We start from the raw sequence: 117,189 nt of genomic DNA on the forward strand, positions 1-117,189 counted from the left end.
CTTTATTTATTTGTTCATTCTTTTCTCCCCTCTATCATGCCTTCCCTGATTTTATTAGAGAGAACATGTTTGTTAACGCTGCCAAACCAATGTGAGGCACGATATGCATGGCCGCGTTTCCCAACAAACCTAAATTTGGACTTAGAGACAGAATGTTGTGCTGAATCTCAATCATACAATTAGACAAGGCAATAAACGTGTGACTTATCTAAGCAAAATCCATGGGCAGCACATCAGCAATATTTCATTTGACATGGATACCCCTAAGCTGCAAACAAACCACAATTGCCTCACATCAACCCAGAATGATCGTTCTCATCATTCAGCCGTGATTGCTGGCAAACTATGAATTAGCAGTTTATGGGACGCAGCTATGCAAATGCGGCCTGACTGTGCTTAGACGCCAATCAATGGCAGGCTGAACTAAAATCAATGACACAGTTGACATGTTTTAATGGGCTCTGGGTGAAGCCCTGCACGTCTCTGCCAGCCACGAGATCATTTTGCTGGTGGTAATATGAAATGGAGCCTTACTCGCAAACCCAACAACCCCTAACTCTTCCTGCTCCAATTCTCTCTTTCACTAATGACCTGTTTCCAATCTGACCAAGTCTTACTCACAGAGAAATCACTCAGGTAAGGAAATTGTGAGCCAGGGACATTCTACCAATCTTCAAGCACATCTGCACAGGACTCGAGACAGCCAGGAGGAGGTTGTGGACCGTGCTTCTGTCTGGCAGGCAAATAAAAGACCGCTGTGATGTATGTTCTGATACTGCAGTGTCAATCAATCTTGGAGGAATAAGCTCACTGTTTACCTGCTTAGCGCCAGTTGCTTCACATGCACTACAATTTATGTGCTTGGGCATTAATATGATTTAAACCTGACAGAAGTGGAAATAATTATTTAACCACGACCAGGAGATTTTATAGCCTGTTGCAATTTTTTATTGTATTTTGGACACATAAATGGATATAAACCATCTTTAACTGAAGCACAGAATCGTTTACAAGCTCCACACGGAATCAAAAGCTGCTTTATCATTGACAAGCAATAGGAGACCTTTGTAAGGTTTGTTTCAATTGTTTGGCCAATATCAAATGAGCAGACACACTTCAGCCATCACGGAATGACTCTCAGCCAATCAGATTTCAGGACCAAATGTAGCCCCGCCCCTTTGGCGTCTGTCTTCCATTTCGTATTTCCATAAAATCGTATAAATTTATGAATGAACCGCTTGATTTAAAATCCTCCAGGTCTACTGACATCTGTCATGACATCCGCTTCAAAACATTACAATGCTCATGACAACTTTCATTAACTCTACAATAAGTAAATCCACTTCAAAACGCAAAAAGTTTTAAAGACAGAATCCGAAAGCATAAGGTCTATTCTCAGGTCTTACTAGTAAGAATGCAATTGCAGAGCTCTCTAATTAAATTATCTAATCTAATTAAATTATAGAGCTCTCTTATTGTAATTATAACTAGTAAAAATAGATTAAGAGAGCTCTCTATTTGGCATTGTTACTAGTAAGAATTAAATTGTAGAGCTCTCTAAAGGAATTGTTAGTAAAAATGCAACTATGACTAGTAACCCTTGGAATATTTTAAGCTAAAACCGCGTGCCATAGGCAAGCCTTGCTGTTATTTCCCATTGCATGTACTTGCTCATACTGCCCCCTCCTGGAGAATACAGGAACACTGAATGTTTACTGTCATTCATTGGCTGTCAGTAAGTCAGACTTCATACATAAAATTGACCCCCTGATGAGAAACTAATTTCCTAGTCCTCAAAGGACATAATGGCCAGCACTTAACATACAGTAAATGACAAAGGTGACTCACGCTGTTGGCTATCACACTACAAATGATGGGGAGATAAAGGCCTAAATTAGCATTTTCTGGTCTCCTAGTGAGTGATTCATCTGTACTCATTTAAAATGAATGATTCTAAATTAAAGGAAATATCCTCTCTTAAGGGATTTTTTTCTTAGCTCTGTCCAAAGACAGATGTTTCTTCTAAGTACACACAATATGTAGGTGGAGAGTAGTGATATCATTACTGAAAGGCCTGTTGTTTGGGCCTGGAACATATTAATTATTATAATTATATCCTATAAGCCTTCTGATTACTGTTTTTCTGTCAGGGTGTTCATTATAAAAAGCAATTTTTTGACACCCTTCTCTTGTTTAGAGCAATTGTGTGTCGAGGATAGAATAACAGGTTGTTGTTTCTGTGTGCTGTACTTTGTTTTATAAGGTTGTGCTGTTATCTGTTGCCATAGCAATGTAAAGTTGATCTATAACGAGTGTGCAGCCTCCATTCTCTCGTGTCGAATTGATTTTTTATTTTTTATTTTTTTCTGAAGGAGCTGTACCAACATAAATAACCAGGAAGTCACAGCAGGGAAGGTTAGAATCAAGCATGCATTCATGGAAGATTAATATATGAAACATACTAAATGAAAATAAAATGTGTGCATAGTCACAACTTTACCTTGTTTTTTACTTCTAAATTGCTTGTGCAAAATGTATGTTAAATATCTTTGCTACCCTGTCAACTAGATACAAAAAAAAGAACAATTTAAGAAGACTTATGATGCTGTTACAGGAAAAGTAGCTCTGAAATGGTTAAATAGGAGCATGTAAAGGGGACATCTCTTTTTTTTCACAGTGTTTTTTTATTCAGTTTAATGCTTTTATTTAAAAGTATGTCTGTAAGCCTATACTATAAATGACAAGACATGGAAAAGGTGCATTACAGAAAAAAAAGTCAATAGAGGTAAATAGGGAGTGATGTCAGTAATAACCAGTGTTGTGCTAGTAACTAAGAAATAGTAACTAGTTACAGTTACTAGTTCCTTAATTCAAAAAGTAACTCAATTACTTTGTTGATTACTTACACCAAAAAGTAATGCATTACTGTTAAAAGTAACTTTTTAGTTATTTTTTTTAAAGAACTTTCTTTAATGTTCCCATTAATGCGCTTTTATGCCATATACAAACACAAAGTAAAACAGAAAGTAATTTTTAAACACTATTTTGATTAAGTCAGACCAGCACAAACTGAATATCACAAGGATTTCTGAAATAAATAACAAAACACCTGAATAATATATTCAGAATCAAAAACTAAAGTGGCTTCTGCATCATAAAAGCTGTCGTGTTGAGCCCTTAAATGTTCCTTTCACAGTTTAAGTATGAAAACTATCAACAATGGATAACATAACACAAAACATTTTGAAATAAATAAATGAAAGCAATCTGAATTATTCAGAATCAATTTCGAGAAACATGCATACATACATACATATACATATACATACATATATATATATATATATGCTGTTTAAAAATGAAATCTATGTTATCTTGCTAAGGAGCTGACTGAAAGCAGGCGACTCCATATATATATATATATATATATATATATATATATATATATATATATATATATATATATATATATATATAGCCTATATTTCTTAAACAAAAACTTTTACTTTGTATTCGATGAATTGATTGACAGCAATATAGAGGAAAAAAAATGCTTTTTAAGATACAGATTCACAATATTTTAACATGTGCCCTAACTTTTGACTGGCATGCATGCATGGTTTCATACACAAACAGTAGGCTATATAAAATGAGGGTTCAATAAAATTAGGAAAACATTATTTATAGTCTAAATTGGGATGTCATCTACATAGATTTCATAAGCATCCCCTTGCGACCACACGATGTCTCCGTTTCCCGAGTAACAGCTGGAGTGTAGCATGCGCTTTTACCTTGACAAAGCTTTGTCATTCTGCATTATACCCATAATGCACGCGCTTAATCGATATCGACGAAAACCTTTCTAGGAAATCAACTCGTTATCTCTCAGATGCAGCTCGGCAGCATTCCACCGGGTTATCCCGCGGATGAGAAAGCAGTTGTCTCACTTCTCATGACTAAACTCACCTCGCTCGCGCGGCATGATCGGAATCCGTGACGCGGTCCTGTACCTGCGCTCGCGCGAGGACCGTGACAACAGGTGATCCTGGAGAATCTGAGAGCAGCGTCAGTCAGTGGCGCTTTCGAGTTCATCTGTTTAACTCAACGGAGCGTTGGCATGTTTGTGGTTGCGCTGTTTCACGAGGAATCAACCCTGTAAATACGGACAGGTAAGAACTCAGGTGAGATGCTACCTGTTGCTGATAGCCTACGTTTAGCTCTAAAATCGAGTCTTTACAATGTGTCAGCCAAAACATTAATGTTTGAATTCCTTTATTTTTTTTTACGCGGAAAACAAATTGAGATGTTAACCAGTCATCATTTTCTTTTATTGTCTGGAAAAAGTTTTTTTTTTTTTTTTTAAACAGAATCATTCATTTCTTTATGATTCTATGCCTTTAGCCATACAGAAACCTATGCTGCTCTTATCAGGGTTTGTGAAATTATAGTGATTGTGATCGTAGATGATCATTATAAATGCTCTTTTTGACAATACACCTTTTTTTCCGCAACATTTTCTTGTGTGATCATACTTTTAGTATTTGGTGAGTTTTAAAGTGTTTGAAAGACAAAAGCCTAACAAAGACAAAGAGTTTTTATGGGAATATTATGTAATCACAGAATCAATAAAAAAGCAACTGTAGTCTAATTACAAGTGTTTTAAAATCTAGTTACAGGTTCTTGATTGGTGGAATTTGATTAACTGTAATCAGTTACTACCCAGCACTAGTCTCAAACTTATGTAGTTTGTCATAATTGGTATAAATTTTAATTTATAAACTCTATATTAAAAACATGTCCATCATAGAGCTGTATCTGAAACAGTTGGTTTAATGGCTTGTGCTCCTGACCATGGAGTTGGTGAGTTACTTTATGTCCTGGCCACATGGGGCTTTTGTTTACTGCTGTTGACTGTTTTTGTGAGTGTGTGTTGAACTCCTGCCATCCAATCGGCTTCATCCTGCTCAGGCATCACTTCCTTCCCAATGGCTGCTGCAGTCAATCTGTGTGTTCATCAAAAGTATGTGTATCCGCAGTGGTCCTATCTGGATTCCCACTGCTAAAACCCCACCTCCCCCTGGCACAAGTCGTCCCAGCTGACCCAACCATCCCTATTTCCCTCACACACCCGTGCCACATGACACCCTGCAGTGTGACTCAGTGGACAAACTTACATCAGTCTGAGAGTCTGTGCAAGAGACAGCCGTGGTTAGTCTTTCCCATTCTGTAAAGGTAATGATGCATTTGGTTGTTTTCTTGGGATTGTTGTTGCATAAACCTGTCATTTCTTGACTCCTTCTTAAGTAGGGCTTTGTCATACTGCAGTGCAGCACTGTTAGATCTCAGTGCGCCAGCATTACGCACTGCACTACATGCTGAGTTTGTGGTTTTTGCTTTGAGAATGCTGTCCTTGAGCACTAGTTACAAGTATGTTGTTTCTTATTAATGGCTACGGATGTGGTGAAGTTTGTGAAGAGTGTTTGTGTATGTGTAGAGGTGCTTGCAGTTTTATGTGCATGCTGGTGTAGCTGGAATTGTTGAATTGGAGGTGTTGATGATACACGAACCTTTCACTATCAATGGCTGTACAAATATCGTCAAGTTTGCTTTGGCAGACTTTGACCTTATTTTTATTGAGTTTATTTCTCTGGGTGTCTATGTACGTTTTAATGATTTTGTTCTGAAGAAGTGAACTGCAATTAAAAGCTGTCTTTGGTAGCATCGTTTTTAAAGTGTAAGAGTCTTTAGACGCATGGTCTTACACACAATGGGAAGGCAAAAATACAGAGTACACAGCACTTTACGGGTGGTCCTTATAATGTCTGGTTTATGTGTGTAAAAGGCTTGATTGATGATCAATTTAACCTTCTTTGTGATAAATGATCTTAAAGGTGAGTCCATGCAATCCAAGATCAGCATTCTTAAGGGGTTTTTATATTGACAGCTAATTGGAGCTACAAAGCAATTGGAAGACTTTTATTTTCAATGAGACTTGCCTATTTGAGTTTTTTATTTTTTACTCAAGGAACACATAAACATTATACCAGGATCGTCTTTTACATTATTAGTCAAACTGAAATAAAATCAAATGGATTTCCAAATTTCCTTTGATGCACAATATAATAAAACATTTTAATGATATTTTATTGTGCACGAATAACCATTTTTTTTCAAATGCTCAGTGAATATCAGTGGAAAGCTGCCTGTAGGTATGCTTGCATCCATTATTATGGAGCTTCCATGGGCTTTCACCTCCTCAAGCTAGTATTGTTATTGTCAATGAAAACTATTAATATCTTTAAAAGTGTTCAATAATTCAGATAAAGCTGATACTATAATATTGTATACTATAATAGTGTACAACAAATATTAAAATAACACCGAATCAAGCTACAGTATTTGGTCCAAGTGCATATCACAGAAATCATAATTGCATGTTTTAAGGGTTAAATTTATGAGTGCATCCCCATCCCCAACACACGTTCATATTTCATTTCATTTGAAATGTAAGAACTGTTTAACTTCCTCTATTTTTCTTTTAGACTTCGCTGCTATGGCAAATTCCCCGAAGCCAAATGTAAGACTGAAGGCAGAGCAGGAGATCAGAGAGGAGAAAGATGGAGCTAAAGAAATGGATGAGCCTGCAGATGATGAAGAGGATGAAGAGGAGAAGAAGGCACGGGCCGCAGCCAGAGAGAGAGACGCTCAGAGGCAGCTCATGACGATAGAGGAGCTGGTGCAGACTGAGAGGAACTACCTGAAACATCTGCAGCTCTGTACGGTTACCATCCACAGCAACCTGCAGAAACTACAGGTAGACAAGTTCTCTAGCAGCCATTTTCATACATCACCTTTGTTAAATTGCAGTAAAAGTCCTGATTTATCTGGTATGGTGATATGTGTTATTCTTAAGCCCACAGCTTTCTGTGTTTTATACGTATTGCTTTCATCACCACTGAAATACCATTAAAGCACTCTGAAATCATTCTTACATTAATATAAACATTAACATTCTTATCCGATATTAAACAGTTAAAGCTGTATTTAACACATGGCCTCTAAACTGAGAAATGCAATTAATTTTCAGCAAGCCTGCCATGTGTATTTTATTTTATTTTCAAATTAATTGTTCTTTTCTTTTTAGAAACATGAACATCAAATAAATGGGTTCTTACAGTACATCACGTACAGGTCACAACTATTAACAGACATCATCAAAAACCAACCAAATATGTTCTGTATATTAACAATATACAAAAAAGTAAAAGAAAACGACAAATAAAAAATAATGGCAACAACATATAAGAAGAAGAATCAAAAAATTGCTTAATATCATTATTTGAGAAATGAAACGGAAATAATGTTTTTATTATTATTATATTATTATTACTGAGTGTATACTTCATAAATGGGACTAAATGATAATATCATATATTTTTGGGGTCTCTTGCAGCCTCCTCCCCCAAACCTGGAGATCATGTTCCAGCACATAGATGAAGTGATGGATGTTTCCAGCAGACTCCTGAGTCTCCTCGACCAGACACAGATTCATCACAGCGATCCGAAGTACCTGGAAACTCTCTGTGAGTACAGCAGGACAGGCTGGAATTTCTGCCTCACTTTCGGTTTTCTTCTCACATGTCTATGTGTCATGCTCGCCCACATTTCAGACTATTTTTACCCGTGACATCATGAGTGAAGAATCCAGAACTTGAATTTCGAGATGGGAATGATGATGATGTTTCAATTTATGTCCTTTTGAGAGCTTGACTGTCTGAATAACCATAAACTTACACTACTGTTCAGAAGTTAGGGGCTGGTAAGATAAAATAAATAAATGTTTTTGAAATATTACTTGTATGTAATTAATTTTTCTTTTCTTTTTTTTTCAAAACTGACCTCAGACTTTTGAACAGCAGTGTTTGTTGTATAGAAAAGATGTACATCTTGTTGAATATTATAAATGATCTTATTCTTTCTCAGGTGACTCTTTTCTGAGTCTGTCTCAAGATATAGAGATGGCTTATAAAGAGTATCTTGCCAACTACAGCAACATCACTGCTTTAGAGAACAGCTACAAACAGAAAGAGGCGCTGTGGGCGGAAATGGTCCGAATCGTCAAGTCATCTGCGTAAGTTCATAAACAACAGCCTGCTGAGGTTGTGTAGAAATCAAACACTATTGAGATCAAAATGAGTCCTAGATACATAAACCACTGTGTTAACCAGCAATCCTGTTGTTTCTGACCTCGGATCTGGTCTGTCTTCAGTCCTGATGTGAATGCATCCACTCTGAGCTTCTTCCTGGTGATGCCAGTTCAGAGAATCGCCCGTTACCCACTGCTGCTCCAGACCATCCAGAAACACACAGACCCCGGGCACCCTGCGTACCGCTTACTGGAGCACGCCGCTCACACTGCAGTCCAGATCAACTGCAGGATCAATGAATACAAACGCTTCCGTGAAGTCGGTGAGAACATGCCAATCCATGGAGGACTTCAGCACAGAAATATTAATAAAGTTGAGGTTTTGAGTTGTGTCACTATTCTAATTCTCTGACTGTCATAGCTGACAAATACAAGAAGACAGAAAACCTGACCATCAAGGACAAGATCAATCGGCTGAGTGGCCACAGCATTGCCAAGAAGACGGCCCGGTTCAGCCAGTACATAAAGCACGAGACAGGAATGGTGCCAAAGGTAACTCCCTAAGAACAATGCTTCGTGTAAACAAAGGCACAGAAATGTTTGGCATGTTGAAAGTACCACATTGTTTCCACAAAACCTCAGATACTATTGTTACATGAAATTTTTTTACAATTATTTCTTAAAGCGGTCATATAATGTTGCTAAAAATAACATTATTTTGTGTAATGCAATGTGTTTATGTGGTTTAAGATTTTAAAAAAATACATTCTTTTCCACATAATGTATTTTATTGTTACTCCACTATGCCCTGCCTTTCTGTAATGCATCGATTTTTACAAATCTCATTCTGAAAATCGAGGTGTGCTCTGATTGGTCAGCTATCCAGTACGTTGTGATTGGCCAAATTCCTCAAGCGTGTGACGGAAATGTTACGCCCCTTACCATACTGTGATGCCGTGTCCCGGCGCGATGAGACAAAACTAGTGGTTGACCGATATTGTTTTTTTTTTTGGACAGCTGATGCCGATATCTTGCCAAGCAGGGGGCCGAAATAATTTAGAAATTTAGCTCTGTGACCAACAAACATTTGTGATGCATTCATGTTTTGTTTATCAAAATAATCTTTACAAATGAACAGCTTTTTTTGAAGTCGAAGTACAATTCAGAAATCCAGCTACAATTGGTAGAAGCAAAAAGCTGAAGTTATGCTGTAGACCAAAGTTGGAGAGTTTTGGTTAGAATAGTTTGAGTCAGATTTTTAAACACCATGAGGCTGTAAAAGCAGACTAGTGTGTAGATGAGTTTAGCTGTTTGCTGTGATGGCATTTAATGTCCCCAGCAGCCTCTTTTTGTCCAATTAAGCCACTTGTTAGCAGCCACCTATAAAGCAGAAATAATAATCTTTTTTTTTTATCGTTCATATTCAAGAAATTTGAAATCATTTGACAATGGATTAAAAAGTAAATGTGTAAAATAAACATATATATATATATACTTTAGATGACAAAGTATTTTTCCGTTTTATCAACCGTTCTATCAGATTATTATACAGACTTCTATCTGTATTAGACAGAACTGTTAATAACAACAGTAAACAAGGGGGAGAATACGAGCACTGTGTTCTCAGGAGCTGCCGTTCTCAGCACCGTCAAAATAAAAGTCCCGCCTCGAAGCAGTAAACTTATCAGCCGATGCTGATATTTGGAAAAAATATCAGCCGATATATCGGCCATGGCGGCCAAAAACAATAAAAACCATTACAAACAAGGTTTTGATTTTAATGACTTGTACTGTCTTTTCACGCGTTGCGTATAGTGCTGCATAAACAAAATCATGTCTTGTGATTGGAGAAACAATAAACAACAAGTGCTTATCTAAACTGCTTAAAACACACGTTTGAATCATCAGTGGCAAATTATTTAAATATGAAAACGTGTCAGAAGCGCCAAACTGTCCTTGCAAAGTTGGAATTTCCCAATTTATAGAAACAGACACCAGCATTGTAGGCTACTCTTCCGGGAAACAGTCCTCGTCCTCTGTAAAATGTGCTGCTTGCATCTGAATATTTGGGTTGAACTGTGCCAGAACAGTGTTGTAACTACAACTTAACCACTGATTTCTAGCTGTGTCCTCTTTTGTAAAGCCAAACAAAGTAGTTTAATCTTCCCACATCGTGACGAAAAGATGTGGGGGCATGTTAGAATGAGACGTTTTAGGAGGGCGTGTTTGACTCTTAACCTTTATAAAGAATATATCTTTGGATTTGCAACTTTACAGGTCTTCTTTATGCACCAAGAGCTTGTAACACTAAGAGAAAGGAAAAATTGCATCATATGACCCCTTAAATTTATACTTTGTAATCCTATCCCATCATAGTTAAAGGATGAAGAATTTGATGCCCTTGCTGGCTTCTTCTTTGTCCTGGAGAGGGGCGTCTCAGAGCTTCACGATAACCTGGAGGCCTATCTCCACCATCTGCAGGTTTGATTTAGCATTCTTACTCTTAATGAGTATAGTTAAAAATGTAAAAAGTGCTGATCCTCTCATTTGTTTTGGTGTTCCCTAGTACGCCTGTGGATCAACCTCTTAAAAATTTTCCATTGTTATTCCAGCTGCTGAATAAAAGGAAAATCTGTAGGAGGGTTGATCCCAGTGCAGATGGATGGGGTTACTGAAGATTGTGAGGTTCAGCGGATGGTTGTGCACTTGAAGTGTTTGTAAATATCTATTTAACCGTCTGAGCTCTGTCTCTGTGTACAGAGGTTCCTCCGCTGCAGACCAGAGGAAGCAGATCTTGATCTGGAAGGAGATAAAACCGCCTTGTTTTCCAAAGAAATCTCAGTGGCACTCAGACAGTGGATCTACCCCTCATATGTAAGACCTTAAACAGAATGCATTTCCCATCCTTTAGAGATATTCACTATTGTTAGTGATAAAGATGCAGCTCCTTTGGCCAATTAAAGGTGCAGTAAGTGATTTCTGAGAAAGTGTATCTGACTGAGCACCAAAACACACTTGTAGTCAATCACCATTAAGGGGCATGCCACTTGTGAGGGGGGAGGTGCCTGTTTTTGTGAACGTTTGTAAATTTGGGGTGGATCTATCAAGGTAGAGTTTGTGACCCTTTTTGGTAGAGGTTTGTTTGTTTTGGTGATTTTCAGAAATCGCTTACTGCGCCTTTAAGTTTTCTTGGGGTGAAACTTAAAATCTTATGCTCCAGTCTTTACAGCTTTGAAGTAAAAATGTGTATAAGACTTTAGTCATTAATTTTGGTGTGAAAGAAGCAAGCCTGTGAGTGATAGATTTACAGTTGATACTTCGCACAGACCCCCCCACCCTAGTTACTGTTGCTACGTCCGACAAGCCATTGCACTCTCAGCCACACGTCATTTTCTCACACAATGGAAAATACATCGCGGAGTCAAAGTCAAAGTCACCTTTATTTATATAGCGCTTTAAACAAAATACATTGCGTCAAAGCAACTGAACAACATTCATTAGGAAAACAGTGTCAATAATAAAAAAAAGATAGTTAAAGGCAGTTCATTATTAAATTCAGTGTTGTCATCTCTGTTCAGTTAAATAGTGTCTGTGCATTTATTTGCAATCAAATCAACGATATCGCTGTAGATGAAGTGACCCCAACTAAGCAAGCCAGAGGCGACAGCGGCAAGGAACCGAAACTCCATCAGTGACAGAATGGAGAAAAAAACCTTGGGAGAAACCAGGCTCAGTTGGGGGGCCAGTTCTCCTCTGACCAGACGAAACCAGTAGTTCAATTCCAGGCTGCAGCAAAGTCAGATTTTGCAGAAGAATCATCTGTTTCCTGTGGTCTTGTCCTGGTGCTTCTTTGAGACAAGGTCTTTACAGGGGATCTGTATCTGGGGCTCTAGTTGTCCTGGTCTCCACTGTCTTTCAGGGATGTAGAGGTCCACCATCTGGTCTGGATACGTACTGGATCCGGGTGACTGCAGTGCAAAGAGGACAAAGAGCAAAGAGGACACGGACAACGTGCTGATAGACAAGACAGAGCAGGTTACTTTTGGTGTGAAACTTCCCCTTTGTCCAAATACCTGCACTTGCGGTCTTTGCATTTAACTACTTCACAACTTATATGACGTATTTCCTGTATTTGGTTCAAGTGAGCATGAAGACCTCAAGGGTATGTAGAACTTTTCATTACCTTATAGGACACACTTATAGTGTTGTAAAAAAGCATGTGTTTACGTGTTTGCATTTTAAAATCAACTTCTAAATGTCTGTTCAGTAGTCCCTATAACAGATGACACAATTTAATTTCGTAGTGATTCTAATTAAGTGATAAAAAGCAGTTGCAAATGTTGTACAAAATAATTATCTCCACTACTCATTTGCAACAATAAAATGTGCAACTCTTTGTTTTACTGCCAAATTAAATGTGATATCTATTATAAATTGTTAACATACAATGGAAAGGTTTCCGTGACCTCTTGCAAGATCTCAGCAAAAAGTCTCACGATTTATTTCCAAAACATGTTGCATGATGGCATACACTAAGTCTCGTATTCGAGAAAGTGTGGATTTAGTGTGCATTAACTGCACTTTGGCGTTTTTAAGACCTGGGACAGTCTTGCGCATTTACTTCCTGTTGCGCACGCACACCTTTTAGTGCCCAAGACCACAAGTGTGGGTTTTTTGTACAAGGGGAAAGTCTCAGCTTTCAAGTTTAGTCATTTTCAAGTAATTCAAACAATAAATTCCGTTTTGTGGCTCTTTAATGAATAGTGACAGTTCACTGTAGCGCACAAAATCCTCTTCCTCTTTACTATATATAGCATTTAAAAAACATGCATGTAATGTAATTTTGCAAAAATGTAATTGTGTAGACCAACCTTGAAATTAGGATGACCCTGGTTCTCTAGACAAAAAGGCACAAGGATTTTCCAATTGGTTTTTGGCTTATTGCTGAAATTTAGCTCTGTTACCAACAAAGATTTGTAATGTGTACATGTTTTGTTTATCAAAATAATCTTTACAAATGAACAGCGTTTTGTTTTTTGAAGTCGAAGTACAATTCTGAAATCTAGCTAGAATTGGTTTAAGCAAAAAGGTGAAGTTATGCTGTAGACCAACTAAACTGCCCTCACATGATCACCATCACTAATTTTCCAACAATTCTTTCAGTCTTTAATATCTACAGGTTGGAGAGTTTTGGTTAGAATAGTTGAAGTGTTGTTTTAAACACCATGAAGCTGTAAAAGCAGACTTTAGTAGATGAGTTTAGCTGTTTGCTGTGATGGCGTTTAATGTCCCCTGCAGCCTCTTTTGTCCCATTAAATCACTTATTAGCAGCCACCTTTTCAACACAGAAAACCTCAAAAAGTCAGGGTAATTGGGTGGTTCTGATTTAATTTATGTTGTAAAATCATTTGTGTGTTCAATAATTTAGAGCGTCTGTTACAGACCGCATTTCAGACATTTAACTAAAAACTTTAACAAAGATAAAATATAAACAAAAACTTAAATCAAAAATTTAATTGACTTCAGGGCGATGGAACTGGAAGTGCAAAACCGGTAACTCATTTCCAGGCTTTAGTACTCATGTAACACACTGTACCTCTATCTCTCACTGTATTTTTGTACGTCAAATTAAATATGACATTTCTGACTAAAGTCTGAACACCAGTATTTGTCACAGCTTTTGTCATGAGACAGTATTTCTTCACTGTGGTCCGGCACTTTAGTGTCCATACATCAATGTCTAATTCTGCTGGAACCAATGCTGCTGCAAAAACACCCATGTTTCATGTAAGGGTACAAATGTTGCCAATATCATTTAACTGTATACCAGCCATTGACATTAAGGTTGAAATAGTTATACAACACCCATTTTAGTGATATATCCATCATATTTGAGAAGACCACAGTGGTTTATGCATTATAGCGCCATATGTATCTTGTTTGTTTTTTTGTAATAGTAATTGATTAACATGTTAGCCTGGGGGGACTAGACATAGTCTCAGAAAAATATTTGCAGGAATCACATTTTTCATGGTATCTTCTTCATATTTGAAATAGAAACTCATGAGACATGTGACTTTTAATCCATTACTTTTCTAGATTGCTTCAGGACTGATTTCATGTATTATTTATATCAAATAATAAAAAAAATTCAGTTTGGTTAAAAAAATTCCAAGGCACTTCATTGTCTATAACTTTTTATATTTTTGAGTATTATCACATCTGGTTGATAAAAAGTAAAGCCCAAAGGGTCTTCTTTCCAAAGACAGCAAAATTATGTTTGTAACACACTGAAGTAAGGAACTGTTACAATTTTAAGTTAGGTAGAGCACTTTCAGCTGTGAGTCCTATAATGGAGGGTGCTGGCTAACAGGTTAAACATCTCTGGTATCTTGCCTTCTTAACCTGCTTTGAACATCTCTCTTGCTGCCGCTTACAGGAGGAGCGTTTGAAGACTTTAGTCTTTAAGCCCTTGAGCTCACTGCGGGAACTGATGGCAGGACCACGTAACCTCATCTGCAAACGTCAGGACAAGCTTCTGGACTATGAGCTTATCGAGGAGAAGAGTAACCTGAGCTTTGAGGAGCAAGCCATAGCGAACACCTACAAGACCATCAACACTCTCCTGCTGACCGAGCTGCCGCAGTTCAACGGCAAAGCCCTGCAGATCCTGTGGGCCACGCTGGAGGCCTTCAGCTGCCTGCAGAGAGACCTGGCGGCTGATATGGAGCAGCTGGCCACCAGCTTCACCCATCAGGTACTTATAATATTTAAGACTACAGTGTACTTTCATGCACATTATTACTATATTTAATTATATAGTATACATCTTTTTTTATATTTTATTCTTATATTTTTATTGTTTAGTTTTATTTCATTCTTTCATAGCCATATTTATGTATATTTTAATCTGTGTTGTATTCTTTAATAATTGCACTTTCCATGGAGCGGACCTGACTCACATTTCACTGCTGGTTATATGCTATATAACTGTGTATGTGATGAATAAAAATCTTGAATAGTAATTGGTGGCCTACCTGCAATACCATCGCGACCCACTAGGGGGCCGCGGACCACAGGTTGAAAACCACTGATTTAGAGCATGAAATGACAATTCATCGAAATAATGTTTTAACTTAAGCTAAGAAATCAATATTATGTGGAATAACCCTGATTTTCAGTCACAACAAATGAAAACATTTGTTATTTTGACCAATTGTCATTTTCTGCAAAAAAAAAAGAAGTTCTAAATGACTATTTTTATTTGAAATTTGAAAGAAATATTATCAGACTTCTATAGAATAAAACAAATATTAATATGTTAGTCAAATGAATGTGTTTGTATTTGTGTGTATGTCTGTCTGTATATATATATATATATATATAAATAAAATTCTGATTAATTAATTAAATGTAATACAAATACTGGCAGATGAATTTGCAATTGAATAAATATTTACAAAAAATCTTAATGGTACAAAACTATTTTCATTATTTTCTTTTTCATGAAAAATATTTATCTTTTTTTTTTTTTTTTTTTTTGACTTATTCTTCACAGTCTTGTAGTTCTCATCTTCTTGATTTTAGTTACACTTGAACACCGCTCAGTTTCAGAAAGTGTTGGACATTCTTTGCAGTAATCCAACCATTGAATAATACCTCAAGCGTGTGGTTGGAAGTGTGTTATTAGATTTAGCTGTGTGCAGGCTGCCAGTGTTTCTGAATTGCTCTCTGTCTCCGGGCAGCTCACACACAGTCATCTGGAGGACGGTGAGTTCTGGAAGTGGGCAGAGACTTCGGTGCTGGAGGGTTCGAGGAGGATGGAGAGCCTGTGTCAGAGTGTTCAGGGTGAGCTCAACGCTCCCATTGTGCAGGTCAGTTCCAACACAGAGAAAGACACACTGTTTTTGGGTGAAGACGTCTTCCTATGGGACAGTTTGGTTCACCTTACTGCAGTGTGATGGTGCCTGTTTACAGAGCTGGAATAAAACAACAGCCATTCACTCATCCTGATATAGTTCAGCCCTCACGTGTTCTGCATCAGTCTGTACATTAATTATAAACATACCTTAGTGAAATATGATATGTCCTAGGTGGCCCTGAACAGCTGCCTTTCATTTAGTCAAATTCAAATGCAATTTACAGTGTAAATATACAGTACAACCGGTCAGAAAGACACATCTACTGATTCTTTATTATCAATATTGGACACATTTTAGAATAATAGCAAAGTAATTAAACTCTCATGTATTATAAATGAAACTGAGAAATATACTACCAATCAAATGTTAGTGGTCTGTAAGACTTTATATATTTTTTTCCAATTATGTTCACTAAGGCTGCATTTATTTATCACAATTTTTTTTTTTAATTTTTTTTTTATCAAAAATAAGGCTGTATTTATTAGTATCATCCCTCCAGTCTTCAGTGTCACATGATCTTCAGAAATCATTCTAATCTGCTGATTTGATGCTTAAAACCCCAAATTTTCTTGATTTTATGCATCAGGAATCAATTGGTTTGTGCTATTTATTTATTTCATGCAGGCAACTGGCAAAGGTGAAAATATTAGCCTATTCTAAGATTTGAAGAAAAAAAAAAGTAATATCATTGGACAAATGAAATGGGTCAAGATTAAATATCAGAAAATAAAAGCAGTTTGAGAGAAGAATTCGAAAACAGATTGTTTATTAAAGCAATCTTGGACCAATTTGCACTAATGAATAATTCATATTAAAACCAGGAGAATTTAGTAGATAAAACGGGCACGATTATGATTCATGTAAAAAATTTGAATCTCTTCTTCTTTCGACTGCATAAACTGAGACAGCACCATTGTCATGTTTCATTCTGTTATAACTTCTCTGTCTGGTGTCATGTTATATCATGACAAACAGATGTCATTACCCAGAGTCTCAGAGACAGATTCTAATCAATATCATGTCTGCCTTCATAAAGACGTCAGTCCTGATGAGTTTAAGGAAGAGGCAGGAGGATCTTCAGAAGTATGCTGACAGGGATCAGAATGCAAATCCTTTGAGTATCATGCTGTCATGTTCACTTCCCGTCTCGGTTTCTCAGTTCAAAGTGATCCAGCGCTATAAATACTGCACTTCTACTCATTTCATGTACACTTGCATTTTAAATGTAATTTATTCTGCTCTATGTAGTATGTAGTTTCACCTTAAGTGTGAGTCTGTAGGAAATCTGGGTTTTCTGATTCTTGTCTGTCGTCTCAGGCGCTCAATCCCGAACGTGAGAGCCGTCTCAAGGCTCTGACCACCAAACACGGCTCGAAGAAGATCTACCAGCTGACAGGCCCTGTGGTGGGCACCCGTGACCTTGACCTGACCCTCAGCAAGGGAGAGCTGGTAGCTGTGGTCAGTGAGATGGACACGCGAGGAGACCGTCGCCGCTGGCTGGTTGATGCAGGAGGTAAAACTGTGGAGAAACAACAAGTTCGCTCTATAAAAATGATCTTTTATAATACATAAGAATGGACCTAAATTCCTGTTTGCATTAAGAACATACTGTAACATATTTAAATGAAATTCAAACAAAAATCTGATAATAGTTTAGACACATCTGAAAATATCTCAAGATAATACTTGCTCTAATACAATACAAATCCATCTGATCAAACTGATTTAATTTGCATTAATGTAGCATATAAACCATCTTATAATACAAATTACACTTACTTTATTGCAGTGATATTTTGATAGCATGTGGGATCTATCTGTGAAATGGGAAAATGAGGTCTGATGACTGTGCTGGAGTTGAGCTGTGATAATAATAGTGCAGCTGTTGGAAATAAAGCGGTGCTAGAGTACATGTGGTGAAAGTTTATTTTAAACGATCACATTTTGTCAAATTGCTTATTACAGCTCTTCTAACAGCCAGTTCAGAATTTTTCTTTTCTTTTTAATATTATGTTTTTTAAATTTTTTAATTATTATTATTATTATTGCAGCTGAATGAAGGTATTATGTCCTATGCTAAGATATAAGATACATATAAAAAAAAAAAATATATATATATATCTTAGCATAGGACATAATACCTTCATTCAGCTGCAATAAAATAATTTAAAAAATATAATATATATATTGGTCAGTGGACATACTTTTGTCATTGATCATTTAAATTAATCAAGCAAACATTTAAAGTCTAACTTGACAAACCTTTATAGTTTCTTTTTTATGTTTATTTATTAGGTTATATATATATATATATATATATATATATATATATATATATATATATATATATATATATATATATATATATGAATGTATATGTATATGTGTGTGTGTGTGTGCAAAATTCTACTATTAGTGTTAATTGACCACAACTCTTGCAATAGTACATTAATTGCTGTTGCAAGCCTTTGATAAAGCTGTGAGTGACATCTGCTGGTCAAACACAGTTAAAGCACATCAGATCTGGTCTTATCAGTGTGCAGAATAGAATCACTGAACTGTGCAGATTTGAATGTCCTCATGAGATTTATATTTTTATTTTCTTTAGGCCCAAGAGGTTATGTGCCTGCCTTAAAACTGGTACGCTACCACCAGATAACCACTGACCCGCCGCAGTCTCCTCATCTGAGGGTCACACCCACCGCTCCAGGACCCCGAAGGCACTCCTACACACCCGGAGCCCAGCCGCTCACAAACACAATAACCACGCCCTGCTTCCAGGTGACTGACACACATCAGCACAGACGTGTTTGACTGACAGGTCATGAGGTATCCCAGTTACTCACTCTGATTCGTGTGATCATCATTTCGTGTGATCATTATATGATTCATATCACGATCATCAATCACACACACTTCAGCATTTGTAAATTCAGTATTGGAAGATCATGAACAAATGAACTGACTCTCCTTGTCAGCAGAAGTGACATACTCTATCATGTCCACCTGCACACACACACACACACACACACACACACACACCGATTTATCTGCCTGTCAAGTGGTTTCCTTTCATTGTGGCAGAAATGTCTGAACTTTTGACTGTGATAGTGGGAGATACACAACTGTTAAAATATGACTAATTTTTCTAGACAGTTTTCACGGGTTGTTTATCATTGTGACAAATGATAAACAGACCGCTATTACGACTTGCAGATGTATTATATATCCAGGATTTGTTGCCTCAAGTGGAAATTATATAACTTTTTTTACAAAGCATTATTTATTATTATTATTGTCAAAAACAATATTTTCTGAAGAAAATGTGACTGGTGTAGTGGTTGCATAATGGCTCCAAAAAAATACTAAATATGATTCGGGTCCTTTTGAATATTTTTTTCCTGTCCCTTTTTGTTTTTTTATTTTAATAATTTTAATGTTTATTTATTTTATTACGAATTATTTTTGTTTATTATGGATAAAAACTATTTTTTTTAATCCAGTTATTTTATTTTTTTTAATGATGGCTTGAAATGGTAATTCTCCCTATATATATGCATATATATTTTTTATGCATATTATTGATCTTATTACGAATAATTCGTCCATTCAACCATTGCACAGAACCCAGTCCATCATACTTTCTTTTATTTATTTTTTATATGACTATTTCTTGATAATCCATCATTTAACACAGTTAACAGTTAAATGCTTGCCACAATACAGAAGAAAATATCTGCTGTTACATCTGTTTGATTGCCACTTTAATTTTACAGTGACTTTAACATTTCAGGTTAGGGGTTTGTTTAAAACTCTCTGAGCTAATACGAAAAATAAATGCCACTGACAAACATGATTCATAAGGCATTACTGAAATTAACCACAAGGGGGAGCACTTCAATTATAATTTATAATAATTTTCATTTCAGATTTTCTTCAGATCTCTTTTTCTGTCTCAAAACCCATAGATAACTTTAATTTCCTTGTGAGTTATAATGAACAGCCCTCTCTCAACACTTGAAAACGTCTCAAGCACATTGAATAGCACTTAACTTTCGAATCTAAAAAGATCCATTTAAAAAAGAAAAGCGCATTCGTTCTCTAGTCAGATTTCAGTTTTGCTGTTTGTGTGGGTTTTGGCAATGCTGATTGTCTTGTCATCTAGTTTTTATAAGGGCAAAATCTAACAGAAGGTAACTTTTTTCCAGTAGCACACTGAAATCTCCGTTCTCCATCTGCAGGTGTATGCGGGCTATGACTTCACTGCGAGGAGCGCTCACGAGCTTTCTCTGCGGGCCGGAGAGCAGGTGCGGGTGGTGGAGCCTCACGATAAGCTTGGAAACAAGGACTGGAGTCTGGTGGAGGCGCGTGGCCAGAGAGGATACGTCCCCTCTAACTACCTCGCCATCCTCCCCTCTGAGATCGCCTCACCCAGCTTCCATTATCGCTAGAATATCCAACAATCCTGCATTATCCAAACACTTTCCCTGAAGGGCTCTGCACTCGTGAGGGGCGATGGCTGCTGTTTGGTAATGGTGTATGTTCTGGAGTGGTGCTTGGGCCCTGCTGTGGAGTGCTCGTCCATATACTTGATCTCCGCTTTGCCTGGGGGCTGTTACTGCTGGAGATGGTTTTATCCAATGAGAGAAGAGCTGCAGGGCCAGCAGACATGCTGTTGTAGCACAGTGTGCTGTTTCCTACAATTACTGCTTGGTCCAGCCGTCCACTGGAATGACTCTTTTGGCGGGCCTGGTATTACATTGCTATTGAAGAAATGGAGAATATCTGGGTTTTTACTGCTGGATCTCATTTTATGAGTCAGACTTCTTTTGCACTGGTTTCCAGTCTACTTGAGATAACTAACATGCAGATTTAAAGACAAGATCTTTCAAAAACATTCTCACAAAATTCCTACTTGTGCACCATTTGAATAATACTTGATGGTTTTTAGTTATTACAATTTTTACAGTGGATCTAACAAGTATTTGGGACACTTGAGATATGCTTAAAATGTATGAATGCCATTGATGCATAGATAGCACAATATCAATTAAATATCAAGTGACATTTATTATTATTTATTTTTTTAACGCTCCAACGTATTTTTAAAGCAGACTTTTTCACAATAAAAAGTTTGAAAAATTTAAAATGATAAGACTGTTCCAAATGTAGGCAAAAAAAATTGTCTGAACAATATAATGCCAATAGCAACCGATATTAGAATTTCTTTTTTATGTTTGATTTATTAAGTTTTGGAAGGCTTTTATTTTGACAGTGATGAAAACACAACACTAGGCAATGACAGGAGCTCCTATTCTCCAAACTGGATGTGGACAGGAGAGGTCTGCTGTCACTGAAACCACAGGAGTGCAAACTCTAATTTCTTGATTTTAATCTATGCTGTGTTGTATCCGGTTGGCTGCTATGCCATATTCATGTCATATTGATTGTGTACTTTATATGAAATTAGCATTAGCTGGTCTTTATTTGATAAAATAGGATTCCAAGTACACACAAACTTTCAAGATTGCTGAGTGCACTGTGACAGTGTACAGTACTGTAATACAGTATTAAGTAGTTGCAATATGAAGAATAAATCTTATTTTACAGATTTAATTAAGAAAAATCCCTTTTTTTCATAGTGATACCTTTATAGTCTTTTTTTTTCTTAAAATTTTGTAAATGTTACCTAAAACAATTATAAATGTAATTGCTTTTAAAGATATCAGCTTTGAGAAAAATCTGTATCAGTCAATCATGTCAACGTTAGTAGTTCATAATTAATGTGATGAAGTACACCGATGGTTGTGGTTTGTTTGCAGCTGTTGGTTTGATTGATATTAACTTACTTATGCAATGGCATTCATGTATTTTTAATTGTGTCTTAAGTGATAAGATACTCTTTGGAGCCACTGTGTGGTGGATGTTGAAGACACTGTAATGATGTTGAATCTTTAAGCTACTCTTAACGCTTGCATGCAGATTCAGCACTGGCTGCTGCATTGTGTTGTATTGTGACCTCATAACCTCTGGGATGAAGAACTCAACCCATATCGAAAGATTCAAGAGTGAAGATTTGCTGCATTGTCTGTCATGAACCTGCCTGCAGTTGCTTCTGCTGTCCACTAGAGGAACCAGAGCATCCTCTATGATTGTGAAGACTGCCATTGCTATCTTAATCCTCCAAACAGAGTCATATATTATTCACCTGATCCTAACAGTCGCCTTAACAGGGATCCAGTGAGAGGCAGTCCATCTCCTGGATGCTGTCCTCCTGCTGGTACCATCCCCTGAATATGGCATCATCTGTACATGTCACTTTAAAGAGATATTTATTTTATTTATTCCAAATGTCATTAAATTGATTCACTCCTGAATTAACCCATCAGACCTTGTGCAATCAATCACATATTTCTTTTTTTTTACACTTCTGATATTCTGAGACGCGTGACCAGAAGTTGTTTGTCAGAAGCATCAAGTAGCTTTGTCTGAATGTTTCCGCCTGACCTCTGAGTGCTCTATTTATGCCCAGCAGATTAAAACCCTGCCGCAAACCAAGCAGAGTATTTCCGTCTTCTGCAGAGCTTTATTTTGGAGATGTGCATTTGGTTTGAGGCCACTTTTAGCCCGAGTTCAGCTATTCCTCTGAGAATGTGTAAATGTCACGGCAGGGCTGATGATGTTTTGTCACGCTGAAGGCAAAGCAGAGATGCTGCGGCTCGACGTCCGAGAGAGAGCCGCCTGTCAATCTCTCCTGCTTCCATCAAGAGCTGCTTGTCAGCAGAGCTTTGATGCACTGAACCCCCACAGCTGCCACTTCCTCTATGTGACAGAACTCAAAGCTCTATAAATACATTTCTCTATTCAATGGTCTAAAAATAGCCCCATGTCGGCTCCCCCTGATGGAGCAGTTGGGGACCACAGCGGCCTCTCTCTCTCTCTCTCTCTCTCTCTCTCTCTCTCTCTCTCCTGTGGGAGGTGTGTCTCTCACATTACATCAAATCGTGCTCTGGCCATGCTCTCCATCTCAGCTGATGAGCCATGGGGAAATGTTATGGTAATTAGATCTATTATATCCCTCATAACATTACATACTATGAAGCATTTCCTTGTGGGAGAGCAAGCCATCCTACCGCCTCTATTCCAGCTCCTGCATTAGATGTCTGTTTGTGTTCATATTATAGAGCGAAGGGAGAATGAGCCAAGCAGCAGGGGTTTTAGAAGTCTGCAGTAAACCTAATTTCCACAATTTCATTTATTGGCTATTTTGGGGGCACTTTTTTTTCTCCAGTAATAATATCTGAACATGCTTTAAACAAGATTCAATTACTTGATATGAATGTTTTCAGAGTTTATTATTCTTATATATTTTTATTTATTTTGAGGTATTTATGGTTAAAACAACAACAAAATGTCATTATGGTAAAAAACAAAAAAAGTTAGGTATTAACTGGAAATAATCTGAATATCCTAATTAAATAATGTTAAAAACATTTAAGTAAATATCAAGTTAATGTTATTGTATTAATAGTAAATACATATGTTAGTATGAATTTTTCAGAATTTATGTTTTCTAGTAAAAAAAAGGTTATTTTTAAAACAAGATAATTTAATAAAGAAGCGAAAATGCATAAAAATATGAAAATATTTTCGGAGAATGTCTTTGAATTGAATTTAACTTAAAAATGAATTACTTAATATATAATGACAAATAGTATTTTCTTGTTTTAAGCTTAAATAATAATAAAAAAATAATGAGATTTGTTAAAAAGGAAAAAAAATGGCATATGAAAAATAATTATATGATATAATCACTGGTAAAGGTTACATTATTAAAATTGAGTAAATATTGTATTCATTTCTTAAAATGAATCTTTTATTTGAAAGATAATGGTTTAAAATATTTTACTGTAAAAGACAAAATACTCTTTAGATTTTAGATTTTATTTGTTATTCGGTTGTTAAGTGATGACGTAAGAAGCGCTGTTTCCGGGTCCAAGCCTCAACTCGCTTCACTTGAGAATATGACCTCAGCAGCCGTTTATGAGCACTGTTTATTCATATTAATAATTTAAGCTAAACGCTTTCAAACTTACGGTATACACTACAGTCTCCGTGCTCACAGCGTCCCAAACACAAATAATTTTTATATATTTTTTTTTATATTTATATTTTCATTGTCTTGCTATCTGGGACTTCAGTATGGAGTTAAAGGTTAAGATTATAACTTTTTCGCTAGTATTCTATCACATTGTGAGTTTATATTAGCCACTTTTGTTGTTTTCTCGTGGTAACTGATAGAGCGTTTGGACACGGAAGCGCTGCTACGTGACGTCAGACTTAACAAGTGAATAGATAAGATTTTATGTTTGTGTGAGTAAGGTGAGGGATTGGAAACAGATCCTTATTCAATATCCAGGAAGACTTTTTTTCCCGGCACAATCAGCAATCCTCTTGCTGTCAAGGATGGTCAGCACAGAGCAGCTTGTGTCAGCTGACCTGTCAAAAGCTGTGCTGTAGAAATAAACACCATGGCTTTGTCCGGCATAATGCTGGGACTGTATTTAGTAATTTTTTTTGTGATTGTGTTAGGGCTGTCAGCTGATATGTGGCACAACCAACTTTTACCTTAACCAAAGCTCATCTTGGCTGGAGCTGAAGCCCCTCTTCATGGAGGACTGCACAGTTTGTAGTACAAGCAAAGATGCATGTGATCTGCTTTTCCCATGAGGGCCCACTCCGAATTGCAGCAAGACTCCTTGAGTAACCTCTGTGTGAGGGAATGTAGACTCAACAGATCACGCAGCTGTTTATAAGACTGGACTACAAGTTTATTTAGTTCATAGGTCACGGTTTAATGTTTCATTGCCCTGACAAACATGCCTATCTGACATTAAAGGCTTGTGTATTTATAGAGCATACAATGTGAAAGTCTTAGCATTTTACATGGAGATGAATTATAAATCAAATAATGTTATAAAACGATAATGTGCACATGCGTCATATTGACATCTAGAGAAGATGAACGTGTATTTCCTGGGCTTTCACGGACTGTTTACATGTTGACCTTCATACATGCTGGACCGTTGAACTTTCACTGCCATAAATCCTATTGGCCTTTAAGTGTGTGATCAGGTAGTCGTGACTCGTGGATCCCGTCCAGCAAGAGCAGGTGAGGACAGATTCAATAAATCAGCTCAATGAGGATCCAAACATGAGTTTTTCGTCTCTGTTAATTTTCCATCAGATGTTAGCACGATGTTTTCTCTTGATATAAAAAAAACACTGTTAAATGTAGCATCTGAGTGTAATTTCTGTTGATTTCTGGAGAGGAACATTAAGGCCTGTTTTGCAGCGACTTCAATGCATATGTATCACTCCTCTATAGGTTCCTGTCTCAGATCTCTCCACCTTTGCTCTTTTCTTTCAGGCTCTCGTCAACAGTGCTTGCCCTGAATGTCAATGATGTCAGGTGTCAACAGGGGTGGAGGACTTTGAACGTTTGGAAGAAAGGGTGTGTATGTTTTGGGGTCATGTTCACAAGTGCTGTAGTTTGCAGCGCATGTCCCCTTTGGAAAATTGATAGGATGCTTTATCTTTCTTATCTGAGGCTCAGTTTACAGGCTGTTGCTTATTTTTAAACAACATGAATCTAAAATGTGTTGCATCTGAATGCTTTGATCTGAGAAACATCTCCACTTGCAAGCTCTCACTCTTAAATTGACATTCAGTGTTGCTGTTTTTGGTTTGTCAGATTGGGCTGCTTGATTAATCTCACAATCCGGTGTTTTCAGTGTCATAGAGTAGCTTGGTCCATAGTTAATGCAACGCCACACAAACAATCTGTGCATGTGCTCTGAGTTTGAGACACTTTGAACATATGTGCTAAACCATCTTCCCCTTGTGCTATAATATATATATATATATATATATATATATATATATATATATATATATATATATATATATATCGTAAATACAACATACTTAAGTAGTATTTCAATATTATTACACACACACACACACACACACACACACACACACAAAAAGTAATTGTTAGTTCTTCTATAAACAGGTTGTTGTCAAAAAAAAAATTTTTTAAGGGCCCTTCGTGCTGTAAAATACAAAAGTTATTCTAGATTCTTTTATTAAATTATTTATTATATTTTATTATTATTTTACATTGTAATATTATAATAGTAATATAATATTTGTATATTATATATATATATCAAAAAGTTGCAAGAACTGCAAGCCTGTAGCTGCTTTTCTGAAGGACACATTTTAAATCAAAATCAAAATTTATATTAAAAAACAATCAGCATTAAACATTTCCCCAAATCATGCAACTTATTTTAGTCTATTAGCACAAAAGCCTCATAATGAAAAAGTAGTAATTGTTAGATCCCTCTCAAGGTTGTTTTCTAATGGCAATAATCTTAAAACTTTTATATTGTGTCATATTTTTGCGCTGTCAAGCTGTGAGAACACTTTGGCAAGGCTCGATTTATCTTAGCGGCCAATAGCATTGATTGAAGGAGCCACTCAGCTTTGCAGACGCTCTCTGTGCTGCATGATAATGCAGTTTGGATAGAGACCCTGTCCTATCTATTTGATAATACATGATGCAGATTATAGCCATAAAGGAAGCTATAGCTCCAAATGGAGATCTTAATGGCGGTGGGAATGAAGTGACCCATCCGCTCGCCCACGCAGGTAAGATCTGCTGACCTTTCAGAGTCCATTTCACGCCCTCATATCCAATGTTCCTGCGGTTGTCATGTTATATGGAAACCTGTCCTTCCTCCGATCATCATAAGGGCATATGATGTACCTTTGGAAAGAAAGTGCTTTTACATCCCGTTCATTGGGTCGATGTGTTTTAGATGCTTGTGGAGATTATGGTGAAGCATTTACAGTGAAGTGAATAGGGAAAATATTTAGAGAAATTTAAAAGTGGAAATGTGAAGCTTACAAGTTTATAAAAGCATTTTCATAAATGCTTCTGTTAGAGCTTAAATATTATTTAAGCTGTAATGTTCTTCAGAGTTTTACAGTCATTTTTATAAGTTTTATTGATCCGTGTTTTTTGTTAATATTTTTGAAAGGAGTCTCTTATGCGCATCAAGGCTGCATTTATTTTGAAATACAGTATAAAAAACTGTAATGTTGTTAATCGTTATTACAATTAAAAATAACTTTCCTATTTTAATATATTTGAAAATCTTTTAATATATTTTAAAATGATGAATTTTCAGCATCATTACTCCAGTCTTCAGTGTCACATGATATTCAGAAATGAATTTGAGGTTTTTTTTTTTTGGAGGATTCTTTGATGAAATGAAAGTTCAAAAGAAATGTGCTTATTTGACAGAAAACCCTTGTAACATTCTAAATGGTCACGTTATACAGTCACATGAATCTAAATGACCCTGGGCCATAAAACCTGTCATAAGGTTACATTTTTTGAAATTGAGATTTATATATCATATGAAAGCTGAATAAATAAGCTTTCCATTGATGTGTGGTTTATTAGGATATAACAATATTTGTCTGAGACACAACTATTTGAAAATCTGGAATCTGAGGGTGCAAAAAAAATGTAAATACTAAGAAAATCACCTTTAAAGTTGTCCAAATGAATTCTTAGCAATGCATTTAGTAATCAAAAATAAAATTTTGATATATTTACGGTATGAAATTTACAAAATATCTTCATGGAACATGATCTTTACTTAATTGTCCTAATGATTTTTGGCATAAAAAAAAATTATAATGTTGACCCATGCAATGTATTTTTGGCTATTGCTTCAAATATACCCGTGCCACTTATGGCTGGTTTTGTGCTTCAGGGTCACAGATGTGTTCTTATCTTGGTATTAATTTTTTGCATAAAATCTGACTAACCCCAAACTTACCCAAACTTTATTTTTCCAAACTAACGTTACATCTTGAAAATATAGGCTACTTTACCATAGTTTGACCACTTATGTATTGTCAATATTCACAGTCATTGTAAGTGCCTCACTGTAACCCAGATTTGTCCTTTTTTTTTTTTTTTTTTTTTTTAAGAAAATGAGGGTCAAGTGGAAATAATTTTTAGTAGTATTCAACATTGCGTCACTGAACCCAGAATTTTCCTTTTACAGTTTAGTATTTCTGTCAAATCATTACTTGCTAAACTAATATCCTCTAATTTTTAAGTTATGTTCCTGATGTAACCCAAATTCCTTAGTATATCCAAAACCTCAGAACAACTTGATGATGTAACAGAAACTATGGACTCTCTCTTTTCTAGCATTTTAAATACAGTTGCTCCTCTACGCTTAAGGAAGGTTAAGGAAACCAGTCTGACACCATGGTATAATGAGCATACTCGCACCCTAAAGAGAGCAGCCCGAATAATGGAGCGCAGCTGGAGGAAAACAAAACTAGAGGTATTTCTTATTGCTTGGCGGGAATGTAACCTATCCTACAGAAAAGCATTAAAAACTGCTAGATCCGATTACTTTTCTTCTCATTTAGAAGAAAACAAACATAACCCCAGGTATTTATTCAATACAGTGAATTTTTTTAAACTAAAAATAAAGCCTCAACAAGTGTTGACATTTCCCAACATCACAGCAGTAATGACTTTATGAACTACTTTACTTCTAAAATCGATACTATTAGAGATAAAATTGTAACCATTCAGCCGTCAGCTACAGTATCGCATCAGACAGTGCACTATAGACCCCCTGAGGAACAGTTCCACTCATTCTCTAATATAGGAGAGGAAGAAGTGATTAAACTTGTTAAATCATCTAAACCAACAACATGTATGTTAGACCCTATACCATCTAAGCTCCTAAAAGAGGTGCTTCCAGAAGTCATAGATCCTCTTCTAACTATTATTAATTCCTCATTGTCATTAGGATATGTCCCCAAAACCTTCAAACTGGCTGTTATTAAGCCCCTCATCAAAAAACCACAACTTGACCCCAAAGAACTAGTTAATTATAGACCGATCTCAAATCTCCCTTTAATGTCCAAGATACTAGAAAAGGAAGTATCCTCACAATTATATTCCTTCTTAGAGAAAAATGGTATCTGTGAGGATTTCCAGTCAGGATTTAGACCGTATCATAGTACTGAGACTGTTCTCCTTAGAGTTGCAAATGATCTGCTCTTATCATCTGATCGTGGTTGTATCTCTCTATTAGTTCTATTGGATCTTAGTGCTGCATTTGACACAATTGACCACAACATTCTTTTGCATAGACTTGAACACTTTGTTGGCATTAATGGAAGTGCATTAGCATGGTTTAAATCGTACATATATGACCGCCATCAGTTCATTGCAGTGAATGATGAGGTATCATATCGATCACAAGTGCAGCATGGAGTACCTCAAGGCTCAGTACTAGGGCCGCTACTCTTCACACTTTACATGTAACCGTTGGGAGATATCATCAGGAAACACGGTGTTAGCTTTCACTGTTATGCTGATGATACTCAGCTCTATATTTCTTCGCAGCCCAGTGAAACACACCAATTTGAAAAACGAATGGAATGCATAGTCGATATAAAAAACTGAATGACGAGTAATTTCTTACTGCTAAATTCTGAAAAAACAGAGGTGTTCATTATAGTTCCTAAAAACTCCGCATGTAATAACCTAGAACACTGTCTAAGACTTGATGGCTGCTCTGTCAATTCTTCGTCATCAGTTAGGAACCTAGGTGTGCTACTTGATAGCAATCTTTCCTTAGAAAGCCACGTTTCTAGCTGTAAAACTGCATTTTTTCCATCTAAAAAATATATCTAAATTACGGTCTATGCTCTCAATGTCAAATGCAGAAATGTTAATCCATGCATTTATGACCTCAAGGTTAGATTCTTGTAATGATGTATTGGGTGGTTGTTCTGCATGCTTAGTAAACAAACTACAGTTAGTCCAAAATGCAGCAGCAAGAGTTCTTACTAGAACCAGGAAGTATGACCATATTAGCCCGGTCCTGTCAACACTGCACTGGCTCACTATCAAACAGTAAACAGTAAACTCTGGAATAACCTACCTAACATTGTTCGGGAGGCAGACACACTCTTGCAGTTTAAATCTAGATTAAAGACCCATCTCTTTAACCTGGTTTACACATAACGTACTAATGTGCTTTTAATATCCAAATCCGTTAAAGGATTTTTAGGCTGCATTAATTAAAAGAACCGGGAACACTTCCCATAACACCCGATGTACTTGCTACATCATTAGAAGAATGGCATCTACGCTAATATTAGTCTGTTTCTCTCTTATTCCGAGGTCACTGTAGCCATCAGATCCAGTCTGTATCCAGATCAGAGGGTCACTGCAGTCACCCGGATCCAGTACGTATCCAGACCAGATGGTGGATCAGCACCTAGAAAGGACCTCTACTGCCCTGAAAGACAGCGGAGACCAGGACAACTAGAGCCCCGGATACAGATCCCCTGTAAAGACCTTGTCTCAGAGGACCACCAGGACAAGACCACAGGACCAGATGAATCTTCTGCACAATATGACTTGCTGCAGCCTGGAATTGAACTGCTGGTTTCGTCTTGTCAGAGGAGAACTGCCACCATCCTCCCCATTGCCCCCCCCCCCCCCCCCCCCCAGACTGTGCCTGGTTTCTCCTAAGGTTTTTTCTCCATTCTGTCACCGATGGAGTTTCGGTTCCTTGCCGCTGTCGCCTCTTAGTTGGTGCTTAGTTGGGGTCACTTTATCTACAGCGATATCATTGACTTGATTGCAAATAAATGTTGCAAAAAAATTTTGTATAAAGTGCTATATGAATAAAGGTGACTTGACTTGACTTAATTAATCCAGTGGTATTTACACTGTGTATTAATTAGGAATGCTCATAATACTGATTGCATACTGCTTGTTTTTAGGACTGTTCCCCTCAGTGCTGGAGGTGAGCTGTTATTGCTGTTAGTGTGAATACCAGCAGCCATCATTCTTTGAAAACTGACCGACTCAATCTTTTCATACAAGTGTGAGGAAAATAGCCGTGTCGTTCACCTTTCCAAAGGCAGCTGGCTGGGAAAGCATCCAGGCTGGAGATGGGAGAGGGGAGGGAATGCTGCTGTGGATCTCATATCTATAATCAGCCAGAGTCTGATCTCACAGTGTGTTTGTTTTGAGACACGTGATCATGTGACCAACTCCTGTCTTCCCAAATCCATCATCTGCTTGTTCTTGAGTTAGCAGCTTTTCCCATCCTCACCTTAATGGGCCTGCTGGGAAAACAACCAGACATTGTTTGAGTTCAGCTGTTGATGCTAGACTGTGTGTTTTGTTTAGCGATGTTTTGAGAACTATAGCGTTGAGGAACTTTGAGAATGTTCTGTGGAAAGGCAGTGTAGATTAACAAAGAACAGAGTGTAAACACTTAACTGTCTGCCATGGAAACTCCACAGAGCTGCTTCCATTAAACAGCACTCTTGAGTGTCAGTAAACCTGTCCGTCCAAAAGCATCCAATCACTGCCCTGCATAGATTACTTATAAACTGTAGTCTGTTATCGATTACAGATTACATGATGGACATTGTTGTCAGTAATGTAATCTAGATTACTGCTTTTAGGTAATGTATTATGACTATTTTTGGATTTTTAGATTACTTTTGACCTTACAAGAGTATAGGTTTGAAAGGAATTATTGTCATAAAAAGCAAAGAGAAAAAGAATATAGTCCATTCTTTATCAAGATCATGAAATGCATTAAACATTACATTACTTCAGGGTTTTCCCGAAATAAAGTAAAATAAAGAACTGCAGAGGGATTATGAGTTGATGAAAAGATATTTGATTAAGTCATAAAAATGCATAAATTAATAATTAAAATTACATTTTAACATAATTTTTTTTTTTTGATAGTCTGCATGTCAATGTGTCCATTAATCGACATCAGGGAATGTATAGTTAAATTATTAAAATATTAACATGGTATAACTGACAGAGAGGTGCTTTTGTCCTTAAATTCAGAAGCATGGATCGCAAATTAATTTACATGGTCATTATATATTTTGAATATTTAAAGCTAAACGATATAACAGTAGAATATTTAGAATACACAGTGTGATTTGCTAAGATGTTCTGAATTGGCAATGATGGTGGTTGATAGGTCATTTCTAGGTGATTGCTAGGTGTTCTTGTGGTTGTTGGTGCATTTTGGTCATTGCATTGTAGTTATGTGGATGCTAGTGTTGCTAGGTCATTGTTAGTGTATTCGGGTGTTTGCTGAGATATTTTGGGAGGTTGCTATTGCATTGAAAAATGGTTGTTAGGGTGTGGTTGCAAGTGCATTGATAGATTGTTGCTAGGGTGTTCTGGTGGTTTTTTGAAAGATGGCTGCTGGGATATTCTGGACGGTTGCTAGAGCATCAATACAACAAGTACTTCCCTCTAACCAGGCCCATGATTTGTGGTAGTATTCACATCCGTAGCACCAACAAAACAGGACAAGTTATTCAGTTTAAATCCTTAAGTAGGAGCAAGTAATAATAATAAAGCATGTCTTTGCAAGCACTTCCAATCATTCTTCATTGCATCTTTCATGTTTCACACATTTGTTAAACCATTTAATCATCTCATTTCCCCTCTGTAGGTCTGGTTTCTGTCTCCCGTTACTCTTCTCTGTTCATCTCATTAAGTAACCTTTCATTTTACACTCGCCGTACCAGCTGCCCTACTGCTCAAGGTCAGACTCTCAGTAACGCTGACAGTCCAGGAATGCAACTGCTTTAAAAATGTCATTGGTCACAGTCGTGAGGACAGAGCTCCATGCAGCCTGCAACCCAGACAGATTACAGCTCCCCATGATAACCACAAACCACTGCAATAGAGCTCTTTTAGACCTCTCTGTTTATGCACCATTGGGGTCACCTTTGGCTCGTCACCCAGTAATCGAATTTGCCGGAAAAACCTGTTTCAATTCGCCATCACAGTCTTCGGTGCAGATGAAGGAATTTCAGAGTTTAATCTTGGCATTTACTGCCTTTTTTAAAACCGGCCCCTATGGACGAATGTACAGCGTTCTGCAAACACATGACTTATTGTTTTGCCCCTACTGTAATATGCTTTATGTGTAAACACAGCCGGCAACAAAACCCTGTTTTCAGTGTAAATAATCTGCAGGAGACAACTGGAAATGAAAACATTGATTAAAACATAAACTAAACCCAAGAAGCCAAGAAGGAAAATTAACTTTCTCTCTAAAATATTCCAAGTCCTTTTGCTCATTTTAACTTTAAGCTACTGTAATCAAGCATACCGAAGGTGTAAATCTTATTGTGCTTGAATATAAAATAATAGTATATTAAAATGTGCCTTTTCTGTAATAACAGCTTGTCCTTTAAGCTAAAGCAGGAATTGTGAATCCCCTCAGGTGACATTCTCATCCTCTATCATGTGAATGATTTCTGCTGTTACTGTCTGGAGCAGTATTTATGGAGTACTATTGTGAAATGTGACCACTAGGGGGAGTTTTGTGCCATTCTGTCTGCCTTTGCGGCAAAACAAATAAATATACCCCTTTTTATGTGTCTCATCTGTATTAATCTGCCTGAGAATCACAGCAAGCAGATAATGCTTTCCATTGTGGCAGTAATAAAACATCCACACACTTGCTGAGGCAGCACAGCATATCTTAAGGTTAACGTGTCCTTGACTTCCCGCCTGTGGCAAATTAACCAGTCATTTTCTCAACAGCTCCTTGATATTAAATGGAAAAATGACGAGGCAAAGAAATGAAAGATCAAAGTTGATATTCGTGAGCAGAACTCTGAAATCATTCCCGTTTTGTGGAGCACAGAGTCACTAAAACCCAAGAACTTCAGGAAAGAAGTCAGTGTATCAGCGTGAAATGGCATCAAGCGGCACTCTGCTTCAGGTTTACTGTTAATTCTGTCAGTATGGAGACTGAGAGGCAGGTCAGCCGTGAGCACAGCACTAGCGAGTTTTCATAAACTGATACAGAGCCATTTCAGTGCCCACAGACGCTTGACCTCAGTTCCCTGCTGATCTGCTGGGATTTGCGTCAGATTATGGCTTGCAAGGAAACTGCTTTCCATTTCTCCCTCCCTATTTGCAGTGCACTGCAGCAGATGCATGCAGCCATCCAGGTCTGCTCTGTCAATGGCAAACCCAGCCCTCTTATAAAGCCTTCGGTAAGAGTCTTAAGCCTGATTTGATTACATCATGATCGACAGCCGTCGTGTCCGGCAGAGTACCGGATGAGATTTTTACATCCTCAGCTTTAACCAGTCCAGTGAAACATTGACACAGTGGAAAAAGAATGATGAAATGTAGATTTGTCAGCACTAAGCTTTTGGTCCCGTGACTGTACACATTACCTGTCCAAATGTCACACAAATATTTCAGCAAATTTCCCAACTAGCATTGCTTTCTTTTGTCAATGTATTTGCCCAAACTGTTCTATTTTTTTATATTTATTGTTTATTATTATAATAAGATTTACTATCTAAAGTACCTTTACCTGACCTGCTGTATAACATGATGCAATGCACTGGACTTTACCCTTTATTTCTAGTCTGACCAATGAGATAGTGAGCAATGAATAATTTTAAACATTTTGTGGATTCATTATTTACTTCAAAAATTAAGACAGTATTGGAGTAAAAATGCAAAATAAAATTAAATAATGAATTGTAATGTCAGTTTAATGTCAGTCTCTCATGCTCACCAAGTACAGTAAAAACAGAAATATTGTGAGAAATATTATTACAGTTATTACAATTTAAACTAACAATAATATTTACTAATTGAATACATTGTAAAATATAATTTATTTCTGTGATCAAAGCTGAATTTTGAGCATCATTACTCCAGTCTTCAGTGTCACATGATCCTTCAGAAATCATTCTAATATGCTGATTATAATTGCTCAAGAACCTTTCTCTATTATTATGATCAATGTTGAATACTCTCGCTGTTTGAATGGTAGTGATATCGTATCTGTACAACCATACTACATTTACTTATTTTGTGCTATTCTACGGCAAATTTTATTGTGCATGAAATACACTGAATAATGAATTACCCAAATATTTGAATTTGGCCAAATATGCATACCGTGTACCACAATGCAATGCATCTGCCCAGTGTGACATGGGATCCAGAAGCCATTTTTAATCTTTTGATTCATTATTTATTGAAACTGCAACTTTTTTTAAAGCACAAATACAAAGGACTACACTGCTCGTTAGACAAATTAAACAACCAGATGGTCAATAGTATACACCGTACTGTGAATTATTTATATTACACATTCTGCTTTTTAAAAATATTGTTTGCTGTATGCACATTAGAATGTATGATATGCAGTAAACGGTATGCTAAAACAATTTCCGAACATAGCTAAAGATATCATCCATTTAGTTCAAACCAAAGCTGTTTGTCATTCCAAAACCTCAATAATGAACTAGCAATCTAAATTTAATATAGGCATAATTTAACATAAGCTGCTGTCTGGTATTTCTGAAAGCCCTCTCCACATCTGTGTATGTGATGAGTGATGAGGAGACGCCATGAATAGCATACCTTCCTGGAACACCTGTAGGCTGCATGACTCTAACCCAACAGATGGCTCTTCTGATCAGCACTGCTGCTGAATACACTACAGCTTTAACGCTTCTGTAAGTTAAAGCAACTACTGGATGTTTTCCCAAAGATAAGACGTTTTTGCATTTGTGATTGGTGCTTTTAGTATTGATCGTGCAACACTCTCTGTCGAGATTTTGATAACGTCACATAACTCAATCGATTGCTCACACTCCCAGCCTTCATTAAACTATATCTAAGGTGAAGCAATGTTGAAATGCTGATGCAACAACAACAACAACAACAACAACAAAACATTTTTTTTTTTGCTGCTTTCCTGAAACTCTTCCTGAAGGTAACATGATGCTCAAAACCACCCCCTAACACAGGAGTCAAGTAAGTTAAGTATACTGTACAGTCAGCTGTTATTCTGTCAAAATACATTTAGACACTGCAATCAGGACTTTTTTTATTATCAGTGGTATTGCGTACATTGCGTTAGCAGCACAAAAGGTTGTGGGTTCAATTCCCAGGGAATACACATACTGATAAAAAAATACTGTAAGTTGCTTTGGATAAAAGCGTCTGCTAAATGCATAAATGTAAATGTAAATTATTGAGAATGGCCACATTCTTTCTTATGACACAGCTACTTAAATTAAATAAATGGACATGACATGACATGAGTTTATAATGTCAAAAATATAGAAATTTGGAGTGTCAGGCACAATGCTAAATTACAGTTTATCCATCATTATACAAAAAGTGTAAAAATGAGTTGTTTATTTGACATTACATACTATAACTGTGATAGAAAAGTAAAGAACAGAATACAATATGTGGTTTTAGAACTCTTTTATTGTTCATTTCCTCAACACTGAATATATGTCTTTCACTGGCAAAACATTATTGTTTTTTTTTCATTGCACATAATTAGTGTGTTAATTTGACAGTGCTAATAACAACATGTATTGATGGCACCTATCTTTGAAGGTAAATCAATTCTCAACACAACAGTACATAAGTGCTAGAGTTACCGCCACTGCGGTAATGGAAGAATGCATGTTAAAGCAGTAGTTCACTCAGAAATGAAAGTTGAAGCTAAAACGCCTTAATGGTGGATTTGTTTCTTACAAACATACAACTTTTTACTGCTTCAGATGTTAACTGATGGACTGGAGTAGTGTGGATAATTGTGATGCTTTTATCAGCTGTTTTGACTCTCATTCTGACGGCACCCATTCACTGCAGAGCATCCATTGATGAGCAAGTAATGCAATGCTACATTTCCCCAAATCTGATGAAGAAACTAACTCATCTACATCTAGGATGACTTGAGTGTGAGGAAATTTTCAGCATTGAACCATCCCTTTAAAGTGGATATTTTCTTCTAACTGTGACATACATACCAGTGTAACGCTTTATCAGAAAGAAAAGAAAAGAAAATAGGGTGGGACTTGATTTTATGCATCAGTTGTTGATTTGGTTTTTGTCATGTGGCCATTGTATAAAAAAAATTGGAGGAAGCTGAAGGTAAGCTTGCAGGGACAGGTGAAAACAACAAAATGATTGGAGAAATCCTGCATTTGTCACAGAAAACAAATCTGTCATTTTACTGCTATATGTTGTTCATGCATTCATGCCTGCATTGCATGTACGTGTTATGAATTATATGCATTTAGTACTGCATAGAGAGCTGTTTAGATGCTCAAGGTTTAGATTCTTCAAGGTTTAGATGCTCTGATCCAGATATCCAGGCTTTCACTCCAGAATGGATGCACTCGTGTGAAGGAGTTGTGTTTTCCATGTCCCTGCATCCTGGCTCCCTGTTGTGCTCTGTGTGTGTGTGTGTGTGTGTGTCAGTGGAAAGCGTGGTGTGCTCATCAGAGCTGAGGTCTTAATCCCAGGAGATGGAGCCGCCCATCCCCATGAGCTGAATAATGTATTCCACTTCAGCGGTCCGGCAATACACAGCTCAGCAAAGGCTGGACAGGACAGGACAGTCTTCCTGTGCTTTCCAAGCTCACAGGTCACAGCTAGGGAAAAACCTGACGGTGCAAAACAGCTCCTTGGTGCACCGATGTCCTTTGCTTTGGATCTAAAACTTGACTGGGCATATTGAATTCTAATTAGCTGCTACAATATATAAATGCATTTTAAGTGTAATCATAATCATAATGCCATACCCCCTTTCCATATTTCCAAACCTCCCCCTCTGGCCTCTAATCTGATAAGCAAGCAGGCAGATGTTTATCCTGCCTAATTCATCCTCCCAGCTGATGCACGGTGTAATCCCACAGAGCGTATCCTGCCGTGACATCAGACACCGTCTCACGTCATGTGCTGTGTGCAAGGATATAGCAAAGATGATTTCTTTTTCCATCCCGTGAGCTAGCGTAGCTCGTAACGTTGTTATGACAGCACAGCCTCCAGCAACAGACCGTTTGCTTGGTCGCTTGCTAGTTAATGTGTACGGGTCCTGTTTTTCGGCATCCTTCATTTCCTCAACCTGTTTATCACCTGCTTGCCCTTCATGCTAAAGTCAACCAGAATTTCACATAGTTAATTCAAAGCAAACTATTAACAAACAGTAAAGACCGTTATTGGGATGAAGGTGAGTCTGTAGCTGCCAGCACAATCTGTAAATGATTATCTCCCAGATAAGACTGCTGTGACCTCTGGATTTTAAAATCACAAGAATTAGCATGTAAATATGCTATTTTTCACTTCCCATAGATGATGATGTATGTGATGGATTGGGGCATGTATAACATGACTATACGATCTAGTGTCAAAAGTCCAGTTTCACAAATAGTTTAAATGGTGCTGGTTTCAAAGACCTGGTTCTTAAATTAGAGTCATTAGTGAATTCTGTCCTATAAATTAAAGTTGTTGCATATAATTTTATACACAAGCTTATATTATCTGTAGGTCAAAACAATTGTTTAATATTTCTTGCACCAACATTTCAGTTGATTCATGATCGTTTCACTCTTTAAAAAGCATGTATAATGTATAAAGTCTTTTGTGACAAGCGACCCCAAATGGTGTGACATCATGTAAAATCCATAGGTTATCCAATGTTCGTCTAGCTGTCAGAACGATTATTTTGTACCCTGTTATAAATTTAAAAAGAAACTGAACATTATTTACAACATCCTCACCTGTAAGAGGGATATCTGGTTCATAAATGAATCATTTGTTAGTTTATTACAGTAGTTTATCGTAGTTTATTTACTTTATATGCTTTAGTCATACAAATCATCCATGTTTCACATCATTATTTGGTGCTTTAATAATACAATTGTCTATCTATGCGTGATTATGTAAATTAAGTAGTCTGAAACAACCAGTTTGTGGAAAATAACCGTATTTCCCTGTTTGCCTGAGGCTCTGGATTACAGGTTATATCAGTTTCCTGCACATTTCACTTCAGAAGACCTCAATATATATCGTCAGGAGCCTATAGTATTAATATTGTGCTCCTTTACTTGCTTTTACTTTTTTCTCAGTTACGGGCAGCCGCTGACTTGCATTTTATGAATCACCAAGGAGCACAGATTCAGCTTGAAGTCTTCTTTACTGTTTTACTGAAGAAACAAAGTCACCTACATCTTGGATTACCTGAGGGTGAATAAATTAACAGCAACTAATCATTTAAGTCAACTTTCTTTTTTTCTTCTTCTTCTTATAGCCTCCTTATATACTCTAACGTCATTTCAAAGTTCTGCAGAAGATTGACAAACACAACCAAACCCTTTTACTACAATGAGCTTAAGTAAAAAAAATCCCTCTTTGACTGTTGTAGGAAACGCCCCTGTCATAAATGATCTACATAGCTTTGATAGCACCAGGCTGCCCCACCCATACGTCTGATCAGTGTGAGCACAACGCTGTTCCTGTTTACTTTTCAATTTCACATTCTTAAAAAGATCCCAGACAGGACATGCATATTTAATGCCATAATGCTGGTTTAACTTAGAGGACAGATTTTAGTGCTCTTTAGGGCTATGCTTAATTAAGTATTTGCTGCACGTGCGTGTTTGTGCACTCTGACTTCTGGCTATTTCAGCTGACTGCATCGATGCAGTGACCTCTATGTCCTGGACCGGAACTGTGCTGCTCAATAAAACATCAGCATGTTCTTATGAGAAATGCAGCAGTTGAGGTAAACCCAGCAGTGTAGGGTTTGGGGTGCATGCATTTTTCAAAGCCCACCTCTTCTTCTGTTTCTTTGCTGCTATTTTTTCAAGGCCCTCAAGCGTCTCCCTCCATTAGTCATCAGCGTTTTGGTCTCTGCTAAAGTGAGTCAGTGTAGCCGTACCACCCACATGCCACAGAAACACACACACATTCTCGTACATATCCGTGTTTAATCACTACAGAGGATAAAGACAAAGAAATAGTCACTCCTTTATTGGATGTAGTTGCATAATTCACTATGAAAACCATTAGAAACGCTTAAAATGTTTGTCTTCATACAAATCATTCTTACTACAAACTAACACACAAAAATTTGCCCTTGATTTTCTAGTTATGTTGGATTTTGCATCACTCTGTTAGAAGGAAACAATGTGTATAAATACATGCATTTACTATCAAGATATGGCTGTGTGTCATATATAAGCTGTTTTCTAATGTAATTATATATATATATATATATGTGTGTGTGTGTGTGTGTACAATTTTACTTGTTTTAATGAAGTATGTTATGCTCAATAATGCTGCATTTTTTTTTTTTTTTTTTTTGCTTGGGCAGTAAAGGTATTACAATCTAAAATAACTTTTTCTGTTTTAATATATTTCAAATTATATCTGTGAAAATTCATTTACCTATTTGATAAAAAAAGATATATATATATATATGAAGTATGAAGTAAAAAAAAACTGCTTTTATTTGAAACAGAAATTGTTTGTTAATGCATCCTTGCTGAAAATGTTTAATTTTTCACTAAGAAAAAATTCTTACTGACCTTAAACATTTGAACAGCATACATATAAATAGTCTAAAAGTACATGTGCCTTATTTTATTTCTTTGCTTCACTGATTCTTGAGACACAGTTGAAGTGCTAATCAAACCTCTGTCTAAGTAGGTTTCTGTGTGTGTATGCTAACTCTTCAGCAAGCGTTTCCTCCTGACGTACAGGTGCATGGCATGCGCTGTGTCTAATGAGAAGCCTTCAGCTGAATGTTGAGGTGACTAGTGTTGCCTGGGCTACACTGTGCATCTCGCTGAGCTCGCTGGAAGCACTGAGTGCTGAGCTAATGCAGGGACACTCTGTTCTGAACAGGAACAGTTCCACAGCAAGGGAAAGGATGAGGAGACGCTGCATCTCTCTCTCACTCCATCTTCTAAAATACTTTTCTCCCACAGTCTGGCTCATCCTCTCTCCTGCTGTTCACCCGAGAAGTCAAAGTATTGAATCTAGCAGGTTGAAAACTTGGAGAAGTGTTAACAAGATGCCGCCTTTGTGTTTGTCTCAGCAGCTGAACTCTTGCACTGAGCTACAACTGAATGATTTCATCACATATGAGAAATATCTACAGACTTCATGTCCGTGTGCTATATTTTTTGGATGTCAGTATTGCGATTGTGCGGTGATCTCTGAGTCATGATGGTTTTTTTCTAGGTGATTTCTGAGAGGCTAGTAATAGCAAGCTAGCTTTGAAAGCATAAGATCTCGCCCTCCCTGCAAATCACTCTCCAAAGCCACGCCTCCTCCAAATACATGACCGCGTCTGCACACAGGCAGAGCAGAGACTAACCAGTGACATGATGAGAGACCGCGTTCATGGATGATTGAATACAGTGCTGTCAGATGACCTCATGTCTCATTCACCGTGAGAAGATATTACAGTACAGAGTGCACAATATTACAATAAAAACGCTTTCCATTCTCGCTCACTCTGCAATAGCGTAATGGAACACGCTGATGACGTATCATTTCTGCATGAACAGGGTGTGCAGAGGTACGTTGACAGGCAGGTAGGACAGCCTATCATAGCCCTCGGACCGAGGAACATGATTGGATGAACATTTTATGGTCCTACGCCTTCCACAGATGATATATATATATATATATACATATAAATACATTTAGACCACTTAGTGATCGTTTTCAGTATGTGGAGAGATTTTCAACCAGCATAACAAACAACCAAAGCACCAAATCACCTATACCATGCCTTAAGAAAGCACATAGGTTTTATGTCATGACAGTTCTATTCAACTCCTAGTTTTTGATTCAATATTTTTGCATAATTCACATCAGTGTTGTTACTATTTTTGTTTGTTTGTTTTTTTTTAAATACAGTTGAAATAAAATATCTAAAAAAAAATTGATTCACAGATGCACACGTTTGCAGGGCTTTATCGCAAACATACATGCAGTAGAGATGCACCGTCCACGTCCCTGATCTGCAGTACTGAATCATTCAAGGCCTGAATCTGCTGTCTTCCCCTGAAACTGTATCTCTCTTGCTCTCACAGAATCAGCTCTCCTGCTCTTTTTCCTGGCACGTCAATCACTCGCTCCTTTCCCTTTCTTTGTAGCGCTGCTTGTGGGACATTGATATTACATGGGTTATTTCTGGAATAGAGGGGGGCTGAGGTTCACCTTTGAGAGTTGTATTTCCACCATACCGGAGAGGACACACAGATCCATTCCTCCTTTGTGACAGGTGGCTATTTCCAGAGCAGATCACATGACATGACAATAGGCACGCATGCACATCCCTGCTGACACAATCCCCTTCTGCTCTCTGTGTACTAACAGCCAGACTGGAGCCACTCTACATGCACTTGAGTGTGATTAAACTTTAAACAGAACCAGAAGCGTAAGACGCGCACGCACAGCTGCTCGGACAGTGCTATTATTGCTGTTAAATGCACCGAGTGTTTTCCACCCTCCACATGCGTGTGATCGAAAGAGATGCATGAGTCACATTAACTCTCAGAGCTCCTCACATTACCAGCAGAACATTGCTTTATGAGCTAATCTAATGGAGCTGCATCTGTTGGTTACACCTGCTGTGTGCATGTGTGTGCAACTCCATGTGTTTTTCTGTTCTTTGTTTTCTGTTCTTCTCAGTTCACAGGGAAACAGTTCACAGCCTGGTAAGGCGAGAGAGACGAAAGTAAACAACCGATATCTCTGGCACGCTCGGCATGACTTGAACTGTCCGTGTCAGATCATGCAAAGCACTGCTTCATCCTTGCACCAAGATGTGTGCCCCGTGAGGTCCTCGAATCAACCCAACACAAGCACAGCTGCTTCAGACAGGCTTTACCCACACACCAGCATGGGTTTGTGACACCTGCAAATGGTTAAAGATCATTTGAGGTCTGTTTTGCGCTTCATCAGCCATGTGTACATTTTATACAAACTATGCTGGATTTAACCTTTACATGCCGTTGTGATAACAAGCGAGAGTGGAGGGGGAGTGGCTGGAGGGCGTGGCCACAGAGCCTCAGCGTGAGGACGCTACGCTCTTGTTTTGAATCCCTCTGATCCAACTGTCCAAATAACCTGGGAAGTTAGTCACGTGGTCAGTAGGAAAAGTACAGCTGTGGTTATATATATATTTGTATATATATATTTGAACAAATGTACAAATATAAGAAAAAATGTCAAATTAAAATAACATAAAATTTTAAAAACATAATTCCGTCACACTTTATTTTAATGTGCCCTTGTTTTGGGGCAAGTGCTGCGTTGTAACTGATTACATGTAATCTGGATTGCATAATCAGAGTCCAAAAATTAGGTACTCATAATTAGATTATATTATATTTTAAAATACTCATAATCAGACTACAGTTACTTTTTATTGATTACATAATATTCACACAATAGCAATAAATTATTCATAATTTATTGTTTTCCTGTAATTATTCCTTTTCATCTTTTACATTTTCCTTACATATATTCAGAAAGTCTTTAAGTTCTGTGTTCAAAAGTAAGTTTTTGAGTTTTGGTTAATGGTCACATGACATGCAGGTAAAAAATAATTTGTTATTTATTTTTTATAATTTTATTTTGATCGTTTTAAATCTAGACAGAGTTAGGTAGTCTGATTATATTACCTATAATGTGTAATGTAATGGATAATGTTAACTAAAATTTTTGTCATGTAATTTGGAATCATTAACAGACTAAAACTGGTAAGTAATCTACACAGCTCTGCCTACACAAACACTGGTAATTACACAACATGTACTAAGAACTGGGTGTAGGGTTTGGTTTAGTGTTAATTGCTTGCAAATATGCATAAATAAATGTAAATACATGTAACAAGGACACACTGAAATAGTGTTACCAATAAGTAAAATAATTCTATATTATTATTAACTAATGTTAATAATAATGTTGAACAACTTGAGTACAATTATGATAAATAAAAATGTATGAGCATGTAGTATAAAACCTAAAATAGTCCAACTGAATGTATTGTTCGTTGTTTCTGTTCTTTATGAAAATTATTGCATTAAATAATGTTAGCAAACCTTATTATAAAGAGTTACCAAAAATGCATAGATTCACAATAAAGGGGTGCTAGTTAAATCTAAATATTATTGAAAATTTATGGGTGTGCTCTTTTGACTTAAACTGCAATAGCAACATGGTGGCGAGAAAATGTAAAAATCTTGCTCACATGTGCTGCACTCTTTTTGATTCCCATGTATTTCCTTCTCATAAAACACCTGCATGCTGATTCCTTTAGAAGTGCTGTGAATAAGGGTCTAAGTGACCTTGAAGCGGCCTTGTCATGTAATTAGATGGAAGCTCATCATCTTCACTAGTATCCTCCTCCCCATGTGACAGCACAGCCATTGATCTGTGGGCTGCTGCTCCACTGACCTAAACGAGAGTCTCTCTCAGTGCTTTCCCTGGGGAGATCAGAGGAGCCACTTCAGGAAAAGAGAGGGTTGCTCTGAATAGAGATCATGATTCAAGACACTGCTGGAATGGGACACTCACATGTGATGCAGGATGTGAGGTAAATGGTGCTTGGAGGTCACCCTTTCTGAGCACCTGACCCTGAGACATGGAGTGACACGCCTGGAATGTTGGGCCATTCGTGTGGAACTAACCTTCTACTTGTGGCAGTTGTCCTTGAGTAATGAAAGTGTTTTGAGTGTGGGTTGCTGACTGATGTTTTTCATGTGCCGTTGGACCAAGCAGGCTGACCTTTGACCTACCTCAGCCAGGGCGGATTACTAAATGAACAAGAACCAACAAGAGCTTTCTTAAATCTCAATTTGATCCTTTTTGAACTGAGAGAATCTGACAGTTGTGATTTGGAGCTGCCGTAAAAAATGCGAGTGCAGTTACTGTGACACCTATTCCCTCATCTGGAACAGAGCTCAGAGGTCAACAGGGTTTCAAACAATCCACATTTCCTCTCAGTACTTTCACAGGTGTCCATTAGCTCCAGACTTCCATGTGAAATGATTTCTGTATCCGACATTCTCTGAGGTATTCATCCAGAAAGCAGAAAAGCATTAGTGAATAATGATCTGCAGATAAAAGGAATTAGAGCAGCATCTTGGAATCATTTCATGTGCTCCACTTTCTTTTTTAGACAATAACCAACAGTGGGTATGATTTTTTTTTCTTTCGCTTCCTCGATGACTCAACGGTTATCACTAGATTGATTTAGTGCGGCTAGATAAGATAATGAATGCAAACCAGTCATCGAGGTTGCATGTTGTGGGGGGCAGTCTTGAATGTATAACTTGGCAGTCTTGAATATCTCATGACTTGGTTGATACAGTTCAATTGTAGATCATCTACAAGACACACAGTAAAACAATTTAAATTATGCACATGCTAGTTTGACTTTGAGTCTGCTCTAAAACTAGATGCCTATTTATGGGCAAATTCTAAGGCAGCATTGCACATATTCTTTGTGGTAAAGGCAATCACAGAATGCACTGTGAAAAAGGTTTATATTTTTAAATAATGTCAATTTATAATCAGTATTTAATATATGTATTACTTTAATACAATAAAGTATCAATAAAAACAACATTTAGTAAAAAAAATCTGTTTTACCGAATATCTTTTTATGCTTAGAAAACTGTCATTAGCTTAGCAACATACTAACCTAAATATCTATTGGAATTGACTTAAAAATTGTGTGTTTTCACACAATTAATAGAAATCACAATGAAAGTAAAATTAAATCACATTAGCTTCATTTGCATTTGTTCAGTGACAGAAATAAACATGCAGAAAACATCTTCAAAGATTCTGTTCCTTTGATTCTCATTTTTGGTTTCCTTGCTTTCTTGCAGATATCTGGGACATCACAAAGCTTGACTAGTAAAAGGTGATGTAAATACATTCTTTATTGGCACACATGCTCTTTACCCTTTGGTCTCTTTCAAAAGCTATTTTATACTTATTTTATTATTTCTAAGAATATGTAGTGCTTTTAAATTTGATAAGTATTCAGTTACACTGCAGATACACTCCAGTTTTACAGTTCTTGAAAAAGGATGGGCCTGATTCTCTATCACAATGAACAGAGGTCAACAAGCCAGACGAGTTTTATGTACCGCAGAAGGAACAGAAATTGAAAACCATAATGTCTGTTAAGATAGACTGTTCTTAATTCCATGTTTAATATCAAATCTGTATCTATCATGATCCATAGGACCAGTCTGCAGAATTATGTTACAGCATTCTGTGTTATTCTTGATGTGTCCAAACATGCGAGACAGGAAGATGAATGTCTCTACTAAAGTATTCGATGGCCAAGTCTGCGTTGCCGGGGTGATCTTGCCTAAACCTGCTGCACTTCCTCCTTCTCCGCAGATGAATCAGGATTCACTTCCTTGTCTTGTGAGAGTGTGTTGTCATAGACCTGTCTCAGCCCGACTGATTCTCACACTCCCTTCAAGAGGGAAAATCCTACTTCCCTCGTATTCTGGCTTTTTGGCTTTGCTTTTATGAAATGTCCAGGTTTTGAATTGCTTTTTTGTGTAAGCTTGGCTTTGGCAGGTTGTATGGGGTTGGGGATTTCTCAGCGGGTCATGTGCTGTATAATCTTTGTGTAATTGCAAAAGCTTTCATCTCATAACAGCAGGTCACAACGAGTTAGGCTATGTTTCAATGGGAGTATTCAATGAGCTGTAGTATGTTATAAGTCTAATCCTTACCTGTTTTCTTTCAGTTTTATTTAGCATCATTATTTTCCCTAAACTCTCCTCTCTCTTCTCTCCTCTTAACTCATCTCACTTTTCTACCGACTAAGCCTTCAAACTCTCTGGCCAACTGGAAGGGAGAACAGCAAGGGGTTTAAGGTCAGAGGATGTACCTTAACAGATGGGCAAATACACATTAATTACATTGTGATGGCTGACATCCTCTGGGCAGGATGAACTAATGGTTGTATCCAAAGACCCTCCCCCTACCCATCGGAGCTGTGCTTACATTAATGCAGATATTGTAAGCTGGTGTTCTGGTCCACCTCCAACAGCAGCTGTTGAGAGAGACAGACATAGGAAATCAAAGACACTGACATTGCATAAGATGTTTTTCCCCATATGCAGAAACGAGAATAGAGACCTATTCCTAATTGTAGTAGTATTCTCAATGAAGCAAGACGTCTACAGTATGTTCCAGATAAGGGACAAGCTATACTATGCTTGAAAATGGAAAGAAAGAAAAAACAAGTGAACAATGAAAACCCCATCAGTAAGCAAATCGGTCTGCTGGAGACTTGTTGTGTGTTAATAAAGTTGCTTTGGGTACGGCACTTGGTGAAAACAATGACAGAATGTTTTCATGTAAGCGGCGTGGCCTCCAGCCGTGTGATCCTGAGAAAAGATGAACGGCTTTGTTTTGGTTGCCAAGGATCATCTAAGTCACATGGGATGGTAATGCAGAGACTAAATATAAGTTATAAGATATTTCAAACAAACAGCATGGAGATGGAGCTCACCCAATGGCCTCAATCAAGTGTCAAACTCTCCTGTTTCATCATCACAGTGAAAGGGGTTATGAAGGAGCTAGTCTTAGCAGTCTGAAATTTACACATTAAGCTCTTTTAGGCTTTGATGTGAATGGGAGGAAAGATCATCTTTAGGGAAAAGCTAATCTGTGAAACCTCTTACATAAAGAACGTCATAAAGATTCCCTTACTTGGACTGAGTTTCATGCTGCAACTATGTCACATTTACATGCGATAATCTTCATTGCTGCAAATGCATATTTGACCTTTCCAGAGATGCTGCCGTCTACATTTATATTTAGCTCCATTTTCTTGCATGGTATGCACAAGGTGAAATGAAGTGAGTTGTAGCTGTTGTATAATCCCTGTATGACAAACCACTGCAGCAAGGATTGGACCACGAGCATCCTTCTAAAAGAAGAAGCCTGCATGCTCAGTCACCACCTGACTATCCCATTATTAAATACCATTCACAATCAGTCAAATAGCCCTGTACGTGATTCAATTACCCATGGATTCAGCACCAAGGGAGTGCACTTCTCTGATAAGATGGTGCAGTTATCAGGGCCTCCGTCTCTTGGCTCCAGTGTGGCAGTGAAGTGCAGAGAAGCGAAAAGAAAGAGAAAGGCTCTGGGTCAGTTCCTTCCATCAATCTGCAGTCGTACTATTGGGATTGGCTCAAAGCGACCAAGCATTTGGCTAATCACCAGCTATTGTGTGGAATTCATTTGCATAGTCCATTTTTGCTAAATGTGTTTGAAAGTGAGAGTTTGGTGGTGGATATTAGAGGACTGTGAGTGATGTGATCCTACAGCTCAGTCGTGAGCAAAATAAAATTGGTGTGAATGTCACATGTGGAGAGAGACTCCCTTTGCACTGTTAAGCCTTCCTTCGAGCCCTGCTCTGTTTATAATTCCCCATCATGTAAATGTCAAGATATGCCTACGATATCTCCAGGTATGCCCCCGGGCTTCCAAAGATTGCATAAATGTAAAAAAAAGAAAAAAAACAAAAACATTTTCCTCCCATTCTTGCCTGCTTCTCCATCTGTCTTCTTTCTAAGATGAGATGTCCTTCAAGAAGCAAATTATTGCATTTGGCAATGGTGTTTTATAGAGCTTTCCACTTCAGTGTGGGTTATCTCATGTGGTGCGCTCATACATGTGTGTGCCTCTGCTTGTATCCAAAAGCTTGGAATTCAAGAAGGTCTTCCATCTCATAGAGCAGGATCAATGTTTATGACTCTGATTGTTAAGCGCTTTTTCCAATATTTTTAAACATGTTTGTCACTGAGCTTGTGAAATGGTGCTGTCGGGATTAAAGCCATTTGCCCCACTTGGTGCTCATGGCCATAAATCAACACGACTCAGGGGAGGCCGTGTGACGTAGCACTGGTTCCAATACTAATATGGCCTACTTTGGCTGGGCAGGGTCTGTCTGAACAGTCAGCATTTCACCAGGTGGACTATCAGCACAGACTATTGCATTGCCTCTCGCATGGCCTGATAACACTAGATACTCCACAAAACAAACACCCAGCTGATACCCAAATCAACCCTGTATGATGAGACCATTTCAAAATGGCAGACAGTTAGTGAATCAAGTGCCTGTATAGGGACAAAATCTATGCCATGAATGGATTGATAAAGTCAATAAAGGCATCCGCCAAATGTATAATTGTTACAACTAAAACAAACTAGCAGTGCAGTCCAGAAGAGTCTTGTTCTAGTCACTTAGATCCATTGGAAAGGAAACCTGGTATGGGAAATTTCATACTCATTAATTTTTAATTGCTTGGGTGGACAACAGACCTAAGGGAGGCCTTTAGATAGCTTTAGCTAACTGAGCTGGCACCTTCTCTAGGCGTGTTAGGAGACTAAATCTGTCAGATCCTGATAGACTATGATGGGCATGTCCTTTTGGTCTCTACCCCACAGCTGTCCAATACTGTGATGGTCACATGTCAACAACTCTCAAAAGGACGCTAGGCCTGAGATCTGTATCTCAGTGTCACACTACTTTCCAGTGGTTTGCAGTGTCAACCATTCCTACCTATATTGATGCAAGGCATGATAATTGCTCAGCTGCAGATACAGCCACCGACTTTTCTGCAAACAGGCAGAAATAGAGCATGCAGATAGGGAGAAGCCAGTTGCTACAAGTTTGATAAATGCATAATTTAGTCAGTTTCCATAGTCTACTTCACAAACACACTTCATTACAATAGGAAAAGTTGTTGGGGTTGTGAAGGCGTTGATGGGCGTGTCTTTGAAGACTCTTGTAGGTTTAGTGATGGAATGCCACACATGCAGCAGTGTACACACATGCTGTGATGACTAAGGCTCAGACACTCTCAAACCAATCCACAAGCCACCCCCCCCCCCCCCCCAGGTCAATCGCCCACAGATCCCAGACAGAAAAGGCCTCTGTCCTCTGTCTAAAGCAACCCCTTGTTTTGATACGCACTAGAATAATGGGGAATTCCAGATAGTCCAGGTCAAAGATAACATTAAAGCATTGTACCCAAAATCAATATACACCAAAACAGAGATTGTTGCACTGTTTTAAGTCAATATTTCAGACATATTTCACTCAACCAAGTTTGGTTAATCAAATATTAAGATTATTTGATTCCGCTTTTTCAGGTACTACATCAATGCACAGTTAATTGGTGATTTAATATTTTATATATATATATATATATATATATATATATATAGGGTTAGGTTATATAGGTTATATAGGGTTATATAAATGTGGTTGAGAACCACTGATATATATGATATATACAGTCGTGGCCAAAAGTTTTGAGAATTACATAAATATTAGTTTTCAAAAAGTTTGCTGCTAAACTGCTTTTAGATCTTTGTTTCAGTGGTTTCTGTGATGTACTGAAATATAATTACAAGCACTTCATACGATTCAAAGGCTTTTATCGACAATTACATGACATTTATGCAAAGAGTTAGTATTTGCAGTGTTGGTCCTTCTTTTTCAGGACCTCTGCAATTCGACTGGGCATGCTCTCAATCAACTTCTGGGCCAAAACCTGACTGATAGCAACCCATTCTTTCATAATCACTTCATGGAGTTTGTCAGAATTAGTGGGTTTTTGTTTGTCCACCTGCCTCTTGAGGATTGACCACAAGTTCTCAATGGGATTAAGATCTGGGGAGTTTCCAGGCCATGGACCCAAAATTTCAACATTCTGGTCCCCGAGCCACTTAGTTATCACTTTTGCCTTATAGCACGGTGCTCCATTTTGCTGGAAAATGCATTGTTCTTCACCAAACTGTTGTTGGATTGTTGGAAGAAGTTGCTGTTGGAGGGTGTTTTGGTACCATTTGGTGTTTTGGGAGTGAGCCTACTCCCTTGGATGAGAAGCAACCCCACACATGAATGGTGTCAGGATGCTTTACTGTTGGCATGACACATGACTGATGGTAGCGCTCACCTTTTCTTCTCCGGACAAGCCTTTTTCCAGATGCCCCAAACAATCGGAAAGGGGCTTCATCGGAGAATATGACTTTGCCCCAGTCCTCAGCAGTCCATTCACTATACTTTCTGCAGAAGATCAATCTGTCCCTGATGTTTTTTTTTTGGAGAGAAGTGGCTTCTTTGCTGCCCTTCTTGACACCAGGCCATCTTCCAAAAGTCTTGGCCTCACTGTGCGTGCAGATGCGCTCACACCTGCCTGCTGCCATTCCTGAGCAAGCTCTGCACAGGTGGCACTCCGATCCCGCAGCTGAATCCTCTTTAGGAGACCATCCTGGCGCTTGCTGGACTTTCTTGGACGCCCTGAAGCCATCTTTACAAGAATTGAACCTCTTTCCTTGAAGTTCTTGATGATCCTATAAATTGTTGATTTAGGTGCAATCTTAGTAGCCACAATATCCTTGCCTGTGAAGCCATTTTTATGCAACGCAATGATGGCTGCACGCGTTTCTTTGCAGGTCACCATGGTTAACAATGGAAGAACAATGATTTCAAGCATCACCCTCCTTTTAACATTTCAAGTCTGCCATTCTAACCCAATCAGCCTGACATAATGATCTCCAGCCTTGTGCTCATCAACATTCTCACCTGAGTTAACAAGACGATTACTGAAATGATCTCAGCAGGTCCTTTAATGACAGCAATGAAATGCAGTGGAAAGGTTTTTTTGGGATTAAGTTAATTTTCATGGCAAAGAAGGACTATGCAATTCATCTGATCACTCTTCATAACATTCTGGAGTATATGCAAATTGCTATTATAAAAACTTAAGCAGCAACTTTTCCAATTTCCAATATTTATGTAATTCTCAAAACTTTTGGCCACGACACTCTTCCAATATGATTATATTCTTTTTTTTTTTCAGAATGAACTTACATGGCAAAAAGAATGCTTTTACTGGTTGATAAGTAGTACTTTCTTCAGAATAGGTTTCTGCATATATATCTCTCACATGCATGCACCTGCAAATAGGCAATATCTTACACTTTACATTGGCATGCTCTCGCTATTCCTTTTAAAATGAATATTTATGGAAAATTGCTCTAGCCTGGTCAAATTGTTTGTAACCTTGGGTGATTGTTGGGTGATTTGTGTAAGATTAGACAATTTTCTTTTCAACTTTCACCTATGCAATCATCATTTTCATTTCGATATAGCAAGCATAAGCATTATATATGGTTAGGTGCCAGCAATGGAAAAGGGGGTCATGTGATGAGCATGCACGTGTTTGATAGGGGAAGCGAGTCTCTAATGCAGCCTGCTTTACTCTACACACTCCTTTTCCTACTATGCACAGAGACAGGAGGAGCTCCGGCCAATCACAGCGTGTTCTGCTTTGCATATCCGTAGTGTACTGGGCATTTCCTCCAATCATGACCTGGCTTTTTTTAACTATGCCTTGCAGTTCAGATTGCTTGTAACTGTTCCATACACAGTGGCACATTGTGACTCGGCCATTCTGCGAGTTAGACTTTACCCATCAGGATATAATGAAGTCACATATTTCTGTAGTAAAATGCTCCAGTACCTCTGAAGCAGGATCAGTTTGCTCTTTTGAGGTGCTGATAGCTTAATCCTTGCAATGCTCAAGGTTAGAGTGAATATTCCAGATTCCCAATTTTCTTTTCTAGCAAAAGAAAAGAAAAGAAAATATCAACAATATATATATATATATATATATATATATATATATATATATATATATATATATATATATATATATATATATATATATAGAAATAAAATAAATGAACTTATCCCTGTTTTCTTGCAGTTACATTTGTTTTTAGTATATTCAAGTACACAATAATGAGATGAGGCATAAGAAGGCCACCAAACACTAAGATGCAGTTGTAATTGCGAGCATAGAGTATATGGTACAGTAACACTAGTTTAGGGTCCAATTATTAACTAGTTGCTTATTAGCATGCACATAGCTAGCATACTTGCTTTTTAGTAGTACTTATAAAGCACATGCCTTGTTCTGCATGACCATATTTAGATCCTTACCTTACTAACTATAAAAAAAAGAAAATTCAGAGTTTGAGGCAAAAGTCAGTTAATAGTTAATTTGTGAGAATTGGTCCGCAAACTAAAGTGTAACTGAATATACTTCACAATTAACATATTGTGTATTAAAATATGGATTCAACAACAGTCCATTTCAAAACTTCAGCACTCTGAAAGTGTCATTCTAAAACTGAACTCAGTGTTCCTGCATGACACTCTTCATAAATTTGTTGCTACAGTCCTCGGTGCTCTTTGATTTGTCTTCTCACAGTGCCCCGTCCATTCACACAGAAGCCCCCATTAAATCACCTTCTAGTCATAAACAATTGTGAGTGATTTCAGCAATATGCATGGATTCAAAGTCCAGTATGCGCTCCCATTACTCATATCAAACAAAAACATGAACAAATACGTAATGCATGCTTCAGTGTTGGGAAACAATGTGTGAATTCTATTGATCGCTGTCCTTGGACAACTGCAGCTGAAGGCACAATGTCGTTGACCTCTAAACATCAGGGCATAATCAATGAAATTATATGACTGATGAAACGGACTCTTCTCTTGACTGTTAACCCCAGCACAGAACAAACTCCTCCAGTTTGACAGCTGTCAGAGACACCCACCAGATGCTCAGGGCTGTCAAATCCATTCAGTGACCTTTCACACTCTTATGGAAGGTGGGCTTGTTGGCTTTAAGTAACAGTCTTGAAGTGCCCATCTAAATACAGCTATGAATGTCACTGGATGTTTGGGGTTTTTAACTGTCGTTCCCTCTACATTTATCTGTTTATTATTATTTCTTTATTTTTGCTCTAAGAATTAGCACAACCTATATTTTGTTTTTATACAGTGTTTTCAAGGAGGCAAACATTCTCTCTGACCTCAAACATTCAAACAATATTTGTTTGGTTGATGATAACCAGCTAGACAGCACACAGTTCAATAGACTGATGTGACCTTGGGGTCATTTCAGATTCGGCTGTTGTAATAGTATGTCAAGGGTTTGACAATTTAATTGTATTGGTTTGCATGCCATTCAAAATGTTTACTACCAATAAGATTTATATCTTTAATGTGAATCAAATATAGGATGGTTTCTTTAGCAGAGTTGCCTCTTCTCTTGAGTAACAGTCAGGTGGTGATTTCTGGGATGTCACTCAGAATGTAATGACTTTAATTAAGCTTTTCAAAATCCCCACATGCAGTAGTGAAAGTTTGTAAGAAAACTACACTCGACAAGATCAGCCAATCAATGGGTCTGCTGATTACAGGGTGATTACCCCAATTGTTTACATAGATTTTAATGCGTTACTCATATATCAAACTTTATCACCATAAGCTCGGAATTTGATCTAGGGTCAGGCCTAAAGTCAGCAGTGCATCTGCTTTTCATCTATGACATTTAATTTTCAATTATATTTGAATAATCAATTTTAATTATTGTAGTACAAGAGTTAAAGATAAGCTACATTCTTCCTCAGTATAAGTTGATAGACTCACTAGTACATTTTAATAATAATAATAATAAAATGACTATATTAACAGTGGCTGATTTTGAGCACCATAAGCAGAATGCTGACGCTCAAAAATGCTTGCTGTGTTTACTGCAATGTGCACATATGGAGATGCTATATGGTAAAAGGATGGTCAGTATATATTACCCACACAAAGCATGGACTTTAGGCGTCATGAAGTAGCATCATAAATGAGTCATAGACACTGTAATCTAGACAGCACAAGCAGGTTCAGTTACAGTTGGGAACATGCATCCTGCAGCATAGTCCCCACGTCCTTCTTCAGCCACCAACCTGTGTTTAACCCACCTACACCTTGAAAGAATTCACTTTTATGCAGTTTTATTTAATCCAGCAATGATTGAGAAGCCCTGAGGCACCTCAGCACACTGCCCTCGGTCGGTTGGAGATCTCACTGCACGCGGGGAGAGCAGTATAGCAGGGCTCTCTGGCTCCTCTCATCTCATTCTTTGGAAGATGGCGGACTGCGCTTCACTGTTAGACGACGAGCTCTCTTCATTTGTCTTCAATTACTTGACTGAAAACTCCGGCAGCCAGGTAAGCCATGCACCATTTCGGATAAGGCATAAGCATGGCTATTTTTCCCCCGGGTGTATTTTAGCATGCAACTGTCTGTGGCGCGATATACTCGCATCATTTCGGCGATGCTGTCAGCGCGTCTCAGCCGGCGTCTGGAGTCCCTGACGTCTTCGCTTCACGTGGAGTTCACAGGAAATAATGCATCTATGCGAAAAGCGACTTATAGACAAATATTCGTTCCTTTGAAGTCTGCGTTCGAGGGCTAGCGATTAGGCGAAGGTGAATAACTTCACAAGCGGAACAGAATAAGTTCAGATGTGTTCATCAGTTTGACAAAAACCACAGCAATTTCCCGGTCTGTGTGTGAGTATGTGACACGTGGGTGTTGTGGTGAACTTGACTTTTAGTTGCTTGATAATATATACATTATATGCGCTCTGATTCCGTACGAGTTCACTGTGAGGTAGATGGAAATGAATATAGACCTTGAAAACTATGGGGGGTTTCAGTTTTTTTTTTTACTTAGATTGTATTGTCTCTCTCTCTTTTTTTTGCATCTCCTAATTATTAGTCGGTGCATGTTACTACTGTTAGTGCAGTTATTAGAGGCGATCAGTATTTGTTTAGCTAATTCATATTCATACCTACCTGGTCGGCTTTCTTTAGCTAAACTGTAATAAAGCTTCAAACCGAATGCATTATATCACTTAGGCTGTACAGTTGAAAAACTGATACACAGCACTGTAGGCCTTTACAAAATGTACCATATGTTTACAAAATGTATGTATATAGGTGTTATACATGTGTATAGAGAACGGAACTCTTTGCGCAATTTACGAAATGCATTGTTTTCGTAAGCGTTTGCGTAACTGTTACAAAACGAGCTTGATGCTAATTAGAAGTAGTCAAGCGATCTCTGCATCATGTGCCAGTGTGTGCTGTTGATATTAATAAATAAACGCTGTGCGTTCTACACTTCTCATGTCAAGCAGGCAATCGCAAAGTGTTTATTTATAGATACATAACGCGTAGAATAGGGAGTTACAATATAACGCTTCAAAAGCCTGCTTAGAAACACGGATACTTTCACTGGAATAATACACTTAGAGATTTTAGGACAAGGATGAGGTTAAGGATGCGGTGCATTGATTTATTGTTTTAAATTCAAAATTTAGCACGTGCCGGGGAAAACTAATTTTCGTATCATAAATTAAATCGTCAGTTCGTGCATGTTTGCAAATCGCGCGCTCCGTGAACGGTGTGTCCGGCGTCACTGAAAGGTGTCGACTCGTTTTCGTAACATTTGAACACTTTGAGGAAACGCTCGGTGATGTTGTCCTGTGTCCTCGTGTCAGTGTGAATATTATTAGCGCTGTAAATGTGCTCGTTTCGGGTTATTGGGTTGAGCTCGCTGTCTGGTCAGTGTAATGGTACTCCATCCTCGTGACTGAGTTACAGAACACAGTTACTGCAGTCATGTGCTCGACGCTGAGAGACGTAGAACCAGCGCGAGGCGGGATCAATCTCTCTAGCCACTGAAGAGCGCAAGCTTCGCACCTTTTTCATTTATAAGCTATATTTACATTCATGCAAAAAATGCCATTCGTGCCGGACGGTGCTTATTCGAGGAATCCACAATTGGATTGAGACTGTATCTTATCTCCTAAATTCCCTATCCAGTAGGCTACAGTGTATTCCATGTTTTGTATTACGTTGTGAAATTTAAAGACCATCTCCCACTTATTGCATTGTTGTTGTTACCAGATAATTTAGTAGAATATTGATTTTATTTAAAAAAAAATAATAATATTGATTTGAGTTTAAATTATTGCATGAGAATCGAGAGATAAATAATGATTTGCGATCGTATTGTTGTCTCACATATTAAATGATTGCTTAAAATATTGATTTGAAATGAGTTGTCATTGAAATCTGTGATTGGCCAATCAGAATCAAGAGCTTTGCAGCAAAGGCTTATTGTAAATAGTAAATACTTGTTTTTTTCCACTCAATTTTTTTTTAAGTGTCCAGGATTGTTGGCAGATGCTGATAATCTCAGAATAGCCAAATATGAGCTGGTATTTTATCGGCCTGGCAGATATGTCGGTCTGTCACTAGTGCTGTGGGAAAAAAGACCTTCATGCATTCCAGTTTCAGTTCCCCCCCTCAGTGAATACTTGTGTTGTGCTGTTGACATTTACACATTTACTGCATAAAATCGGAACGTTTTAAGGTTTTGAAATCCATCCCACTGCACCAGTTCTCAGGCGAGCTCGCATTGTCGTGATGTGCAGCACTGCAGTACTATGTGTTCAGCTTCCGTGATATGGGCTGAGTCACCTAACTTGACAGAGTCAGGCAAATGTATTTACACCATGAAATGAGTCCCTCCACCCCCAGCTCCTGTCAGTCAGCCGGGCCTCCCCCTCATTTCCACTCATCATTTCATGCTCATTTGAAATCATAAATATGCAGGGTTGACATGGTCTTTACAGAGAGTTCAGACAATTGACTCCGTGTCTGCTTGTTTACTGAAGCATTTTCTCTATAATTTGCCCTCATCGCTGTGAAGTCGAACCATAAAATCAAATCAGCGGCAATGAAATGATGCTTTAGATGTTCTGGTAGGAGTTTGCTGCATGGTTGGAATTCACTTGACATCAGATTTGAAGAAATTGCTCAATTTTAGTCTATCAATTTTGAAGTCCACTGAGAGCGAGAGTAAAATGAGATACCATAAAACATCACAGGAAAATAATTTGATTTGGTTTTCACAGAAAGGCTTTACCTCTGAATGTGGCTCAATAAATTGGCTTCAGCCTCTGGATCGTCAGTTTATGTTTTGCTTTTTTTACTCCAATTACTTTACAGCGCTGTCTCATGCCTTGCTCAGGGCACACTTGTATTTATTAGAAGGGCTGTTTCCTCTTCTGAAGCCCCAGAGTCCATCATCTGGCTCCTCCATCTCTCTTTGGGGATGTGAGGAAGCCTGGGAATGCTCTGTAACAGATCAATGTCAATTTTGGACTTGATATCAATAATGTACCCATAGTAATCCATCATCAGCTAAGAGCTCAACTGGCATCAAAGGTTAAAAAACGCTTTCATTGAGTCGTCTGATAATGGGACCAAGGGTAGGATGTTTTCTCTAACTATAGTCCTCAATCTGCTGTAACATAAACTGTAGATGATCTGGATGAGTGTGGTCTGTAATTGATGCCCATGTTGATCACATCAACATTTCTGTGCATCGTTTGGCAGTAACTATTGTTTAAAATGTAGTTCTCCCAAAAAATAAGGAAAAATAGCTCATGACGTTCCAAACCTGCATGCTTCTTCTGTAGAACACGAAAGGAAAAATTATGAAGAATGTGCTTGTCAATCATTTCCATGCTATTACCTGCAGATTTTGTTACGCACCATTGACCCAGTTCCCGGTCTTTTAAGTGTGACGATTGAGTAACTGTCAGAATGGAGATGTTTTTGTTGTGTCATAATGAAGTAACATGCTTTGTGGAATGGACAAATCGTTCTGAAAGAGAATGCTCTGCAACAGGACTGTAATTGCATTACTAAGAATTTGTCTCACAGCAAATCAAAAATATTCGTTTTCAGTCATAAGAGAGTAAAAGCCTAGACCCGTCCAAAGCATGAACAGTAAGATAAATATACCGATAACTATTTAAGCATCCACACCTTAATATAAAGCCCCACTGGAGTTTTGCCCCTTAAAATGCTTGAGCATTTGCTCGTCTGACTCTTTGTTTTTGTCTCCTTGCATTATCGACACACTATTTTCCCGTTTAACACTGTAAAGCTGCTTTGACTCAACCAGTATTGTATAAAGTGCTATAAAAATAAAGGTGACTTTACTTGACTTGACTCTCTTGCTCATTCTGATTGCATAGAAATGTTTTTAATCGTTCATAAGGTGGAAAAAGTGTTTCTGAAATCAATTCCAACCATGTTGTTACATTGTATTGTTATCATTTTAGTTGTGGTGTGTGTAATTCACTGTTCTCATAAAATTAGGGCAATTAAAACTTTATTCTTATTGTTATTGTACTTGGTGTGAACAGGCCTATATGATATGTTGATAAGTCGAGAAGAATAGCCAGGATATTCTTAAAAATTTCACCTATTTTGGATTTCTCCTCGTCTTTCCTGAACAACGTAGTGTGAATAGTTTATCAGATTTTACATTTTTGGATGAGCTATGGTTTTTCATCTGTAAGCAGCCGTTTAGTTCAATTCTATAGTTTCTCAGTTTCTCACTATTATCATCTTAGATATGTCTTGGCTAATAGCTCTCATTTCTTAGAGACATATTAAAGCTTTCGCTGTATTTTTATGCAGTATCCTGGAGAAATGCTTGATGACGGCATTATCATGTTGCTGTTGTTTTATGTCTCAGCAGTTGCACACACTTATCAATGATCAGGTGTCCTAATCTGACCTCGGCTGAAAGAGAAGTTGCAAACAACCTTTGTATTCTGGAACATACGGTTATATCTTAATCTCTGAAGCACTCACATGGCTCAGATTAGACTGGTATGTGATTTTCTTTTTTGTTCGGTCTCAATTTAAGTGGTTTAAATCAATGTTGTAAGCATGAGTTTGCAGGAAGCATTTGCATGGATGCAGGTTGGCCTGTATATTTGCAAGCTAAACAAAGTTGCAGGTGTGTTATTATAATATCATATCAACCCCCACTTGTACACTGTGTGGAAGCACATAAACAGTCCTACAGTGTGCTTTAGTTTAAATTTACCTGACTATAAAACTCTGGATGGTCTTTATTATCTGGTCCCTGTCTTTAGATCTCATAAGTGGTATGGAGTGATTTGGCTAAAAATTATGTATTTTCAGCCTTTCAACAATATTTGATAGATTATTTGCTCTGAAATAGAGGGTTTCAAATGAATCAGAGTTTGAATCAGTTCCACTAAACTGATTCACATAAATGAATCAAACCTTCCAACTCAAGTCTACTGATAATGATATTTTCAGGAATCTTACTGGCCAAATAAAAATCTCTTAAAAATCATATTAACAACTTTGCTCAGTTTTATATCACCAGCAATCAGTGATTGCATTTCTGAACTATCTTTTATATATTATGCAAGAACTGAGATTCCTATATTCAGGCTCGTTGTTTTAAGTGTTAAGTCTTTTGTCTTATGTCAGACACAGCAGAGAAAGCAGTTGAGGTTAAGGACATTTCCGCATGTTTTGACTAGGAAGGGAGCGTACCAATTTTACCATAGCAGCGTGACATCAGAGGAGGGCAAGCTCAGACTGGCAGGGACTCACGGTGGGCAAATGGGAACATGTAGGCATCATTAAAGGCAAGTCTATGGCGTAACAGCAAGTAACTGAAACATAGACCTGCTGTAGGTGTGTCCTGCCAGCCTACATTTAAAATATGGCAAGTATACTTCATATTCCTTGTTAATTTAGTCATTTTTGACTTGCTAGTATGGTGGATAGTAATTGGAGGTCTTGTTGATTATAATAAGATAATAATTAAGAGCTGTTACCAAGCAGCACTAATGACACACGGGTACACAAAAGAATCAGCAGGATTATCTGAACCCAGGAGAAAACTAGTATTAGGCCCATAAATAAGCCTTAATCATATTTTGTTTGTATTCTGACGTAGATGCTTGTGTTGTGGACTTATGAAGGGTTTCAAAAACACCTTAAAAGTATCATAAAAATGTTCGGTACTGTACGACTTGTGTTATAGACCACATTTATCATTTGTATCAAAAATCTTAAGTGTAATTACAAATAATTTGGTTTAAACGGTTTTGATGTTTGTCAGTTGATACTTATTCTTGGTTAACACAGTTATTTGTGTTTTAAACATCAGGAATGGACCCACATCTGGTCTTGATGATTGAGTAACTATTCAAGTGGAGATGTGTTTTTGGTGTGTCATATTATAGTTGCATGTTTTTTGTAATGTTATGTAATGCTGTCTTGGCAGGTCTTCCAGCCAGTTCTATCAAACCGTTACAATTAATCCAGAACGTGGCAGCAAGATTAATTTTATAACGAGCCGAAAAGAGTGCACGTCACACCACGTCTATCAATTTGCACTGGCCACCAATAGCTGCTCGCATAAAATTCAAGGCATTAATGCTTGCCTACAAAACCAGCACTGGCTCTGCTGCTCCCCTTTACCTAAATGTATTACTTCAGACTTACGTGCTTCTAGAAGCTTGCGTTCTGCGACGTTCGTCATCCCAAAGAGGCACAAATTCACTTTCACAGGCTTTTAAATTAAATGTTCCCACCTGGTGGTATGACCTGCCCAACTCAGTCTTGTTATAGCACTTACATATCATTGCTCTTTTGTCGCTTTGATTGCTTCCATTGTAGTCATTTGTAAGGCGCTTTGGATAAAAGCATCTGCTAAATGACTAAATGTGAATGTGTTTTGAATAAATCATGAAAAAAGCACCACAGCACCACCCCCCCTCAAAAAAGTTTGTATTAGTTTGTATGATCAAACAAAATGTTTATATTTATGTTTGTATATGATTGTTTTGAAATTTTCCCAATTGATTCCCCATAAATTCATGGTAAATTTCAAACTTGGAATATTTCCAAAATTCCCCAGATGAAGTTCTCATGGAAATTTACCAGAAATGTTCCGCCCCTTTGCAATCCTAACAACAATACACAGTGTTCCTTCACAGAATGTTCTGGCTTGAGACAGTTACTAATCCGAAAGAGTCTGTTCATCGACTTCTAGTCCCTTTCGGAATTCAGCGAGCACCTGAGTCTCTCACCCCATGAGAAAACTTGAATTTCACCAGCATCTCCAAATCTCTGTGGCTGTGGCCTAATTCAGCAATGACCCTTGGCTTTGGAGAGCTTTGCCAACTTTTGACTGCCATTCTGGAAATTGTCAGTCTTGGGCAATTTCAGCTGTCTGCGTTACTAGTTTGCTCTTGGAGTGCATAACCTTTATACACTGTCCACTGTCCAGCACTGACCAACTTGAACTGGTTCTAAATCTTGTTCTTGTCCCACATTAATTATTAGTACTCTTCCCTGCTGTTTCATGGTTGTAAAAAGCCTGACGCCACATTCCGGTTTGTTTTGAACATGTCAAAGGTGGGTACAAAGGTGGGTGTTTTGAAACACTAGCATTCCTTTCACCAGTGAGGACTTGCAAATGATTGGATTGTAGACGCTCCCAAACAAGTATCAGAAATGTCTAAATAAGGACTGTTATGATGTAATCTGGGAAATCTACATGAAAGTAGAATCAAGTGAAAACAAAAACTTGATTCATAAAGTTAACTTGCTATAAGCATTTTGAACTGTAAAACAAGTAAGTGTTAACTGCACTACTGAATGGTTGCCATATTCGTGTGCATTTATGTGGTACCTCAGGGGACTTGGCATTACCATGGTACTATTTCTAAAAATGTTGCATTACTGTGGTACTTAGATTAGTGAATGGATGGCTGATTTGTAGAGGTCTACAAGATGATATTCCTTCAATTTTGACTTGCAGTATGTCCCTGATATGAATTATAAATTCACAGTTGCCGCATTTAGATGCACAGTAATACAGTGTTTGTCTAGGCAACAGTGTAGTGTCCATCTGTGGCTTAAGCAGCCCTTCTCGAACAGAGTGTGATAAACTAAGACAAGCTCTGGATATAGTAGTTGTTTATTGCCACAGGGCAAAATGTCAGCAATCGCTAGAGAAAATTCCAGAGTCAGTTTTATTCTATGTCAAACACTTGAATTCTACCCACTATACAGAATGTGTTCTCCCACTTTTCCATTAGCCCTTTCATGTACTTTCTCAGTACTCTATGTGCTTTTCAGAGTCTCCCCTGATGTGGCGCAGCTGTGTGTGATCCTATTTCTAGAATCTGTGCCTGGACAAATGCAGTAATCTCACTGGGCTACATTAGCATTTTCATTACAGTCATTTGAATATTTGCTTTGCCTTTATGAAACCACTGCACCAGATTTATGTGGAGGATTCATTACCTAACCTCTAGAGGAGGTCATACCCATGTCATATTGGGCCCCAAGTATGAAATATCAGGTGTTAACAGATCTTAGTTAAAAGTTTACATGTTACACGTCATATTTTCACATCATGGACAAAGTAGAAGTCTGAGTTCTTCTCAGAAAGAGTCCCTCATGAGGAAGACAAACATTGCTGGAGGTACGTGGATGAAGTTAACCTGCCTGTGATGGGATATTGATTTCTTTGAATGTATTTCCCTCAGGTTATTTCACCCAAAGTAAACATCAGACACTCTTTTTGTGACAGGTCTCTAGAAATGTGCTTTCTTCTTTTCTTTTATCGGTCTTCAGGCAGGCTTTGCAGATTTCACACTGCAAAATTTGTGTTGCAGATTCACGCTTTAAGCTACAGCTCGGATTTGAATGGATTTTATTGGAAAACTGTGCTTTCCAGTCAAATTCCCAACTTTCAAATGGAAATCTGAGTTTTTAAATGTCCATGGACTCTGGAAGCCGGCATGATGGCAAACAAGAAGCCAGTCACATGGCACGGGACAGTTGCCAACTGTTGGTAGCTCATATAATCCTGCCTACTTAGAAGTCGGGTCATGCAGGGGTTGTAGTGATGGTCTTTCATGTGAAGTGTACAGCTTTGTTTTGCTAGCGTCACAACAGAATTGTCTTTTGCTCTTGGAGTGACTGGAATGTTTTTGGGGGCGACTCTTACGGAAGGGTCATTAGGATGGATGAGGCACAATAGAGTGTTTGTTTCTTCAAGACACATACACCTAATAAAACTGGGATTTGAAGATGTTTTCAGAAAGCACAGTTGCCCGCACATCAACACTGGCTGTGTTTTTTGGACTTAAAAGACAATGTTAAAATGATTCTTAATGAGTGTCTGTTTAAAAATATAAGAGTTTAAAAATGTATGTCTAATTGCATGGGCAGGAAGCGTCTGTGTGCAAATGAATGCTAAAAACGCCATCCTGTTTCCCAATTGCAGAGCTTTTGACTTGTATAAGTGCATCCTACAATTCCTGACGCCCACTAATTCACAATGACAGAAAGCCTAAAGATGTAAACTCCCACTCTCTTCCACAAATACATCAAGTTGCTCTTAAGGTGACACAGAGCTTTCCCGATTTAGGCGGCACCTTTCGGTGCAGCATCCGCGGTGCTGGAGTGGCTGTTTTGCTTTCATAATGTCTAACACATTAATATGTAAAGCCTTAAACAGGGTTTTGGTATCAGACACTGCTTTTCTTGCATTGAAATAACATTCCAAATCATTACTACATGTTTAAACACAAGCTGTGAGTTGTAAACAGAGTGAAATAGATGTAGGGCCTTATGATTTCAGCAATGTGGAAAACGCGGATAGAATAGCAGAATCGACTTATAAAAATTTAATTTACTGCATGATGCTGAATGTCACGGAATTTGCCAAATTTTGGATGAATAAATCAAAAATAGGTCAGTATACTTTAATCAAAACTTGATATGGGCTAGTGTCTGTGAATTTTAAGCTGCATCCTGCATGTTCTGCGTGTCTCTGTTGGAATGAATGATGCAGATGTGAGGTTTTGTTTACTATACACATAATGAAGCACATGTGACCTTTGTGGTGTTCTCAGCCTCTGCCTCCACGATATACAAGTACATGAACACATATACATCTCTAGAACTGCTCTGAATGTCACTTCATGAGCATTTTACAGTTTCTTTTGAGAGAAGACTATCGTCATATCATATATGAACAGAAACGTAAAGGTCTTCATAGCAACCCCTCAAAATAAAAGTTTGGTTCAACTTGAAGAAACTGTGACAGAAGTATATGTGACCCTGGACCACAAAACCAGTCTTAAGTTGCTGGGGTATATCTTTAGCAATAACCAAAAAAACATTGCATGGGTCAGAATTATTGATTTTTCTTTTATGCCAATTATAAGATAAAGATCATCAAGTAAAGATCATGTTCTATGAAGATATTTTGTAAATTTCCTACTATAAATATATCAAAACTTAATTTTAGATTACTAAAATATGCACTGCTAAGAGTTCATTTTGACAACTTTAAGGGCAATATTCTCAGTATTTAGATTTTTGTTGCACCCTCAGATACCAGATTTTCAAATAGTTGCATCTCGGCCAAATATTGTCCAATCTTAACAAACCATACATCAATGGAAAGCTTATTTAAGCTTAAACTTACACTTAAGACTGGTTTTGTTGTCCATGGTCACATAGATATTACTTAATGTAATGATAGTACTACTACTACTAAAACAATTTTTGTTAAGAAATAATTCATTAAGGAATATATTTACCAGAAAAATTTAAATACACATCACAGTATTTAAAAAAAAAAAAGAAAGAAAAAGAATTTAACCATTAAAATGGAATGCAAAATATTAATGGAAATCACAGAAGTGTCTAATAATAAAACTGAATTAAAAAAAAAGAATAAATCGTATTTCATAGGGCCTTAAAGATTTGTAAGTTTCATGATTTGTATTAATTAGACATGCTTTTGATTAATATGTTTTATTTTAACGATTAAAACAGAGTCTAGAATATATATATAAAAACAGAATCCAGAAAAATTCTAATGGAATTAAAAATAATAATAAACAGACTTTGGGGAAAAAAAATAAAACATGGACCGGTAAGTTGAAAAACTCAATTTCCGTGGGTCATTCAGACATTGACACTTGCTGGCGCTCTAATTATCCCAGTGTGAGCAATCTTGATGACCACAGATTTAGTCTTCCACTGGATGTCCAATCAGGTGAACATGAGGTAAGTCATTCATTAGACGGACGCGATTCACCTCACAGCTGTCTTGTTTTATTTACTGCAAGATTTAGGGATGTGTGCAGCTTTCGTCACAAAGCCTGATCCAGTTTTAACCTGCCTGTCAGAGATTTACTGCAGAGCTTTTGAAAATGAGTTTTACACAGTTTCATGGTTATAAGGAGAGGGAGATGGACATTTCCCATCCTCTCCAGGGTCAGGTTCTTTTCAAGGCCAAATTATCATCGTTTTTCAGATGCAGGCTTGGGATGAAAAGAGACGTCACTGAATGAGGGGGGCAGATGCATCAAAAAGAACAGGTGCTACATAGCCCTTCTACTTTTGTCTGGCAGATTATATTTACATGTGTTATGGCTCCCTATAGTAGGATATAATCTGGCATGATTGAATTTGAAGGCACGGATTGGGACAACAGAGCAGGGAATTGGTTGTTTGTGGAAACTCAAAAGACCGTCCCCTTTGATCAGACAGCTGTGAAGTTCAAAGTACCCCTCCTCGTATGGAAGAGCACATGTGCTTTTGCACACGATTAGATAGCAGATGCATTGATAGAACATGAAGCTTATCATTGGCGTCTGTTTTCGAGCCCATTGACGCAATATTTCTTAGATTTCAGATTCTCCCGGGGGTCTGGAGTTGTCACTTTGAGAAATGAATGCTCTTTGTCTCTATTTTTTACTCAATCCTATACTTATTCCTAATATGGTGCTGTGCGAACTCCAAAATCACATGCACGCCGACAACACAGATCAGTGGCTTTGCTGTTTTAACAGGACTGTTTGACCATATAAACAAGTTTTCAGCACTGATCTCTTCCCATCAGCAGTTTTCACCCTGGTTTTGACACCCACTTAAAAGGCAAGCGGAAGTGTATTTTTACTTGATTGATATTGATACCTTTGGCCTTTTGTGGCCTAAAAATAAAAAAGTTATTTTGCACCAGTTCAGAGGGGATAATGGCTCTAAAGAGGCCAAGTTAGGCAAAAACTAGTGTAAAACCTTGTGCTTCCTAACCCTGTGAACTGCCAGAGCTTAACCACTAAGCACTGATTATCTCTTCACATTTGGTTAATCTTCCTTTACAACTTCTATTTTGATGGATTCTTCTTGACCCTTTGCCCACTTTGCAAAGCAAGCCAAATATGCATGCTTAAATCCATTGAGTATTTTTTTATGCATGCATTACATTGCATTCCATTCTATGATGCTATTCAGAAAATCCTCCTCATTGGAGGTCTCATCTGAGATGAAGATGGGTTGGGGAGCCCTCCTCCCGCAAGCCTCAGGGAGCGCATCTCTCGGTAATGAAAAGCACCCAAATGTCAATCCCAGACACTGAAAATAAAGGGATGCAGGCTGATCGCCATCAAGAATGGCACAATGGCCTCCTGAAACAGGCAGATTGTTCATTTCATCCATTATCACTTAGATACAGACACTGCAAGAAAGCTGTGGCCAGGAATCATTGTGGAATCTTAAGGCTGTAGCTCAAGTCGCGAGTGTGTCAATTACGTGCAAATTTGTTTACATGTTGACCACATCCTCTTATTGTTGAGGGTCTTGCGGCGAGCAGGTGGAGGGCTGTTTTGTGGGCATGTGGTGATTTACCAGGTTGAGATGATGAGTGCAGTACTAGCAGGGGTGAGTAATGACCTGGCAGCTCGGTGATGATGTGTCACAGAGGCATTCCTCAAGTTGTGTTTGGCTCCCAAGGACATCTCTGCTGATTGTGCTGGCAGAAGCCCAGCTAGATGTTGGCAAGTAGCCGGGGGGGCTTGTGTTTGAGGGCTTGTCATTTGAGCACGCTTTCAACTGAAATCTCTCTGACTGTGCACAGTTTCAAGCTCAAATGACACATGTTTGCAGCACTCAGCTGAAGTTGAAACAAACTAGTATGTGAACCTGGAGAACAAAACTAGTCTTAAGTTGCTGGGGTATATTTTTTAAAATAGCCAAAATACATTGTATGGGTCAAAATTATTGATTTTTCTTTTATGCCAAAAATCAGTAGGATATTAAGTAAAGATCGTGTTCAATGAAGAAATTTAGTAAATTACCTACTGTGACGAGTGGGGCGGGGCCGAGGGACATGGGAGCGAGGCCGGGGGAGTGATTGGAGATGAACTACACCTGTTCGTCCCACCGGTCTCGAGGCCCATGGAGGAGATGGAAGGATATAAAACTGGAGCGACGACAGTGAAGGACGAGAGAGGACCAGGCCTGGGCTTTTAGTTGTGTTTTGGTTTTTATTTTATGCGCACCAGTCGTCCGTGAGGGGCTGGTGCGCTGTTTTGTGTTTATTTTGTTATTAAAATGTTTTTGATTGTCCGCCGGTTCCCGCCTCCTTCTTCCGGATGAATATGAAGGTTGATAGCGTTACAGTGGTGCCGAAGCCCGGGAGAAGGAGGGACGCGCTGCTGAAGATCCCTCGCCGCTGTGGTGAATCCGCGGTGCCAACGAGCTGGCGAGGAGTGTGCCGCCATGGACGCTCGAGGCGGTGGGCTGGAGCGAGTTGCCGGGGACGGGCGAGCTCGCTACCGGCCGCCCACGATGTGGAGAGACGGCTGCCGTCCGTGAGGGAGCGGAGGAGTCGGCGCCGTTCGCCAGGTGGCCGGAGCCTGCTGCCATCCGCCGGAACGGGGAGGAGCAGGGAACGGGGGACTCCTGCCGGCTGCCCAAAACCGGAGGAGCCGTCGCCGTCCACCGGGCGGCGGAGGAGTGTCGTGCCGTCCGCCGAGGGCCGTCCAGTGCCACCGCCAGGCACCGCGGAGGAGATCGCCCAGCTGGTGGAGGGCCGAGCAGCGGTGCGTCTGGGAACCGGAATTTTTTTTTTTTTTTTTTTTCCTCTCTCCCCTCTCTCGTCTCTGTCGCTCCTCCTTCCATCTCCTTTTCTCTCGCCTCGTCTGTCCTACCCCCAGGTTCCCGCAGGTCCCCGTGAGCGGCCCCCCCGGAGGGAGGGGGGGGGGGGAGTAGAGCGCAGTCTCGGGAGTACCCCCCGGCCTGCGAGGGGCGATGGGGGTATGTGACGAGTGGGGCGGGGCCGAGGGACATGGGAGCGAGGCCGGGGGAGTGATTGGAGATGAACTACACCTGTTCGTCCCACCGGTCTCGAGGCCCATGGAGGAGATGGAAGGATATAAAACTGGAGCGACGACAGTGAAGGACGAGAGAGGACCAGGCCTGGGCTTTTAGTTGTGTTTTGGTTTTTATTTTATGCGCACCAGTCGTCCGTGAGGGGCTGGTGCGCTGTTTTGTGTTTATTTTGTTATTAAAATGTTTTTGATTGTCCGCCGGTTCCCGCCTCCTTCTTCCGGATGAATATGAAGGTTGATAGCGTTACACCTACCAAAAATTTTTGAATATGCACTAAGAACTACTTCTGGACAACTTAAAGGGGTGATTTTCTCTGTATTTAGATTTTTTTTTTTTTTTTATGGTTCTATCTCAGCCAAATATTACCCTATCCTAACAAACCATGCATCAATGTAAAGCTTATTTATTCAACTTTAAGAGGATTGTATATATTACAAGAAGTCCCCACACAATGCATAATCATATCAGCCTTTATAACATAGCTGCATTGTGGTTGGTAATTTGAAGTAATTACAGCTACAAGTTAGTAAGTACCGGTTTCAGACAGATGCTTGGATCCCCCAAAATGGCAGTTATAGATCATAAAAGATAAGCTGTGAGTTTGCCGTAATGTGTGAGTGACAGGAGTCATTGTGGACAGGTACAGGAAGTGTGGGTAGAGTCATAGCTTCTGTTGCATGTCAATGGACCAGACATTGATAGGCATAAATAGCACATGCTGAGGACAAAAGAACAGCATCTGTTATGACCTTGTGACATTCACCAAAAATTGCAGCCGCTGGATTTATTGCACAGAAAGTACTAAACACTTTGCTGTATGTGTGCTTATATGCTTTGAAATTATCTTAAAGGAACATTGCGTAGGTTCTGAAATTTCTAACCGTTACTGACACCAGTGGCCGTTAGAGGAACTGCAGCCAGTCTCATGCTCGTTCTCAGTGCTGGCGTTCAATTGTGCTGGAGGCTGGTCGCTTCTTTCCATCCGGAGAGTCCATTTGAAAACACTATTGCCGCTGCTTACTATAATGGCTGGCGTGCCATACGGTTGTAAGCCCAAGTAGACGAGAACGCGCATGACGTCACATTTTGTGAATTTTCGCGCCAATTCCGGCCCGACTCCTCCACACACAATTGAGCCTACAGGCTGATAGAGGCAACTGTGGTGGACAGTCGAGGTATCATTCCTTTTTTTACATCATGGTTGGCTCATACATGTACAAATGAAAACTCTATCTTAAAGATTTTTTTGAAGTAAAAACTCCACATAGCTCCTTTAAGGCAATTCAATTTGATTTATTAAAAATAAACTTAAAATTTAGTAAAAATAAAGTTAAACTTTTGATGGAACCGTGAAATCATTGGATCAGTGGAATCTGAACTGGAACAGTAACGTTTTATTTTTTCTTACAGTTCCTATACCTGCTTTTGTGTGAGTCTGTTTTTATCTGCATTTGTTCATCATGATATTCAACACCATACTTTTATTGTAAATAAAATATTGCTGACATGTTTTAGAATTATTGCTTCCGAGTTTAAAGATACGGATATAATAGTAGCCAAAGTTCTGAAGAGATAACAGCAACAAAGGTTAGAAAGTGAAAGTAAATGAATACTCTGTGCTAATGTTGCTGATTTGTTGGAATTTGAAAGGATTTTTTACACTGATGCCATTGTCCAGCTCAGTTCAGTTTAAATAGTATCTGTGCAATCAAGTCGATGATATCGCTGGAAATTAAATGTCCCCAACTAAGCAAAACAGAGGCAACAGTGGCAAGGAACCAAAACTCCATCGGTGACAGAATGGAGAAAAAACCTTGGGAGAAACCAGGCTCAGTCGGGGTGCCAGTTCTCCTCTGACCAGACGAAACCAGTAGTTCAATTCCAGGCTGCAGCAAAGTTAGATTGTGCAGAGGCCTCATCCGGTTCTGTGGTCTTGTCCCGATGGCCATCTAGGAGACAAGGTCTTCACTTGCGATCTGTCTCTGGGGCTCATCTAATTGATGAGATGCCTGGAATGGCACTTTGCTTGATTGAATGCGTCTGTAATGAAATAACCATTCCACATTACAACTATGATAAGTGTTCAAACCAACACAAAGGAAATAATGAATAATCTGATCATAGATTAGTGTTTTAAGCAGTTCATATTTCTACATTTCAGTCATTTATGGCCACAGCAATTACAGAGTCATTTGGTGCATTATAAGCTGCTCTAATGCATATTCTGGCCTTAAGTTCTGTTTTCTTCTATTAAAGGCTATCCAGACAGTCTCTCATTTCACTGTCCAGTTAACTTAGTTTTTTTGCTGTAACAATGTATTAATAATCATTAAGTCACTTTCAATGGAGTAATTAATAATCATGATGGAGGACGAGATTAGTGGTGGACCGATATATCACCAATGCCGATATATCTGCCAGTCTTGGCATTTAGCAAATATCGGCATCGGCTGATAAGTTTTTCTGCTTGGCCAATGTGTTTGAATTGTCATTTTGACAGCGTGTATGACTTTTATTTTGACGGCGCTGAAATCGTTTGCCGTCTGCGTTAACAATTCTGTCTAACATGGATAGAAGTTTGTGTAATAATCAGATAGAACAGTTAAACAAAGCAATATGAAAAAATGAGCAATAGTTACATTTGCTACAGAAGTTATTAATCTTTGTTAAAAAATACAAGTCTTAGTTCATGTTAGCTCATTAAATAACACAGTTGCAACTTTAGATTTTAACAACGTGTTATTAAATATTGGAAAACCTAAAATGAATGAATGTTATGATGAATTTTTCATTGGCAGTTTATGTTAACTAATGAATTAACTAATGTTAAAAATGAAGCCCTAATGTAAAGTGTGAATTAACAATGAAAAATCTAAACACTTTCAAACAATATCTAGGGCATGTTGTAGTCCAGATTAATATAGCCTATTAAGTCTTAATACTTAAGTATTTGGCACTGTGATGAACATCATAGCAAATACACACATCTGAATGGCTATTTAAAATTATTTAAAGATGTTTTAGAAAGTAGAAGCTGCTTTATTTATGGGGTTTCCAGGGTAAGGACATTTTCTGCAGTTTAGCACTATCTGCGGTCGGAGAGTGAATGTGCTTTCATTCAGCGCGTCTCTCACGTGTTCCCCCATGTGCTTCTCATGCGTGTGTGTTCACATCAGACCAGCATTTGCCCACTGTCATATCCATGTAATTTTCTCTGTGTGCTGTATGTAAAATGACTGTTACCCTTGCTTTATTCGGAAAAAATTATTCCCAATGCACACAAACTTTCCAGAATACTGATTGCCCTGTTGGTTACAGTGTTTACTTCCTTATTAATTATATTTTTATTAAATATTTATTTATTTGTGAAAAATATTTTGTCATCTAAAGTATAAGTATTTTTATTTTACACATTTATTTTTTAATCCATTGTCAAATTATAAAAAATTTCTTAAAATTAATAAATATTCTTAAAAAATGATATCGCTTTATATAGGCTATGAGCGCCCCTTCTTTCCAAGATATCGGCTGTCAAAAAAACAATATTGGTCAACCACTAGACGAGATTAAAGAATGGCATCCACAAAGGATTTGTTTTGGCTCACGTCCAGAGAGACTATGGTGGGAAGAGGAGATGGCGTGTTTGTGAGATACTCATATAATGATTCTGGGCCGTACAAGTGTAATAGGTCTTGGGAGAAGAGGAACACTTTCTCAAGACTCTTACCAGACAACGGAGGAACAGGGTAGTGTGGATCTGGCTGCCATGCAACAGAGCAAATGCGTCCCTGCACTGAGTTTGCTCTCTACTCTTTGTACACATCAGCAGAATTTTGGTAGGTGATGTCCCACTTTGGGCTGGAAGCCCAGAAGGGAATTTGGAGTCACCTCAGGTGACAGCTGTCTGTTATACACAAGCGCTGCAGATAGCAGCTCACAAACTGCTGCTGTGATGCAAAGAGAGTGAAGAGGATTGGAGATGTTGGGAAAAAAGGAAAAGCGAGAGAACGGGAGCAGTGAGCTGTGAAGGAACCAACGTAATGCACCTTGAAATGGTACCGAGATATAGTGAGAGAGAAAAAAATTGTCCATCAAAAGTATCCAGCTTTTGCTTTGGCCTACTTGCTTCGCTATTTGCTGATTTTCAGATATCTCTTTCCTTTTAGCATTTGCTCTTTCACCAATTCCCTCTGCCCCTCACTCCCTCGTATTTGTGCCTCATGCAGCTCTCACTTCAGTCACGTGTAAATGGGTCGGCTAAGGACATAAGTGCCGCCTCTAGCCTTTCATTCTCATACACTGAGACCAAAGCAGCTGAGTCGAGGGTCCTGGTAAGATGCGAAGGCACTGACTGACCACTAAAAGAATGAATCGGTCATTCTACAACTCAGTTGGTCAGGTAGCAGTGGAAGCACTCACACCTGCAGTTAATTCCTCCATCTGTGACTGAAAAGCTACAGAAAAATGGCCAGGACCTTGGCCAGCACTCAAATGATGTAAAATGTGATCACTGCACCGACAGCACAGTATTTTAGTGTGTTTTATAACCTGCGTGACATAACCTTTCTTTTTCATATATCAGACCTTGTACTCTTGCAATAGGTGGAAAAAGATAATGAAAAGCCGGTACAGTCTGAGTGTGTTGTGTGAAGTGAATGCAGAATTACTGAATGGGTTAAGATTAATCACCTTCTAGAACCATTGTGGACTTGTTTGTAAATCAGTTACCTGGCTTGGCCTTGTTCCACTTCAGTTTCTCAGCAACAAGATTAGGCATCAGTAGCTGAAACGCCCAAACCTCATTGAATTACTATGAAACAATGAATGGGACAGAACATTTTGGCATGATGGGCATATCTCATAGTCACTCCCTCAACACACTACAACCCGACAAAGCCATCCAAACTGAAAAGCTGCCAAGGAAGTTCAAAGCTCAAAATCAAAGCCAATTACAGGTATTTCCTTTTTCTTTCGGTGGCCTTTGAGTGCCCCATTAGATCCTTAAAGATCCTTGTGTGTTTTCATGTTCCTTATCACAGCAGCACAACAAATGCCATGCAGGATTCAAGGGGAGAGTGTGAGGTCAGTGGATTACTCAATACAAACTAGCCCTTGCTGAATTAAAGCTCTTTGTTTTGCATTTGAGAGCCGGTTTAAGATCAGCTAAGCATTAGGAGCTATTAAAGGCTTTTATTATGTGGCCCAAGTGATGCACAATACATTGAAGGTTGTGCTGTTTGGAATAAAATGTATTCAGTCCCTGCTCTTTTAGTCTTTATTATTAATGGGTACTGCCAGAGGAAAAGATCACGTTAGTCTGATACTGCCAAGGGTGGACTATAAGATGTGGTTGGTGGGGTTTTGTGCTTGAAGTCAGGTATTGTTACTGTAATACTGGAATCTTTCTCCGTACCATGCCAACAGATTTGGAGAGATCTGTTACCCATGTAGTTCCAAGCTGGAGATCCTGATATTTGCACCAGAAAGACCTGACCTTATCCGGAAGGAATGCTGAGACTAACACTGTGGGTTGTCAAGGGATATGGAGTACAAAATCCGATGTACTCGCACTCACACTGAGGAAAGTGCAGGTGGCAGACCAACTGTCTGGCTTCAGAATGATATCTGACAACTTTTGATAGACTAACAAACACCTAAGGCATTTAGCACATGGATCAGACACTCAGGAACTAAAAAAATATACTCATTAGCATATTGTGTTGGGGGAAAAACATTTGGGCTTTCTAGTTTTCAACAAATTTGGCAATGAGGAAGATTACGTGAACTGCATAACTACAGAAGGGTTTGTCTTGTTGGCCTGCCAAAAGGAGAATTAATATTTTTATTATTACTTTTTATTATTAGCAATTTATTCACTTGGAATTAGTGTGGCTTTGAACTGTCATGGTTGAGTACACATAGTGTAAAAGCTATGAGGGGCCCTCAGACCTTGCACTACTCACATAGTGCCAAATAATGAGTTTCAAGAAATCAAAAGAAACAATATCAATACACTTCATCTTTAGGAGACATGTGAAGAAAAAAGTTCTTCTTGGAGGTGTTTCCGTCATAAGATGTTGGACACATAGAATATTTTTGGCTTTCCTGCAGTTATAGCGGAAAGGAAAATTGTGGAATTTTTGCCATTACAAACATTCCACAACAAAAAGGAAATTCTTCCGGAATTCTTGTTTTCAAGAAAGAAAACAATGAAACAAGGTGAAATTGCTCGCCTCATCCTCTCCGGAAAAAGAACTGTCAGATAAAGAGGCAGATAAATTGAAAGTTAATGGTTTGGTGTATCCTGTGTAGTACAGTATAGGGTTTGGGAAAACGATTAACCTTGCACCACCACAGGGATGTGGATGGTGAAATTGCCATTCCACCTAGTAAGAATGCAGCTAAAGTCAGGAGACAGCCAGTGGTATTTCAATGGGATGAATCCTAGCACTACATCTGTTACAATCTTCAGTCCCCTAACTATTCGGGGGTTGAGTCTAGCGCATGTGTTATGCTGGTGTAATGTGCTTGACATGACAGCTCTCTCACATTATCACAGAGGGAAACTGAAGTGGAGGAATCACCCCACCATAATTACCCTTAATAACACTAATACACTGAAGTTCAAATGCAGTTTGTTTTGACCACTAACACATCGCACCAGTCAAAGAACTGCAATGCTGTGAGCATCACTACCAGTTAGTTGATTAGTGCTAATATCTGCTAAATTTCTTTGAACATGCACTCGTAGTCTGTTCAGTATTTCCATCTAATATTTATTGGAATGAAGCAAACAATCAGCATTTAATATTTGCTCTAATTCAGAGACTAGCAGCAGCTGAAGGTCAAAGATGCCACACTTAGCTTACAATTCATGTCAGAACATCGCACTGTAACAAACTCTGTTTGCTGCTAAAATGATGGCTTAAAGATGAGGGCTGGCAGATGGTTTTGCCTTCTGTTTGAGCACTAGGAATTCAGGGTGAGTCATCTTCCCGCTTCAGAGCTCACCCAGAAAGCCACCGCAGAGATGACCTGTGGACCACTCAAGATTTGCCCGAAGACCACATGCAGCAGTGCTGACTCAGAAAGCCAGCAGTGAGTATTCGTGAGGAGTGAGGAGATTAAGCAAGCTAAACACTGCCTCATTGGATAGAAAAGTAACAGCATGGATGCAGTTGCCAGGCAGGTTTTCTATGGATGAACTTTTCTTAAAGGTCACTTGTTGGTGGCACAATGATTTTATTTTGCCAGTGGGCTACCATCTTGTTTAGCTTACACCCCAAACAAGCATACCATAAGCAAGTTCTGTAATCAAGTTGTTCAGAAATACTTGACAGTAATAGCCAGGTGTGTTGGAGCAGAGTTGAAATTGAAGTCTGGTTGGCTATCCCTGGTCTATGTCCTTAGCATGAACTACAACATGGTACCTTTTGTTGGCAGATGTCTGTGCATTCACAGTCTATTCAAAACATGAAGGTGTCATAGTTGACTTAGATAGCCAAAACAGCATATTTTCCATTCTATATATCCACAGTGGTTATAAGTTTTACTTATGACTAGCTGTGCTTATAATACTGAATCGCTTTCTTAATACAACCTCTCACATCAGAGCACTGCCGCACAGTTCCGTTTGCGACTTGAACAGCTCTTGGAGCACTGTCCTTTCAACCATTGGATGCAACAAGCAAAGGTCACCTGGACATTTGGGTCTATTCTTGGATTTCAAAACAAACCCTGTGCTTGCAGAGTGACCCCCTAAAATAGAAATGAGAATATTCTTTACCTTGACTCCTTGGCCAGCAGTGGAAGAAACTGGAGATCAAGATTAATGGCAGTAGCCATGACATTCTGCACGACTGTGTTTTTAGCACCAGTGCTCTTAGCCTTTTTCTTTTTGTCCTCTTTGAATACCCACCAGGCTGTGCATAGCCTGGTTGAATTCAGGAACTATTGTTTAACTCTCTCATGCCTTTTTTCACTTCACTGCATTGGAACATTTCTCCTAAGGGACAGCTGGAGTGCAACCACTGGACCAATGTAGTGGAAATATTTTCCCATATTTAGTCTTAGAGATGCACACTCAATTGGTGCAGTCAAAGGAGGACTTGGGGGTTCTTTACTCGAGGCCAAGCCCTATGGGAGAGTGCCACTTACTATGAGCCATGGTTCTCTCCTTGACACTGCAAGTTTATGTGCATGCTCTGAAATAGACACTGGGCATCTATATATAACGTTATAAAGTGTTCTTCATCATGTCGAAGCATAGTTATGTGGAGCGACTGTTTACTGAAGATTTAAGGGTTTCGACTGGCCCCTAGTGGTGGTCATGAGCTGATATTGGTTGACCCAGACTCATGACCTTTGCAACAGATGGAAAAAAGGGGCATGTAATCCTATTAACCCAGTGTTATCTCAAAACACCCATCAGTGTAGCATGCATCATCTGCAGTGTGCATGGTCACTGCAGACCTGCATTAAATGCTGCAGTAGTGTTTGCAATAAGGCTTTCTTGCTGTGATTCCCAAATGGGGTTGGTATTTTCTGGAGCAAACCTGTCTAGGAATACACGTTTCAAGTATGAAACATGCATCATGAAGAATAATACAAGGACAGAACAGCCTCAGATTAACCTTATTATCAAGCTTGCAGGGAATGGTCACTCTAGATGGCCACTTATATTTCGAACACTGTCTTCTGCACTCATGCGTGAGCAGAGTGAGCAAGAAAAACATTTTGATTTAATTACCGCCATGCACATCTACTAGGAGCTCAGACACTGACTGCTCCCACTGAATTAGAAACAAGTTAGGTTGATGCCATCTTCCACAGGCATCGTGATCTGTCTGTGGCCACCCGAGTTTGAAAAGACTAATTTTGCATTTTTGCCTCCCTGCATCTACCTTCTATTTTACCTTTCTCTCTCAGGTGTAATTGAGCATATTCCCTTCATCCCATCTGTGTCAGCTGGACATATTGAACACATTAGACAAAATGAGAGCAACTCCATCTGTAAACAAGTCCAAGCATTTTGCCTTATTTTACTTTCACATCTTCATCAAAGTCAGCTGGTAATCTGTAATCAATGCGAGTCTGATATTTCTCTATGGTTTTTTGAATTACCTAAGATACTGCTGTCTGGTTTCTGCCTGGAAACAGTGCTTGTATTGTCCTGCAGCTCCCCTCACCCACAGTCGTGACTGCAGGTAAAATGGCCTCAGTCTGAAGAGCGATGGACCCCCGTTGAAGATAATGAAGGGTTGCGCACCTACAGTCTTGTGACAAAGTCTCTGCATTGCGTTGCAGGAAAATGTGACACCAGTCAACAACCTTATACAAGGCTCTGAAACCCAAGACTAGTGCTCTCATTGTGTCAGTGAAATGGATCCAGGTTAGAAGCAGAGGAAGAATTGCTGACTACCTTCTGGATCTCCTGATGATTTCCCAGTTGTGTTTTTTTCTTGTACTGCAGACATGCATTGACTTCTAATGTATGCGCCTGTGCCTATATTTACATCAGTGCTTGGGTATGCTTTCATGTTTAATATGGTGCATATTGAACTGTGGGTGACCTTGAGAGCTTTGGTTTCAAAGTGACTCGGCGTCATATATTTAAACTGGAGAATATATCCCTTTTAGCAGCCATAATTACGACATAAATATTATATATATATATATATATATATATATATATTAGATATCCTTTTGTCTTTTCAGTTTACATGTACAATAGGGACAGATGTCTTTGGTAATTGCTGCATCATAAGACATTATATGATTCATCTAGCTATTTTTAAGGAGGAGAACTCATCTGACCAGGGTCAGACGAACCCAAAACCAGCCTAATTTTCCAGTGCTTCCAAGACCGTTTAGTTGACTAGACATTTACCAAACTAGATGTTTTTGAAAATGTCTAGTTTTTCACATCGCTACTGTTTAGCTTTTTTTTATTTATTGCAGGACTACAGAACAGATTCATTTATTGGACACTGAGAGATTCTGAGACACAGTGTTGATCTGACATGATAAGAATAGCACATTTCCTGAGCATGAGAGTAGCTGCAAATTAAATAATAGTTGCTGTGATTTTCTATTAAGTGATCAAACGTCACCCCTCCCCATAGTTGTCCACTCTCTGAGATGACTTTATGGAAGAACGGATGCTGGCAGCAGTCTTTCCTACTAGGATCATCTTCTAACCAAAACACCTATCAGTTTTTTTATGTTACAAAATTTTTTTGTTGAAGTCTATAGACCCCAGGAAGAATATCTACTGCTTTTGCAACAGCTAATGGGGATCTTAATAAACTAAACTATCTGTGGGATTGAATGAAAAAGCCATCAGTGCTGATATTCAGGCAGAAAAAAATGCCAATAAGTTTTTATGCACTTATAGCCCCTTTACCAATCCCCCCACCCCCAATGCATTATACTTGTACAATAAATGCATTCTCTATATTTGTAGTACCATTTCCAGCCAAATGACTGGTGTGCTGCAGAATTACTATATTTAATGTCTAAGAGGCACTGGTTTATGAGTACCTCTTTTATCTTCTCAGAGGATCGTTTTAATTAAGAATGTTAATGAATATTATGTTATCAGTTTACGCTTAATATGGCTATTCATTCAACTGAAGTACATAACACCTGAGGCCCTCATGGACCAAACTCTGGAGACTACAGAGTCAGTATGAAGATTTTTACAGCATTATAATGCACCATACCTGAACAGGTTTTTTATTTATTATTGTTTTATTGACATACAGAGGTAACACTTGACCAACTTCACTGTGCCAAAGTGATCTCATTCAATATTTCTAGATTTACTGATTGATTATCTTTTTTTTTTTTGTCCTGCAACCAATTTTTTTAATTAACCCATGTGATGTTTGACCTCTCCTAACTTGTACGTTTCTTATTACACCTCTAAATCTGGTTAAGGACTTAACAAACATATTTTTAGTGTCTATGGATTATCAAGTGATGTCAGTTAAGAATAGCCAGACTTAAATAATGACTGTCATGCATTAGAAAACACTTGTGACAGAAAGAACATGTAGATTGGTGATAATCAATGGATATCAACTGAATAAATCTTGATTAATATAAAGCATTGCTTGCATAATGTGTTTATAAGGGTGTAATTTCACAAAACATCGACATATATAGCAGTTTTTTTAATGGATGTTCTGTCCAGCTGGGATTTGAACAAGGAGCCTTTAAACATTTAAGCCTTTTTTTCCATTTCTCATGTGAATCTAGATTCACAACTGAACTGGCAGTCTATCAAAGACCCGTCTCTAAGTACAGAATCTGCTTTCTAATCAGATCTCATTACTGTCCTACTTGGCTGAAGTGGGGTTGCGCTCGAGGGCACTAGCTCTCAGACTTTCTGCATAATAGCGTCTTACTCGGACCAGTGCCATTGTCCTTGGTTTGCACTTGATACCCGTCTCAGCCTACAAGATGTAGACTGAGTTTGATGGCTAATCTGAAAACAATTAAGCAGGATTAAAACTGACCTCTGTGGCTGTTAGATTGCTTCTCAGAAAACTTCCAGGACACAGCCTCAGACTTGTCAACGCCGATGTTGAAATGTTTTTCACTGAGCAGCTCAAGATATTTTATGATGAAAGCTATACAGCGAGTGTTTCTGGGTGTCTCTGATGGAAGTAGACAGCTAATGTAGTGGAATATCTGATAAATCAAAAGGGAAATTTTGAAGAAGTGCAATCTAAACGGCCATAAATAGTCTACACCCAAATGTAATACTGTCAATCCCACTGACTCAATGAGGTTGAAGATTAAAACAGCCAAATTTACGGTAAAACGAGGCGTAAATTGAATTTTTTTGTCATTTTTGATTGCATCAACCAATGTCTCAACTTTTGATTGTGAAACTTTGTCTAGGATTCTAACAGAGAGTGTGTGGAAATTTACTACATGGGGATCGTTAGCAAAGGTCTGAATGATGAATGGGTTCAGTAAGCTCTACATTTAAAGGGCTAGGCTGGTTTCAGAATTGGGAAGATAAAGGTGGCCTGCTGGGATAGCGAGGCTGTGGACACTGCAGACAGTTAATTCCTAGACGGATAGAAAAGAAAGGCCAGATCTGAGACTAAGGTATCATGAATCTCCCTTTTAGCAGTTCATTCAACTGTACATGAGTGGCCCAGATCTTCCTTTAACTGCCCTACTTCAGTTCGCCCCCTGTTAATTTGGATTTGCAGTATGGGTCTTGGCGGAAATCTCCTCTATTGACTATGTGTGAAGAGCTAAATTAATCGCACCTGTTTCAGGCGGTCGGGCGCGCTACTAATTTGGGGTTTCATTCAGGAGAATCGTGGTCAGTAGTTTCTGTTCACTACAGTCAATCATCTTTATTTCATTTACCGTCATGTAGGCGAAGGGTCAGACGGTCAATAGAGGTCAAAAGGATGTACCGCGAACCTCATGAACCCATTGCTACTGGTGAAATGGTGCTACAAAATCCTTCCTGTGTGAGGCCGGCTAGCTACTACACCCAAGTTTTTTTATGGATTGAGTCGTGAGGGAATCCATTTAACAGCCCAGGCAGGATGTGTCTCAAAGGGCCGCATGTGTGCATGTCTGCGTCTTTGTTTCTGGGGTAGGAGGGTTAGGAGAGAGCCACTAGCTCCATCTGCATTTGGCATGGGCAACATTCAAAACCTGGCCCGTCACAAGCAGCTTGTGTAAGTGCCAGTTGTGAGACTGAGGATAACGGCTATATATAACATATCTTAGATAGCAGTAGGCTCAAAGGGAACAGGGCACCCAGATAAGAGCCTATTAGCTTGTAAATGCAAGGAATGAATGAGTAACCTGCAGCTTTACTAGAATGATGGCATAACTGAATTGTGCTCAGATCAATCAGTCTATCTATCCATCCATAACAGAAATCCCAGATAGCCGTGGTATCCAGAAGCCGTTCAGTCTCAGATGCTGATTTTGATGGCCCTGCAGTAGGAAATGATCAACAAGCTTATAAAGGTCACATTTTGTGTCTTTTCTTTTGCTTTTTACATGCTCTGCCTCTAATTATCCTTAAATTTATTCATAAAATTCACCATATAGCTTGAAAACATGCCAGTACACAGTCAACAGTGGGTCAGCCTTGCATGGTTGTGTATTGAGCTACATGACTAGGGTTGCTGTTTGTACCATGCATTGTATATTAACACTGATGCATTAAACCTACATGCTATTATGTGCTTGGTTTTGAGTGTTATCTTGATGCACCCTTGGACTCAGGCTCACTATGCATACTTGTATACGTCAAATGCATACACAGTTCACCCCTCTCTGCCTGATCTTGTTATTAGAGATTCGTGGAACTTTCTTTTAATGGAGAGTGAATGGAAAGGTCATTCTTGACTACACAGATCACTGATTACGCTTTACCGCTTTAGTCTCGAGTAGGTCAGCTACGCTCATTAACTTTTGTTCATTTAATAGCATCGGTCTAGCGCTAACTGGTGGGATATATCTCTTTTGGTGCATTGAAAATGTGGCTGGATTTTGTTGCCTCATAATAGTGTGATGATCATGCCGAGAGGTCTGGGTGCAGTGTACTCTGTTAATGGGGTGAACCGATGTTTTTTTCAGCGTGTGAGTTATGCAGATGATTCCAGCACGTGTGAAAGGAATCTCTGCTGCTTTCCCTCATGAAGCGTGTGCAGCTGATAAGAGGTCACATGTGCTGCTATTACAGCACGTCAGCAGCAGTGGAGCTTCATGGCTTCCATTTGCATAGGGATGGGTGGTAAGACCCAGATTTTTATGGTATAAATAACACAATACGAGTATTTGTATGTCACTGTAACAGTAAATATTGCAATATGTTGTTTTTATACTTGAAATTTATATATATATATATATATATATATATATATATATATATATATATATATATATATATATATATATATATATATATATATATATATATATATATAGTCATATGGATTTACTGATAGTATAACCAAAAATGCAAAGTCACTTCTTCTGTTTGATGGTATATACGGTCATACCGCCCAGCCCTACCTACACTGCAGCATGCACACTCGCACTCATGACCTTAAACCTTCAGAGCCCAAGGAGCTTTTTATTGATTGATATTGAGACTCTCCATAACACAGAAAAAGAGAGCAAGACAGAATAAAGATGAATAAAAAAAAGATTGATTAGCCCGAGCTCTTGTGCTCATGGGGAGGGGGTCTAAAAGGAAGGAGATGAGTCAGTGGCATGTGAAGGGATGTGTAGAGGATGCTAAGTATGTGTGTTTGCATGCTGAATGATGGGCGAACACATTTATTACACCTGCATCTGTACACACATGTGCACATGTGCACAACACCTTCAGGGCATCTGAACTAGTTCATTCAAAACACTGCAGGCAGGAATGGATTTCCGATTTATTTTTTAATTTTTAACTTTTGCCAGAATCCTTCCTGCTGTGATTCCTTTGACAGTGATTTAAATGTGCAGGAATTGCATAAGCACATCGAACAGTATTAGGGGGATAATAGTATGCAAGTAAAAATTGAAATTAATTTGTGACCTTTTAGACTGCGAAAATTTGAAGAATGATATGAAAAAATTATGATGATAATAATAAATATGATGTTGTTAAATATGATTAATATGCCATACTTATTACACTACTGCTTAGAAGTTTGGGCTCAGTACAATTTTTTGAAAGAAATTAATACTTTTGTTGTTTTGATTCATCAAACTGACCAGTAAGGACATTTATAATGCTACAAATGATTTCGGTTTCAAATAAATACTGTTCTTTTGAACTTTCTATTCATCAAAGAATCCTGAGAAATAAAAATATATATATATATTTTACAATATTACTGTTTTGTCCTGTATGTTTAATCAAAACAATGCAGCATTTCTGAGCATAAGAGACTTCTTTCAAAACCTTAAAAAAAATAGAAGCGAACACAAACTTTTGAATATTTGTTATTAAATTTTAATTAAATTTATGCATTAAGCAGACACTTTTATCCAAAGCGACTTACAGTGCATTCAGGCTATCAATTTTTACTTATCATGTGTTCCCGGGGGAATCGAACCCCCAACCAATGCTCTACCAATTGAGCTACAGGAACACATATGTATAATATATAAATAACTAATCAATGAAATAATAATGTTTATAAAATGTTATTAAAATGTAAATTAAAATGTAAACTCACAAGGTTTAGCTATATGTATTGCTATCATTCTCTAGTCTCACAGTTTTCAAGAATTTTTCAACAATAGCTTAGTGAGGCAGATTAAAATACTGCAGATATAATAAGATTGGGCTGAAACGGTGCAGAGGTATGGGCTACAGTATGTGACCTCATTTCATCAGAGCTCAGCAGCTGGTAATATGTGCTTTAGAGACTCTCTTCGTAAAGTCTTTGCTGTAGTTCACTGCATTTTAAAACAGTGACATAAATGGCACCCTGTAAGTTGCCTGTTCGTTTTGGTGACCTCTATTCCAGGCCTAGTGTAAGAAAATAAAGGGAACTGAATAAGCACAATCATCATCTGTGTGAAACAGAGAGGGGAGAATTTGTGCAAACAGTCATCAAAAATGCATCACAGCGAACCCTGTAGAATATTGATGCATCGGCCTCCTGTAAACCGAGGCAGCATCACACCAGGTGTCCTCCAGGTATCCTCTCCACAGAAAGACAGGCAAGGGTGGGATGGGGCCAAATGATCCCAGTGCAACATGTAGACTCCTTGGCTCACATGGAGATATTAAGGCATGTGTGGTTTTCTGCCGTACCCCTGGGCTTTAGACAACTTTCCTTCTCACAGTGCTTATTGACACAGGCACACACATACAAAGGATGTGCAAAACGGCATATTTTTAAGATCAGCTATCGGAACAACTAGTGGACTGATGTGTTTTAAGGAAGGCCTATAATTAATTAGAGTGGTTCGGGTTCACCTGACCACAATCAGATGCACGTTTCAAAGGCACCCTTGCGTAAGACACGTTCTTATGTTCAAAAATGCTTAGATGGAGTGCAGCATCGCGAAACAGATAGCATGGGTCTTGCGTAAAATTCTCACAGAAATGCTGCTTTTACGGTGAAAACCGTCTAACAGCTAAAGTTTACAAGCATGTTAAATAAAGCATAGACGCTCTAAATATCAAAACTCAAACTTCTAGCTTTTCCGTGACTTGTTTCTATTCCTTAGCAGTTCCCTCTGACAGCAACCCCAAAACCCCATAGCTATGGTTTTTAATACAGGGATGTGCAACCCTTGCTAAATCCAGGGTCAGCTTTTCTTCTTCTTTTAACTGCCAGTTCATTAGCTGTAATGAAGTTGTGCTGAGGGTTAGTACTAATTCAGATGACTGTTACGAGCTCAGGATCTTCACAGTCACTGCATGTCTATTGATTTCCCAGCGTTTACGGCGGAGTGCATTCTTTTTAGATGTGTCCTCTGATGATGGCCTTCTGACCTATCATTTTTTTTCTCCCTTTCGTTCTCAGTATGGGGAAGAGGAGGTCTGCTCAGATGCTGACTTCCCTGACTTTGACCTCTCGCAGCTGGACGCCAGTGATTTTGACTCGGTGAACTGCCTCAGTGAGCTGCATTGGTGCGACGAGCACTCAGATCACTCCCCTGCCTCCATACAGTACAGCGGCGGAGACCCAGAGCTATTCGAGGTGGGAACCATCATCTGAATCATCTTCCTTGATTGTGCTGATTAGTGGTATTTGTAAATCTTCAGTAAGTCTCTGTCCCAAATGATGCACTTGAAATGAATCCATCTAGAATCTTTTATATTTTTTTTTTAATGTATATATATATATATTTCAATCTAATGAAGTTCCAAGGACCAAATTTTTTCACACATCAAAAAGTAAAACAAGAAATTTTAGAAGTAATCAGTATGAATCAAAGTCTTCAGAAGCAACTTGATTTCTTTATATGATGAACAGGTTTAATTTAGGCTTTTATTCACATATAAGCATTGATCAATGCACAAATATAGAGCACACCAGGAATGGACATCGGAAGCTCAAACATTCTTGCTTTATGCCAGAATGAACCTCATAGATCGTTTACCACATTTGACATGAATTATGTACATGCATTCAGCCATGTTTCTATACATGTTAGTAAAAGCCTTTTATGTTCAAAATGTATTTTCATACACTTTGATGAATGGACATTTTTGACTGGCCAGTATTAAATTATTAAGAATATATGATTTCATTTGAGTTTCGAAGATGAAGGTTGAGCAAATTATGACAGAATTTAAATTTTTGGGTGAACGAAAGCCTAGTTCAGTAAACAATGGTGTAAGATTAAATCTAACTGTTAGTCAAAGTAATGGCATTGTTATTTTGAGCCATGGTGCCCATGTGGGTGTTGCAGGTTTGAGTCTAGCATGCAACGGTTTCAATCCTGACTTTCCCTTCTTTTAGGAATAACCTCTGTCGTTCTCCACTGTTTCTGTCTTGTAAAGAGAAAGAACATACTAGACGTATACAAACTGTGTAAGTGTAGGTTTTCCTAATCTTTGCTTTTCAGAGCATTTGCCTTCATTTCTTTCTGGTGGTTTCAGGAAGAAAATGCGGCACTGCTGGCTGCCCTCACAGACAGCCTGGACGGCATTGTTGAGGACGGAGTCGGGGGTCTGTCTGTGTTCCCTTCGCTGGGGGACGACCCTGAGGAGGGCGAGGAGGAGGAGGAGGAGGAGGAGGAAGATGACCTCCCTTTGGACAGTGAGCCCCTCCCTGGCTCATTGAGCCCAGAGACAGAAGACCCATCTCTAGTAAGAACCCTTCCTTCCTGTTTAAGGTGGATTTGGATGGGCCTCTGTCTACCCCACAGCATGGGTATGATAGGCAACTCAGGTCTGAATTTTTCTCATTTTGGGCTTTTGTTTCATTTTAAGCAACGATCTAACAAGAATCCTCTTCACAGGCAGGGGTGTGGAACATGGACACTGCTTTTTCTAGGCTTTCATTTTGCAACACCTCCCATTGCTCTTCTTCTGAGTCTTATAAGAAAGTACTGTGGTGATACCATGGTATTGTGATAGTATCTGATGGCAATAGCATGCTATTTGATATATTCCATGGCAATATATGAAGACCATGCTATTGAAATCGCACACTACCATTCAAAATTGTGGGTCAGTAAGATTTATATGTAAAATAGGGATATAAAGATTCAGTCAACTCACAATGCAATACGATTTACAATATGATTTTCTCAACAAAAAAAAAACAAAGTAACAAAATGAGATATTAGTTATAAATAAAGATGTGTCGTTTTATTATTTTTCAGACGAAATTATCTTCATGTGAACAAAGTGCCTGAGCGCTTTCCATTTCAAATTAGAGGAAAACAATGGACCCCCCCCCCCCCCCCGCCAAATGAATCCCGATTCGTTTTAACATCTCAACCGTCTTGAATCGTCACATACATTGATTAACAACCGGCTCACGGTTCATCATCACATCCCTATTTTAAAATATATTAAAATGGAAACCAGAATTGTAATTATATTTAACAATAGTACCTTTTTACCTTACTGTGTTTATGATCAAATAAATAATTTTAAACAGTAGTGTACTTCAGAAAATCCCATGGCATTACCATCATGATAACGTCCAGAAACATGGTAATACCATGGTACTTTTTTTTTTAAGGGAATGCTAATATTTGCGTCCCAGATCTTTGATTCCTTCAGGTCACGAAATGGACATGCTCAGCAGTGCTCTTTCCTCCTTTTTTTTCTCTTTACTCTTTACTCATCTCTTTCTAAAGAAACTGCTTCCTGGAACAAGTTGGTGTGTTTTTTATCTGTTCCTCTCAGCTCACAAACCACAACAATTTCATCTGTGTACGTTGTAAAACCAGTTATAACAGTTATTACCCGTTAGACAGCTTTTCTTCTTTATTTCACTGCTCTTTCCTATATCGCTGAACAATGGGTTGGCATGGCTGTATTGTAATGTAACTGTTTTTCCAGTTTGTCCTGTGTTTTGTGATTTTTTTTTGCTATAGAGACTTGTAGTACTTACGGTAATGACTGTCTAACATTTCACTCAATACCTTTCAGAACGGACATTGTTCTGGGATGGCATTGTTTGGCTCCGGTGATTACTGAGATAATCATGGCCTCAGAGATACCAAAAAAAGACTAACTTACAGAGTGTAGCAGCAAAGTGTATAAGAGACGTATGAAGGAGGGACAAATTATTCTTAAATTGGTTAAATTATGCATATCCTTCTGAGAATAAGACTACTTTTATGGTGCCACTAGGGCTGGAGATACCAGTAAATACAGCCTGTTTTTCTATGAAAACTACAATTTACAGTCATGCAACAAAACATTTTACAGAAGTGACATATTACTCAAAAGTAATACTTTACAATAAGTTTCAGTACATATATTAAAAATACTGTGCATTTGTATATATATATATATATATATATATATATATATATATATATATTTAATACATTAACTGAGACTGATTAACAATTCTTCAGTGGTTTATAAATACTGTATACTATCATTCATAGGATAGAAAACAGTGAAATTGTAATAATATTTCAGAATATTCTTGCTTTTAATGTATTTATGTTCAAATGCATGCAACCTTAGTGTGCAGAAGATATTTATATCATAAAATATTAACACACACACACACACACAAAATACTGATCACAAACTTTATAGTGGAAGTGTATATAAAAAAGATAAAATTCACCAAGATTAATAGATTTTATGAGAGTATCATGCTCATTTCATGTTAACTAATTCAGTAACTAAAGTTAACACATTGAACCTTATTGCAAAGTTACAAAATATGGTTAATTAAGTTACTGTCAATTATTTAGTCTTTTTACAATATTTAATTCTAGAAAAGAAATGCCTGAAAGTTACAAGTCTAGACAGATGCATTTCTCTGTTAGATGATTTGTGTAACTTAGCTTCCTCCTGGAGTCTCAGTGTAAGAGTTTAGTCTGGGTGTATCTTACCCAAGAGCTGAGAACCCCCTCTGCTGGCGATGGCCACGGTTACACCCCGGCCCCTAAATGAGGCCAGTCTGTGTGCAAAACAAGGGGTGCATTGAAGAACCAGGAACAGGGACGGCTGAGCACATGTTTTCATGACATAGATGGCCAGTGCATGCTAAACCGGTTTGGTAAACAGAAGCTGAGACCCTCGGCGCCTCTTCAGTTTCCTTAATGGAGACTGAGAGACATGGACAGAACTGCCAAGTTGGCACATTAACAAACGCTTAAGGGACTCAACAACACTGTGCTGCTTCTCACTTTGCTTTCTCTGCCTGCACTGGTCATTTAGGACTCGAATTTCAGATTTTCACGAATATCCAGTAACTTTAAATGTTGTGTTCTTACAGTGGCTACAGCACAGAACTGCTTGTTTTGTTGTCGTGTTTGAGTACTGAAAGACAAAATGCAAACTTTCTTGATTTTGTGTGTAATTGTAAATGCACCATGGGTCATCAGATTATAACCCCTGGCCTCTCATTCCCTCCACAGCTCAAAAAGCTCCTGTTGTCGCCCCCTAATGTGCCTGCGGGCCTCGATTCGCACAAAGACGGTAGCGTGTTTCGCCATAGCAGCAGAAGCCAGCACGTCAAACCCGTGAAGCCCCTACTCAAGGTGAGAAGAAGTTCCAGCTATGATTGTGGTTTAAACTCTAAACATGTGACGCAAGAAGGCAAAGAAGACTCTTAAATAATTTAACAACCTCAGTGTTAGCATGTATGCTACTCACTACCCCACAGCAATGCTAATGCCTCATTAGCGTATGCCAGCCTTTAGAAACCACACTGAGGATTTGTGCTTCAAAGTTTGGAAGCCTGTGAAGCCTGTGGTTCTTCATTCACTCGCTCGGCTTCGGCTAAGGCCGCTGTCGCATTAGAGTTGAGCGCAGCCATCTGTCATAGCACAGCCACAGCCTAAAGGGCAATGCTCACTGGGTTTGAGATTACTTAAAAGAACAAGCACTAGTCCACTAGAGAACATCTTGCAACTAACCTTGGCACATTTGTCACAGTAACCTTAGAGCAAAGTGCACTCTGAAATAGACTCTAGGGGTTCAGCTGCCCTGCGTGCCTTGTGCGATAGCTCGCTACATAGCGCTGACGAATGCCATGAGCAAAAACTTAACACTATAACCATTTCAAAAGGGTTATTTTTCAGATTTATTACTTCTGTCATTGTAGTGCTAAAACAGTTTTGGTACATGTTGTTTATTGTAATTATTATTTATTTATTTTTTATATAAAAAGTATAAAAATATAAAAAGTGCAAAATGATGTATGTATAATATTTATACACTACGTTTAATAGCTTTTCTTTGTGTATGAGTGGTTTTTAAAGGAGTCTCATATACTCTACAGTTATTTGATCGAGAACAGTAACATACTAAAATATGATTACATCTTAAAGTATCTGTTTTCTGATTTCTTATATGTTTTAATATTTTTATTCCTGTGATGCGCAGCTGTATTTTCAGCATCATTTCTCCAGTCTTCAGTGTCACATGATCTTCAGAAATCAGAATAATATGCTTTGCTGCTATTATCAATGTTGAAAAAAGTTGTGCTGTTTCATATTTTTGTGGAATCCATGATACATTTTTTAAGATACTTTATTGAACAAAGTTTAAAATAACAGCATCTATAAAAAATAAAAAAAATGTGTAACTTTATAAATTAGTGTCACTTTTGATCAATTTAATGTGTCCTTGTGGAATAAAAATATTAAAATTGACCCCAAACTTTTGAATGGTATTTTAAATTTTAAAACAATTGTTTCTTTAGTGAAGATATGTTTTCATAAAAGCAGTAGTTCACTTGAGGTTGTGTGTAACAATGCTTCACGCTGTGACTAACAGCATATCTCAAGCATAATAAAATCAATCAATGGACATTCTCTTAAGCCTTGTTGCTTTATTATATTTCAATTGTATTTAATATCAAAAGATTGATTGAAAGTCTCGTCCTCCCTCTGCAGAAGGACAAATCAAGCACACAGGAGCGTAAGCCACGGCTGGCGAGGCCCTCCGGTCGTCTTTGCACTGAGCTCCACCGGCACCTCACCACCGCGCAGGAGACCGAGGACACACCTTCAGCTGACACAGAGGAAGAGGAGGAAGAGGAAGAGGACAGTGACTCAGAGGAGTCGTCCAGCAGCGAGGGCGAGAGCATGGTCTGTGTCGAGCCACCAAAGCCTCAGTTCTCCTCGGAGAAGGAGCTGCACTCTGTAGTGGAGCTCATCAAATACATGCACACGTACTGCCTGCCCATACGCAAACAGGCCATCTGGGATCGCAGAGAGCGTAAGGCCAAGCCCGAGAGCTCGCAGATCTCCCGCAGTCTTCCTGTGAACCCTCAGAAACCATCTCCTCTGACCAAGCCGAGGGCTCCCTTCACTCGCCGCAGGGAAATCAAAGCCCACTCGCTTCTGAAGGATCTGCTGGAGGATGTCAGCTCATTTGACGTGAGCAAGCCTTACAGAATGCACAGCCCTCCTTATATCCACTGCAGAGGGGCTGCGACTCGGCTCGCCACTGAACTTCAGCCCAAAGCCGAACCTAAAGACTCGGACTGCGAGAGCTCGCAGAAGGCCGCAAAGCGCCCCAAGAGCCCCGAGCCGGAAGAAGGCTCCTTCTCGGTCAGGCGTTCTCGCCGGCTGGCCTCCTTCCCCAGCCGATTCGCTAAGAGAGTGCGTGTGAACTGCAGACGGTCGGAAGCCAGTGTTGGACAATCGAGCGAGGAGGAGAACGCGGTCAAGCATCCTCCCACCGAGCCTCCTTCTGATAGCAGGCAGAGGAGCAGCTCCCACAAGACGTCTGAAGCCCATAACCCACGCTGCAGTGACGGTAAGACACGAACAACACTCGAGGAATGAAAACTGCAAGTTCACTCCTAAAACTAGAGATTCACATGACAAAGACACACTATTTATTTATTTTTGTGCATCTGAATCTGTTATTTGTAAAAAAAAAAAATATATATATAGATGAATATTAAAACATTAATATTTAGAAAACTTGTCGACAGTTAAGTGTGCACGCAAGAAGTCATATTTTCTTTTCACGTGGCAAAAATAACATTATATGAAATTAATAAAAAAATTTAATCTAAATAAAAGTATTAATTATTATTATTATTTTTTTATTATTTTAATTTACTTTTTTTTTTTTACATTATTCCTCAAAAAAACATTTTAGTTCAGTGGTTCTTTTAGAAAAACATATTTTTACTGTTGCTTTTACACACACACACACATGTGCACACACATATATATATATGTTTTATTCTATGTAATTTATATAATTTATTTGATAATTTATATGGATTTATATAAATGTATATTTTTATATTTGTCAGTAGATTTTAACTTTATCTTTGCTCAAAGATAACAAACTTTTTTGTTCTGTCATTTTTTTGAACCCAGAAACCGAATGCTGATGTGAACAACTTGTAATAAACCTTTAAGCATGATTTTAATATTCAGAGAGCACTGTGTGTGCTGTGGAGATCTCTAACATCTGTCTGTTGTTCTGATTGCAGAGAAACGCTCCTGCCTCTGTCTGCCGCTGGCGTCCAAATCCAACGGGTGTGTGTTTCATTCATATCTAATCTATTCGTGAGCCCTGGAACATTTCCAGGCCGACAGTTTAAGACCACGGCTGGACTCCGTCCATCTTCTGAATCGCCTAGAGGAGGCTTGTAGAGTTGCTGTTTTTACATAACAAAGCACTCGGTCTCACGCAGTAAAACTTTACTATAAATAGCCCTGAGGTTCTTCTACCAATTACAGTCATTTGTTGTTCTCTGCATATACATAGCTCAGACATGGTGTGAAGTAAAACGACCGAGATTAATCAAACCCTGCTCCAAATGTCATTAGTAGACAAATATAGACCTCCACAACAGTAAATCTGATGCATGTAGTTGAGACTGCATCCTTTCCTCTCTCTCTCTGTTTTTCTTGTCCATGTAAGGGTTTAATAGACTGCAATCTCTTTCTGTATTTCTCTGATCAGAGACGCGCCGTATGCCAACAAGCCCTTTGAGCAGACTCTCTCTGTGGAGCTGTGTGGCACAGCAGGTAATTTTGCACACTCAGTGAGGGGTATTTTTGTTTTATAAGTGTGTCGTTTTTTGGCATTGTGTGAGCTATTAGCACTTGATTCACCTCATATGTTCTCACACATGCTAGTAGCTTGCCAGTATTTGCACAGGATTTAAAATGTAGCTAATGACGTGTCTGAATTAGGCTAGCGAATGTCTAAATGAACTGAATGGTAAATGACTTTGTGCTGTTACTGGGCACTGGTCAAACAAATGTGTTTAAGCTCAAGTTCAAGCATCTATGTAAAAAAAAAAAAAAAAAAAAAATGTATTCTGCATATTTATGCTACTGTTGAAAAGTTTGGGGCCAGTAAGATTTTTGAAAAGAGATGCTCATCAAGGCTGCATTTATTTGATGAAAAAATACAGCAAAAACAGTAATATTGTGAAATATTAGTACAATTTAAAATAAAAGTTTTCTATTTGAAATATTGTAAAATTTAATATATTCATGTGATGCAAAGCTCTATTTCCAGCATCATTCCTCCAGTCTTCAGTGTCACATAATCCTTCAGCAATTATTGCTGTTTAAGAAACAGTATTATTATTATTATTACAATTTTGCTTCATCATATTTTTGTGGAAACTATTATACATTTATAAAGGATTCTTATTTTCGGTATAAATAGATCAAAAGGACATTATCTATTTGAAATAGAAATCTTTAGTAACATTATAAATGTGTTTACTGTCACTTTTAATCAACTGAATGTGTCATTGCTGAATAAAAGCAACAACAACAAAAAATGTACCAACCTCAACTTTTCAAACAGTGGTTTTTACATATGTAAGATTTCTGAAGTTCAATGCTTAGTTTTAGAGGTTAGTATGTGCAGAAGCACTGGAGATAATTGCTTATAAGTGATTCAAGTTAATCTTTTGTTATTATATATTATACATGCTTCATATTATGTATGACTCCTTTTGTAAGCTTCATTAATTATGTTCATTTTCTGGCTGTTTTGTGCTGTGACTAATAACAGAATGCTTGGTGATATTCAATGGTGTTCATGTGTGTGTCGTAGTGATTAATGAGTGTGTGTTTTCCAGGCCTGACCCCCCCCACCACACCTCCTCATAAACCAGTGGAGGACGAGCTCTTCAAACCAGATGGAAAAGTTGAGCTCAGCACCAAGAGTTCGTGCCTGGCGCGGGCGCATATACGCAAGCTCCCAGAGCAGACGGAGCTGTACGCCCAGCTGCGCCGGATGGGCCAAACGGGCGACATGGACGCTAAGGAAGGGGCGCAACGTGCGTACGGGGACCACGATTACTGCCTGTTGGGCCTGGGAGAGAGTTGCAAGACACTGGAGCTAGAGAGACAGGAGGAGAGGCTCCTAACCGATCGCCAGCAAAGGACTGAGGCTGATTCACCCGGTCCAGAGCAGACCAGTCAACCCTCACCTGTCCGGCCTCCCACCCCAGAGCTGGACGCCCAGTCCCCAGTTTCCTGTTCGCCCCCCTCTCCCGGCTGCAAACTCCCCTTCAGGTACTGAATACTCCGGGGCTTTTCCCACTGTTGCATTTTGCTGAACTTCTGACTTTGAAAAGTGCAATTGATCGCCACTTATGTAAAGCCCAAATATGTGGGTATGGTGTCTTAGGGCCCCTAATCGACGACTAAACGTTAGTCGACCTGAATAATAATCAGTTAGATTAGTGCAGAAAAAAAAACAGGTTGGAAATCAAACTCAGTATAACGTTAGCTATAGTTTTAAGAATAATTCTAATTCTGTTAGAATAGGGAAAGTCACACAGCTATAACCATTACAAAACAGAAGAACAAAATCATTGGAATCACTTTCAGAATGACTTTTTCCAACTGATGAATGATGAAACATTGTCAGCCAAACAGAATCCACAAGAACTGGGTGTTTAAAACGGCAGACAGTGAAAGTAAAACAAAGACGCTAATACAGTTCTCGTTACAGTGATCCTAACAGTGAACAGGCCTTTATTCTGGTTTTGTGTATTAATTATTCAGATTACATGTAAATTTTAATAGTGTAGCTAAAGAAATGCATAATTCTGAGGAAGCAAACATAATTCTGAGGCTTGCCATTAGTAATTACAGTAATTACAACAAGGTGTGAACGCAGTATGAGTTAAAGTTAAAGTCCTACATCCCATCAGAAATGTTTGGCAATGATCTAGATGTAAAAAAAAACTGTAAACTTGCAGAATCACGGCAAAAAAAAAAATTTATTTTGTTTAGTATTTTTCTTGTTTTTAGTAAAAAACATCTAAACATGCTTAAATCAAGAATCATTTACTTGAGGAAAAAAGTTAAGATATTGAGTAATTTTCTGATTTTTTAAAAATAAAATTTTTTAATGTGGTTCTTTTTTACTTAAAACAAGAAAAAAAATTATTAAAATAATAAAAATTATTTTTTAAATTATAAAAAATAAATCATCTTAATTCAAAGGGAAAGCATGGTTGTTTTTCTTGCCCCAGTGGCAGATAATTTTTCTCACTTTAAGAATTTTGTTTAGATTTTTTTTTTTGGTGGATGGCGGGGTTGCAAGACTTAATATCTTCAGTTTTTTTCAAGTAAACGTATCTTGATTCAAGAATGTTTAGATATTTGTAATGGAAAACTAGACAGAAAATGCTAAATATGAAACAAAAAATTGAAGACTAGAAATGCTTTCATAATTTTGAGTGTTCCATGTTCCATGTTTGGAAATCAGAGATATCACCCTTATGAAAATTAACCATGGTTTTATTACAGAAGAAGTGTAGTAACCACAGTTTTACTACAAATACCATGGTTAAACTATGGTTAGTGTAGCAAACCCATGGTTAAGTTAAGATGGTTAATCTATACCCAGATCTGATAGACATCTTTAAGATGTCAGTTTTACATCCTAAAGACATCTTCTAAACGTGTATTTGACATCTGATTGCAAATGTCCTATAGACGTGTTGTAGATGAGCAAACACTCAAAAAAATGCATCTTGCAGATGTAAATGCAGACATCAAATAGATGCTTTTATGCTAGAAACCATGTTTTTGTGGTTTTATTTGTAGTAAAACCAGTAGTAATTTTGTAGTAATAATTTAATAAGGGGAGAAATATCCTATCTGTGCAACTGCCTTTAATAATTTAAAAAGAGCAATGTATTAACTACATGCTTTTTCAATGTATTAGTCATTTTGAGTAACTCAGCCCCGTCATGCTTCTTTCAGCGATGAGAGCTCTGTGACATGCCACGGCGCAGCTGAGAAATGGAGCAAGACAAAGTGTGGACAAGAGAATGATGTGGTAGGTCATGTTTTCAAACTGATTTTATTAGTCGCAGCACTAAGCTCATTATCAAAGCCGTAGATGCATCTGATGTCTTATTCGTTTTTCCTTTAAGTGCCGTTGAGTTTATTTATTCTAATCCGCTGTGCATTCACAGAACAAGTGCCAAGTGATCTACATTCACAACCTTCCGAGCAGCGTCACTCAGTCCATGCTGCGTAAGCGCTTCGAGGCCTTCGGCCGTCCGGAGGACTGTAAAGTGGTCATCAAAAACGAGTGGGTTCCATTTGTGTCTACTTCCCTGAGCGTATCGTGCCCTGAGTGGGAGAATGGAGCGCTGATGTTTCTGTGTGTTTTTGTAGGGAGCGTTGTGGGGTGATCACACTGAGACCATCTCAGGACGGCCAGACCTCACGGCACAGGTGGGACTCACTCGGTCCGAGCGGAGGGAGCAGCAGCCAGCGGTTCGACAGGAAGCGTTACATAGATCTGGGTAAGAGAACAGAGAGCTTCTGTCTCTTTGATGTCGTCTTTGCATCAGACGTCTGATGCTCTGTTCTGAGTCAGATGTAGTCAGAGGAAGGTGTCTTCTCATTTCTAAGCTAATAAACAGCCTAATTCAACTTCATTTGCATTTAAATGGAAAAAAGACTTTTTGATTCTTGGTTGACCTGCTTGAAAAAGCAGGGTGCATTTTTAATTATAGTCAGACCGGTGCGCCGCAGTGCTTGCTATTACATCAAGTCAGTTCCAGACAATGAGAATGAAAATGTGCTCATTTTTTAAATCACACTCATCATGTAATTCAATGTGCTGAATCAGGTTATATCTAGCCTATATTAAAGTTTGCTTAAAAAAGGTTAGAAAACTGCTGTCAACATATATGTTGTGTTTTGTAAATGACTGATGCTGGTATCTTGATCAGTGATACTCTGCTGGTTTTGCTTCGTAACACAGTTCAAAAATAGTTTTTCATACAAAAGTAAATCAAATATTGAAATCATATTAAAGTTCAAATAAATGCACAGGCTCATTATGCAGATTAGTAACATGAAATGCATGAACTGAATGGAAAAACCAAGATTTGTTGAAGTGAATTGAGTAAATGTGTGATTTATCATCCTAAAATATATAGACACTGAGCCAAGTGTTGGATTAGTAATGGCCATATAATAAAGCAGTGCTGTAACTTAAATAAAATGAATACATAACATTTAGGGTCAATTAAATAAAACTTAAAAAAAAGACAAAATAAAAAATAAAATTGACAAGCACACCGCAAAACTAGTCTCAAGTCTACTTTTTTTTTATAGAGCCCTTTCCACTACAATGTAGACCAAATGACTGTACAGCAACACAACAATACAAGGAAACTATAAATAAATAAAAATTAAACAAAAACAGAAAACAGAACAAATTACATCTTCCAAAAATCAACAATTAAATAGCCATAGAGAATAAGTATGTTTTGGCACGAGATTTAAAGACATCATCTGTGGTTGCAGATCTGATGTCAGGTGGAAGGGTATTTCACAATTTTGGGTCAGCGACCGAAAATCTCCTTTCGTTTTCAGGGCGAGTTTGTGGAACTGGGAGCAGTAAGCAGTTATATGATCTTCGAGGTCTACCAAAGTTCATATGAACTAAGCCCATAATATATTTTGGGGCCATATCATAGACAGCTTTAAAAACGTGCAATAACAACTTATACTGAATCCGATATTTAAGCTAATAAGGAGCCTTGCTGCTGCATTCTGGACCAATTGCAAATAAGAGATTGGCTTACTCCCAAAAAAAGTGCATTAAAATAGTCCAAACGGGATGAGATTAATGCATAAATCACTATCTCAAGGTCAGCAACAGACAAAAAGGATTTCATTTTTGCAATAGTCCTCAACTGAAAGAAGCAACTTTTCACCACACATTTAATCTGATGGTCAAAAGTTAGAACTGAGCTACAAATTATTATTAAATTCCTGATTTGGGACTACACATTGGTTGTCCATGTACCTAAAACATAATTTATGTCACTGTCAACCTTATTTGGCCCAAAAATGCAAAATTCAGATTTACTCGCATTTAGCTGTAGGCGATTTTGCTTTAACCAGCCCTTCACCTTCACAAGACATAATAACAAAGATGAATGAGAAGTTGATCCTCTAGGTCTAATAGGCAAATAAATCTGAATATCATCAGCATAAAGATGATAAGACATACTATGTTTTTTTTTTTTAATAAGGCCTAAAGGCAGCAAAAATAGTGAAAACAGAATAGGCCCCAAAACGGAGCCCTGTGGAACTCCACAAAGCAATAGAGACTAAAGAGGAAGAAAATTCCCCAATTCTCACTGAAAAGGATCTTCCCTTCAAATAGGAAGAAAACCATTTTAAAACAGTCACTCTCAGACCCAGAACATGCTCTAAACGTTTAATAAGGATATCATGATCTATTAGATCAAAAGCTGCACTATGGTCGAGCATAATTAAAGCTAGACTAGACTAGACTAGAATTAACATGAAAACCGAAAATATAATAACAAAAGATACAACATGTATAATTACTATAATTCTGTATAAATAATGGTAAAGTAACATGTATCAAACAGCAGGTAATTTTACACCATTATATTGTAGAGTTTGACATTAACAACCAACTATTTTTTCCCAGTATCTTGCCAAGCCCAATTATAGTACTTTTTGTATTTTATTACTTTATTTACTTATTTATAATATAATATAATATAATATAATATAATATAATATAATATAATATAATATAATATAATATAATATAATATAATATAATATAATATAATATAGAATGTACATGTAAAATTATTGTAATAATTAGTGAGATTAATTTTGAGAGATGTGCACAAACTTTTATTATTTTAAAATGACATGATTTGTTGTTACAGGAAATATTTTTCACCATATATAAATGTTTTAATTTTTAAAGCAGATGACCTTAGTGTAACAAACTAACCGTGAGTTTTTTGCCGTTCAGATGAGGCGGGTCCCGGTCCGGTGAAGAGCAAGTATGATGCACTGGACTTTGACGCACTGCTGAAAGAGGCCCAGAGGAGCCTGCATCGCTGACACGCGCCTTACCACGCCTCCAGAGTAACGCCCTGTTCGAGACTCGCCTCAGCAGCTCAACCAAGGCACTTCTTCATGTTTACATTTTGAACATTGGAATAAAAAAATAGACCTTGTCACTCCTGAGGATCAGAGGTCATTGGGGAGGGAGGATTACAAAGGAACAGAAACAGCTTTGAGACACTGGACACAAGTGCTGCTTCTCGTGTGTGTTTGATGCCATTCGTGATGTTGCGAGCGGCTCGGGCTTTGTAGCAAACCGCACTCTTTTCCATCGGTTGTTGTGACATGCGTGTTTTTTTTTTTTTTTTTTTTTTGTACCCCTTTGTCACTCTTCTTAGACCTGCAAGGTGCTTTCACCGTTTTGTCGTACAAATATATAAACAATAACAGCTTTGTATTAGCAAAACTTTGTGGATGTTCAACTCTCTGTGTGTGTGTGTGTTACGATGGATAAAAAGTGGATTTTAAAAAAACGACAAACAAAAAAATCCTACCAGGTAGAGTTTACAGATCAAGTAATTAAGTCAAGAAAAGAGTAGTCTTTTTGTAATTTTAGTGCTTCCTTGATTTCATCTATGCACTCAAACGAGGTAGTGCTTCTTTAGTCTGGCCTCTGCCCTCCTCTGGTGTGGAAGGGGCTTTTGCTGCTGGCTGTCAGACACAACCGAGTCCAAACCCGACTGTGCTACCTTAAAACTGAAGTGTGTCATCTTTTTTAACTTTAAAATACTCCAATCCCAGCCAAAAAACTGTTTAAGTAAACACAAATCCTAAAAAAGAATATCAAAACATCTTTTGATGTTTGAGCAGCCTGACACATCCAATGGTGTGAGTTGAGGGGTGGAGCTTTCTGTTTGGCTGACCAATTGGAAACCTGTTTGAAAACAGTCATTATGTTTGGTGCAGAGCTACACACTTCCTCTTTAATTCTCTAGTTGCGGTTACTGTTTTACTTGTCAGAATGCGACCCAATCTGGATCAGAATCCCAATCTGAAGGAAACGTTTTTCAAGAATGTAATGTATCACAAATGTGATTGTAATGCCCATCCTATTGGTCTAGACTCTCCCAGTAGCATAGCCCTACCAGACTTCCAGGCTTTTGCTGAGAGAAGGGTGGCGGTAAACTAGGAGGAAGATCTTTCCAGAGCTCAATCTTATTAGAGATACAGTCGTATCTCTGCTTTGTTTACATGTCACTCTCTCATACTCTTTCTCTCTATAAGCTCAAACACTCTTTTTTTACTCTCTCCTTTCTGACAGGGGACGATCTGCGGGTTTTTTTGTCTCTTTGTCCTTTGTGTGTGTTTTTTGAAGTCTAAACATGTACCAGTGTATAACTGTGTGTCGTCCGTGTCTTTTACGGGGTCTAGGGATGGGTCTGTCCCTTATTATATGCTGGGACCTGTTGCTTTTATTCTACAGGGGTCTCCTCGAATCTTCGGCCTGTGAATCTAGTGCAGTTGTGAGCATGTGTGTGTGTGTGTGTGTGTGCTGGTTTAGAGAGAGCCATCAGCCTCTCTTAACACCCTAAACCTCCCCTTTAGCCAGAAACACACCCCAAACCTGAATGTTTACATGACTGAATTCTCTTTCGACTTTTACTAGAGCGCACACTAAGTATAGAACGCCTTATTCGGTATTTAAGTATCCTATCAGGACGTGCCTTTTGGCTTTCCCTTTTACGGTACTGAGCTGTTACTTGGACAAGACCTCTGAATATTACAGCTGCTTTTGTCCAATTTGCCCTATAAGATCTTTAACTGAATGAGTGTTTGTGCTTAGTATGTATGCTACAAAGTAAGTGAGAGATGTGCTGGTTTACATGATATATATATATGGAGAAGTATATAATGTGTATATAGCACTGTGTCTTGTGTAAACATGAGATGTATGGATATGTGCTGTACAGCGATGTGGTAACGTGTGGTTTTAAAGGGTGGCTCTGATTGGTTGTTGGTGAACCCGATGATGCAGCATTAAGCAATACAGGGCGATCCAGAAGGGAATTGTTCATTGATATGGCTTCATAAGTCAAACACAGTTGTATAAAGTGTCCCTTCAGAAATGGTTATTTTTAATGATGTTAAGATTAAACGTTTTTCTTTTTTTATGCAATTGAGATGCAATACCGCTGAGAGATCTAAGAAAGCTTTTCTTATAACAGAAGGCTTTACTGAAGAGGTTGGTTGTATTAAGGGTAATCGAATCCTGTACTGTATATTGCAGACGGCTCAGATCGTTCGAAAAGAAGGCAGACGTTTAGAGGGAAAATACACAGACAGCCCAGTCTCACAGGGAGAGCCTTAAACCTTCGAGGAAAATAAAGCTATCAGTCCTGTCTGATCTCATGTACAATCCAATGTGTTTTCTTCACTGAGTAAACTTTTTCAATACAGCCATATTATAAAAGGTATATACAAATATATGATTATATAAATACACACATATATATTTGTGTTTGTGTAGATAAATATATAGATGATATAATTTGTTATAGACCATTTTATTCAGTGTTTCAGAACACTTCAATACATCGAACACTGTCAATCTAGAATGTACAGATTCAAATTAAAAATAATAATAAAAAAAAAAAACTTCCAAAGGGAACCTTCTTCAATGCAATACATTTTTCCAGCCCTCATTTTAGCAATCGCTAGACAAGTTGACCAAAAAGTACATTTGATGTTTGGATACAGGAGAAGTGAGGTATCACATCAAATTCATTTCAAGAATGTCATGATCGTTTGACTTGGCCCTTTGTGTGTGTGTGTGTGTGTGTGTGTGTGTGTGTGTGTGTGTGTGTGTGTGTGTGTGTGTGTGTGAGAGAGAGAGCGCATGTGATTTTTTTCCTGTTTTTATTTTTTTATTAGTTCATACAAAATGTCACTTTTAATTTTTTATTTTAATTAATCTATGGCCCTGCAATTTGTTGTTCACAAAGTACATGCTCTTGCAAGATAGGAGAGATTTTTTCCTCTTGAATCAGCAGTGATTATATTTCGGGGAAGGTTTATATTGTCTGAGCTACACCTTGGATCATTTTTATCAAGAAGTGGTGCCAGAGCATCAGTTAATGAATCACACATCCATGTTGAATTGTTTTGCTGCTTCCAGACCTTGTCTTTTGTGGAAACAAAATTTGAGTCAAAGGGCATACATTTTTCTTCATTATCTGTTTTTTTTTTTTGTTGGACTATTTACATCTAATAACTATCAAATTTGCTATGATTTTCCTTTTTTAATGTAGTTTTCGGTAAATACTTCTAGTAAGATTTTATATTTTTTACATATGTTTTGAGTTGTTGTTGTTTTTTTATTTATATGCCACTTAGCTTGGAAGTCTTGAAATGGTATTAGTTTTATTTTCTTCTCGGTATTGTGTGATTTTCCTACATCTTGAGAATGTGGAGACAAATGCGTTTCAGTATTTTTTAAATTGTTAAAATCTAGTTTCCTAGCTCAAATCTATATAGTGAGAATTATTTGATGTCATAAATTATATTTTAATTCATGTAAATATATATATATAAAAAAAGCAGATGATGGCTTCCTTTTAAACTGAACACATTTCTCTCCCGAGATTGTTTACATTGTTAAATTGTAGAAACTGATCCTCATATACTGTAAAAAAGTACATATATTCATTGTTTTGCCTCCAAAAAATAAAATCCTTAATGAACAACATTCAACTTTGTGATTCATTCATTTACTGCATTACTATGTTATTTATGCCTAATAGATGCTGCAGTAACCCACATCACTACCTTACACAGAATTCAATGCTATTCTTGGAACAAGTGCTGAATAGCAATTTGAGAAAGAGGATTTTGAAAAACCCAGCAGCACCAAGTCTTGACTTTTTTTTCACTTGTTCCAAATTAGTGATGGGTCATGCGCAAAAGAGTCGGCTCTGAGAGCCGATGCTTTGTACTGAATCAGAAGAGCCGGCTCGCATCAAGTGAGAGCCGTCTCCCAGTTTTTTTCCTTTGACTGCGTACCTCAAGGCAAAACTTTGTTTTGATTGGTCAGCAATCGCATCGCGGCCAATCAGATGTGAGTATATGGGATCATACCATATGTAAAAACAGAGAGGGGGATGAAGTGAAGCGGCACTCCACTGCAAGTTAATGAGTTCTGGTTGTAACAACGTTAATGGAGGGGAGACTCTATTGTGGCAACATCGGTTCCTTCAGAGAGAATTTTCTCAAAAACAGGGCAGATAATTACAGAAAGAAGAAATAGGATCAGTCCATCAAAGCTGAGGCATCTGATTTTTTTTAATGCCAATCTTCACTGAGGACATTAATACTGTTTGCTTGAGTTTGGTTCTAGTTCTGTAGATTTATTTGCGGTTTTGTTGTTAATTTGTGCAATAAAATGTTTGATTAAAATTTTAAACAAAAGAATGGTTTTGTAACAAAATAAATGCACAAAATTAGGCAATTATAAGGATTCTCATAAAAACACTGCTCATGAAAGGGTTTTCAACACACAAACCATTAATTTTTGCAAAGTTATGGTAAAACAAATGCCTACAAAAAATCCTAAATTAAGAGCCATTCAGAAATAGAAAGAGCCGGCTCTTCTTTGGGAGCTGAGCCAAAAGAGCCGGCTCTCTGAAAAGAGCCGAACTTCCCATCACTATTCCAGATGACATTCCGCATTGCATAAACAGAATAGTTCAGCCGGAAACCCTCTGATTTGTTTGCCACATTGAAATGGCAGCCAATGGCTAGTGGCATTCTGTGTTGGATCCATAAGTGATTTAGATGGTGAAGCTAATTGTGGCGGTTCCTTTCACTGAGGGTATGTAGCAGAACATGCTGAATGAGAGCACTGTTAACACAGCCATTCGGAGAGCTTGTGGCAATTTGCCGCTCTGCTGGTTTGTGTTTCAGATGTCAGAATAATCATTCCCTACAGCACTGTGTGTGTGTGTGTGTGTGTGTGTGTGTGTGTGTGTGTGTGTGTGTGTGTGTGTGTGTGTTTGAGGGGGATGCACATCTATCTGCGTAGGTGTGTGTATTTGCTTTCACGTCAGAGCTAATTTTGGCTTTTGCAGTGGTTGCAGATTTTCTCGGCTCCACCTCTTTGCTGTGAGAGTGAGGTAAATGTAGCAGAAGACGTGACATCATAGCCATTGACGTGCAGTGACTGCGTCTGTGACATGACGTAAATGCCTCTTTGCTGTCCTGCCTATCAGCTCTCTTCCTTCTGAGAAGCACCCGGCTGCAGCCTGCAGATCGAGGCGCCCCATACCTACTCTGGGGTGCGTTTCCCAAAAGCCCGTTTCCCACCTGTGGTTAGAGATGTTCAAACCAACTTAGTTTGAACGATGGATCTGCGACACAGGTACAATGGTTTCGGGAAACAGTCGTGACTAGGTCGTTCGTTTTCATAATGATGCATCGTACTATGGTGGTTAATCAGCGAGTTACGTCGTTGTACGGGAAACGCACCCCTGATTGGTTCAATCGTCTTTCATAGACTTACATGATAGGAAATGTGTGCGTAGTTCGTGTAGGACGGAGAATGCTGTTTATGTCACAAGGTGACGATCTTTAGGGGCGGAACCAAAATTCGGGAAGTTTGGTTCCGCCCGGAAGCGTTTCCGCCCGGACCGGAAAAACAGAACACCGGAACTTCCGGTAGCGCCGTAAGAAGGAAAATCAGGGAATTCGATGCACCTGTGCCTAGTTAGGGACAGCGGTTGGTGATTGGAGGATACGCTGGACAAGGCAGTACTTAAGGCCAAGTTATTTCCCAGTCTGGGAAGCTCTTTTTGGTGTGTGTGAAGCACTGGGTTGTGCCCGTCTTGGTACGCTGCTGGTAGCTGTCTAACTCTCTCTCTCCCTCAGGCTGGAATTGTATGATTGTGAAGACATCGCGAACCTTAAAGGTTGAGAAGTGAACAGATTATACGGCGAACTGAGACGACGTGAAAAAGGGGATTGGAAGTGGCATTGATGTGAGTACTAAGAGCCAGTCGAAAGTGCCCTGTATATTGACCTGGCGTTGTGTAGATCTCTCCAGGAGGAGGAGGGCGGCCCTACCCCTAATATAGTGTGGTGGGAGAGCCGAAGGAATACTTATTGAAGTAGTCACAACGACGACATCACTAGCTAGGCCGCATATTCCATCGCCAGATCCGAACCAAGCGAAGTGAAGGAAGACGGGTGTCCTTTCCGTACACTGAGTGTGGTGGGTGAGTCTTCGTGCTGTGAAAACCTATAATTTTGACGTGGTGCTGTATATTGCTGTGGGCTGCTGTGTATTGCCGTGTGTCCTGTCAGATAAACCCCCGCCTTCACGCACTTCGGCGTGGGAGGACAAGGAGATTGCTGGTCCTAGCCTAGTTCAGTACAGTATATGTTGTGAGCGTGCTTCAGATCTCCGGAGATAGCACGGTACGCTGTGTCCAGCCCAGAGGTGAAAGCCATCCAAAGCAGAGTAACTGTGTTTTGTGTCCAAGTTGATACCTGTGGAGAGGAAGGGAAAGAGAGTGAGTAACACAAGGAGAAACAGAGGAAACCTGTACTTACAGTGCGCTGTGTTCAGCCCAGAGGTGAGAGCCATTTAAAGCAAACTAACGGTGCTATTGTGCCCAAGTTGATATCTGTGGAGAGAAAAGGAGAGAGAGGGAATAACACGAGGAGGAATAGAGCGAACCCTGTACTTACAGTACGCTGTGTCCAGCCCAGAGGTGAGAGCCATTTAAAGCAAACTAACTGTGCTATTGTGCCCAAGTTGATACCTGTGGAGAGAAAAGGAGAGAGAGGTGAATAACACGAGGAGGAATAGAGCGAACCCTGTACTTACAGTACGCTGTGTCCAGCCCAGAGGTGAGAGCCATTCAAAGCAAACTAACTGTGCTATTGTGCCCAAGTTGATACCTGTGGAGAGAAAAGGAGAGAGAGAGTGAATAACACGAGGAGGAATAGAGCGAACCCTGTACTTACAGTACGCTGTGTCCAGCCCAGAGGTGAGAGCCATTCAAAGCAAACTAACTGTGCTATTGTGCCCAAGTTGATACCTGTGGAGAGAAAAGGAGAGAGAGAGTGAATAACACGAGGAGGAATAGAGCGAACCCTGTACTTACAGTACGCTGTGTCCAGCCCAGAGGTGAGAGCCATTCAAAGCAAACTAACTGTGCTATTGTGCCCAAGTTGATACCTGTGGAGAGAAAAGGAGAGAGAGTGGGTAACACGAGGAGAGACTGAGGAAACCTGTACTTACGCCGCTGCCTGTGGAGAAAGAGAAAGCGAGTGAGCACCCAAGGAACGAACTGTGTGAACCAGTACTTACTGTGAGCTGTAATCAGCGAAGAGGTGAGAGCAGAACCAAGCTGAACTAACTGTGCCTGTGTGTCCCAGCCGTTGCCTGTGGAGAAAGAGAAAGCGAGTGAGCACCCAAGGAACGAACTGTGTGAACCAGTACTTACTGTGAGCTGTAATCAGCGAAGAGGTGAGAGCAAAACCAAGCTGAATTAACTGTGCCTGTGTGTCCCAGCCGTTGCCTGTGGAGAAAGAGAAAGAGCCCGTTGCCTGTGGAGGAAGAGAAAGAGAGTGAGCACCTCGAGAACGAACTGTGTGAACCAGTACTTACCGTGAGCTGTATTCAGCGAAGAGGAGGAAGAAGGAGGGCGCTACGGATACCTAAGACTCAGGCCGGGGCCCGAGTCCTACGCCCCGGATCCCCGTGGCCCCCTTGCTCCCTGACCTCTTCCCGGCCATAGCCCATCTGGAGGGCCGAGTCAGAGTTTAGTTTTAATTGCCTTTTCCCTATTCCCCAAGCTATTTTTAAATATTTAAATAAAGATTGTTTTATCACTTACTTGTTCTCGTGTTGTTTGGCCATTGGGTCGGGTTTGGGGACCTCCTCGAGGTGGAAGTTGAGAAGGGGTGTGGCTTAGTTAAAGCATAGCCAGCCCCTGGGTGTGACAGATTTGGCGTAGTCGGCAGGGTTTCCACCTCGAGTTGAGTAACCAAGGTCGTCCAATGACCGACAACGCGGGGCTTTCAGCCCAACCCCGTGCCATGCCCGTTTTTATGGGGAGCCCCTGGATTCAAAAATATGGGGGGACAGAATCCGAGGTACGATTGTCTGAATGGAAGGCTCAACTAGAGTACTTGGCCGACCTACAGGGCCTTAGTGCAGCCCAGCGGCTTCAATTTGTGTTAAACTCCCTGGATGGAGAAGCGCGGCGAGAGGTGCATGCCGCCCCCGAAGCCGTTAGAGCCAACGCCCAAACCGTGTTCCAGTTCCTCACCGAACAGTATGGTGACCACACCCCCGTAGCTGTCCTTCGCTCCCAGTTCTTCAATTGTAAGCAGGGCCCCCGCCAACCGATTAGAGCTTTCGCCCTGAGGTTGCGAGAGCAATTCGCCCGACTACAGACCCGTCGGGACCACGGGTTGGGAGATGGAGAGACTCTATTGCGGGACCAGTTTCTTCTGGGGTTGAAGGAGGGTCCGGTGAGACAGAGCCTACGTATCCAGTTTCGAAGGGACCCGGGTCTTACGTTCGAAGATCTGAAGAAAGAGGCACTGGCCCTGGAAGGTGATGAGACTGAGGTGAGTGGTTCCCCAGTGTGTGCGGTTGTCAGTGAAGTAGCACCAGCACAACCCGGAGGCCCTGACTGGAAGCAAGCACTGAAGGCTGAACTTTTGAAAGATGTCCGCGATCAGATGTCTGAACTGTCTAAAGCCCTCGTAGGAGAATTGCGCCAAGGACGGGCGCGGGAGGAACCACGGCCGGCGCCCCGAGACCGAGTGTACTCAGAGGGAGGCCGAGAGCCGTTCAGGCGCCCGAACCACTTTAACCGGCCCCGTTTCGAATGGGACGAGCAAGGGCGACCCATCTGTAACCGCTGTGGCAAACCAGGTCACTATAGCCGTCAGTGTGGGCCCCGCAGGGCGTCAGAAGGGGGTTTTTAGGTCGGCCGGCCACTGTGGGTCGTGTGGCCGGGACCCCTCGAGAAGACCCTGGAAGAGGATATGGCTCTAGGAGCCAGATGATTGGGCGTAGCCCCGTGGCGAAGGTGAGAGTGTGCGGCAAGGAGATTCAATGCCTGGTAGACACAGGCTCCCAAGTGACGTTGTTTGCTGAGAGTTTATCCGAAGAAGTGTTTGGGAAACAAGGGGCACCAGGGGCGGAGGCCCCCTGGCTTACTCTGAAGGGCGCAAACGGCCTCGATATCCCATATATTGGCTACCGATTGACGGACCTAGAGGTTCACGGAGTGATGGTCCCCCAGAAAGGTGTGATTATCGTGCAAGACCATTGTCTGGGTGCACATCGAGCCCTGTTGGGCATGAATGTCCTCGCTGATTGCTGGGAAGAGCTATTTCGGGCTAGGCCCGTATCGAAGATACCACCTGCAGAGAGGCCCAAGTGGGAGTGTGTGGTAGCTGACTGTCGAAGGGCGCAAATGAGCCAAGTCCGCAGGGAACAGGAAGAGGTAGGAAGAGTGATGTGTCGTTTTGCTTTGTCTGTCCCCGCAAAAAGTGAGGCTGTTGTGTGGGCGCGAGTACCGCCCCGAAGAGCGGGCCCAGAAGAGTGGGTGCTGGTGGAGCCCCATGTGGATTGTCCACAAGTGGAAGTGGCACGAGGATTATCGACGGTCCGGCGGGGGAGAGTCCCCGTGAGGATACGGAATGTACATCCATACGCGGTGCAACTACATCGGCACCAACGATTAGCCCGTCTGACAACGGTTACATCCCACCAAGTAAGGGAAGAGAGGGATATTAGTTTTCGTCAGGTGTGCCCCACTGTCATCGAGGTGGCCCTGACACAAGTAGACACCCCATGGGGTGGTATGGAGAGGAGTGTGCCGAGCCACCTGGCGGGTGAGTCGTTACAAGGGGAGGATTTAGAGCAAGCACAGACACAGAAGTTACAGGCCCTCCTTCGGAGATGGCAGCATGTGTTCGCCACCCACGACGAAGACTACGGATGCACCCAGGTGGTACAACATCATATACCTACCGGGGATGCAGGGCCCAGCCGGGAGAGGTATCGCCCAATTCCGCCCACTTTGTATACCGAGGTACGTACACTCCTGCAAGGCATGCTGAAGCAAGGAGTTGTTAGGGAAAGCAGCAGCCCGTGGGCGGCCCCCATAGTGCTGGTGCAAAAGAAGACGGGGGCTTGGAGATTCTGCGTGGACTACCGTAAGCTGAACCTCGTGACTAAGAAAGACGCTTTCCCTTTGCCACGGGTCGAAGATTCGCTTGCCAGCCTCACGCAGTCGGCATGGTACTCTACCCTAGATTTGGCCAGTGGCTACTGGCAGGTGCAGGTGGCCGAAGCAGACCGGGAGAAGACTGCCTTTACAACCCCGTTTGGACTATTTGAATGGGACCGGATGCCTTTCGGGCTCTGTAACGCTCCGGCCACCTTCCAGCGGCTGATGCAGCGGTGCTTGGGAGGTCAGTTAATGGAGTCAGTATTAGTTTACCTGGATGATGTGATTGTCTACTCCCCAGATTTTGATTCACACCTGAGGCACCTCGAGGAAGTCTTTCGGGCCATGGAGAAGTACGGATTGAAACTACAGCCCAATAAGTGTCACTTACTACGGAGAGAAGTCAACTTTCTGGGCCACGTGGTCAGTGCGGCTGGAGTGTCCGTAGATCCTGGAAAGGTATCGGCCGTGAAGGACTGGAAGGCCCCGAGGACAGTGAGGCAAGTGCGATCCTTTTTAGGATTTGTGGGATACTATAGGCGTTTCATAAAGGACTTTTCAAAAATTGCTAAACCCCTTAATCAGTTGCTGGTTGGCACAGGTCGTAACCGGGGCCGGGGGTCGCCCAACGTAGACTGGGATGCAAATTGTGAGTCGGCGTTCCAGACATTGAAGCAGGAGCTGCTACAGGCCCCTATCTTGGCATACGCAGATTTCACAAAACCATTCCTTTTGTATACAGATGCCAGCAATCTCGGGCTGGGAGCGGTGTTGGCTCAACGGCAGGACGGAGTTGAGAGGGTCATCGCGTACGCCAGCCGGAGCCTCCACCCAGCCGAGAGGAACGATGCGAACTATAGTTCTTTCAAATTGGAGCTGCTGGCGTTGAAGTGGGCCCTAAGTGAGAAATTTAAAGACTACCTCTGGGGTGCCAAGGTGACGATCATTACAGACAATAACCCATTAGTACACTTACAGACGGCGAAGCTGGGAGCCGTGGAGCAGCGGTGGGTGGCCCAACTGGCCAACTTTGACTATCAACTACAGTACCGACCAGGGCGTGAACACACGAACGCGGACGTCCTCTCAAGGCTGCCCGAAGCGGAAAGCCCCGGAGGGGCCAGCCCGGAGGAGGGCTATATGGTAGGAGCAGTAGAGGCACCAGGCAGCAGACAAGAGGCCGTGCCTGAGAACTGGGGATGGGATCCCCGTCGGTGGAGGGAGAGACAGGCCAGGGATCAAGATGTGCGGCTGGTAAGAGAATGGCTGGAACAGGGCCGACGGCTGACGCCAGCGGAGAGGTTAGCCCAGACGGATACTGGGAGGAGGCTGCTGGGGCAATGGGACAGGCTGGAGCTGAGAGATGGCGTTTTGTGCAGAAGGGTCAGTGACCCGAAGTTGGGCGAAGAAGTACGCCAGATCGTGGTACCCGCAGATGAGGTAACGGCTTTAGTTTCGGCGTACCACAACCAGTTGGGGCATCAGGGACAGGAGAGGACCGTGTCCCTGCTTAGGAGATTCTTCTTTTGGCCCGGGCTAGAGGCATCGGTGCACGCCCTAATTCAAGCTTGCCCGAGATGCATATTGTTTAAGTCCAGACGGGAGGTCCGAGCGCCAATGGTACCCATCCATGCGAAGGCCCCCCTTCATATCATGGCTATGGACTTCTTGACACTGGGCCGACCACGAGATCGCTACCAGAACATCTTGGTAATAACGGATTTGTTCACAAAGTACGCTTGGGCTATCCCCACCCTCGACCAGACTGCAACCACCACCGCTACAGTTTTATGGCGGGCCGTCTTCCAGACGTTCGGATGCCCGGAGTTTCTGCACTCCGATCAAGGAGCCAACTTTGAGTCCAGGGTAATTAGAGAACTATGCCAGTTGTACGGTTGCACGAAAACTCACACCACTTCGTATCATCCTCAGGGGAACGGCGGCTGTGAGAGATTCAATCAGACCCTATTGGGGCTGCTGGGGACCTTGGACCAACAACGGCAGGACGATTGGGTGAGTGCCTTGCCAAACCTCCTACAGGCCTATAACAACAGTATACATAGTACTACGGGTTACGCTCCCACTTACCTGATGTTTGGCAGACACATACGAATGCCTACTGACCTGGTCCTAGGAGTGATAGCCGACCAAGAGGAAGCAAGTGTAACGGAGTGGGTGGGGCGCCATCACCAGCGCTTGCATTTCGCCTACGAGCAGGTGTCGAAAAGGATACAGACGGCAGGAGAGAAAAGTAAGCGGTTGTATGATCGGACTGCTAGAGAAGCCCCTCTACTGCCAGGAGAGAGGGTGTTGGTGAGAGATAATCGGCGGCAGGGGAAGGGGAAACTGAGTGACCGTTGGGGGGCCACCCCTTATGTAGTCTGCCGGCAGCAGAGGCCGGGGCAGCCGGTCTATACCATCCGGCCAGAAGGGAAGTCAGGCCCCGACCGTGTGGTGCACCGGAACATGATTCGCCCATGCCCTAACTACCCTGAAGCCGTGGAAGAAGTCCCCACGGAACCTGTACCAGCGGCCCCCTGGATTGAAGGTTGGGCTGTGGTACCAGGGAGACCCGTGGTGGCACCACCCCCGATCGCCCCGAGAGAACCAGAAGCAGCCCCTGAACAAGCTGAGCCCGATTCACCAGTGAGACGATCCCAGCGAGAGAACCGAGGCCGACCCCCTGCCCGCTATGGGGAGTGGACAGCCCGAGGACGTTCTAGGGACTAGAACGGATTGGCGGGGGAGGATGTCACAAGGTGACGATCTTTAGGGGCGGAACCAAAATTCGGGAAGTTTGGTTCCGCCCGGAAGCGTTTCCGCCCGGACCGGAAAAACAGAACACCGGAACTTCCGGTAGCGCCGTAAGAAGGAAAATCAGGGAATTCGATGCACCTGTGCCTAGTTAGGGACAGCGGTTGGTGATTGGAGGATACGCTGGACAAGGCAGTACTTAAGGCCAAGTTATTTCCCAGTCTGGGAAGCTCTTTTTGGTGTGTGTGAAGCACTGGGTTGTGCCCGTCTTGGTACGCTGCTGGTAGCTGTCTAACTCTCTCTCTCCCTCAGGCTGGAATTGTATGATTGTGAAGACATCGCGAACCTTAAAGGTTGAGAAGTGAACAGATTATACGGCGAACTGAGACGACGTGAAAAAGGGGATTGGAAGTGGCATTGATGTGAGTACTAAGAGCCAGTCGAAAGTGCCCTGTATATTGACCTGGCGTTGTGTAGATCTCTCCAGGAGGAGGAGGGCGGCCCTACCCCTAATATAGTGTGGTGGGAGAGCCGAAGGAATACTTATTGAAGTAGTCACAACGACGACATCACTAGCTAGGCCGCATATTCCATCGCCAGATCCGAACCAAGCGAAGTGAAGGAAGACGGGTGTCCTTTCCGTACACTGAGTGTGGTGGGTGAGTCTTCGTGCTGTGAAAACCTATAATTTTGACGTGGTGCTGTATATTGCTGTGGGCTGCTGTGTATTGCCGTGTGTCCTGTCAGATAAACCCCCGCCTTCACGCACTTCGGCGTGGGAGGACAAGGAGATTGCTGGTCCTAGCCTAGTTCAGTACAGTATATGTTGTGAGCGTGCTTCAGATCTCCGGAGATAGCACGGTACGCTGTGTCCAGCCCAGAGGTGAAAGCCATCCAAAGCAGAGTAACTGTGTTTTGTGTCCAAGTTGATACCTGTGGAGAGGAAGGGAAAGAGAGTGAGTAACACAAGGAGAAACAGAGGAAACCTGTACTTACAGTGCGCTGTGTTCAGCCCAGAGGTGAGAGCCATTTAAAGCAAACTAACGGTGCTATTGTGCCCAAGTTGATATCTGTGGAGAGAAAAGGAGAGAGAGGGAATAACACGAGGAGGAATAGAGCGAACCCTGTACTTACAGTACGCTGTGTCCAGCCCAGAGGTGAGAGCCATTTAAAGCAAACTAACTGTGCTATTGTGCCCAAGTTGATACCTGTGGAGAGAAAAGGAGAGAGAGGTGAATAACACGAGGAGGAATAGAGCGAACCCTGTACTTACAGTACGCTGTGTCCAGCCCAGAGGTGAGAGCCATTCAAAGCAAACTAACTGTGCTATTGTGCCCAAGTTGATACCTGTGGAGAGAAAAGGAGAGAGAGAGTGAATAACACGAGGAGGAATAGAGCGAACCCTGTACTTACAGTACGCTGTGTCCAGCCCAGAGGTGAGAGCCATTCAAAGCAAACTAACTGTGCTATTGTGCCCAAGTTGATACCTGTGGAGAGAAAAGGAGAGAGAGAGTGAATAACACGAGGAGGAATAGAGCGAACCCTGTACTTACAGTACGCTGTGTCCAGCCCAGAGGTGAGAGCCATTCAAAGCAAACTAACTGTGCTATTGTGCCCAAGTTGATACCTGTGGAGAGAAAAGGAGAGAGAGTGGGTAACACGAGGAGAGACTGAGGAAACCTGTACTTACGCCGCTGCCTGTGGAGAAAGAGAAAGCGAGTGAGCACCCAAGGAACGAACTGTGTGAACCAGTACTTACTGTGAGCTGTAATCAGCGAAGAGGTGAGAGCAGAACCAAGCTGAACTAACTGTGCCTGTGTGTCCCAGCCGTTGCCTGTGGAGAAAGAGAAAGCGAGTGAGCACCCAAGGAACGAACTGTGTGAACCAGTACTTACTGTGAGCTGTAATCAGCGAAGAGGTGAGAGCAAAACCAAGCTGAATTAACTGTGCCTGTGTGTCCCAGCCGTTGCCTGTGGAGAAAGAGAAAGAGCCCGTTGCCTGTGGAGGAAGAGAAAGAGAGTGAGCACCTCGAGAACGAACTGTGTGAACCAGTACTTACCGTGAGCTGTATTCAGCGAAGAGGAGGAAGAAGGAGGGCGCTACGGATACCTAAGACTCAGGCCGGGGCCCGAGTCCTACGCCCCGGATCCCCGTGGCCCCCTTGCTCCCTGACCTCTTCCCGGCCATAGCCCATCTGGAGGGCCGAGTCAGAGTTTAGTTTTAATTGCCTTTTCCCTATTCCCCAAGCTATTTTTAAATATTTAAATAAAGATTGTTTTATCACTTACTTGTTCTCGTGTTGTTTGGCCATTGGGTCGGGTTTGGGGACCTCCTCGAGGTGGAAGTTGAGAAGGGGTGTGGCTTAGTTAAAGCATAGCCAGCCCCTGGGTGTGACATTTAAAAAGTTAAAAACTCTGTACAGTTTTATAAAGCCTTCATAATGCACAAAAGAAAAAAAACATTAGCCTGTAACTCGCCATGTCCCTGAAATGATTGTTTTGTTAAATTAAGCTGATCTTTAGGATAACATACGAATATAGTAAATTAATTGGGTTGATTATCCACAGTAAGACGATCAGGTCTTCAGATAGATGAATGAATTATGAATTAAATAATTTTAGAAAATATGATTATTTCATATCATCAGAGTATGAGAAAGGAAAATGAAAGGGGTGTATCATTACTGTTTTAATTTATATAGCATGACAAGACAATTATTGTTACATATAATTATTCGTCATGCAGTTGATAAATTACACTGCAATAGTCAAATGTGTCTGCCAATTCAATTTTTAATGAAACTTTTAATTTTCTTTACTACATTGCAAAACATAGACTTTTTCTCCCCTTTATTTCAGGAAATATGCTGCTCCTCGTTATTTGAAAGTGAAGAAATCGATCATGGGCGTCAGTTTGGTTTGAAATGTGGTGGGGACAGAGACGCATTCAGAAGTGCATTTTCAGAAGTGCTGGGTACAATGATGCATTTTTTTTCTCTTTCGCGCAGGTCATGTTTTGAAAGACGTCCTGTATCTTATTAATGTAAATAAATAAAAATGTATACAAAAATGTGATGTCCGACTCGTTTTATGAAGAAGAAAGCCGTACAAAGCATTAGACATATGATATATGACCCACTAATCTGCTTCATATCATCATATAAGTACCATGTTGACAATATGACATGGCCATGACGTGGTTTAATGTACCTAAACAATGATTACCAAATTTCTCTTTCATGTTGCTTTGTTATAACCACTGAAAACGGGGAAAAAAATCTAACCCAAAATCGGGCCTCGCTCTACATTATCCCGCTTATTACATGGCTACCCACCAAATAAATCAATAATTTGACACAAAATATTGATTTAAAAAAGAGTTTATTGATTTAAACACGATTGCTTCCGCTGAAGAAAATAGTTCCGTCTCTACGATTAGAATCCTGCCGCGTCCATAGCAACGCTCTGTTTTTCATGGCAACGGTGTTATTATCAAGAAATAACAGACTTCATTCTACAGTGGAATTCAACCAAGCCATGTAATAATTTGATTTAATTCCCAGTACAATTTACCATATCTACACACAACACAACTTAAGCACTACAAATTTTATCAAGATTGAAAAAGCAAAAATACGTGTAGCACAGATGAACACTATTGACTATCACACCATGATCTGACTGCTCTCAATTCACAACAACATCCATCCCTCCAATCTACAACAGGCATTTTGACTAAAACTTGATCCATTCCTCATCATCATCATCATCATCATCATCATCATCACAACTATTCCAGAATTCAGCAATAGATTCAAGCAATAATTAAACAAGATACTGACTACTCAACAATCATCTCCCCCAATACTTGCTGTATGAACGCAAACCGTAACTAGCTAATTAAGTTGGTGGCTAAGGAAGTCTAACGTAACATTAATTGCAAGAGAAGAATTAAAACAGCCGATCCCTTGTGTGCAAATGCACAAGACCTAGCCATAATACCAGCAAATCTTAATAAACATAAGTTATCGCGTCTTACCTTTGTGTCAATGGTCTGCAGACCCATGCTGTGTGTACAACAACATCCATTTGTTCTACAGGTTATCACTTTGATATGTTATAGTCCATGGCACTGGGATGCAACCTTGTGATATTGTATGAAGGCTAAATGACTTGCTCGTCTATGATACATTCGCCAGAAATTCTGGCCAATCCCAGCAAAGACTAGGTAGCCTCGTTCCCGCTCGTTCACTGTCCATTCCAAACTGTCAACTCATTTGAAAAACATTCTTTAAAAAGAAGAAGCGCGATAGTCATATAGAGAAAATAATAACAGCATTATGTCAAAAAGAAGTGGACAGGACATCAGAGCTTTTTTTTAAAGCAGAGCAGACATGCACAGTAAGTGCCGGTATCTTATCGGCTAAATGAATAACCCATTCTGTCACTCTTTTTGACAAACAATGTTATTAGCTAGCTAGCTAGCTAGCAGTTACGCACGTCAGCTGAGCTGCACCTTATGGAAAGCCAAATGGGTCAGAATACGCGTGCTTTTCAACGCCGTATTCATTTTAAAACGCCGTTTTCATAACGCCGCCAGGCGTTAAATAAGCGCCGTTACGTGATAAGTTAACGC

The 117,189-nt window shown here is 39.6% G+C and overlaps 2 protein-coding genes across 3 annotated transcripts; both read left to right on the plus strand.

The window, feature by feature from the left end:
* The first annotated feature begins 4,018 nt into the window (after positions 1 to 4,018).
* Positions 4,019 to 21,315, plus strand: arhgef37 (Rho guanine nucleotide exchange factor (GEF) 37). 2 transcript variants are annotated; one of them, XM_059521295.1, is made up of 13 exons: positions 4,019 to 4,169; positions 6,543 to 6,814; positions 7,454 to 7,583; positions 7,984 to 8,131; positions 8,270 to 8,469; positions 8,568 to 8,698; positions 10,523 to 10,627; positions 10,907 to 11,020; positions 14,586 to 14,903; positions 15,892 to 16,020; positions 17,386 to 17,581; positions 18,677 to 18,849; positions 20,310 to 21,315. In XM_059521295.1, the coding sequence occupies exons 2-13, from the start codon at positions 6,554 to 6,556 to the stop codon at positions 20,517 to 20,519; spliced, it is 2,115 nt and encodes a 704-aa protein (XP_059377278.1). In that variant the 5' UTR covers positions 4,019 to 4,169; positions 6,543 to 6,553; the 3' UTR covers positions 20,520 to 21,315. The 2 variants fall into 2 exon arrangements, with proteins under 2 accessions (XP_059377278.1, XP_059377279.1); XM_059521296.1 differs by lacking the exon at positions 4,019 to 4,169 and adding an exon at positions 4,973 to 5,232.
* A 33,489-nt stretch (positions 21,316 to 54,804) lies between these two features.
* On the plus strand, positions 54,805 to 100,670 carry LOC132113506 (peroxisome proliferator-activated receptor gamma coactivator 1-beta-like). Its single transcript, XM_059521297.1, has 12 exons — positions 54,805 to 55,183; positions 85,609 to 85,785; positions 86,691 to 86,900; positions 89,651 to 89,773; positions 91,133 to 92,000; positions 92,695 to 92,740; positions 93,171 to 93,235; positions 94,309 to 94,747; positions 96,452 to 96,527; positions 96,667 to 96,785; positions 96,872 to 97,002; positions 99,516 to 100,670. The coding sequence occupies exons 1-12, from the start codon at positions 55,103 to 55,105 to the stop codon at positions 99,605 to 99,607; spliced, it is 2,427 nt and encodes an 808-aa protein (XP_059377280.1). The 5' UTR covers positions 54,805 to 55,102; the 3' UTR covers positions 99,608 to 100,670.
* Positions 100,671 to 117,189: the final 16,519 nt, after the last annotated feature.

This window comes from Carassius carassius, chromosome 33, assembly GCF_963082965.1.
Source record: "Carassius carassius chromosome 33, fCarCar2.1, whole genome shotgun sequence".
In the NCBI taxonomy this organism is placed as follows: domain Eukaryota; kingdom Metazoa; phylum Chordata; class Actinopteri; order Cypriniformes; family Cyprinidae; genus Carassius; species Carassius carassius.

Bases quoted from the DNA above. Each gene is read 5' to 3' on its own strand.
- arhgef37 (XM_059521295.1), top strand. From the start codon at position 6,554: ATGGCAAATTCCCCGAAGCCAAATGTAAGACTGAAGGCAGAGCAGGAG. The intron at 6,815-7,453 runs GTAGACAAGTTC...GGTCTCTTGCAG, and splicing joins GCAACCTGCAGAAACTACAG to CCTCCTCCCCCAAACCTGGA. The intron at 14,904-15,891 runs GTACTTATAATA...GTCTCCGGGCAG, and splicing joins CCACCAGCTTCACCCATCAG to CTCACACACAGTCATCTGGA.
- LOC132113506 (XM_059521297.1), top strand. From the start codon at position 55,103: ATGGCGGACTGCGCTTCACTGTTAGACGACGAGCTCTCTTCATTTGTC. The intron at 86,901-89,650 runs GTAAGAACCCTT...TTCCCTCCACAG, and splicing joins AGACAGAAGACCCATCTCTA to CTCAAAAAGCTCCTGTTGTC. The intron at 96,528-96,666 runs GTAGGTCATGTT...GTGCATTCACAG, and splicing joins GTGGACAAGAGAATGATGTG to AACAAGTGCCAAGTGATCTA.